The sequence below is a fragment of the Oryx dammah genome, unplaced genomic scaffold (assembly GCF_014754425.2).
Source record: "Oryx dammah isolate SB20612 unplaced genomic scaffold, SCBI_Odam_1.1 HiC_scaffold_11208, whole genome shotgun sequence".
Classification (NCBI taxonomy): domain Eukaryota; kingdom Metazoa; phylum Chordata; class Mammalia; order Artiodactyla; family Bovidae; genus Oryx; species Oryx dammah.
The window spans coordinates 139704-268069 of NW_024080601.1; the positions used below are offsets into that span (position 1 = coordinate 139704).

General features: G+C 46.1%; 4 protein-coding genes and 1 non-coding gene across 18 annotated transcripts in view; 3 read left to right on the plus strand and 2 right to left on the minus strand.

Moving 5' to 3' along the window:
* The first annotated feature begins 3737 nt into the window (after nucleotides 1-3737).
* LOC120860855 (protein mono-ADP-ribosyltransferase PARP6) lies at nucleotides 3738-30192 on the plus strand. 9 transcript variants are annotated; one of them, XM_040236564.1, is made up of 24 exons: nucleotides 3738-3781; nucleotides 4973-5232; nucleotides 7096-7302; nucleotides 7948-8025; nucleotides 9015-9109; nucleotides 9538-9598; nucleotides 9836-9926; nucleotides 10382-10448; nucleotides 12875-13024; nucleotides 13954-14164; nucleotides 14701-14754; nucleotides 16244-16339; nucleotides 16643-16735; nucleotides 17645-17770; nucleotides 19050-19115; nucleotides 20071-20138; nucleotides 21405-21453; nucleotides 21702-21814; nucleotides 22527-22599; nucleotides 23302-23371; nucleotides 28693-28772; nucleotides 29158-29221; nucleotides 29393-29477; nucleotides 29812-30192. In XM_040236564.1, the coding sequence occupies exons 3-24, from the start codon at nucleotides 7300-7302 to the stop codon at nucleotides 29912-29914; spliced, it is 1896 nt and encodes a 631-aa protein (XP_040092498.1). In that variant the 5' UTR covers nucleotides 3738-3781; nucleotides 4973-5232; nucleotides 7096-7299; the 3' UTR covers nucleotides 29915-30192. The 9 variants fall into 9 exon arrangements, 6 of the variants coding, with proteins under 6 accessions (XP_040092498.1, XP_040092497.1, XP_040092496.1 ...); XM_040236563.1 differs by lacking the exon at nucleotides 3738-3781 and adding an exon at nucleotides 3856-4149; XM_040236562.1 differs by lacking the exon at nucleotides 3738-3781 and having other exon boundaries at nucleotides 4358-5232.
* Nucleotides 30193-36465: 6273 nt separating this feature from the next.
* Nucleotides 36466-62998, plus strand: LOC120860842 (pyruvate kinase PKM). Of its 2 annotated transcripts, none has more exons than XM_040236544.1 (11): nucleotides 36466-36685; nucleotides 48165-48346; nucleotides 48933-49024; nucleotides 51825-51956; nucleotides 52359-52545; nucleotides 53186-53456; nucleotides 55170-55320; nucleotides 55548-55700; nucleotides 58664-58830; nucleotides 61138-61319; nucleotides 62265-62998. In XM_040236544.1, exons 2-11 carry the CDS (start codon nucleotides 48193-48195, stop codon nucleotides 62369-62371), a joined length of 1596 nt encoding a protein of 531 aa, XP_040092478.1. In that variant the 5' UTR covers nucleotides 36466-36685; nucleotides 48165-48192; the 3' UTR covers nucleotides 62372-62998. The 2 variants fall into 2 exon arrangements, with proteins under 2 accessions (XP_040092478.1, XP_040092479.1); XM_040236545.1 differs by lacking the exon at nucleotides 58664-58830 and adding an exon at nucleotides 59215-59381 and having other exon boundaries at nucleotides 62265-62994.
* Nucleotides 62999-64090: 1092 nt separating this feature from the next.
* LOC120860845 (GRAM domain-containing protein 2A-like) lies at nucleotides 64091-96611 on the plus strand. 3 transcript variants are annotated; one of them, XM_040236552.1, is made up of 12 exons: nucleotides 64091-64164; nucleotides 87750-87833; nucleotides 88673-88730; nucleotides 89084-89159; nucleotides 90216-90319; nucleotides 90910-91008; nucleotides 91116-91187; nucleotides 91712-91774; nucleotides 92747-92891; nucleotides 93127-93226; nucleotides 94114-94218; nucleotides 94473-96611. In XM_040236552.1, the coding sequence occupies exons 1-12, from the start codon at nucleotides 64124-64126 to the stop codon at nucleotides 94474-94476; spliced, it is 951 nt and encodes a 316-aa protein (XP_040092486.1). In that variant the 5' UTR covers nucleotides 64091-64123; the 3' UTR covers nucleotides 94477-96611. The 3 variants fall into 3 exon arrangements, 2 of the variants coding, with proteins under 2 accessions (XP_040092486.1, XP_040092487.1); XM_040236553.1 differs by lacking the exon at nucleotides 64091-64164 and adding an exon at nucleotides 70996-71398; XR_005720444.1 differs by having other exon boundaries at nucleotides 92747-93226.
* TRNAV-UAC lies at nucleotides 80586-80658 on the minus strand. Its single transcript has one exon. It is a non-coding gene; the product is annotated as a tRNA-Val (tRNA).
* Nucleotides 96612-112470: 15859 nt separating the features above from the next.
* The window catches only part of LOC120860846 (sentrin-specific protease 8), a 19551-nt gene continuing 3655 nt past the window's right edge, over nucleotides 112471-128366 (minus strand). For all 3 annotated transcript variants that reach the window (XM_040236556.1, XM_040236554.1, XM_040236555.1), the window contains exon 2: nucleotides 112471-113913. In XM_040236556.1, coding sequence (XP_040092490.1) covers nucleotides 113239-113877 — 639 coding nt within the window. In that variant the 5' untranslated portion in view covers nucleotides 113878-113913 and the 3' untranslated portion in view covers nucleotides 112471-113238. The remainder of the gene's footprint in view (nucleotides 113914-128366) is intronic.

The window sequence follows — 128366 nt, forward strand, 5'->3', positions numbered from 1 at the left end:
AAGGAAGGAAGGAAGGAAGGAAGGAAGGAAGGAAGGAAGGAAGGAAGAAAAGGGGCTTGGGACATTTTCAGGAACCAAAGAGCTGTCTCATGATTTCTGGTCTCGGCCTCTCCAGTCTTCATTATCTCTCTGAGATAGCCTTTCTCCTTTCCTCATAACATTGGATTGGCAAAAAAATTTCTTCAGGTTTTTCTGTAAGATGATATGGAAAAACCCACACGAACATTTTGGCCAACCCAATAGTTGGGATGGTGGATGACTCATGAGTTCATATCTCTTCTGCTCAAGAAACCAGTTCAGTTGGAATCATAGTCTCTCAGCCTTAATCCAAATTTCCTAGGAGAGAACATTGGCTTAGCTCAGTTTGGATTAGGAATCCACTCACAGTTTGATAAACTGCAGCTTGGATGCCAGAGGTCACAGAAGACAAGTCTGGTCCTAGGGACTGTAGATCTGAAGAGTCAGTATGGAAATTTTAATTCCCAAAGAATAGGGCTCATGGGCTGGATTAACACAAAACAGTGTCCACTCACAAGCTCAGTGCTGGAGGACTGGGTGATTTCCTTTATCCAGTTTCATGACAGGAGAATAGAGAAGGCAGATGGCTGCTTGTGATTTTAAAGGGCAAGCATGTTAGCAAAAATGTGGTTAAAGTAACTGACCACAGGATCTAGACTGGTTGGATAAAGAAGTGAAGACAGGAAAAGACTAATCAAGTATGAGCCAGCTGAGATTCACGTGATTCTCAATGAGTAGAACATCTAGTGGTGTGAGATGGGAGGAAGTAAAGAGGTGGAAATCCTGGAAGGTTATGGAATACTAGATTTTGACATTTCACTCATGGGGACAGACCTCCCATGCTTACCCAAAATGCTTCTATTCAAACACTCCCACGAATACTTGGCTCTCCAAAGCTGTTCCAGGGCCTTTGCTGGTGAGTTGTGTGAAGGAGCAGAAGCAACTCCTTCCCCAGCAACTCTGAACTTCTACACTCTGTGACTAAGGCTCCAAGTCCTGTTATTTTACATCCCTCAGTTTTTTCAGTTATTATACACAATGGGTGTAACTAACTAATATGAAGACAGTGTTGGAGCACAAGCTGAGAGGCCAGGTGAGAAGAGGAGGGGCGTCAAAAGGGAGAGGGAATGAGAAGGGAGATGCCAGGGATATTCAAATGTAAAAAAGTCACTGGGAACATTATGACTGAAGTCAGCTCAGGAGGGGTAGATATGTCATGTGTCCACATCACTCAGGGCCAACGCCTTCCTTGTGTGTGCTTGCTGTTGTTCAATCGATAAGTCCTGTCCAACTCTCTGTGACCCCATGGACTGCAGCACGCCAGGCTCTCCTGTCCTCCACTGTCTCCCGGAGTTTGCTCAAACTTATGTCCATTGAGTCATGATGCTATCTAACCATCTCATTCTCTGTCGCCCCCTTCTCCTTTTGCCTTCAATCTTTCCCAGCATCAGGGTCTTTTCCAATGAGTTGGCTCTTCACATCAGGTGGCCAAAGTACCGGAGTTTCAGCTTCAGCATCAGTCCTTCCAATGAGTATTCAGGGTTGATTTCCTTTAGGATGGACTGATTTGATCTCCTTGCAATCCAAGGGACTCTCAAGAGCCGTCTCCAGCACCACAGTTTGAAAGCATCAGTTCTTCGGTACTCAGCCTTCTTTATGGTCCAACTCTCACATCTGTCCATGACTACAGGAGAACCATAGCTTTGACTATACAGACCTTTGTTGGCAAAGTGATGTCTCTGCTTTTTAATACGCTGTCTGGGTTTGTCATAGCTTTGTCAAGGTTTGTCACACTTTGTCATAGTTTTGTCAAGGACCAAAATGTCTTTTAATTTCATGGCTGCTAAAAAAGGGAATGAGGAAGGTAAGTAGATAAAAGATAAACCTTTCCCTATTAGTGCTGATGGAAAAGAGGGGCATGTAGGGAGCCCCAAGACACCCAATTCTGATTAAAGATGAAGGGAGGTCAGGCCATGTCTGAGGTCAACAATCATAATAACCACAGCTAACAGCTTCCATTTATGAAGTACATCCTAGTTACAGGTATTCTGCTGGTTACTCTATATGTGTTCAGTTCAGTTCAGTTGTTCAGTCCTGTCGACTGTAGACTCTCTGCAAACCCATGGACTGCAGCACGCCAGGCCTCCCTGTCCATCACCAACTCCCAGAGTTTACTCAAACTCATGTCCATTGAGTCGGTGATGCCATCCAAACACCTCATCCTCTGTCATGCCCCTCTCTTCCTGCCTTCAATCTTTCCCAGTATCAGGATTTTTTTCTAGTGAGTCAGTTCTTCACATCAGGTGACCAAAATATTGGAGCTTCAGCTTCAGCATCAGTCCTTCCAATGAATATTCAGGACTAATTTCCTTTAGAATGGACTGGTTGGATCTCCTTGCTGTCCAAGGAGATGTAAATGTAAAAAAAGCATCAATTCTTCTGTACTCAGCTTTCTTTATAGTCCAACTCTCACATCCATACGTGACTACTGGAAAAACCACAGCTTTGACTATATGGACCTTTGTTGGCAAAGTAATGTCTCTGCTTTTTAATATGCTGTCAAGGTTGGTCATAACTTTTCTTCCAAGGAGCAAGTGTCTTTTAATTTCATGGCTGCAACCACCATCCACAGTGATTCTGGAGCCCAAGAAAATAAAGTCTGTCACTATTTCCCCATCTATTTGCTATGAAGTGAAGGGACCAGATGCCATGATCTCAGTTTTCTGAATGTTGAATTTTAAGCTAACTTTTCCACTCTCCACTTTCACTTTCATCAAGAGGCTCTTTAGTTCTTCTCTTTCTGCCATAAGGGTGGTGTCCTCTGCATATCTGAGGTTATTGATATTTCTCCCAGCAATCTTGATTCCAGCTTGTACTTCATCCTGTCCAGCATTTCTCATAATGTACTCTGCATTTAAGTTATATGTGTTAGGCTGAACCATATGAAGTTTCTGTTTTGTAAAATATAATGGGTCAAATACTTTGCACATTCATATGGTTCGACACACCATCACATTTCATCCTCATCACAACCGCCCCATTAAAAAGATACCATTGTCCCCACTTTACAGATGAGAAAACTAAGATTCAGAAAGTAAAAGTCTTGGTACAAGCCTGAGCAATCAGTACGTGCTGAAACCAAGCTTTGAATCCTCTATTGTCTAAATAGAGGGCCAGAGTGCTTTCTAGCCTATCATAGCTACCGGGGGGAGCAAAAGAGTTAAGCTTAAGAATGGTGTTACAAACTAGAGATTCTTGGAGTTAGCTGAGTCTCAGGGGAACCTTCTCAATCTGTATCCGCGGCGCTGGCTCCAAGGAAGAGCCGGGATTGCGTTCACTCCTCCGCCCTCCCAACCACAGGAGGCGCCAAACACCCAAAGTCTTTTCTAGAGGACCCTCCGCGGACCCGTGGGGCGCCTCTTGTTTCTGCTCGACCCACGGCGCAGGCGCCATCCACCCGCGCCGCACCCCCTCCCAACCAGCGGCCATTGAGCAGGCTTCCCAAGCTTGGAGTCGGGGGCGGGGGCGCGCCCAGGGGTAGGCCGCTTGGCAGTTGGTTCCGAGCGGGCCACGTGGCCGCAGTGCCGCCGCGCGAGCGTGCGCAAAGTGGCTCAGCGCCGCCGTGACGGAACGACGAGGCGTTGGGGCGCGCGACCTCGCCCGCCCGGCCCGGCCCCCGCCCCTTGGCCTGCAGCTCCGCCCCCGCGGGGCGTCCCGGGCCGCTCGTCCCCTCGGCGGCGGCCGCGCGCGGCCCGGGGTCGCCGTGAGTACTCGCGAGGCCGGCCTGTGGGGCGGCTGCCACCGGGACCGGGCGGGGCGGCCGGGCCGCGGAAAGGGTGCGGGGCCCGCCTCTCCTCGGCCGGGGCGGATGAAGTGAGGGGCTTGGACCGGGTGGCTCTGAGGTGCCCTCCTGGGCTTGACAGGCTTCGCTCAAGGCCGGGTGGCTAGCGACACAGATCGGGCACAAAGCTGCTTTCCCGGGAGGCAGGTGTCGGGGGTCTCCAGAGGAATACGGAGAAGAGGTCTAACAGCTCCCCCCAAGGGAGGCCTCACGGCCTGTTCTGGAAGCGCGGGTGGCAGCCAGGGCTCACCCCGGCCCGTCCCTCCGCCGCGAACCCGGGATAGCGTTAGGTCCGTGAGTTCGCCGCCGCGCTCTTTGTTCCGTGGCCTAGGCTTCCCGGTGGAGGACTTGCTGTAGAGCGGAGTAACCTCCTTGCCCAGGACCACAAAGGTGGGAGTCTAATCCAGAGTTTAAACGTTGAGATCGGAGGCTTCTTTGATTGGGTGTAAAGTTGTCACACCGAGAAGAGTCCATGGACGTCGGCCACTTCTGTGATCCGGACTTAAGGCTTAATTACATATGGCCAGTTCCCGTGCAAATTCCGTGTTTTCTGCTGTCGTCCCAAGTACTGACTGACAGACACCCTTCTCTGGGCACTCTTCACACAGTCTATATTTGGCCTGGGTTTTCTTGAAAGGTTCCCTTCTTTACCTCATTTAGATAAGTTAGATAGGTCGTTCTTGCTTAATTCATTAGCAACTCCCTTTATTGCTTGTGACCATATCACAGGAAGAGTGGATGTGCGTAGAACCTATCAAATGTGCTTAAGTCCCAGTTCCACTTGCCTGAACCTAAGCAAGTTGCTTGACCTCTCTACCCCTGATTTTTTTTTTAAATATGTAACGTGAAAGCTTTGAAAAAGACTATCTTTCCTGCTTATTCCTGTTTTAATGTAATTCTGTGAATTAGATAACTTCCCACTATTCCCCATTTGCCACTCTTCATCATTTAAACCTTTTCTCCATCTCCCAGAGGAATGAGCTTTGAGAGTTGAAAGTGGGAGTCCCTTTCACTGAAGCAGCCTGGGTTGAAAAAGATGGTAGTCTCTGTATTGTCTTTTCCCTGGACAGGAAAAATACCCTCTGAATTATCTTTTTCTCCTTATGATAACAGCAGAAACCAAGCAGCAACAACCCTTGGAGAGAGACTAAGTTTTCTTGACTTCTGCAGTGACAGAGAGCTTGTGGAAGTTGGTACTTCTGGCCCACGCTGCCATCATCCTACCACCCAGCCCAAGACGCCCCAGGCTGGACTTTAGTGCCTCCCTCTTTATTTCTCTGTGATCATCCAGATCAGCACCTGACTGTTTATTTTCAAATCTCACAAACCCAGCCCTCAGATCTTCATGTTCTGGTTCTCAGCTACTGTTGAAGGTGAATGGAGTCTTGCTCTTTAAAATAATTTTTGTGTGACTTTTGTCTGTGTAGTTGTGTTTAAGTTCTTGTATGTATCTCCTCTTTGGCTTAGGTCTCCAGCAGACAGTTCATTCATTCAGTAAATATGTGTTGAGGGACTGACAGTATAGACAATGAAAAGAGAGCCTCTGCCACCATAGAGCTTACATTCTGGTGCGAGATAAATACAACAAACAAACATTTTGTACATCACAGTGTGGTAAGCGCTGTGAAAAAAAGCAAGGAAGGGGGATGGAGAGAGCTACTATATTGTATGTTGGGGTTTTGCTGTTTTATATGGGATAGTCAAGGCGACCTTCAAGCAGAGGTCTGAAAGAGTAAAGGAGTGAGTCATGTGGGTATCTGGGTGAGTAGCATCCCAAGAAGGGTGACCAGCAGGGGCAAAGGCTCCGAGGTGGGAATATGCTTGATGTTTGAAGAACAGCAAAGAGGCATTTATGAAGTCTTAGTGATAATCTTCCTGTTCTTATTTAGAGTTAACTTTTTAGGGAGAGCCCTTCCAAGGGTAGTCTCTGATTTTTTTTTTTTTTTAATGAAAATCTCCAACTATACACAAAAGTAGAGAGTATAAGCAATGCTTATGTACTCATCACTTAGCTTCATCAGTAATCATCACTTTGCCATGTTTTTTTCACCTATTCCCCACCTTGATGCCCCTTCTGCCTTTTGTGCTTGAGTTGTATTTTAAAGCAAGTCTCAGATATCAGGCCATTTCTTCTCTAAGAACTTTAGTTGCAGTTGCCTTTTGCATATTGTTTTTGATGGGTCAGATAGCCCTGCCTGCTGAAGGACTGCTATGCTCTTTTCCCTGGCATTGTGCTTTATGTCACCATACTGGGTTAGTTACAGCTTTACATTGCTATCTGAGGAACAGACCACAGGCCCTTGGAACACACAAGGATTTAGAATGGTGGTTCTCAGCATAACTTGGAGGGGTTGTTGAAACAGATTGCTAGATCTTTGGAGTTTCTAATTCAGTAGGTCTCAATAGGGTATCTTAGAATTTACATTTTAAACAAGTTCCCAGGTTATATTGATGCTGCCAGTTCACAGACCTTACTTGAGAGCCACTGATCTAGATATTAAGATGCAAGAGAACCATGTTAAAGATCAAGAACACCTCTGTTTAAAGTTGGAGTGGATGAAACTGATAAATAAAAAGCCAAGAAGCAGTGGTTTTAAATTTTGCACAAGGGCTAGAAGTTAGTGTTTTTCTGAGCATTTCAGATCGTTATTACATTTTGGGGGGAGTAGGTTCCAAGAGGAGTCCAGGGCATTATTTTGGCTGTGACAACTCAGACTGTCTACCAGAAAATGGTCAGAGTTGTTGAGACTTTTAAACTTAGCTATGATTGTTATAGAAAGGCTCCTAAGGATACTGGTTTTAAATAAGAGATAAACACTCAATTTGGAGAAATAACTGGGGATAAAGATTTTTTAGAAAATGTTTGCTTCTGATGGTGGTTGACTCTATGAAGAATATTCTAAAATGAACTGACTAGACTGAGTTCATAGCATCTGGTCCTGGCATCATCATTTTGGCTTCAGGAGTTGATACAATGTTATGCTAGAGCAGGGACTTGCTTCAGTCACAGCTCTCCAGCTGGAGGGCAGTAGTGTCTCATGTTCATGTAGTACTTTCATAGTCCAATCTCTTTAAAGAACTGTGTGTGCAAGTGTGTCTACATGCATGCAAGTATGTTTCTATGTACCAGTGTCTATACATTTGTATAATAAAAGTGTACCCATAAATGTGTGCTTTTGTACATGCCACCCAGCTGTTAAGTGCTGATGAGATCAATTGCTATCTAATTTCTGCAGGACAGTGACTTGTTACCACCACAACAGCAGATCCTGCCTTCCTCAGCTGATCTCCAGTCAGCCCCTGATATCGCCACCCCCCTCCCAACCCTTGTCTCCTCTTTTGGCCTCCTAAATGCCCATCTCGTTGGCCTGGGTTCAACTGGTGGTATGGAGGGGTGCTGCCTAGCACTGACCTAGGAGTGTGTGTTACCCACTGACCCAATGGTGAGAATTCACTGCCCACCTTTCTAACTGATTGTCCAGGGGGTAGATGAAACAAATTGCAGACCTCACCTTCCCCCTCTGCTCCCTTTTGGAAGATAGGGTGGCTACTTGAAGTTAAAGGAAGGAGATGGGGCATGGAAACAGTATTACTTGGTGTGTGTATAGGGAGTTTTCTTGGGAAGGAAGGCGGAGAGTTAAATACTTGAAGGGATAGAAAGGGAGTTAGGAGACAAAAGAGCGAGGTGTCTCACTAGCAGCTTGAGAGCTGCCTTGGGTAATGATCCAGAAGAGGCCAGCTTGTACTAGAACTTAGATATGCCTGAGAATCAACCTTGACATTGAAGTCTTCTGCATACCTCCCCCACTGGCTACTAGAGCTTTAGTCATCATACCCAATACCTAAGAAGGCTAAAATTCCCTATTGTTTTCCTCTGTGCCAGCAAGTCAGTGCTAGACCATGGATATGACTGGATTCGGGAAAAGACTGAGATGTCCCCAAAGGGTCAGGGGAAGGCAGCAAAGGGACTGGGGCCTCAGTTATTCTATCCCAAGGGACCTCTCATTTGTGAAAATCTGTTTCCTATCTTAACCCCACTCTGTTCCATGAGATACCAGGCACCCTTATTTCTTGTTTCTCATCATCAGGACATCAAAGGCCAGTTCTGGAATGATGATGATTCGGAGGGAGACAATGAATCAGAGGAATTTCTCTATGGAGTACAGGTGAGATTACAGCCCCAAAACCCATGTTGGATGGTCTAAATGTATACTTTCTTCTGGATACGTCAGGAGTGAAAGAGCTTATTTTGGAGCAGAGGTGAAGATATAGTGTCAGTGTGATCTGAGGATTATCTGGTCAGAGCTAATCTCATATTTTTGCTCTTGCCTGGAACTCTTATCTTTTCCAGTATAAACTACACCCTCTGTGCATGGAGTTTAGCCATAGGTTCTTGCTACTGCTAAGTCACTTCGGTCGTGTCCGACTCTGTGACCCCATAGACGGCAGCCCACCAGGCTCCCCTGTCCCTGGGATTCTCCAGGCAAGAACACTGGAGTGGGTTGCCATTTCCTTCTCCAATGCATGAAAGTGAAAAGTGAAAGGGAAGTCGCTCAGTCATGTCCGACCCTCAGCGACCCCATGGACTGCAGCCCACCAGGCTCCTCCATCCATGGGATTTTCCAGGCAGGATTACTGGAGTGGGGTGCCATTCTTAGTTGGAAACAAGTATTTTCTGACTGTTCCCTCACTAGCCAGCAGGGGTCATTTCATTCATTAGGGTCAAATTTTTTAAGACTCTTCTACCAGTGTTTGTTCAGTGCTGTCACTGCCCAGGGCATGATCCTGAGCAGAAATGTTGGATGCTGCAAACAGAACCAGTCTGAGTTAAATTCTGAACTCTTCAGCCTGTTGTGAGTTCTCGTAGGAGAGACACCTAAAGAGTCCTGGTCAAGGTTGAGAGAAGCTGAGACTTAAGGATGTGAACTCCTTAAGCAGAACCTGCAGTTAGTCTACTGAAACCTCCTAGAGTGCTGATGGGGGGTGACTTGTCTGTCAGTGAAATCCCCAGCTAGGGCCACCACCAAGAACTCTTTCATAAAGCAGCTTTTGCTTGCATGTGTTGCTGTAGTTTGATTTCCCCATTCCTAATGTTTCTTCATATTCTGTTTTCCTCTTTGTCTTCCGCCCTCCACCATTTTTGCTGCTGACTCAGGGAAGCTGTGCAGCTGACCTATATCGGCACCCACAGCTGGATGCAGACATTGAAGCTGTGAAGGAAATCTACAGTGAGAACTCTGTATCCATCAGGTGGGGCTCTACTTCGGGGATGGCAGGAGGCTCAGCCACTTCTTTGTGAGTTGCTAAAAGGGTAGGGTTTTTTCTTTACGGTGTGATGCTGGGGTCTATGGACTTTCATGAGTTTCGAGCCTAATGATGGTGAGAGTTGCTCAGAATATTTAAGGTAGGCTGACAGGAGCAATGAGGAAAGTATAACCACTTTTCTTAGAAGTTCCCTCTTATCCTAGATCCTCTAGGTTGAAGTTTCACCTTGGGGGTAAGAAGGGCTTGTGGCCTAGCAAAGGCTTTGATTGTAAAAGTGGCTGTAGCTAAGTACAGAGCCTCCTTCCACCCTTCCCTCTCCCTTATCCCCAGGCTCACTTCTCTTTCGACTTCAATTTCTGTTCCCTTCTTTCTCCCTTAATGAGTCTCACATGTGATCACCTGTATCTCTATAGAGAGTATGGAACTATCGATGACGTGGACATTGACCTCCACATCAACATCAGCTTCCTGGATGTAAGTGATGCTAGTACCTGCCAACAGCAGGTCTAGTTGAGCTTGTGGGTTTTGCCACATAGGCCTGGAGTCTTGTTCCCAAGTGCTATATTTGAAATATGTATACTTTGTGCCTATCTCTAGACCATCAGCAGATAGTACTGCGTGCATGGTGTGTGTCATGTCGCGAAAACTTTAAAGTCCATTTCTCTCTGACGCTGAACTCGAAACCCCTTACTTTTCCCCTTACTCTTGTAGGAGGAAGTTTCTACAGCCTGGAAGGTCCTCCGGACAGAACCTATTGTGTTGAGGCTGCGGTTTTCTCTCTCCCAGTACCTTGATGGACCGGGTAAAGGCAGTGACTTTGTGCATCTGCGTGCTCTGACTAGTCTAATACAATGTTCTAAGTTAACTGAGATAGAGAAAAACTAGGAACAAAGCCTTTTGGTGTAATCTGAAGGCCATTGGTAGGACATTTTCAGTCTTCTCTCATTGTTAACTTCATTCCCTATCACCTAATAGTCATGCCTTAAAGACTTTCTTGGTTAATGAATTTGTTTTCTCTAGTTCCTCAATATTACTTATTCTTCCCCATCTCCTCAGCTTCCTTATAGAAGTTGAGGATGTTTGAAATTGGTCAGACAGTTCCCAGAATCTACCTTCTGCCTCAAAGGTTTTCATTTTCCACCATTATTGTTTAGAGTACTCTTGAAATCTGAGGAAGCTAATCCACTGAACTAGGGCTTTGGACTCCCAGGAGGATAGACATGTATATGTAGTAGGAACTTTTTCTTCTCTTTGCAGAACCGTCAATTGAGGTTTTCCAGCCATCAAATAAGGAAGGATTTGGGCTCGGTCTTCAGTTGAAAAAGTAAGAACTTTGATCTTTCTGGTTATGAACGTTTGAGGGAAAGAGAGATAGGACAGGCAGACTCTTGAATGTTTCTTTCCAAAAGTGTCTTTCTGACATGTGCCCAAGAAAGACTAAAATAAATTTGGGGAGTCCAGTTTATGGTTAGGTGGGGGAGCTTGTGTTTCTGGGGTATGTGCCCTTGAGGCTTCCTGGAGGTGAGAGCATTACTAGCATTTACTTAGCATTTAAAGGAAAACACAACCCTGGAATTAGTTATGCTCATCACACTTCCTCAGAGTAGAGCCCTAGGATTTTGGACAGTTTTAGTTTACTAAATGTACTGAGCATTTTGCTAAATAAGTATTTGATATATAAAGAGAAGTGAACTCAGTCAAGTTCTAAATATAGTCCAGTGTATACTTGTTCTAATACAAGTGAAAATGTAAAGTTTAGAAAGAACACAGAGGAAGGTGTAAGTCAGTCTGGTGGCAGTTAGATGAATGAAATATGAAAGGGAGATGATTAATGGTTTTTAGGGATGGATAAGAATTGTCCATGTAGACAGACTCTGAAAATAAATAACATTTGCAAGGGCAGTCACATGAGGCAACATGTGTAGGAATTGTAAAATCAGGAAGGATCTTCTGCTTTTATTTTGTAGGCAGTGGGAGCTTTGAAAGGTTTTAGGCAAAGAAAGGATATGGTCAGATTTAATTATTAAAAAACCATTCTGGTAGCATTGTGCAGCATAGATAGAAGGAGTGTGACAAGAGACCAGAACTGTTTTAGTAAGAGGCATTCGTAGAAGTTCATACGTGAGATGATGAGCCAAAGTATGGCTGTAGATATGAGTACAGACAAGAGATAGACTAAAAAGATTTGCAATGTTTAAAGTCAGACTCGAAGACTGATTTGGTTATGTTGTATATGATAAGAGGCAAGGAACAGAGAAATATTACTCTTAGGTTTCCAACCTAGATGTCTGGATAAATTGTAATTCCCCTCATTTAAATAAGAATTTAAGAAGAAGAACAAGTTTGTGGGATGAAGATAGATAGTTCCATTTTAAATATGTTATTTAAAGGTAACTTTGGGATATTCAGTGGAGCTGCTCAATAGAGAGATATGTAGATTTGATACTTACAAGAGAGGTACAGGTTGAAGATAGATTGCAGTGTACAGGTGAGAATTGCATCCAGTGTAGAATATGAGAATATCAAAGGAGAGCTAGATAGAATGAGAAGAAAAAGAAATCAAGGGCAGAACACCCTTTAACCCAGAAAAAAATGCCAAGTATAGGTGGAGAAAGAAGAAACACTGAAGGTAGGTTAGAGAGCTTGGAGGAGGATGGGAAGAGAACAGTGTCAGAGAAGGCAAGGAGGAACATTTCTACAAGGAGGGCCAGATGCCAGAGAGGATGAGTAAGAGGAGAACTAGGAGTTTCGGCTGGATTTACCATCAAGGTGAGAGCAGTTGCAGTGAAATGGTGAAGGTAGAAACCAGAGTATAGCCAGTGTTCTGGGGAAGTGAATGATTGGCCATAAAGTAAGAACACTGAAATACGGATTAAGAAATTTGGATGAGGATTAGGAGGTAGCTAGGTTGAAATAACGAAACTTGGAACTTTTTGTAGATGTGGGGAAAGGAACTGACAGGAAAAGGGAATAATTGCCAGATCAAAGTCCCTGCAGAGGGGCTGAGATCCAGAGTACAGCTAGAGCAATTGATCCTTAAGAGGAGGGTCAGCTTGTCTCCAGAGGATGGAGGGATCAAAGTGAGGGTGGAAATGGAAATAGATTTTGTAGTAAGTTTGTCAAATCATGGAAGATGATATCTGATGGCTTCAGTTTTCTCTGTTGAGAAGAAAGATTCTCAGTTGTAGGTATAGTTAGCTTAAAGAAGGTGATAAGGATTTAGAATAATAGAGTAATACTAGAGAGAACTGATCAAGGACAAGTAAAAGAACTTTGGAAACCATAAATTTGAAGTTGTAATGTTTTGCCTAACAGTATCAGTACCCTTTGGGTTCCTTGTCCTTTTCTTCACTATTCACAAGGCCAAGGGTAGTACTCACCTCTATTCCACCACTTCTGTTTCACTTTCGGTATAGCTCTTCTTGGCAGTAAATTGCCAGGTTTACAGCCTTTGAAGGCTCATGTTTGAGATCTTCCTGTAAAGGCAAAGCATCTAAGAATTTTTCTGGTCCATTAGACTAGGTAAGGGAGTTGGAATTTACCCGCTAATGTCAAGAGGTAGTTTAGAACAGTACATATCCATGTGCTAAGATTATATCAGAGGGATCTTGAGACAAACACAGTTCCCTAAATCAACTAGCTTTGCAGTCCCTAAGCCTGAATTTTAGATTAGTTGCCTTTCATAGTCTTATTTCTTGACCTGGGATTCCCCTGCTTGAGCTTTCTGTCTCTTTCTCTGTGATTCTTTAGAATCCTGGGTATGTTTACATCCCAACAATGGAAACATCTCAGCAACGATTTCTTAAAGACCCAGCAGGAGAAGAGGCACAGCTGGTTCAAGACAAGCGGTACCATCAAGAAGTTCCGAGCTGGCCTCAGCATCTTCTCACCCATCCCCAAGTCAGTGTTTCTCCATGAGCTGGTTGTTTCTAATCACATTGATCTATTCTAAGCCCCACCCCACCTTCTTGATTATGTAAACTTTTCTGTCCTCTCCCTAGGTCCTCTGAATTCTGTACCTTTAACTACTACTACTACCCACATGATCCTGTTCCCTATGTGTCTTTACCCCTCTACTCCTGACCCAGTAGTCATACCTTGTCCTTTATGTAAAATATAGTACCTAGTGCATGGGGTCTGTTTGGAGAAATATATACTAATTTCTCCATCTTTCTTTTCTTTGACCCTCACCCTTATTCCCTATCCTAAGGAGACAGAAGCAGAGCTAATAGGCCCCACCCCCTTGCTCTTATGAAAGGGGACACTGATTTATTACCTGGGTTCTGGAAACAAGTATTGCTCCATTCTTTGATCCCAGACTTTTATTCCCCCGCTTCCCTGCTCTCTGTGCCTTCTGATCTTCCCAAAGGCAAATACAGACCCAGATTTGTAGTTTTCCAGGTACCAGTATTGATAGACAGTGAGACATTAGGCTCTTTGCGGTCCAACTGTTTCTTACCTAGTAGTTTAATCACATATATATTAATACAGACAACACACACACACATTGAGCAAGTGAAACAGGTATCCTTTCCAAGGTATCATTCCTTAGATGCTGTAGAGAATGACCCAGGCTTTAATGACGTAAAACCTGACATGTAGTGATCTATTTGTTTTGCCAGTTTGATCCAATGAAACTTTCCTTGGATAGTTTTTTTTTTTTACCTTACTGTGTGGTATGGCATATGGGATCTTAATTCCCTGACTAGGGATTGAATGCAGGGCCCTCTGCAGAGTCTTAGCTGCTGGACCACCAGGGAAGACCCTCCAGGCTTCTAGGGCTCATATTGAATCCTCAGTTTCATCACTTTTCTTTGCTCTCTGTTCAGGTCTCCCAGTTTCCCTATCATACAGGACTCCATGCTGAAAGGCAAACTGGGTGTACCAGACCTTCGAGTTGGACGCCTCATGAACCGTTCCATCTCCTGCACCATGAAGAACCCCAAAGTGGAGGTGTTTGGCTACCCTCCCAGCCCCCAGGCAGGTCTCCTGTGTCCCCAGCACGTGGGCCTCCCTCCTCCAACATGGACCTCTCCTTTGGTACATGGCTGAGGAGGGTTTGACTTGGTGTCAGAGGGCGGGAGGGGAAGTGAGGGAATACAGCTTCTCAAAATGGAGTGGGAGTCTGGTTGTCCAGGGATCATAAACCAAATCTGGGCATGAACCATGAATCAGTAGAATGGAACACACATTTTAATAGTTGTGAATTTATACCGACATAGTCTAGCAAGCTTCTCTGATAGTATGTCAAGGAGCAGAGTCTGGGGTTGGGCATCCCAGGGAAATGTTATGTTTAATTTTGTTAGGTTGTGGTTAGGACTTGATAGTCAGCTACTTTACAAATGTTTTACATCTACCTTGAAAAGGGTTAAGGACAGGTGAGCCTGTTTTAAGAGCCTTTGCCAAAAATGTCTAAAGGTCTTCTCTGCAGCTTGGGGATTACTTAGACTGATCAGAGTTAGGGCTTAGCTACTTCAGGATAATTTTAGATAATGGGCATGAGTGAGGTATTTCTAGGAGGTCACCAGCTTCCTAGGAGGTTCATGAAGCCTTATTATTTTTTTTACTCTCATCAGGTCAGTGGTCACTGCAAGAACATCCCCACTCTGGAATATGGATTTCTTGTCCAGGTAATCAAGTCCAAAGCTTCATTCCAAAGCCTTTCCACTGTTTTCTGACCCATCTGATCCCTTAACATCTCCCAACTCTTCAGTCAGTTAGCAAACATTTCATGTCCTTAATTGCTCTGCTTCCATAACTATACTGAGTGTTCTGTGAATAGGAGAAAAGGCCTGGTTCCCACCCTTAAGAAGCCTATAGCATTATTGGGAAGACAATGCTTATATACCACTTGCGATCAAGTGCCAAATGATGCACCGCAAATTTTAAGTGCACTGGTGCCAAGAGAAGAGAAGAATTGACACTGATTTTCTTGTAATCCTCCACATCCTTGCTCAAGTGGGCTTCACTTTTCCTCACAAACTTGCAGTGCTTAGCTGCTACTGGTCATTTGCTTCTTTTTAAAACCTCTTTATTTTCCTGACATGGTTTCACTTTTGCATCTCCAATATCTTTGTTCATGTCATTCCCTCTACTGGCATTCCTCACTATATCTGCCTATTGTAATCAAGTGTCAGATGCCAACTTTTTCATAAAATCTTCTCTATTACTTGAAATGTATTAGATGGAAGTGTGTTTCCTACTGAATTCTTTTGATACTTTTTGTTTTATATAGCACTAATGTGTCAGGTACTATACATTGCCTTGAATTGTAATTAATTTGTATACATACTACATCTCCCCTGTTGGACTATAGCCTCTGAGAGGATAATGTTTTATGTTATTGAATAATAAAGGATACTTTTCAGTGAGCTAGGGACGTAGTAGGCATTCGACAAATCTGTGTTAAATGAATGAACAAAAGCCCTTGCGTGTCCATTTATGATCTCGAAAGTTTGTGAAATGGGAACAATTTAATTTATACAGACAGTATATGTGATTGTGAAAGCCTTTTAAGACAGATTGTGTAAAAAATACTTTAGGATATTGCTGCATGTGCTCTGAATTTGTGCTTTCTTCCCATCAGAGTTTTATTTGTGGTCTTGATCATTTTACAGGCTGATTGTCTTAGGTAGTTAAACATGGCTTCTCAGCCGCGATCTGATCATGGACTGAATACTCAACTCACTTGTCACATGGGGGCAATCTAATTACTGAAAATAATATTAATAGTTTGATTAGTATTTCTTACTGTTTATAAAATATTCTTACAGAAATCATCTCTTTAATTTCAGTACTTCTGTAAAGTGAGTAATGTCCATTTTGTAAATGAAAAAACCAAGGCTCAAGTTAACTTGCCCTAAGTTATATATGGTATTAAGTAGTAGAAGGGGGAATCTTAACACAGTTCTTCTACCATGGCTGGTCTTATTTTCATTATAATATATAGTCTTCCAGAGTTAGGCTATCGATTTAATTAAGTGCAGGATCCAAGAATAGAGTCTACCTTAGGCACAGGGCTGGGAGGTAGGAGAGTAATAGAAAGGAAGTTCAGATTGTTTCCTATATCTGGGTCTTGACTTCCAAAAAAAGACTTAATAGAATCTCCTCTCTCCCCAGATCATGAAATATGCAGAGCAAAGAATCCCAACGTTGAATGAGTACTGTGTTGTATGTGATGAGCAGCATGTCTTCCAGAATGGGTCCATGCTCAAGGTATACACCTCTATTTTGTGACCCTCTTTCTTACACCCTTAGCTAAGGCCCATTAGTCCCTCATCTCTCCATTTTTCCTTTTTTCTTGGATCTGTGGTAAAGGTAGAATTCTGTCCATACTCCCTGAGACTCTGGAAATAATAGTTTTTCTCTGAAAACAAGTCTCAGAGTCCTGTTAGCAAAGATGAGGATATGTGAATATCAGTCTAGAGTTGTCCGAGGTCAGAAATGTCCCTCTTGCCCTATGACACCTTCTTATTGCATACCTCCTGCCACCACCATCTCTTTAATATGTCCATTCAGCCAGCCGTCTGTACTCGTGAACTGTGTGTTTTCTCCTTCTACACGTTGGGAGTCATGTCCGGAGCTGCAGAGGACGTGGCCACTGGAGCAGAGGTATGGGGGGATGGAAGAGCTGCTGGGGAATTGGGATCATTTATGCCTGGGAATCCCAGCAGTTTCACTGCTTGGAATTTAATCTCCAGAAATGCTTTCCTATGTAAGGATGTTCACTGTAGTGGTTTTCTTCTTTAATATTTTATTTAAGTTTTGGCTGCACCACATGGCTTGTGGGATTTTAGTTCCCGACCAGGGATCAAATTCATGCCCTAGGCAGTGAAATCTCAGAGTCCTCTAATTGCTGGACTGCCAGGGAATTCCCTAGTATTGTTTATAATAGTTGAAACGAGAAAAAATAGATACAAGCCCATCTGTACAAGGCCCAGTTAAAGAAATGATGGTTTGTTCTTACAGTAGAAATACTATATAGCTATTATTTATGGATAGAGAATTATAACATATATAAATAAAATATAACAATATGTATAATTCTTTAAAATTTGCCCATATTTTAAAATAACAATTTCTTTAGTAAAAATATCTGGAAAATATACATCAAACTTTGCAGTAGTTAATGTGAAAAATAAGATTTGGGGGCAAGGGGATGTTTTTTATCTTCTTTTAATCATTCTTTTAAACATTGTTCTTGAATTTTTATGATAAGCTTGTATTTTCTAATAAAATCAAAACATTTGTGGTTTTTAAAATTTATTGAAATATAGTTGACTTTATAATGTGTTCATTTCTGCTACACAGCAAAGTGATTTTTGTAAGACCTTGTTATTTATTCATTTTATACATAATAGCTCACATCTGCTAATCCAAAACTCCCAGTCTGTCCCTCATATTTGCTTTTAAAGAGAAATACCGAGCGCCTCCAGAAGGTAGACCTATGCTGGATACTGTGCAACTCCCAGCCCTGTGAAATCGTTTAGCTTTTGTCCCCTTTCTTTCCTTTCTCCTAAGGTGGTGGATCTGCTGGTGGCCATGTGTAGGGCAGCTTTGGAGTCCCCTAGAAAGAGCATCATCTTTGAGCCTTATCCCTCTGTGGTGGACCCCACTGATCCCAAGACTCTGGCCTTTAACCCTAAGGTATAGTTGCTTGGGAAGAAAGTCAGGACTACAACGGAAATGGTGAAAGATAGTGGGAGACTATAGGCGTCATTCTAGTGCACACAACAGCTTGGAATAAGGGGACAGAAGAAATGGCACACTTGTTTCTTGGGAACTCCTGAACCCTCAGAGTTCACTGTTTAGTGAATAAGTAACTAAACATAACTAATAATATAAGGTGAACTTCTGAGTTTCTCAGAAGACAGGGAGACAAATTAATGTTAGTTACATTGGAATAATACAGACTTTGAAGCCAGATAGACCTTGATTCCATTTGAGGTTCTGCTGCTCCCTAGCTGAATGGTGTTAGGCAGATCACTTAACCTTTCTGAACCTCAATTTCTTTATCTGTAAAAACTGGATAATATCTATTATTATAAAAATGAGACATAATGTATATAAAATATTATAATACTTAGTGTTCTCCAGAGAAATAGAACAATAGGAGATATATAGAGAAAGAAATTTACTGTAAGGAGTTGGCTCCTGTAATTATGAGGGCTGAGAAGTACCAGGCTGAGTAGTGGGCAAGCTGGAAATTCAGGAGAGCTGATGTTGTAAGTTCCAGTCCAAAAGCCAGCTGACTCAAGATTGAAGAGCTGATTTTTTCAATTCTAGTCTGAATGCAGGAAAAGACCAATATCCCAGCAGGCAGGCCAGAGGAGTTCCCACTTACTCAACTATTTTGTTCTATTCAGGCCTTCAACTGATTAGATGAGGCACCTGAATAGGGATGGCAGTCTCTTTTACTCAGTCTGCCATTCAAAGGTTAATTTCATCTAGAAATACCTTCACATACATACCTAGAATAATGTTCAATTAAATGTCTGGCACTTCATTTCCCAAAGGACACAGTTGACAGTTGTTGAAATAACCATTACATGTACCCAGCACAGTGCTTCACAGTTGCTCATTTCTGTGTGTCAGGCACTGTATCAGATTCTTTACCTGTTATTTAATCTTCAGTTTAAATAACTAACCCTATGAGGGTAGTGAGGATTTTTCATCTTTACTTATATACATGGATACTGAGGTTCTGAGAGGTTAAGGAACTTACTCCTACTACTCTCAGCTGGTAAAAGAACTGGCACCTGATTCTAGAACTTCTTGGCATTAAGTCTGTGTTCTTTGCATGACGTACTATGCTGTTTCCCTGGGGCCTAGATTTCTTTTGTACATGTGGCCCTCTTTTTCATCACATCTTCTTCTCTCCCACTTTTCTTCACCTGGTTCTTCTTTCCCTGTTGATTCCCCACAGAAGAAGAATTATGAGCGACTGCAGAAAGCTCTGGATAGTGTTATGTCCATCCGGGAGATGACCCAGGTATTCTGTCCTCTGCCTGTCCCCTGCCTGCCCACTCAAGTGCCCTATTCTGTTTGAAATTCATTGGAGTGGAGTGAAGATTTAGAGATGTTACTCAAATTCCTCACAGTATTCTCTTTAGTTTTCCCTCTTTAGCTTTCCTAGTCTTTGTTCTCTGGTTTGTTAGCTCTATTACTCCTATTTCTCACTCCTTATGTCTCTCTCAACCTTTACCTTTGCTGCTAATTCCTTCACAAGTTGTTCCTATTTAATGTTTTTTTTTTTTTTTTTTTCATAATTCTTAGGGCACTAGAGAAGTTAGGGAAGGACTTCTGTCCAGGGTTGGGAGGGTGAGGAGGGGGGCTTGGAGGTAAGGAACTAGACCCAGGGGCCTGCATCTTCTATCCTTCTAGGGGTGGGGCAGCCACATGGAGCAGTGACCATCCTTTGACTCAAGGCTGTCCCTCACCAGACTTCCCCACCCCTCGTCTGCAATCTCTGCATGAGTAGACATTCATTTGTACTCACATTTACAGGTGGGCCTCTTCTCAGCAAATCCTATATATCACAGTTCAGATGAACACATAACATACACCTAGGAGGGATGATTTACTTGTCAGAAGAACTCTTATGTTTTACGTAGTTTTACCACAGGATTCCTTAGCCTGGTCTTTCTGGGACATTGATTTTATTTACTTATTTATTTTTTTTGATTTATAATCAACTTTTTAGGGCTGTAGGAATTGCATAAAATGAGGGAGACCCACCTGCATGTTGTTTTGTAAGCATCTTCAGTCATTTTCATATTTATTTATGAGTCTTCCCAGCCTGACGGGTCCTTGAGGGTGGGAACCCCATCTCCTCTTGGTTTGGTGTGGTCTTCAGTGCCTACCTTGCCCCGGGCCCTGATAATCTGTGGCAAGTGGGAGGGCTCCCACCTCTTCTGGGAGATAACCTCACGGCCTTTGTCTTACAGGGCTCGTATCTGGAAATCAAGAAGCAGATGGACAAGCTGGATCCCCTGGCCCATCCTCTCCTGCAGTGGTATGAGTAGAATGGTTCATCCTTCAGCAGTTGGGGGAATGGGGCATAGTATCAGACCTGGAGCCTGTACCTTCTCTTAGAGGTGGTTTCAGCATTGTTCCTAAGATTATAGATATTATGGCAGCTTTTTCTTGGGGTTTTATTGATACACCTGGCTTGGCTAGGAACTGGGATCCAACAAAGAACCCACAAGTTCTAAGACTATGTTTCAAGTTCTCTTTAGTGCTTCTTATTTCCCAGTAGGTTTCTGAGTGCTGCTTGCCTATAGGAATTAACACTTCATTTCAATTAGATTTTCTATGCGTGCAGAGATGTCCCTCCCCTTCTACTCCCTTTCTCTATCTCAAGCCCTTCTCTGTTGATGTTAACTGTCCAGAGGCTTGGAGCACTATTACTACTCCCTTCTCTGAGCAAAGGTTCTGACCTTGAATTTCCTTTCCCTTCACCCCTGACCTTGATTTCTGTTCTCTCTTCCTGGAATAGCTTTCCCTTTCTAGCGTGTTTTGCTCTGTCAGGTCAGCGTTTGATATTAGTACTTTTTCAGTGCACCATGCTCCCTCTTAGCATGAGGAATGACCAGGCATAGACCATTCAGAATGGCATTACAGGTACATGAGTGAAGCACACAAACAACCAGATAACCACTATAAGAGATAATGCCTCCTTGCTGAGTCCTCAGTGGCTTATGCCTTTGTTCTCTCCTGTCCTCTTGAGTTCAGCCTACATACAAGCCAGTATGTCCCTGAATTCTCAGGAAGTTCGTTCTAGTTTCTTCTGTTTTTTTTCTGCAGCTCAGACAATAACTGTCTATTCCCCCCATGTCTGAGAGCCTTCAGCCTTCCTCTGGGCTCAGATAGGATGGCTCCTGAGCCCCTGTGCTAAGTTTCTAAATCCCAAATGTAAGTTGTCACCATCCTAACACAGACCCACCTCTCTGATTTTCTTTGGTAGCTGACCTCTTATGCTCTTCTTTTTGTTCTTTACTTTTCTCTGCCTGGATGTAGCAGCCCACCTCCCACCCCTCTCTTTCTTTCATCTGTTATTTAACAAGTAACTAGCTGGTCTCTGGTCAGTAACTTCTTTTACATTTTTATACACAAACATTGCCACCCATAGGAATATCCGATAGTGTCCTGAGTTCACAGTTCAAACAACCCTGGAATCCTTGCTTATTCTCCAAGGGGCAGAGCAAGGCTGCTGCTTTGTTTAGGATGGCCTAACCACGTTTATTCTGTCCTTTTTGTTTTTTTGTCTGTTTTATCCTAGGATCATCTCTAGCAACAGGTCGCACATTGTCAAACTACCTCTCAGCAGGGTAAGTGACCATTCTCCGTCTAAACTCTGAATTTCTAGTGAGGGGGAAGGAGGGGCTCCAAACCAGCTAATCACATTGGTTCTAGACCTGCCTGGTTAGACTTGTCCATTAACAGTAGTCTTTGGGCCAATGCATATTTCTTTTATTTGGGGTCAGTATAAGCCTAATTTGCTCCCTATCCCCAACCTTTCCCTCCCTGATCTCCCATTTCTGCTCTGTTTTCCTGACCCCACCCCCACCCTGGGCAGCAGCTGAAGTTCATGCACACCTCACACCAGTTCCTCCTGCTGAGCAGCCCTCCTGCCAAGGAGGCTCGGTTCCGGACCGCCAAGAAGCTCTATGGCAGCACCTTTGCCTTCCAGTGAGGAGTGGGGCAGGGCTGGGGCTGGGTGCTGGATAAGGCAAAAAAAATGGGGGGATGGTGGCAAGTTCACTTGAGGAATAGGAGTTTGTATGACTTATGTCCATCATATTAAATGCTATTGTGGTAGGTGCTGTAGAGGATAAAGAAACTTAAGATATGGTCTTTAGTCTTAAGCTATTTAGGATGTAGTTGAGGAGAAATGACATTTACATATAAAAAGATGTGGTTGAAGGTAGATTGGCAGGGATAGATTTGAAAACTGCTTTGAAGAAAATCAGCAATTTATGCCTGATTTTGAGAGAAGAGAGAAAAAAAATAGATTTAAGAGTAACTTAAAAGAGATGTGAAGTCATGATTGGAAGCCATACTTGGGATCAGTGATAAACTCATTGAGTTTGAGATGAATTTGTTTAATTTGAAATATCAGGATGATAGGCAAATGAAAATATTGAACCAGCAGCTGAGGATTAGGATGGGACTGTTTGAAGCGTGGAAGAGAAGATAGGCCTGGATATTAAGATGTAAGGGTTAGCCATACACATACACATCTTACATGCCTGTAACTATATCCGTGTGCATGTCCATCGCTAGCTTTATCTGTGTCCATCTTCATGTCCTGTGTGTGTGAGAATGGGTGGGAGTGGCAGTCTTGGAATTTTCTTGGGAACTTCATTCCATGAGGAGACATGTATTCTACACTGCCTTACAGTGGGTCCCACATTGAAAACTGGCATTCAATCCTGCGCAACGGGCTGGTCAATGCATCCTACACCAAACTGCAGGTGAGGCTGTGCTCCTCTTTTTCTCTCCATCTTCTCCCTGCCCCACTCATTTTGGGGAAGTCTGCTGTAAAGTACTCAACTGTGTTTGCCTCAGCATCCTCAAACCTAGCCTCCTGTGAGGCTTTCCTAGGGAGGAAGTTGAAAACTGTATGTATAGAATGAATATGGTGGTTGTATTTTGACCTGAGGCTGTGTTTTTAGGAGTGGGAATATAGCTGTAGGCAGAAATAGAAATTGCTGATTGCAATCACTGTGATCAATGAACCTGTTAGAGCTTTTCAATATATGTGACTGTTCAGTCAGAGAGCTAATATAGGAGACTTACTTCTTTGTCCTGCAAGACTCCAAGGAATGATTATTATTCCTCCTCCTGGCTGCCTGTTCTGTATTCATTTTTAGAGGGCAGGGATCTGCATATGTACCAAGGCCTACGGCCGGAGCATGGATTCTGAGTGACTGACTCAGTGGCTATGCCACTCATCACTCTCCAAGGCATCAGTATCTAGTATTTCATAGGCAAAGGGGTTAACCTGCATCCACTTTTCAGCTAATCAGCTTTTCAAGAGTAGGTGCCTAAAGTTGTCTGAATGAGTGAGAAGATTAAATGGAGGGACAGAGGGCTGGATAAGCCATGTGGCTGCCTAATACACAGCCATGGGAGGGCCCAGGCTCATATTGCTCATCCTGGTGTTTCCCTGCAAGCTGCATGGAGCAGCCTATGGCAAAGGCATCTACCTGAGCCCCATCTCCAGTATTTCCTTTGGATACTCAGGTAAGAAATAGTCTTTGGCCACATTGACTCTATTTACATTGCATCCGTTTTGTGAATACATAAACCTATGCTGTCTCCTCTTCCATCATGGACACTTGGTCTGTGTCAGCTCTCTCCCCAGTCATGGATACGTAATCTTTCTCTTTTTTCTTTCGTTAGGAATTTAGATTATTTGTATGTGAGGCCAATTATCTCCCTTCCTCGTAGGTATCCTCTAGTCCATGAATAAAACCATTCATTGTGGGACCTTAGCGCTAGGAATGGGTTAAGGAATTACTGGGGGATGACTCTAGGCTCTCTGGAGAACACATTTTTGGTGCTGACAATAGCCTGTCAGACTGTATATGTGCACACGTGGATGCGAGTTGATATATGAATGCACTTGAAGTCTTAAGTCCCTTCCACTGGCTTACATTTCTGGAGACATGGTTCTCCTGCCTGTCAACCACCTTTTAAAATTTAAACTGTCTGTAATTATACACTATTACATTAGTCACATTGAATGCAAGAGGAAGCATTTTATTCCAAAGGTAAGGTATGAGCAACATTCAGATTCTAGTTAGGAGATGAGTCCCACTTTGTCCAGCTCAGAAAAGAAATCTGACTTAGCTTTCTCATTGTTTCAAGTTTATATTTGAGTTCTTCTTAGTCTTTTTTAGTTCGGGTTCTGTATAGTCTTTGCATAAGAGAAAGCCACCATATCGTCACATGTCTACCATATGAAGGGGCTAGTGCTAGATTCTTTATAGATTTAGTATTCTCCATTAATGTAACTGTTACAAAAATAAGAACACTTAGCTCCAGAATAACAGAACTATAATAGAAAGGTCTCTAATGACATAATAAACCAAACAAGAAGAAAGGAGATAATATAAATAAGAATCAAAATTAATGAAATAAGAACAGGTACAATAGACAGGCCCCCAAAAAACCAAAAGATGGTTCTTTTAAAGAACAAAACAGATAAACCTGGGTAGACTGATTAAGAAGAAAAAGAGCAGCATTAAATAATGTGAATAAAAAAGGGAACATAACTATAGATATAGCAAAGTTTTATTTATTTTTACTTTTTATTACTATTATTATTTTTTTGGCTGCACCGCACAGCATGTGGAATCTTAGTTCCCTGACCAGGGATCAAACCTGCATTTCCAGCATTAGAAGCCCAGAGTCTTAACCACTGAACTGACAGTCCCATAATTTTAAAAGCTAATAGAATTCTGTCAACTTTATGCAAATGATTTGAAAACTTTGTCAAGATGGATAAATCCCTAGAAAAATATAACTTAACAAAACTGATTCAAGAAGATATAGAAAACCTGAATAGCTCTAACATAAAAGACATTGAAATAGTAGCTTAAAATTTTTCACAACAAAACAAAAACCTTGCCAAATCCAGGTAATTTTACAAGTGGATCTTAAGTCAAACTTTCAAATAACACATTATCCCAATCTTAAACAGAATCATCCAAAGAATACAAAAAGATGGAATTACAGATCATAAAAGATTGGTAAATTTGATTTTATTAAAATTATAAACTTCTGTTCATCAGAAGACACCTTAAAATAAAAAGGCAGCTTACAAACTAGGGGACGACATTTGCAACACATATAACTACAAAAGATTAGTAATAAAAGTACATTATAAATTCTTGCAAATAAGAAAAAGATAATCCAATAAAAAGGCAAATAACACAGGCAAGTCACTGAAGAAATGACCAAAAATATGAGCAGCTACTCAGCCTCTATTAATCAAGAAAGTAAAGGCAAGACCAAAATGACATACCATTTAGCACCTACGTGGTATTACCTAAAAATCTGGTAATACCTCTGATTATACCGGAGGTTGTAGATCAGCAGGATCTCTTTTACTGCTTGTGGAATATAAATTGGTACAACCACTTTGGAAAACAGTTTGATGTTACATTTCATAAAGCTTGATAAATATTATCCCTGCAACCAAGCATTTTCATTTCTGAATATGTGCACCCAAAGGTGTATAGTATTGTTTGCAACAACAAATCTTAGAAAAAAACTCATACTCATCATCAGGAGAAGGGATAAGTACATCTTAATCTATTCTGACAATAGATTATTATTCAGCAATGACAGTGAACCAACAGTGGCATTCAGCAACATGGAAAAAATGTTATATAAATAATGGTTGAATTGAAAAAAAAAAAGGCAAGACAAAGGACTGCCTTTTTTATATTGCTCAAAAGTAAACAAAATTAAAATTATTTAGCTATGTGTGTGTGTGATAAAACTAAAGGAAAAAGAAAAATAACCTAAATTTCAGAATAGTGGATATCTCCCAAGTGGAGGCTGATATTGGGATAGGGTTAGGAGCACTTAGATGTAAGTCACTGATAATATTTTAGTTCTTGGATTTAGTTCTTACATCTGATCTTGTTCATTGTCCTGTTAAACAAATGATAGTATGTCTATGAGCAATCCACAAAGGATAGGTGCCCAGTGAATATTTATTGAATGTGTGAATGAATCTTACTCTGTGTGCCTGGAGTCCAAAGTGGAGGTGGGATTGGGTAGTCTTTGGCTTTGTCTAGAGACCACAGTTTTTATCTTTGTGCCAGCCTAAGCTTCTCTCAGATTAATTCCTTATTCTAAATAGTGAGTCTCCTGGCTTCTGGTGGCCACAAAATTCTTATTTGTTGTCTGTTTTCTCCCTATTCTCCTCTCCCATTGGCCTTTGTTTACTACTGAGTGCCTGAATACCTTTAGTTATCAGATGGAGCTAGGAATCTCTATTGACTTCTTAACTTTATTTACTGATGATGTGAAAACGTCATATGGCACCATCCTTCTCCCTCCAAAGGTTGATTTGATTATAGATAAAAATACCATGTTTTTCTATTGTAGCTATAGGTCATTTTGTTCAATCTCTTACTACTTTTCAGATAAAGTATATACACATAAAAGTCAAATGACTTTCTTGGGTCAAACAGATCTAACTAGCAGAGTTAGGACTGGAATCCAGTTCTCCTGACTTTTGGGCCAGTGTTCTTATCATTATTTTGGACTGACAGGGCAGGCTTTGCTTGAATAACTGATTTTCTGAGGGCCCCATGGATATGTGAGAGTGTTCTTATCATTATTTTGGACTGACAGGGCAGGCTTTGCTTGAATAACTGATTTTCTGAGGGCCCCATGGATATGTGAGAGTGTTCTTATTATTATATTGGACTGACAGGGCAGGCTTTGCTTGAATAACTGATTTTCTGAGGGCCCCATGGATATGTGAGAGTCTCTAACTCTGGATGGGATGTGGGTAAATGTCTGACTTATTTTAGTTCCTCTAGCATATAACTAACTCTCTCTTCTTTGTATGTTTCCTTCTACCCTTTTCTGCTCTAGTTTTCTGTATTTTCCCTCAGGGTATCCAAGTGCCTTCTGAGGGGTCATTGTAAATAGAGAGCATCCATTTGACTAGCGGAGCCTCTAAAGACTTGGCCATAGTGTGCAGGTTAAAACGAGGGAGAGTAGGAAAGGAGATGGTAAGCTCCATCTGTTTGTTTAGTCATGTTTAGAAACTTGTCCAAGTATATACTCTGCACACCAAGCAACCAGGGAGTATTCTGGCCTCTAGGTTCTCAGTGTGTCTGGTCTCAGGAAACTGAGAGAAGATGATTGGGGTTATTACAGTCAGGTCAGTGCACAGCAGGATTGGGATGGAACAAGATTTGAATTCTATCATAAGGGCCATCTCTAAGACCAGCCATAGAAATCAGATTGTTCTCTCAACCTCTGAGGTAGAACCTAAATGGGAATTTTACTCAGAACCATGCACTGAAATACCCAGGCTGAGAAGGTTATCAGGTTTGGATGCAGAGCTAAACCTAGTTAAGGCTAATGAAGAAGTTGGAAACGGAATGGTGGGGATTCCTATAGGAGAAAGAAATAGGCAGTTCAAATCTTGAGGTTCTCGTTGCCTTAACTTTTATTCAAGCCATAAATCTGCCATGGGGCTTCAGTGTGAGTGCATGATGAATTGACAGCCTGAGTAGTGAAGAATGTCAGTCCAGTAGTTACCATCCCTGCTTCTATACCATGGCTGCCACAAAACCAAGACTTGCAGCAGGGTGGAGTTAGTCGTAATAGAAAGTGCCGAGGTGGACTGATGAGATGAGGGCCCCTGCTTCTGGTCTGCAGTGATAGCATCATTTCCCATCTTCATCTCCCTCTCTGGTCTCATGGTCTCATACACACATACACAGACTCACTCCTTACTGGGATAAGGCTGGGCCTGTGATAAAGCCGAATACAGAGACTGGAGTCCTAATCATGGGACAGAAAGAGTTGGGAATAGAGGCCCACAAGCACTGTTTCATATCTAAGTAGGAAGAGTCCAGAGTGAGTCTCTAAATGTTATAAACAGGGCTATTCAGTGAGGGTTAAGGATGGTGGAGGATTTATGGATTTAGATAAGATGAAAGCAAGTAAATTGGCTCCTCTTCCTCAAGTCTGGGAAGACTTTCTGAAGGAAGCAGGGCTCTTCAGGGTAGTTGCCATTTTGGTTACCTGTGGAAAATTATTCATCAGTTACCTGTTCTGCTTTCTCCCTTTAGTCTGAATGACTCTGGTCAGAGGTTTTTATGTAGCTTTGAAACTGGAGCAGATCTGACTTGCTCTGCTTGCTTTCTTTCCACTCATTTAACTCAGCCTGGCATCGGACCTGAAATGTTGATGTCACCACTCTCCTAGGCCCCTCATTCCTTGCTCATTTCACCTCTTTGCTCCCTATCTTAGCATCCGACAGTGATTTCCTCATGTTCTCAGGATAAACTCCGGTTGCCTTAACATGGCCTACAAGGCCTGCTTGATCTTATCCTAGCTTACCTCTTCCCCATCATCTCTCATCACTTCTCTGCCATTGACTATGCTCCATACAAACTAAGGTACACTACTGTGTCTTTCTTCCAGGCCTGTTGTATCCTGTTATCTCAGCCTAGGACACTTCCTTCCTCTTCATTTAGCTAACTCTTCCTAATTCTATAGTTCTTAGCCTAGCTGTCACCAGGAAGCCCTCTTCAAACCTGTGGGCTAGGCTAGTTCTCCTCCTCTGGCTCACTCAGTACTCTGTATTTTCCCCATCACAACCCCTACCATGCTGTGTCACGATTATTTGTTCCTTTCCTGTAATCTCCATCAGGTTAAATTCTGTGAGGGCAGATATACTGTTTGCTTTATTCACTGCTGTGTCACCAGTTGTCTCTCTTTCCAGTGCCTGGCACATAGTAGGCACTTCAGTAAATATTTGATGAAGGAATGGGTGAATGAACTGGTTTGTTTTTCTGTGACAGGAATGGGAAAAGGACAGCATAGGATGCCCTCCAAAGATGAGCTCGTCCAGAGATACAACAGAATGAATACCATCCCCCAGGTATTATTAATTGCCTTTGTTCGACTGAGGCAGGACACTTCCTCTTGGATAAGTTTAGGCTACAGAGATGGATGGGGAAACATTGGTAGTGATGGGGGTGGGTGGCTTATAGATCATTTCAAGCAATCAGATACATTCTAAGAGGAACCCATTTCCAGAGTCATTTGTAGCTTGTCATGAGTATGAGAATAGAAACTGAGTTTATTAAATCCAATAACATGAAAATGTAAAGATGGACTCATTCAGACTGATTATGAAAATCAGAAATTTTGGGAGGTGGCTGGAAGCCCAGGATATCCCAATCCCTACCCCCTAACTGCTACCAGTTAACTCACCTCTCTAGGGAAAGCTGTAACCATCTACCTGGCTCTCTCTCCTCTTCTAGACCCGATCCATTCAGTCAAGGTTCCTGCAGAGTCGGAATCTAAACTGTATAGCACTTTGTGAAGGTAGGTGGCTCACCCAGTCCGTGTTTTTGTGGGTGCCCAACCTTCATTTCAGGTGCTACTTTAGCACATGATCCAGCCAAGGGTGATGTTGAAGCATCTTTCCTTCCCCTCCGTGCCTGGACTCTCTGACCCAAGCATTATACCTATAACTTCTGGCCCTTCTCTTCCCAGTGATTACATCTAAGGACCTCCAGAAGCATGGGAACATCTGGGTGTGCCCTGTGTCCGACCATGTCTGCACACGGTTCTTCTTTGTGTAAGTCTAGGAGGGCACCTTGGGAATTACTTGGAGAAGTGAGGGTGAGAGCACAATGATACGGACTGCTGGGAAAGTCTGTTTCTGTTATTGGAGACTTGTCCCTGGCTACCTGAGTAGAGCCAGAACTGGGACTTCCCCTTGGAGGATGAGGATGGGTATAAATCAAGGGCTGTTTAGAGGAAACCAGGTAAACTCTTCCACCGTAAAGAGTAGCAAGAAAGGGTTTTGATTCTGGGATGGGATGGCCACACCCCTAAATGCAGGTCCATGGGTTGACATTATTCTGGGATTGGTCTCCCTCTTATGCTCACGTTTGCATTATCTTTGGCAGATATGAGGATGGTCAGGTGGGCGATGCCAACATTAATACTCAGGACCCCAAGATACAGAAGGAAATCATGCGTGTGATCGGAACTCAGGTTTACACAAACTGAGGGGGCCCCAGCCCTCGTACCACCCCTGTTCCCCCAGGATCCATCTGCCCTCATGAAAGGGCTCAGGAGCAGCAGACAAGTCTGCCCTGAGGAATCAAGGGGCCATTACCGAGAGGCAGGAAAAAGATAGATGAGGCAGCCTTCATGGTGGAGATTGACCCAGGAACCACTCCACATTTGGATGGCCCAGACTGACTCCTTACCCCAATTTTCCCAGTTGACTTCACCCTGTTTGTAAATAAAACAATAAAATGGAAGGTGCTGTGGACTGGATATGATCACTGTGGTCTGACTAGCCTTGGCCCAGCACCTGCTGCCCCAAACCCCCAAATGGGGGTGGGGGTGGGGACAGTGGAACATCACGGGGGCTGGGACTGTTTATGTCGGATGGAGTCAAAGCTCAGTCCATCTGGTCTAGTACCCTGTAGACCTGTCAACATTCTGTTCAGCGGATTAGATCAAGGCAGCTCACGCACATGACACAGAGTGAGAATGAGGCAGAACGCCACTGGCGGCTCTCCAGGACGTAAAGGGCCACTGAGGCCACAGCTCAGACGCCTGTCTGTAGGACCTCTGCTGTCCGCACACAACCTGTCCTCACCTTTGCTCTGTATCTTGGTGGCTGGGCCCTACTCTCTACCTCCTCCTCCTCCCAGCTGTTTCTTTGGGATAAGGGAGGTGGAGGGAGAGCTGACAGCTCTCTAACTTGAAATCTGTAAAGAGATCATAAGGAAATAGTTTCCTTTAATGAAACAAAATCCAGATTCTTCAGAGTTAGCAATGTGAGAGAAGACAGCTGTTTCTCTGAATATCTAATTGTTTCAGTGAAACCCATCTTGTTGAAATTCTCACTGCCAACCTTCTGGCCTTCAGGCTATGCTCCATGTACCTAAAACCCTGAAGTTCTAAGAGACAAGTTGGATATTGCCAATTTTACAAACTGTTAATGAAGAAAAACAGGAATATAAGCACAGAGACTACAAGCCTGACTTTCAAGTATAGGCTTTTTAAAAATTGTTATAGCTTCTTGATTTATACAGCCTGTACTAGACTACCTGTTGTCTTTCATTATGTGTGTGTATGCTTAGTCATTGGTTGTGTCCGACTCCTTCTGACTCCATGGAGTCAGAAGCCCTTCAGGCTTCTCTGTCCATGGTATTTTTCAGGCAAGAATACTGGAGTAGGTTGCCGTTTCCTACTCCAGGGGATCTTCCTGACCCAGAAATCAAACCCATATCTCGTGCGTTAGTACCCCTGAGCACCTGGAAATCCCCCATTAGGCAGTCCATCCTAACTGAAATTCCAGCCTCCTTGAAGGACCCTTGCAGCTCATCTGTATTTTTCAGTTCTTATTAGGTAGCTGCTGGGCATTATGCTAAGCACTTTAATACTTTGTTAATACCTTGGCTTACTGTGTTCTTGGTATTGTTGTAAGCGTTGTACACATGCAAACTAAAACAATTCTGTAGACAAACCTATGAAGTAGATGCCATTATTCCCATTTTGTAGATGAGGAAGCAGACACAAAGGATAAGCAATATGTCCATATTCCACAGCTAGTGACAGGCAGCCTGACTCCAGAACTGCTGTTCCGTTTCTATGCTATGTAGCCTTTCAAACTTTACATTATTTTTTTCTTTAAACTTGACAACAAAGATGGAAGATAGGTTTTTTTTTTTTTAGGGATCTTAAATAACATGGTAACGTCTCCCAACTGGTTAATGGCCATGCTGGGTTTTTAACCAGAATTGCTCAACTCCAGGACCTGAGCTCTTAACTCTTTTTTACTTCTGCAGGGATTCTCAAACTGCTCCCACTAGTGTTCCAGCAATTGAATCTAGGTGCTTGGCTAGACAACATTTTTGCTCAATTTTCAGAAATTGTTGATAGATTTTTTTTCTCATTTGTAACCATTTTTTAGAGTTGTTATCAGTGGCATCTGATAAGTACTAGCAAATGATGGAATGATAAGTAATAGACAGACTGTGTATTACCAGAAAAACTCAAAAAACCTGAGCTGGCCTCATGGGAATCACTTTCTTAATAGTATATGCATAATAGTCTCTTAATGCCAGTAAAACTAATTAAATATATCATAGTGTTCTACATAATAGCAACAGGACTTTTTGAATCTGAGAAGTTTGAAAGCCATATAACCTTATCTGAAAAAATTCAAAACATGTACACTGTAAAACAAGCCTAATAAAAACCCGCAGCATTCCTTTAACAAGAATGCTTTTATTGCAGGGAAAACTGCATGGGGCCCTGAGTTTCTAGAGGGGAATCCTCCTACAGCCTGGAGTGGGAGTTGCAGGATTGCCCCTTTCTCCCACCCAGGCCTGGCCGCCTTGGAGTTGGGGTGGTGGAGCCTGTGAAAGCCAGGTCTGAGCAGGAGATCCTCTTTCACCAAAGCCAGTACAGACACTATACACAGAGGTTGATGGTTGCCTCCTACCTTCCACATAGTCCTGGACTCAAGCGGCCTTATTCCGTTAGACCTGGACATGCTGTGTTAGGGCTAGGGCTGTGTAAACAACTATTTTCCTCAGTTAGTTCCAGGTGGAGAGTAGATGGCTGTGATTTCTGGATTGGAAACTTAGAATGCCTAGAGTTTAAGCTCCCTCTTTGCTAGCAGTAATTTTCCATTTTCTAGGCAGGGTGTGGCCATGACTCAGTTTGTGGTGAGAATGTGGCCATCCAGAGGGGAGGAGCCTTCTGGATCCTGCCTTTCATTCTGGCCAGTGCGGAGAGGAAGGGAAGAGTCTGGTGCTGAGTCATGACTGGGTTACTTACCAGCATCTCACAGAAAGGATTCTGAGATGGAGGTTCGGGTGGTGATATCTCAGCTTCTGGGATCAGTTTGGGAGTGGCGGGGAGGAAGCTTCAGGGGTCATGTAATTCCTTCAGAGCCCTTCTCCAGAAGAGGGGTGGGGGAAAATAAAGCAATTCATTTGAAGGGGCAGCAGTCTCGGAATATATAATTTTCCACAGCTATTTCAGAGTCACCCTTTAAGTTAAAGCACTGCCTACAAAAATTATTTTATCTAGTGGACAGACCAAAGTCATCTTTGTCCTAGCTATCCTTCCAAGGATAAGTGGGTCTGGTTAGCTGGTAGCCAGCGAGCATGGAGGTGGAGACTAAAATACCATGCGAAGGAAAATGTGGATTATGATGGCACTGCAGCAGGAGGACTTCCTGGGGAGGGGGCCTGTGATCTATTGTTTGCTGATGCCTTTCCTTTTTTTTGGCAAAACTTCTCTATTCTGTTATTTTTTGGCCACAACAAGGAGCATGCGGGATCTTTAGTTCCCCAATCAGGAGTTGAGAACCCATGCTGCCTGCAGTGGAAGGGCAGACTCTTAACCACTGGACCTTCATAGAATTCCCACTGATGCCTTTCTTGGTCTTCTAAGTCTTGATTACTTTGGGGGACTGGGGTCTGCTTTCCACTCCACGTGCATCATAAGGAGCCTGAGCTCTGGCTATGCTTGTAGGGAGAAAAGAGAGAGCCCAGGCCTCCATGGCTTGGTGGATAGGACTAACCCACCTTAAGGAAGCTTTGTCCTGTGATTAGTAACAGTTCTGGGCTAGAGAAAAACTGCTGGAGGTCCTGTTGGCTGAGGCAGTGGAGTGACCTGGAATGAACAAGGATTCCTCAGGAATCTCCCTTTTCTTAGTGCTGATGAGGCATTTCCTCAGGAGGGGGAAACTTAGATACACAGTTGCATTCAGAAAACATTTGTTTACTGTTCCTTTCCCCTGGAATGGTCTTCCCAGTGCCCATCTCTATGGTAACCAGCCTTCCAAGTCTCCTCCTCCATGAATCTTTTCCTTTCCCCAACAGACAACCTGTTCTCTCTTTATCCCTTAACTCCAAAAGGTCAACCTTGTCTTCCTTCCAGGATTTGTCTGGGGGAAACTCAGAAATTAAGGTTTTCTGCCACCCTGGTGGGTATGAAGAGATCTTGGGAATTGGAAGGAACGCATTGAAGAAATTAAAAAGTCTACTTAACCTGGCTCTGGAAAGGGTATATGAAGTCCAAAGTGGTAAGCACTTCTAAGTGTGACATCCAGGCCAGTGGGCTGCCCTGGAAACCTGTGTTGGCCTGAGAGAAGTAACATTGCTGTTTTAGGAAGAAGCCAAGAGGTCTTTAATGGTAAAACCTGTAACCTTACCCTCTTCACCAGGGCCAAAGCTTGTCTTTAGGCTCCAGAGTTTTGTCTGGGGATTGTTTGCTGACACACCTACCTTGCAAGGGAGTCCAAATGACCATTAGGAGTTAAATTCCAGATTCTGTGATTCTGTGGCCGAAAATCCAAACAGGTAACACACACAGCAGTCAACACCCTCACTCACACCTCAGTCCAGTGAACCTAGCAGCCCCTCCTCCTGTCCTGCTAGCCCGTGGGCACAGTGGAATGGCTGGAAGCAGAGCCTAACTTAAGTGGGGGTCTGTATCCCCCCTCAGCCTCCCCAGTTTCTTGTAGCTCTGGGGTCACTTGTTGCTGGATCAGAGGAATAAAGGTTCATTTCAGGAGGATGGCTCGGAGAAGGGCAAACGCAGTTAATTGAATTGAGACAGATGTTCTGGCACTAGTCACAAGGAAAAACCTCCAGAACTAGTGAGTTCTCAGAGGATGCCTGTTGAACCCTGTGCTATACTCATTCACATACATCAACTATCAAACCCCACCAGATGGAGCTAGAATAGTCTGCAGTTTACTTTTAAGAAATGGACTCACACTAAATTACAGGATATGATTATAGGGCTAGTGAATGGAATTGGAACTAAATGTGATGGAACCCATGCCTGATTCTATACTAAGCTGCTTCTCAGCACAGTAATGATGATCACCTTAAACTCTGACAGATTTTCACTATGCATCTAATATGAGCAAAAATATAACCTATTGGTGTCTGTGAAAGTTTCATTAATATATATATATATTTTAACTATTAGAGTTTTAATTTTGTATTGGGGTAGAGCCAGTTAATGCTGTGATAGTTTGAGGTGAACAGCAAAGGGGACTCAGCCATACATATACATCTATTCATTCCCTCCCAAACTCCCCTCCCATCCAGGCTGCCACATAATATTGGGCAGAGTTCCCTGTGCTGTACAGTAGGTCCTTGTTGGTTATTAATGGACAGCATTTTTATAACTGTTGGAAGACCAAAATCTGTAACTGAAGTGCAATAGTTTGCCATCAGCTCTCCATTTAATACATGTGCTTTTCAATCACAGGAGTATATAGATCTTTAAAATGCAACATAGTCCAGCACTGGCCAGAACGTTGCCCCTCTAGTGTTGTTCAACCCTGTACTTTGTTCATCCTTAGCTGATGGGCCAATATGGCCACTTAAGCCACCCTCTTTCTCTGGAAAGAGAAGAATCTGATTCCCTCTGGTAAAGCATGATTTTTTTTCCTTCTCAGCAACTTCATGAGCTCTTACCACCTCAGTAACGAAGCATTCACTCCCTCTCTGCAACTGAGGGAACCAGAAACAGCTTATAGAAGAGATTAAAATATTTTATCTTAAATTAATGTTGTTACTTTTTGTCAGCTTATCTGAGCTAACAGGAAAGCATAATGAAGGCCTGTGATTCAGCTGCAGGCAGGGTGTCTGCCTGAGCGGGTCACACCCATTGGTCTCTTTTTTCCAGGAAAAGGAAAGAACCTAATAGTATTCACGATTTTTAACATTGTATCTGCTCTCAAAATTTGGCGGAAAGAAGGCAAGAGTTAACAGTTGCTTCGTAGATAACTGCTGTGATAACTAGGAAATCAGAAAATGCCTTAAGGAAAAATACAAGAAAAGCTCCAACAATATTGATTAAAATACACAAGGTTGAAAACAGAAATTCTTCGGCAGAGATTATGAGATCTAACGTTACGACATTTCCTGATATGGTCGGTTCTGCACTAATATTAATGCCTTCTATTCACTTTCTACTCTCAGGCATTCGCTCCGCAGGACTCCAGTCCCTACTATAGTCTCCACATGGCCTCCACCTGTCCTTTGTTCTAAACCCTAAGAACAAAAGGGCCTCGCGCTCCCGCTCCTAGCACACACACTCCGCCCTCCCGCGTTCTCCTCCCGTTCCAGTGTCGGAGCCCCTCCTAAGGCGGCCGGGACCTCCAACCATCCCATGAGTCTACATCCCCCACCCCACCCCTGACTGTTCGGTTCAGTCTTCGGGGCGTGCGCTGGGGCGGCCACCCGGGCCAGGGGATTGCTGCCGGGGACCCGTAAATCTGGGCACTATCTGGGTAGGCCAGGGCCACTCAGCTGGGGTGGCCTGGGCCAAGGGTCAAGAGAAGACCTGGTCCAGCATTCCAAGTTGGCCGCAACAGGTGGCCTGGGCGCCGGGGGGTCTGGGAGGGAGGTCTCCAGAGTCCCGAGGGCGGGTCCTCCCGTCTCGCCGCTTCCCCATTGGGCTCTGCAGAACATCAATGCTGCGACTTTTATTTTTCGTGTCCTTCCGCCACGGAATGTAGTCCTCCCTCAAAGGGCAACCTGATTCCCCCGTTCCGCCTCCGCCGCACTTCCTACTGAAGGTGACTGCCCGGCGAGGACGCGGAGGGGCGGGGCCCCGAGAGCCGGGAGCCAGGATTGGATGGGAGGCGGGGCGGCGGAGGGATTGCGGCGGCCCACAGTCGGGATAACCTTGAGGCTAAGGCAGCGGATCTCCGCATTGGAGCGACGCGTCGCGAGCCTCCGGACCTGTGTGCAGTAGCAGCGCATCCCGAGCCGGACCACGTCGGAGGTGAGCGTGGGGAGAGACTGGGCCATCCGTCCCCACCGCGGCTCCGTCTCCCGGGGCAGTGCGGAATGCTGGCCCGCCTGCGCACTCAGGACGGCGCAGGATCTGGGGCATCTTGGGCTCACCCGGTTGGGATCAGAAAAGAGGAGAAAGGCTGCTTGTGCCTAGGGTCTCCTTCAAAGCCCCCAGCTCCCGCTTCTTCCGAAGGCAGATGGGTCAGCCAGCCCCTTTCCTGCCCCAGTCCCTGACCTCCCATCCCCATTCTGGTCCCAGTCTCACCTCCCTATTCCTCCCTCTTCTGTCTGGTCTCGCTCTCGTCTTCCTTTATTCTCCTAATTTGATAGTTTTCTTTCATGCGTCAGTCTCCCCCGTTTCCACTCTGCTCCTATGCCGGTCCCTTTCCCATCATCCTTAATACTCGCTTCTTGTTTTCAACATGTCCGTGTCCCCCTCATTCTGATGCTTTCTTTGTAACTTCTCCTTGAAACTCCCCAAGCTCCGCTCCCCTGTTCCTCCTCCGTTCAGCTGCTGTCCCCTTGTACCTACCCTCATTCACGCCCTGGCTCCCGCCCCTCCCCCGCCTCTCTGGTCACGTCCGCTCCAGCGCATCCCTCTCCTGCGCACCTTCCTTCGCGCCACCAGCCTCCTCGCCCCTCCCCCTCTGTTCTGGTCACGTCCGCCTGCTCTCCGTCCCCGCCCCTCGGCCTCCCATCTCCTGCCCCCTCTTCTCCATCATAGTTCCCCAGCCCCGGGCTGGAGTTCCGGGGTCAGCTCCCGAAGTGCATTGGTCTGCGGATGGGCAGGCTGGCTCCCAGGCGGCCCGGAGATGGATGCAGTGGCGGCCGGAGGCGCAGTTAGACGGTTACATAACCCTTGGTCTAACCCGCTGCAGAGGAAGAAAGGGTGGCTGCCCAGTGGCGCGTTCCTGTTTTGTGCCGCCCAGAATACGATAGTGCGGCCGCAGCGCTCCGCTTGCTCCGGGGGGCGTTGGAGGGGGGGCGGTGTCCCGGGCTCCATCCCGCCGAGGCGGGGCTGCACGTAGCGGCGCCGGACCTGCCCTGCCGCGCCCGCTCCTCGGCATCAAGAAACACTGACTCGGGCCCGTTACCGACCAAGCATCATCTCCGGCCCGACAAGCTTCTGGATGCTGCTCAGAGGCCTCCTCGAGTTCGAGGCACTCACCTGGCTCCCTCCCTCTGCTTCACGTTACTTAACAGCGTTGCTTAACAGATGCGCCCGATTGTAGAGCGCGGAGGCCGCGGGTTGAGGAGAGTAGAAATATATCAAGAGCTTGGTGCCACGTACATGAGCTCATTCATTAAAAACTCGTATAAAGAGTTGTTTGGGGGAGGGCTGTGGAGACCAGACCAGACTGACTAAAATCGTCCTAGCCCACGGAACTCACTCCGATTAGGAAATCGGATGTAAAAGTTACCGCTGATAAATGCCTTGAAGAACGTACACACGTGCTTCCGCACGTGGAAGGTACGCACTTCCTGTCAGGGTTTAGGAGGCCTCAGCAGGTGGCATCACAGGGGTTTGATGAAGCGGAAAAGCACCTTCCAGTCTGAAGATTATTCGAAGACTCAGTAATGGGTTGGCATCTCTTGGCTTCTTATCTGTGTTTTTCAAACCCAGGACACTGACCCTCCCCCATACAAATGAGCCTGATAACTGAAGTCCAGACATGACAGAGGCAGTGGGAAGTTGAAAACAGGCTTTCAGAATCAGGTTTAACTCATTACATACTGATATGAATAATAGGGGGAATTCAGCCTCAGGACCTCAATTTCCCATGTGAAAATTGTAACTTTTTTCATCTTGGTTGTTGAAAGGGTGGGTCGCTATATACACACTTACATAGATACATATTGAGTACTGGGTGCAGTGTCTAATCTCTGGTGCGGATGCCTCCAGATGTATTCTTTTGGTCGGTCACTGAGCCCAATGACTTCATCTATAATTGAACTCGAGCGCTCCTCTTCTTGCTGCCATCCCGAAACAGCGTCATAGTTCATCTTTGGGAGTCAGGCTCTGTAAATACCAGAGATCTCCTAGAAACCAGTCGCTTAGGGATCCTGCTACAGTGTTGGCAAAGTTACTAACAATGTTACTTTGCTACTCTCCACTTGCAAGAAGGAAGATGGCTTTCAGCCTTTGGTATTATAGCTCTTGGCTATAAGATTAGAAACAAACTTGCAAACCTAAGACTAAAATCTTCAGGTTCTATTGGCACCTACTCCAGGTAGCATTCTGGGATTTGCTCAGCCAGCTGGTGTGAGATTAAGATAAGAGGCAAAGGACAGTAGCTCCTTGTTTGCTGTATGCAGGGTGTGGCCACTCCCTGGGGTATAGAGGAGGCCCTAGGTCGCGACTGGACAGCATTGTTAGCAAATAATTCACCCTCAGGTTGCCTGAGGATGCTGTTGGGAATGCAGGGGGAGCTGTTCTGAGGGGAGGAGTATGTAACATCACCAGATCTGTGTTGGGGGTGGGGTGGGGGAGGATGTAGGGAAGATGACTCAACCTTTGAATTTTTCCGCTTTTAAGAGAACTGTCTTCGTTGGGTGAGTGGGGAAACTGCACTGTGGTCTTTGCAGGCTTAAAAATCCCCTCTCCCCTTTCAGTGAGTCAAATAATGTATGCATTCCTCCCAGTTAAGAGTGCCTCAGCTAGGTGACAGATAATGGAGGCCCCCAGGCTCTCTGGACAGTGCTTAATTGCCAGGTGGCAGAGCCTCAGGCCCCAGCGATAGTCTGCACACCTGTCCTGAGCCTTGTGCGATGGACGTGGCATCCCTTTTGGGAATAAGCATTGTAGGGAAGATGAATAACGATGACTTAAATATTATGTCCTTGAACTCATTTCTGCATTACTAGACTGGAGCCAAAATGTAGGGACATTAGTCTTATATATAGGAGAGCTGCTCTCATTTTAAGCACTGCATTAGAAGTAAATAATTTCAGTGTTGAATTCACAGTTTAACCAAAAGCATTATTGGGTCTTTAGGAATTGCAGCACCAGTGATTTGGCAAGTTTGGTAGCTGTTACTCCAAACAGCTAACACCTAAGGGGAGGTGCCTGTGTGCCCTGAGTGTTGTGACATTAATGTGGGGTCACAGGAAATGCCATTTCTTAAAACTGCTTATTTCTTAATGTTGAGGCAGTGAAAGAAATGGGGAAATGTTTGAGAGCAGGAAGGTGGAAAAACATGCAATTCTTACATTGCTGCTGCTAAGTTACTTCAGTTGTGTCTGACTGTGTGACTCCATAGACGGCAGCCCACCAGGCTCCCCTGTCCCTGGGATTCTCCAGGCAAGAACACTGGAGTGGGTTGCCATTTCCTTCTCCAATGCATGAAAGTGAAAAGTGAAAGTGAAGTCTCTCAGTCGTGTCCGACTCTTTGCGACCCCATGGAATGCAGCCTACCAGGCTTCTCTGTCCATGGGATTTACCAGGCAGGAGTACTGGAGTGGGGTGCCATTGCCTTCTCCGAATTCTTAAATTACAAACTTGTAATGCAAGTCTACAGGAATTTTTGTCTTCAGGTTTTAATAAAGGCAAGTAAGGGTGTGTTATTTTGGCTAAGAGCTAAGACTGAAGGTGGGGCGAAATGACTCATTTGACATTAACTTTATTTCTGAATCATTCGGAACATCCACAGTCAAATCCCAGTTAACTGGTGCACCACAGGAATGAGGCATCCATGGGAGCAGAGTTGTCTTGCAACACTGTTGAGTGAGGGTCTTGTGAGACATGTAAGTGATTTATTTCGTGACCAGTCCTATGGGACCTTGAGTCATCACTTTAAGCTTCAGTTCTGGTACAGATAGAAATAGAACTAAATGAAGACCACTCTTTGGGGCGGGGGGGGCCCCCGTTGCTTTGTGTCACAGATTGTGGGACCTTAGTTTCCCCACCAGGGGTTGAACGTGGGCCCTTGGCATTGAAAATGCAGTGTCTTAACCATTGCACCACCGGGGAATTCCCAATGAAGACCATTCTTAATTCTACCATACTTTCTGAAAACTTCTTTTTTCCTCTCTCTCTCTTTAACCACAAACTAGCCAAGGACTAGATAAATGAATAGGCTGATTATCTGGGGCTTTGTTAAAGAAGCTGTTCTGGGGGAGGTGAGCCAGGATGGGTGGTGAGTGGCAGTGTGTGCAGACAACGCTGAACCTTTGGACCTCCTCCTACGACTGCTCAGCTTAGGAGGGGAGGTGGGCAGGGCCACCAAGTGGCGCAACCCCACCCGAGCAGCCGTTTTTCCTATATTGGTTTGTGCCGGTTTGCACGTAGGAGGAAGAGCCAGGCTGCAGTACTTCTGGTGGCCTCTGACTCCCCTCCCCCATTTCTCCCTATAGGCAAAACTCCTGGGGACCGGTAAGCCTCTCTTTCCTGACGCCAGCAAGCTGTGTTTGGAAGTCAGACAAGGGCTTTAGTCGGGGAGATGCCAAGACTAGCAATGACAGGGTTGCTGCTCCTGGCATTTCAGAGTATGGACCAGCTCGGCTGATGGCAGTTAGAAAAAAAATATTTTTTTTTTTCTTATAAAAATTATCTGAAAGGAGCCCCAGCCCTTCCAAACATTTAATCAGCCAACAGATAATATTTAACTGTAGATGACTGGTATCACATCACCCCTTTCTCAGGTGATGAGTGCAATCATGGCATATGAGACCAAGCCATACAACATTTTGGAGGAGCACTGAACTTTTAGTCTAGATAAGAGGCAGGAAAGTAAAGACTCAAAAGAAAACTATCCTTTGTTAGAGAGCAGATTAACACATCACCCATCAGATGGGCAAACGCTGTAAGAGTCTGACAATGTCAAGTGTTGGCAAAGGTAAGGGAAGGCAAGAACTCACTTTACTGGTTGGTTGTAAATTAATATAACCACTTTGGAGAGCAATTAAGCACCATTTTGTAAAACAGAAAGCAAGCATACCATGTGGCCCAGGAATACATCTCTGGATATAGAAACCACACCTGCACAAAGAGACATGTACTAGGAGAAATATTATAGTATTGATTAATGAGGAAAAATCGGGTTTAGTGAGAAAATGATCAACCAATAAGGGAATACATAAATAAATGGTCTAGTCACACACTGGGGTAGTATAGCAGTTCGTATGAATTAACTAGAGCTGTGTGCCAACTGGATAGATCTTAAATATGCTGTGAAAGCAAGTTGTTTGATAATGCCTTTCAGTGTATTACTTAGCATATTATAGAAGCAGCAGTATCATAGTGTTGAGTAGAGATAAGACACCCTTAGATGAACTATAAGGATAGAAAATTCATGACCTTGGTTGGGTATTAGAATGCAATGTGAAAGGGTTGGAGGAACCACCTGGGGATGGAGGACAAATGAGTTGGATACAATGTTTTTTTTTTTTTTTTTTTAAGTCTAAAAATCTGGATTAAGAACAATTTTTTTTTGCCATGTCTCACAGCATCTTAGTTCCCCAACCAGGTTTGAACCCAGCCCTTGGCAGTGAAAGTATGGAGTCCTAACCACTGGACTGCCAGGGAATTCCTTGCATAATATTACTGGTCAGTTCTGGGTGGCAGAAATATAGATGTTAATGTTTCTTCAGTTCAAAACAGAAGCAAACCTATGGTGGTCACTGTAGGGAGACCAGGCATACTAAGTAGGTCAGTGCTCTGGGAGATCTGGCATACCCTTCTTCCTCCCATCCCCTCCTCTTCTGCCTGCAGCTATGCTTGATGGAGGGCAGCTCCTCCTTTAAGTACTGAGCCAAGGTCTCCCTTTTCTGAGGCTATCCCTCCCCCTGGTGTTGTACCTGACTTGGAAGGATCCTGAATCAGGGTCCCAGGTCCCTTGGAGCTTCCAAAGTGTCAGTCTCATGCCCTGAAGCACTGCCTCATAATTTTAAGTCTAGTAAGGAGCGCAACTCAGCAAAACCTTCGTCTCCACTTCCTCCTCCAGACTGAAATCAGGTCTCTTCTCTGGGCATCTGTGATTGAACCAGGAAATCCTCAGCATTTGAAATGGTAGCAGTTTCTCTGACTCAGGACTTCCTGGAGTTGAGTGGTCCTTATAGGGGTGGGCTCATTTAGCTTCAGCTTTTGTGCCCTATTGCACACTCAGATTTGAAATAGGATCTTGGGCTCCTATGTATAATACTGAAGTCACTTAGTTCTAACCCTGAATAAAAGAGCGAGGGAATTTTACTTAAACCTACAGTGGGCTCCTTTTTTTGTGTAACATGGTAACACCAGACTATGCTTTCTGTTATGGGACCTGTTGAGGAGAGAATGGACTTAATATTCCCATCTCTTAGCTAAGAACTGCTTGTCCTGGCCCCACTCCACATGCAAATGTACTGTTATCATTACTCTAACTGTGTAGGAGGATGAAGGGCTTCTCAGGTGGCTCAGTGTAAGGGACCCATCAATCCCTACTCCCTGGAGCAGGAAGTTGCAACCGACTCTAGTATTCTTGCCTGGAGAATTGAATGGGCAGAGGAGCCTGGTGGGCTGCAGTCCATGGGATCACAAAAGAGTAAGATGCGGCTGACCGACAACAACAAATAGGATGAACAGCTGAGTATTCACTCCAGACCTTGTTAGGTTTTGTGCCTGGCCTGGCACCCATTTTGATCTTGTCACTGCCTTTGTCAGATAAGGGCCAGTCTTGGGGAATTATATTTTTTTGCTCCATCATCTACTAACAGAGCTCCTAGAGAGCAGACTGACCTGAATGCCTTGTCCAGCATTTTTTAAATATTTATTTTATTTCACTGGGTCAGGTCTTAGTTGCAGCACGTGGGATCTAGTTCCCTGACCAAGGATCAAACCTGGGCCCTCTGCATTGGGAGCTCAGAGTCTTAGCCACTGGGCCAGCAGGAAAGTCCCTATCCAGCATACTGTGATGAAAACTTTCTGATGGTTGTTGGTGTCCCAAAGATTTGGGAATCAGACCTCCGTGCTGGCTTGGAGACTTGGAGATGTAGATAGCAAATTGATGTCACAGTCGTGGGCAGCAGGTGCCATCATCGAGTCAGCCTATTTAGTAAGATTGGCATCAGAGCACACTGGTTAAAGGTTGGCTTATGCAGATGTGGGCTCATAGGCCAGGCTGGCTTTAACTAGGGCAGAATGATGTGGGCTTTTGTGAAAGTTCGAATCGGTGGAGTGAAGTGTGAATCCTTCCAGCACACCCTGCCAGCAGTACTGGCTCTCAGTGACGTGTTGGGTATTTTTTTCTTTTATGGTTTCTACCCCCTGGGTTCTAAAGAGGGATCCAAGACTTGTGTCTGGCCTGAACAGAACTGTGGCTTCAGAAGACCAGGAGCCACTTGCAAAAGGAGAGGTAGGGTTCGGGGCCCGTGGAGCTGAGCCGTCACTTGTGCCTGCTCCGTCCTCTCAACTGCTCTCAGGCTTCTGATGGTGTCTTGTTTCTCACAGAGGAGAAATGTCTCTGAGGAGGATGCTACAGCAGGGGCTTGGGCTCAAGACTCAGGTTCCCGTACCCGGGCACAGCATTCGCTGCCATCAGTGGAGACGCCCAGCTTCCACTGCTGGCTGGAGGTTGGCTCTGCATGTCTGTGCCTCCTGAGGAGGAGGATGTAGGAATGAGTCAGACTGGCATGAACTGGGCAATGTATGCTGGCAGGCACTGTCCAGACGGCCAGCCTGAGGGCGGGGGAGCTCTTCCCAGAAGCTGGCCCTGAGAAACCAGGGCTGAGGCTGCTGTCCAGAGGCTGGGGGAGAGTCTAGGGGTTGTTTTAGGTGGGGATGGGCAGCTTGTGCTCCGGAGAAGAGGCTCATGAGAGGCTCCGGGGCAACGCTTGAGGGAATGAAAACCCAGCTGGGGACCTGGGCAGGTGACAAGGTCTCTGGTTTGGTAGTGGACTTTAAGGACATGGTGAGATCTCAGGAATCTGGACAGACTTGCTGACAAGCCAGCTTTTTTGGATTGCTGGTGGATACACACACTCAAATGGCAAGTAAAATTTCACTTGTTATTTTTGTACTTAGTAGCCTGGGTGAGCAAAAGATCAGAGCTTGTAGACCTCAGGTTTAATCTGAGATGATGAAATAGGGTTAGTGGTTGAGCCCAGTATATTAATTGTATCTGCTGATAGCATCTCCTGTTCTTGGGGCAGCCCTTCTGTACTAGAATATCCTTGTCACAAAGATTTTGCTCTGATGCTTGAGGGCAGGCTAAACAGGAAGAGAAGTTTGTTGGATTTGGGCATGTAACTCAGATTTGGGGCACAGAGTTGTCCTATGGACCATATTAGCTTTCCTTCCCCCGACTTGGAGGTTCTGGATGAATCAAGGTTTTATCTGCCCATTGCTTCTGCACCATCGGTACAAATACCAGCACATTAAAGAAGGCAAATAATGTCTTTGAAAGTTCTGCTCTCACGGACCATCCTTTGGTAACTACTGTATTAGAGTGACTCAGGTTTCTTTTTTCCTCACTGTGCCATGTGACTTGCAGGATCTTAGTTCGCCAACCAGGGATTAAACCTGGGCCCAGGGAGTGAAAGCGCTGAGTCCTAACCACTGAACCACCAGAGAATTCCTAAGGCTGATCTTCTGAGTTTGTGATCTAGGGCCCAAGATGTATTATTCCACCTCTACCATGTTTAGAATATTCCTGAAGTACATAGAGTGGCAGTTGAATAATGGCATGAGGACCTTCACTTTTGTTTTAATTCCAACATTTTTACCAGGATGCTTGTAAATGTGTCATTTTTGAAAGAGGTACATTTAGAATTTTTCTTATGAAAGTAGTATCAGTAAACTTTTTAGTAAAGAGAAGAAAGAAATTTGCTGTAATCCTACCACCCAGATAATATGCTGATAATGTTTTGGTGGGTATCCTTCTGGTCCAGTTATGTATGTTTAATTTAGTGCTTCCCCTCCCAAAGAAAAGTGGGGGGCAATAGTGAAATGTTAGTAAACCAAGGTTTAAAGAGACGTTATAGGGGAGGGGATAAAGCATTGCAAAGGAGCCACTGACAGCTCTTTTACCTGAGAATTTTCTTGGGTGACTTTTGCGTATTAATTTATAACATAGCCGAATCTCTAGGAACTACCACTGCTTGGATGCCTGGTTATTAAGGGATCTCTCCATTACCCCAAAGAGCTTTAGTTGCACTCAGCTTTTACCTTAATCCTTGTACAGCTCTGCAGGGCAAACCTTTCTCAGCTCCGAGCAGTCTTTGCAAGTGGGGCCAAGGAGCCACCCTGAGTCAAAAAAAGAGCATTATGTCACCGGAAGCCCAAGCCCAGAGAACACAAGGTATGACACAATAATCCGTGGCCCCAGTCGGGGGTCTTTGCAAGGAGACCCTGATGTCTCAGGTCTAGAGCTGATCCAACTAATGCCTTTTTTGGGGGCCACACTATGTAGCAGTGGGGTCTTATTTTCCTAGCTGAGGATCAGACTCATGGTCCTTGCAATGGAAGTGTGGAGTCTTAACCACTGGACTGCCAGTTGGGGAAACTGATGATTTTTAAGAAGAGTTACTTTAACCCACTCGTTGAGGTCACACTGGGTGACTCCGTTTGCCTGGAGGCCACAGTGAGACCTGTGTGTTCCAGTGGCCTTGGTGTGCCACCAAGGGAACCATCTCTTCAGTGCTGTCCCTTTACAGCCAGACGCACCTACACACCACAGTAATCATGGGTCTACTGTGTAAGCCCAGCTTCCGTCCTGAGTGCATGGAAAGGGACCTTGGCTTCCCAGGCCATCCTGTCAGTGATTCAGAAGTTCTCAGATTTGGTGGGGGAGGGGGCATAGCTATAACTTCGATTTGACACAGAGGCATTAATAGGTGCTTGAAACATCATTCAGCAAACACGGACTACCTCCAAGGTCTTGGTGCTAAGAGATACAAAACCACTGGGTCATGGAGGACAGAGTGTTGTTTTCATCTTGGTACCTGGTTATGTTGTGGGGAGTTAGGAGATATACATCGAAAGGAACAGTGTATATACCATGTGGAGTAGTTGGCTGGTGTCTTAGTTTCTTGTTTTTAAAGGTGTAGTTGGGGATCTATAGCTGTCGGTTTTTAACAACTTGTAGTCACAGAGCTCCTTGAAGTTTACCAGACTATTTGAAGGCGTCAGATGGGTTTAGATGCATGCTGTGCTCCAGCCACCCAGAGAGGCCACACAGTCAAGGATGGAGGAGGAGAAAGAGTAAGGGTTACATGTATGGGGTGCCTTGGTTTGGAGCCCTGAGATTTTGGAGGTGGGACAGGGCAAAAGAAAGGCTTGTTCTTGTGCCTTGGCTGCAGCACTTAGGCACAAGGATTTGAGAAGGAGCAACCCTTAGTCTGAAAACCTGCGAAAAGGAATGGCATTCTGATGAGGACTGCAAGCTTCTGGCTCACGTGCTTACCTGATGAGTCTTCAGACACTGCCTGGAAGCTTCTCAAGTCTTGTCTATAATCAGCTAACTAACTGAGTGAGTTTAGTTGTAAAGTCAGCAATGAAGAAAAAACAAAGGTCTGAGCCATTGTGCCCTGGGTCAGACTTGTGACCTGGGCTGATTAATTACCTGGAACAGATGGTCTTTGTTACTGTGAGTGGTGTGCTTTCCAGACTTAGGAGGGGAGTGGGTGGTGGGTCAGAAGATCAGCTTGGAAAGGATTTGACAAGCAGTGTTAATTTCTTCATAGTGCAATAATTTTAGAGCCAGGCTAGGACCATTGTGGTTATCCTTGGTTTGACGCAAATTGCTTTGAGTGTGCTTAAGTCCTTCTGACTGAAAGTACCAGATGTAGTTTTTAAGTACAGATTCCTGGGGGAAAAAATATTTTGCATTCTTGGTTCTGGTTGGACTTACCTGTCCAGGGATTGGTTTTTTTTTTTTTTTGCCTCTCAGTGGGCGGGGGCATACTGTCCAGCCTAGGGTGAATCAAGGAATAGACTGAATGTGTCCCTGTGGCTTAGTGAAACCTAGGACTCCAGGACTAGGAGGCTACCTGAATAGTGGTTGTCTCCACGACCAGAAAGGTCACTTTGGGTTTGGGTGGGGACTGTTAAGAGAGAGTATGGGTGCCACACCCCATAGCAGATGTGAACAGTACTAAGCTAGGGGTGAGTTGTCTGTATCCCTGGAAGACTGGCTCTTTTTGAGGAAACTTCCTTTTGAGGAAACATGCAGTACATATAAATGGTGCCATTTACACAATTAGTAGGGAAGTTGTCAAGATAGACATTATCCCAGCGTGAGGGAGGTGTGTGCTTAACATGTGCCTGGGAGGTACATTCATTGGGAATGTGGTTTTGACTTATTCTTTGGGGTCTTTCCTACTTGCTCATGATAATGTGAGCCCATCGCCCGACTTGAGCACCCACGTAGCCAGAGCGTGGCGGGGCTGCCTGTGGCTTGTGCACAGAGCATGCTTGTTGAGTTAATGTGTGAGCAGGAAGCAGCTTCTGTGCCAAGATATATATTAGCCACTCAGGCAGATCACACCCTCTCCAGTGCCTCTGGACCCAAGCCATCAGAAGCCATGTCGAAGCACCACAGCGACGCCGGGACGGCCTTCATTCAGACTCAGCAGCTGCACGCAGCCATGGCCGACACATTCCTGGAGCACATGTGCCGCCTGGACATCGACTCACCGCCCATCACGGCCCGAAACACCGGCATCATCTGTACCATTGGTGAGTGCGGGTGCCCACTCCCTCTGAAACAAGGGCTTCCTGGGACAGTGAGCTTTTCTCCCCGCAAAAGACTAAATGTAGCAAACCTGGGTTCTGAGCAAGATGCTACAGAGAGATTCTCAGGGGAAATGAAGTCATGGACTTGGTCACTCAGACCTGACCAACTCTTTGTGACCCATGGACTGTAGCCCACCAGGCTCCTCTGTCCATGGGATTTGTCAGACAAGAATACTGGAGTGGGTTGCCATTTCCTTCTTCAAACTGAGTTCATAGGAATTTGCAGGAAGGAATTCATACGCTTTATGTGTTCTTCTAAAGGTAAAATTTAGAGGGTGTTTTCCATGGCAGTTCTTACTGGTTCTGAGCATCTGAGACCTAGGAAAGATCTTGTGGACTTGGCTCTGTTCAACCAAAATGCTGTAGTTGGACATCTGCCTAGGCTTCAGGGAAAACATAGTCGGCTGGCTACATTTTACCTTGGTTATTAAAAGTTCTCTAGGCTGAAGCACACTCCAAGTGTTAATCGTCTTTTGGATAATGAACACTTAATGACTTTCAAACTTTTTTGTTTTTTTTTCTGAACTAGGCCCGGCTTCACGAGCAGTGGAGACATTGAAGGAGATGATTAAGTCTGGAATGAATGTGGCTCGTTTGAACTTCTCTCATGGAACCCACGAGGTGAGCCTTGATGGTGTGGCCCCCGGGGCAGCTTGTAGGAAATAGGGTCTGCGTGCCATGTTTATTTAGCCACAGTGGACCAGGCAAGAAAAAGCGGGGAATCAATGGCAAGGTTGTCTTCACCAGCCCATCCCTACTCTTCTTCCCCTCCAACCCCTGACATCTCAAGTGGCCAAGTCTCCTTAAGCAAAGACGACCTGCTTTGTCATCGGCCATGGTTCTCCCCAGCACCTGTGCTCCGTTAGCCTTTGATAAGGAAAGCATGGAAGGGTTTTCCTGGAATCCCCTCTAAGCCATGGGGCTTGACACTTCTGCACCAGGGTTTCTATAACAGTTCATAATTGCAATGATGAACCAGTAAGTCACCCTGCAGGTTATTCTAGCCTATTTTTATTTTAGACCCATGATAAATGGGACAGGTCCCAGAAAAGGGTTTCCACAATTGCAAGTGAAGGACTAGGTCCTGGCGTGTAGTGCCCCACTCCATCAACATTGTGTTCCCAGCCTGTCCCTTCCCAGGAGTTCTGGGACATTATATAAAATAAAGTCGGCACACTTGTCCAGTGATCTGGGAGGAGTATGTTAGTACTGGGGCTGTTTATGAGCTGACTTGACCCCTAGGACCAGGTGACAGCTATTGGGAAGTGCTCCATTGTGCTTCTGTTCCCAAGATCAGAACAAGCTCATTTTGAGGAGTGTGTGGGCTGCCTGAGGAACAGTGCCATGGGATTTCATACTGGCATTGATAGAAGACTAATTGGGGAGGCAAACTCTTGCTCCTCTTGGACTCTGTATTTCCTGTTCAGAATAAAGAAAATGCTGCCCTATAAGGTCAAGGGGTAAGGGGTTGCCCTCTGGCATTTGGAAGTTGGTGATAAGTTTAAACTAAAAATAAAGCCTCAGGAAATGCAATCCAAAAACTGTACGCCTCCTTTCTGGAAACATGAGAGTGTTCCTCGTAGGTTCCCTAACCCATGTTCCATAAACAGCCTGTAGCCTCCAAATGTCACAGGGACCTGACCAAGTTCAGGGCAAGTATGCTCAGCAGGCACCCTGGGGCAGGTTAAGAAGCCCACAGATGGCATTCTTAATTCTCCAAAGGTGAAGAGTCCTCTGCAGCGGTCACTAGGCATTCCTGCAAACCTGCACTTAGCCCAGAGAGAGAGCTAGAGACACCAGTGAAGGTCCATTCACAATTGATCCCTCCTGCTGACTTGTGCCAGGGTCTGCTGTGTGCAGGGGAAGGAGCAGAAATAGCTTTTAGGAAGTTGACCTTTAACTAGGCTTTATGGCCTCTTCCATCCAGTAAAGTAATACACAGCTCTGAAATGGCAGGGGGAGAGGATGGTATCTGTACCTGTTGGAGGGGGCTGGCTCAGGGGGGTTAGTTTCTTAAACTACAAGAGGCATTTGGTGATTATCTGTGCTTTGACTCTTATTCCCAGAGTTGGAATTTGTTTTCTTTTTCCACACTGCATGGCAGGATCTTAGTTCCCCAACCAGGGATCAAACAAACCCAGGGCCCCTGCCTTGGAGGCACAGAGTCTTAACCACTGGACCACCTGGGAAGTCCCTTGTGAGTTTAATTTGAGGTTTTTGACCAGGATGAAATTATGTTGCCCCTGGAATCAGAGTTTTGGAAACTGATCTGAAATATTAGTTATATAGTGGAAACAGTTACAGTTTGACAAACTGCTGAGACATGCTTTTCCAACTTTTGACCATTTTTAATACTCTGCTAAGCAGAACATTGGATTTGCTTTCTGTCCTTCACTCAGAGGAACATCTACCATCTGATCTCTTTTTTTTGGTTTTGTTGTTATTGCATCTGGTATTCTGACAGCTTTGCCACAGTGTCTCTAGCCCCCACTTTTGGCAGCTCTTGTGAGCAAGATGTGTCGTCTTCTCAGGTGCCACTTGCCCGGATGGTGGTGGTGGTGGTCGAAGGATGAGACCCACAGAGTGTTGAGTTGGGAGCCTGTGTTATCAGCAATGTCACACTGATAGCACTAGGAACTTTTGCCATCTTCACTCTGAGTCCCTTTTTTCATCAAACAGTAATGGCTAATGGAAAAGAGAAAGGGCTTCCGAGGTGAGACTGAAGCCAGGATTTGTTGCAAGTGAGAAACAGCAAAGGTCAGTTAGGTCAGAGAAAGGCGTATTCCCACCTCTCCATGTTCCATTTCCTTTTCTAATCAGACTGGAGGAAGTGATTGTCAGAAGCAGGCCTGCATGACTTGAGCAACGTATTTAACTTGGGCTGCGTCAGCTTAAGTAAATAACTGAGTTTGAATTGCAGTTGTAATCGATAGAGAAGAGCTCAGAATTATCAGATCTATCACTCTAACTCTGGTGGCCAGAGCAGTATTATCCAGATACAAGGTCTTTTACCCCAGTTGTCTGCTTTATTTGCTGAGGATATTTGTTGAGTCCTAGGGGCTGGAGGGGGAGGAAACAAGCCTCTTTTATGTTGACATGTGTTGCCACCAAAAACCGTTAAAGGTATGGGTGTAAATATTCTAAAGTTCCTAAGATTTGCCCTTAGAGTGGGTGATAGCGTTGGTAGAAGTGGGTGGGTGGAGAGCTGGCAGGAATCTGCTATATAGCACAGGGAGCTCAACTTGGTGTTCAGGGATGACAAGAAGTGAGTAGAGGCGAGGAGGTTGATGTAAGCAGGTAGAGGATGCTCGGTGATGGAGGCAGTGGTCTAGAATCCCGGTGATAGCTTCAGCGCTAATCCTAGATCCCGTTGTATGGGATGACAGATGTGGAGCTTATCATCTCCCCTCTTTTCCCCCAGTACCACGCAGAGACCATCAAGAATGTACGTGAAGCCACGGAAAGTTTTGCTTCAGACCCCATTCTCTATCGGCCAGTGGCGGTGGCCCTGGACACTAAAGGACCTGAGATCCGAACCGGGCTCATCAAGGGCGTGAGTATCTTGGGGAGAAGCAGGAGAGAAGGCGTAGGGGACCCAGAGAGCCCAGGAGCCGCGTTTCTCAAGAGTTTAGGTCTATAAATGACAAGTTTTATCCATCAATGTAGAAAGTCTTCCTTTGACCTGCTTTGCTAAGAAACAGTACCAGAAAGAAACCTCTTTTACACTCAAAACCTACTTCGAAGTCTTAGGGAGCAGCTTATCTCTTCCTCTTTAGTATAACTGAAACACTGTAGGTTATTCTTGGGTTATTTCCTTGAAATATATACTAAGTTAGAAAAGGCTTTATTGTTACTTCCAACTGAAATTTAATCCTGGTTCCCTAGAGGAAAAAGCTTTTCTCCTGCCAGGAAGGCCCAGCTTTGGACTTGTGGCTTACTTTCTTGTCTGCTGCAGAGCGGCACCGCTGAGGTGGAGCTGAAGAAGGGAGCCACACTGAAGATCACCCTGGACAATGCCTACATGGAAAAGTGTGACGAGAACATCCTGTGGCTGGACTACAAGAACATTTGCAAGGTGGTGGACGTGGGCAGCAAGATCTACGTGGATGACGGGCTTATTTCTCTGCTGGTGAAGCAGAAAGGTAGGGACAGAAGTCAGGGTCTGATTGTTTAAAACCAGCTCCCATCTCTAAATTTCTTTGCCAGAAGATAGGAAGGTCGTTTGGTTGGCAGAGAGACTGAATCTATATAGTCTCAGGACTGCCTTTTTTTTAAACACTGGACCACCAGGGAAGTCCCAGGAGTTCCTTTTATAATAAACTCTATCCTCAAAAACAGATTTCACTCCAGTTCAGTTGTACTCTTGGAGAGCAGATGAGAAGCGTTTTTACCCATCCTCACTATTTAAAGATTTGCTTCCCTCCTTTATCCACTTAACATGGTGTCTATAGGACTCCAGTGTTCCTGGGAATGATAGCTAACCTTTAAGTGATCTGCACTGCTCTAAGCTCTTTCTTTACATGTAGATATTGTTTAAATTTTGAAACAGCCTAATGAGTAGATACTATTATCCCTGTGGAGGTGAGACACAGAGAGGCTGATGGACTTGCCCACAGTCGTTGGAGTGTGAACCCTAGCAGTGTTCACACCTGGCTCCACCACCCGCCATGTGCTCCTTCCCAGAGCACATGGGAAGCACAGAGAAGGAGCACAGAGCCTGCCTCCTGGTGGGGACACCTGCGCCCAGGGCTCGGCCTCCCCAACCTATTCCATTCCATACAGGTCCTGACTTCCTGGTGACGGAGGTGGAGAATGGTGGCTCCTTGGGCAGCAAGAAGGGTGTGAACCTCCCTGGGGCTGCTGTGGACCTGCCTGCTGTGTCAGAAAAGGACATCCAGGATCTAAAGTTTGGGGTGGAGCAGGACGTGGATATGGTGTTTGCCTCTTTCATCCGCAAGGCTTCTGATGTCCATGAAGTCAGGAAGATCCTGGGAGAGAAAGGAAAGAACATCAAGATAATCAGCAAAATCGAGAATCATGAGGGAGTTCGGAGGTAAGTCCCCTGCCTCCTTCAGCCCCAACCGACCTCTGCAGAGCAGGATGTAGCCTGCCACCTGCCCATTCGAATTAACCTCAAACTTACTTCAGACCCACTGACTCAGAATATCCTGTGATATTGGTGGGCTTGCCAGGTGGCCCTAGTGGTAAAGAACCTGCCAGTGTAGGAGTCGTGAGTTCGATCCTTGGTTCTAGAAGATCCCCTGGTGAAGGGAATGGCAACCCCCTCCAGTATTCTTGTCTGGAGTATCCCATGGACAGAGGAGCCTGGTGGGCTACCAGCCATAGGGTCGCAAAATCAGACACAACTGAAGTGACTTAGTGCACACGGCTGACATTGGTATTGGTATTTCAAGGGGGAGGAAAAAAGCTGCACAGATGATTGGGGTGCCAGCATCTTGACGCTGTTCCAGGGAGCAGCACTGGAGAGGGACAGGGTCCCCACCGCCCCAGGCTCAATAGCCGTGCGCAGTGCCCCTACACTAGCTAAGTCTGCTGGAGTTGGGGGCCACCGGGGGGAAGACAGCAGGCTCTCAGGAGGGGGCTCCTTCACTTGGCAAGCAGTGGGCTTGGTGGGTGGGTCAGCTCTGGCACGGTATCCACCTCCCTGGGAACACATGCCGTCTTCCTCTGGTTCCACATGGTCCTGGCCCTGCTCCACTGCCTCCCCAGTGCTCCCCAGGTAGAGCCACACGAGTAAGGCCAGCTGGGTGACATCTACTCCTGCTTGGCTCCCTACTCAAACCCAGCACTACTGACAACCCAGGTTTACTTGAGTGGTCAGGTGTGTGCACGGGAAGAGTGGGAGGAGCTGCGCTGCCCACGGCTTTGCCATCCTTAGCTTTGTGCCAGTGTCCTTGTACTGGGAGATTTGGGGCCCCCTCCCTCTGCCATCCTGATAAGCCATGGGCACCTGCTGACTTTGGCTTCAGGCCAGGCAAGGCCATATTCTCATGCCTTCAACACATTGGGGAGGGACCTCTGAAGGAGTAGCCTTCCAGTGTCCTTGACTGGAAGAGGCCATGGACCTTTGTGTCAAGAGCAGTCAGCCGCCTTGGGTTCCGTTTCTGCCCCAGCAGTGATGACTGAAATGCAGATGGTAGAGAGACACCTTGAGAGGGACCTCATCAGATACAGGTGAACACGGAGATTGAACTTTCGGTTACCAGAGGGGAACGATGGGAGGAAGGAATAGTCGGAGTTTGGGGTGGACCTGTACCCACTTCTATATTTAAAATGGATGACCCACAGGACTACTGTCTAGCAGAGGGAACTGCTCAATGTTGTATGGCAGCCTGGCTGGGAGGAGGGTCTAGGGGAGAATGGATGCACATATGTGTATGGCTGAGTCGCTCTGTGTACATTTGAAACTATCAAGACATGGTTAATCAGCTATACCTCAATGTAAAATAAAAAGTTAAGGGAAAAAAGAGATGGAGAGGAAGTGAAGCCATGGGATTTTGGAGGAGACCCGCCCCCTCCCCTGCCCCTCAGTGAAGTGTCCATCCTGGTGCTGAAGAGTCCAGCGGGCAGAACTGTTGGCCCCCCTTTGGGGGACTGAGACAGCTGGAACACCCCTGTGGTGATGTGTCATGGGTACTTGTCCTGGTGCAAGAATGGCCAAGTCAGAGAATCCCGGGAAACTTGGTGTCACCGTACGCAAGGCCCTGGTTCTGTCTAAGCTCTGTCTCTGCAACTTGCCTGTCAGGTTTGACGAGATCCTGGAAGCCAGTGATGGGATCATGGTGGCGCGTGGTGACCTGGGCATTGAGATCCCCGCAGAGAAGGTCTTCCTTGCCCAGAAGATGATGATTGGTCGGTGCAACCGAGCTGGGAAGCCCGTCATCTGTGCCACACAGGTGTGTGCCTCTCCCTGAGCGTGCATCCTTGTTCAGGGAGGCTCTGGAGGCTACCCGGTCTCTTCCCATGGATCCTGCCCCACATCATGCACACACCTGTTCCCCCGCCCTCCTGCCCCCACGCACCTGCACAAAGCCGGACTCTCTACATACGTGCTCTCCACGGGGTCACCTTGTGTCCGGAGCCCTCCCAGGCCACGTCTCACAAATGCTCTGTCCCCTCCCAGATGCTGGAGAGCATGATCAAGAAGCCTCGCCCTACCCGGGCGGAGGGCAGTGACGTGGCCAATGCCGTCTTGGATGGAGCCGACTGCATCATGCTGTCTGGAGAGACGGCCAAAGGGGACTACCCCCTGGAAGCTGTCCGCATGCAGCACCTGGTAAGTTCTCCCGCTGGGGGTGGAGGCGAACTCCAGCACATGGGGACACCTTGTAGTGTCACTTCTGTGCCCTCGATCTTTTATTGTCCTCCAAGTCACAAGCAGAGTGAGGAAGTGTGTGCTGGGGTCGTGGAGGTGTCTTTTTTTTTTTTTTTTTTTTTTTTTGCTCTTCTGCCTTCCTGCCCAGTCTCCTAGTCCCTTCTGTTCTGGAGGCGGCCGCCTTCATTGCACGTAGCACAGTTCACTCCCATCTTCGGGGTGTGAATCCTTCCCTTGCTTGAGTCCTGGGACATCTGTACTGCTTCCCCCTGGACAGTCTAGAGGACCTGAGCCCCTCTGCCCTGTTCTGGAAAAGTCCAAGAGCTCCTGCTCCCAGCTGGCCTGTGTTTGGCTTCCGTTTTGATTCCCCACCTGTTCCAGCCAGTGCCTCCCCGACGGAGTCCTCTGGGCCTGCACTGGAGGCTGTCACCTGCACTGATTTGGCTGTGAGCTGGCCTTGCATGGTACCTGCAGCAGCGCCTGCTTTGCTGAGCTGTTGCACTAACCCTAGAAGTGGGGTTTAAGGGAAGGGTGACAGGCCCACGAATAGAAACAGGTGGAAGGCTGGCTGATCCCAGCTGGCCCCCTGGGGTGAGAGGGTCTGGAGGAGGCCTAGGGGCCGCTCCTCATTCTCCTGTGGGAGCTAGCTTTTCCAAGGTCTTCTGCTAGACCATGTCCCATAGCCTGGCTGCCTCTGCTCTAAAGCATCCTGAAGATGAACACAGGCCTGGGGAAACGAGCGCTACAGATGACCTTTCACAAGGGTCCTAGGTGGCTGTTGATAATGTATAGCTCAGCAAACTGTTTCTTTAACCTTCCTGTTCATTTTCCAGCCAGCAAAGGACCCCAAGCCCTTTGTGTGACATCCCTCCAATGCATCCCCCCAAAAAAAACTCTGGACTAGATACCATCCTTTCCTTCTTCACTTTCTAAGTGATTAGGCTCGAGTGGCTTCCAAAGAAGACATGACCGTTACAGTGGCTACTTCTTCAGGGGTGAAACAAGACATCTTGACTGCAGGTGTCTTCTGGTCTGTCCTTGGTGTCGTGGGTGGATTTGCCCATAATGAAATCAGTAGAGACCAGTGCCTGCCCTTGGGACAGCTGTGTTTTTCTGGCGGATGGCCAACCCATGTATGACATGATTGCTGTCCTGATGCTCATGCATGGCAGGCTCACGGTTCTTCTCACCTGTCCCAGTGAGCACTTCCTCTCTCCTGGGAGATAGTGACCTTGAACCGGCCCCTTCTAGAGTGGTTGATGTTAATGTTTATGGGTTTCCATATAGAATTATATATATATGTAACGATAACTGCCTTGCTTAGTCATGTGGCCCCACAGCCTCTGAGACCTTGACATGATAGACTGTAGGGACTTTGTGTCTTTGGGCACATCATTTGACCTCTCAAGGCATTATCTAAGAAGTGAACTAGATGGGATATGTTTAATTACACCCTTTGCGTTAAATTGCACTGCTGTTATAAAATGTCTGCTAAGAACCTTATGCAGGTTCTTAACCTCAGTGAGGTGGATGTCACCCCACTTTTAATGGATGCAGGCACATGATGATAGAGCTTGAGTTTGGACCCAGGTCAGCTGACTCTGAAGCCAGCATTCTCCTAGAGCACATCTAGCAGATCAGGACAGATGTTCCTGTGGGGCGTGTCCTGGGGTCAGAGACTAAGAACCAGACTCCGGGCTCTGCAAGCATGTCTGTTTTTCCAAACTCAGTCTTTTCTTTGAACAAACACTTTAGAACTGTGAGATTGGGATTGCATGGCCCTATTCAGGAGGTAAGTTCTCCTGGCCATGCCACCAGTTAACACTGGCCAGTAGCTTCCCCTCTTAACTGTCTACTGCTTTCTCCTGTAACTGATGCAATTGATGTTCTTAACTATGGTTTAGGTAGTACCAGCTATGGTTCTCTTTTCTGTCCATTGCCCTGTCCTTTTGGGCTGCATGCATTCCATTCTTGCAGGAAGAAACCCTTTAACCTAGCAAATTCAGCCACTCATTGGCTCATCCTGTCAGATTAATGAGATGGCGTTACTGATTCTTCCCTCACCCATCATTGTCTAAGACGCTCGTAACTGCATTATAACCCTTTCTAAAGCTTAAGTTTTCTAAGTCTTGGTGTTATCTGAGCAGGTGGTCTATGAATAACCCAGTGGCTTTCTCATGGGTGTTGTAATCATTCAGTTTTAATCAAATGCCTTGGTAAGCTCACCTGTGTGCTTCCACAGGCACCTGTCTCTTCACATGGCTGTTCAGTGCCCCTCACAAGCTTGCCAGTTTCCACCTGCCCGCTTAGAATGTGGTCAAGCTGCGTGTCCTTGGCTTTGACCCCAGCTTTCTAGCGCTGCTCAATGTGCTTCTACTGCAGGCCACTGGAAAGGCAGGTAGCATTTCTGTGTCTGAAGCCAAGCAAGCACTCCATGTGTGCATGGAGGAGGCCAGGCACGAAGCCCTGTGGTAAGGCAGCCATGTGAGGAGGGGGGCCTGTTCCTTCCTGCGAGCTGTGTCATGAGGCAGCGTGGTTGAGTCCTGCCGGGGAGCCGGGGAGGGCCCCCAGCCTCCGAATGTTTCCACGCTGAGGCGTTAGAGCCTGGCGTCACATCATCTCCCTCCATCCCCACCGCCAATCAGAGAGACCTACCAGAATCGAAAGATCCTTCCAGAATGGAAGAACCAGTTTCCCCTCTGATGGGGGAGGGACAGTAGCCATTGACGCTTGGACCTCCCCGAGCAGGCTTTCATCACCCTGCCTCTTTGCATCTGCCTGAAGGAGAGACTTAGCCAATTAACCTGCGGTACCTTCCTCTCATTAATTCCCCATTCTGTCTTTCCATGTTGTTGTCTCTCGTTTGTTTTTTCCCCCCCTCCTTCTTCCCTCTTCCTTGCCTCCCCTCCCCCTAAACCTTACAGATAGCTCGTGAGGCTGAGGCAGCCATGTTCCACCGCAAGCTGTTTGAAGAACTTGCGCGAGCCTCAAGTCACTCCACAGACCTCATGGAAGCCATGGCCATGGGCAGCGTGGAGGCTTCATATAAGTGTTTAGCGGCAGCTTTGATAGTTCTCACGGAGTCTGGCAGGTAGGGCCCCGAGGGCAGGTAACTCTGTAGGATAAACAACCTCTTGCTCCAGCCACTCTAGACGACAGCCAGGGCCTAGCCCTGAGCCTGGGACACTCCTCTCGTCTTCAGGAAGCCAGCCAGGGAGGTCAGGGCAGGACAGGGCCACAGGATCCTCCAGCGCAGAAGGCACAGCCATGTCACAGGCATCTGGTGAGGGGCTGGTTCCTGCAAGTCTCGATCTCACTCAGCTCAGAACCTCCAGTGATCGGGCTGTTCTTGGCCCCTGCACCCAGGGACTTGCTCCTCCCCAGCTGTCTGTGCGAGTCTTCCCCTCCCCGTCCCGTGTGACACGGCTCTGACAGCTCTGTCCCCCTCGTCCCTCTGGACGGATGTTGCCCCTAGATTGCCCGTGAGGCAGAGGCTGCCATCTACCATTTGCAATTGTTCGAGGAGCTCCGTCGCCTGTCACCCATTACCAGCGACCCCACCGAAGCCGCCGCCGTGGGGGCCGTGGAGGCGTCCTTCAAGTGCTGCAGTGGGGCCATAATCGTCCTCACCAAGTCTGGCAGGTAGGAGGTGGCAGCAGCTCCCTGGGAATGCCCTGCTCGGTGGCCCTTTTTCTTGGGGCCCCTGGGAGCAGTGCACTGCACGGGGCTCAGATGGCATCGAGCCAAGGTAAGACCCTCTGCCTGCACCCTGCAGGGAAGGAGCCCCTTCCCCCTCCCCCACCCAGCCCCCCCGCAGCACTTACGGGCATTTTGAACCATTTGGGTCCAAAGCAAGTTTATTAAACCCTCACAACGAGCTAGACTTAATTAGATAACTACAGGAAGCCTGACAACAAGTGGTTCTTTGATACTGAAAAGCTGTTCTTAAAAAGTAAAGGACCACCAGTTTTGCTTCTTCTAGCTAAGTGCTCTTTAAAAAGTCCAGTTTGCAAAAGGAATGCCGTTTGCTGACAATGCTGTTTGGTTGGTGTACCTATCCCATCTGTCCCAAAGATAAGTGGGTGCTGCCTAGGAAAGGTCACTGTGCTATCTTGCTGGCACTCAGGCCAGGCAGCCAGGCTGAGACCTCTACTTGGCCTCTGGCTTGAGTCCCTTCCAAATCCAGGACCTCAAGTTAATATCCCTTGCTCCCTGGGTCTGTGCTGCTCCTCCCCGGGGCAGCTAGGGTTTCTGGAGGAGGCGGGTGGAGAGGAGTAGATGGGTGCCCCCTGTGCACCAAGGAGCAGCAGGTGGGCCTGCCTTTCGGACCAGGACACGAGTTGGGTGCCGAGTCCCACAGTAGAGGGCTTAGGATAAAAAGCTCCAGCTGTTAGGGTTGACCTTTGTGAAAAGGTCCAACCTTTGCTACTTGGCTATTTTTAGTTCCAGTCTTCTGGGGTTTCACTCTGAGCGAGTCCTGACTTCAGCACTTGCTTCCCTCTGAAAGCCTTGTATGGAGGCCAGGCCTTAAGCAGGGCATCCTCTGCTGTGACATGGCTTAAGTTTCCCTGACAGCTGTTGCGTGTCCTCACAGCTTACCTTCTGAGCTCCAGGTCCCCCTGCCGGCAGGCCCCTCCAACTCCTGAGACACCAGCCCCTACCAGTGTAGAGTGTCAGTGTTGAAGGTAGCATCCAGCCTGTGAGCTTTAAAGGTCCAGTCCCCTCCAGGGGAGCCTTCATAGGCAGAGCCTCCCCCGCTGACACGCCCCTCTCCTAGTCTTGCCTTCTGGGTAGCACTTAATTTCTCATCCTCAGCCTTGCTTAGATACTCAGGTTTGACTCGGGGGCTCTACAGCCCAGTTACTGGGACTGTTTCAGGGGCCGGGGGTCCTGTGAGGTCAGGAGAGGGCACAGCAGTAGGAGGCTTGTCTTATAGGTTTCCCGGGTGGCCTGGTGGGCTCTGTTCCTGTTTTGGGTTTTTTTTTGCAGATGTCAAGTGTCAGGTGCTGTTCACATGCTGCTTGGCTTGTGTCTGTTGCTGGCAGCAAGAGAAAAGGGTGTGGTGAGCCTGGACAGGGCTGCCTCCCTGTGCCAGAACGGAAAAGTTCAGGGGGTGGGGGGGTCTGCCAAGTATAGGGCATGTGGGGTAAGTGGGTAAGTAAAGTGACCCATGCTGGGTCAGTATAATCCTGTGGCCCTGGCCTGTAGGAGGGGTTTGGGGTAGCATAGCTGTGAAGAATCTACTATGGCAGATACAGGGTGATGGGACACCTCAGTCTTGGGAGCAGATGTTGAAATGGCCAGAGCCTCAGGCTGGCAGAGCTGGATTCCAGGGTGAGTTGTTGCTGAAGTCCCCGAGGGCACTGTTCAACCATCTTGTCTGCCTGCCCCATCTCAGGTCTGCACATCAGGTGGCCAGGTACCGGCCCCGGGCCCCCATCATTGCCGTGACCCGGAATCACCAGACAGCTCGCCAGGCCCACCTGTACCGCGGCATCTTCCCTGTGGTGTGTAAGGACCCAGTGCAGGAGGCCTGGGCTGAAGACGTGGACCTCCGGGTGAACTTGGCCATGAATGTTGGTGCGTGTCTGGCAGGGAGGGCTCCCGGTGGAGGGCTGGGGAAGGTGCTAGAGCACTGCTTCTCAGACCTTGAAAGAGGAACATGCCGGCCTTTGCGGGCAAGAGCTGGTCTCACTGGGAATGTTCTCTGGTTCCTTCATCCCAATCTCTGGAGTCCTCAGGGTGGGGAGAGGACCTTTGAGGTGTGAGGCTGAGCAGCCCAGGTTCTCACCTCATGTTCTTTGGGAGTGGGATCCAAAGCAAAGGATCCTGGATAATCACCTTTGTCCATTCTTTGGCACTTGCTCATTACTGAGGGTTTTGTTTTTGTTTTTGTTTTTTCCCCATAAAATTAACCAGATCTCCTACACTTGGGGCCAGTTCACATTTAGATTATGTACTCAAATGACCTTTGTCACAGTATAAAAGTAGGATGTCATAGGATGAGAGGAAACAGCTAGCTTTGACCTTGGGCTGGGCTCTCCACCTTTCTGAGTAGAAAATGAATGATGTCCAAAGGTTCCTGCTACCTCTGCCATCTGAGTGATGAAATAATACCAAGGCCTCCCTCATTCCCTTTGCCCGGGCTGTGAGGCTAGCGCCACCTTGTGGTGTAAGAAAGTAAAGGCGTGTCAGACCTTCCTCAGTTGTGGGGCACTCCAATACTTTGGCCACCTCATGCGAAGAGATGACTTATTGGAAAAGACTCTGATGCTGGGAGGGATTGGGGGCAGGAGGAGAAGGGGACGACAGAGGATGAGATGGCTGGATGGCATCACCAACTCGGTGGATGTGAGTTTGAGTGAACTCCGGGAGTTGGTGATGGACAGGGAGGCCTGGTGTGCTGTGATTCATGGGGTCGCAAAGAGTCAGACACCAGTGAGCGAATGGACTGAACTGAACTCCCAAGTGTATACCTTCTTGGCTTAATTTTTCTCATTTACCAGCTCTCTTCTCTTCCTCCAGGAAAGGCCCGAGGCTTCTTCAAGAAGGGAGACGTGGTCATTGTGCTGACCGGGTGGCGCCCTGGTTCTGGCTTCACCAACACCATGCGTGTGGTTCCTGTGCCGTGATGGACTCCGAAGCCCCTCCTCCAGCCCCTGTCCCACCCCTCTTCCCCAAACCACTCATTAGGCCAGCATTGCTTGTAGTGCTCACTTGGGGCTGTAGTGTGGCACTGGTGGGCTGGGATGCCAGGGAATAAGATGAATACCTCTGTGAAACCTGGCTGGTTTTAAGACTCTGCTTGGATGGGGTAGTTCAGAGCTGGGCTACCCCTCATGTGGCTGCATCCAAGCAAGGGATGAAGGAGGGATGCAGGCAGGACTGGAGGCCCCAGAGCTTCACACAGAGGGCAACAGCTCCTGCTTCCCTTCCTTTGTGTACCCGATTCAGTTCCTGTAGAAAATGGATATCCAGAGAATTCCCAACCCTGGCCTGGGATCAAGAGTAGGGGCCTTAGGGTATGGGGCAGTGGTTCCAGTTTAAGTAGACTCTGGCCCTGGCCCTTACTTGCTTCTCCAACCCCCTCAGCCTCCCTCACCTTGTGCACCGTATACTTCTCTTCCTTCACTCCACCCAGCTGATGCTGCAGACAAACACTCCACCCCCCATCTTCCATTTCCCGCACTACTGCAGCTGCCTCCAGGCGGGTTGCTATAGAGCCTACCTGTATGTCAATAAACAACAGCTGAAGCACCTGTTTCCTCTCTTTTTTGTTGGGGATGGGGGGGGTGGTGATTGAACTCTGCCCTCTGAGTGGGGTGAAATGGCAAGAGCCCCATGGTTCCCGGCAAGTTCTCCTGTTAAGACTCAGGCCAACTGCCATCCTGTCCCCCAGGGTGCCAAGGTTCTAGGAGAGCAGCCGCTGACTACCTTGAAGATAGGCTCCCCTTTTCAGTGCCCTGGGGTCTAAAAGATCCCGCAGCTGGGGAAATTTTAACAGCTTATTTAGACCAAAGATTGGAAAAGGCAGCCACAAGGGCCCCTCCCTCCTGCTCTGGGTAAACCAGGAGTGAAGTGACCCTTGTCCTGCTCCTTCCCCCAGGTCATCCTGCAGTAGAGGTCCAGGTTGAGGTTCTGTTTGCAGAATATTTGTGCCCTCTTGTTTTTCCACATCCTCCCTATGTGAAAAGCAGGCTCAGAAAGCAAGGAGACGGTTGGGAATGGAAGGGTTTGCACCTTCCCTGTCTCCTGACCACTCCCAAGGACCAAGCCTTTCCTGGTGGGGATAAGAGGGAAGGGGCCCACGTACCAGGTTGATTGTCACATCCCCAGTGTGAGCTCTAATGCTTGTGCTTTCCCACTCAATCTGGCCATCTGCAGTCCCTTTCCAAACCTCCAGAAGCTTTCTGCTTTGGGAGACACCGCGAAATCCCCAGCTCTGGGGAAAACATAAAATCATTGCAGACCCTTGTTCAAAATCCCCTCTGGTGTTCCCTACTCATGTCCTCACTTCTCTGGTGTGGAGAGAAACTGAAACTGCCCTGGAGCTTGGGGTTGGGAGGTGGAGGAGGGCGGGAATGGGCTGCTACAGAGAGACTAAAATGGCTAAAGAGGAAGAATTTGAAGCAAGTACCCAAGGCCTTCGCTGGGAAGGGCAAAGGATGCAGACCCAGGCCCAAGACTCCGGGACTTTCCAGTCCCGTAGACTGAGCGGTAGGATCTAAGCAGAGCGTGGGGCCCCACCTGGATCTGGAGAGAGGGAGGAACAACCAATGGGCTGGGCCCGTCCCGCGCGAGCAGCCAATGAACGGTTGGGGGCGTGTCTTCCGAGGCAGGCAGGAGTGGGCACCCGGTTCCCCGCGCTGTCTGGAGGCTCCGCGATGACAGCTTTGAGTCCGGTAGCGGCCGCCGGAGCGAGCAGGTAAGTGGGTGCAACCCGCGGACCGGGCTGTGGAACCCGGAGTCCGCCTCGAAGGGACGCTACCCGGAGGGACCCGGCGCCCGCCGCGCCTTGGTGGATTCTGCCCGCGGGGCAGGCACTTTCCACCCTGCCGGAATGCGGCTCCGCTCCAGAGCTGCGCCGTGCGGGCCCCGGCGCCTCCCAGGCTGCGAGGTGTTGCGCGGGGGCGGGATGCCAGGCTGCCGGCGCTTCCTGCGAGGGGTTTGAACATCGGGGATGATGGACGTCCGGGCGGCACCAGGGAGGTGGAGGGCACCCTCCTCGGGATACCTCCCGTGGTTCACCACCATCCTCCTCTGCCGCCGTCGCTGGTCATTCATTCGCTCATTCATTCATTCCCTAGCCATATGGACCTCCCGTCCCAACTACCCCCAACCCAAGGGCTGGTCTTTCCCTTCTGGCCCCTGGAAGGCTCAGCCTCTCTTCTAACCCGGTCTGCAATTGTAGCGGCGCTCTGCTGCCTAGGAGGCAGCCTGGAGCTGTCCCAGCACGACTCGGCCGCACCCCTGCGTCGTGCCCGTCCACGTCGGGCGGGCTGGGGCCAGTCTCTCAACCTCGAGATCTGTTCCACAGTCACTCTTGGAAGAAGGAAAGTTCTTGCAGCTGGTCAAGGGGTAGGGAGGCAGCGCAAGTGAGAGATGGCGTTTCAGGTGGGATCAATAATTGTGGCCTCTGCCCCCTGATATCTTGGGCCCTTGTGGGTAGGATTATTTGGGGAAGAAGGAGTCAGTGGTTGAAGCCCTCAGTTGCTGCCCTTGTCCAGGTCCCAAACCCTACAGTCAGAGCTCTGAAGGGCAGCCTGGCACCCCTGGCCATCCAGCCCTGGGGCAGATAGTGTGGATGTAGTGTGACCCAGTGCCCAAGCCACACAAGTACGTGGAGCTGGCAGAAGGCTTAAGGGCTCCCTCTGTCCTGTCCTCAGAGAAGCTGGTGAAGTCCTACACAGCTGGCATTTGCCCTTGTTGGCTTTGCCTGCCCCACCCACCCTTACAAGAATCGGCCTCCTAGGGAAAAGAATGTCCTAACAATCCACAATGCCTTTGCTCCAATGTACATCTCTAGCTGGCTCTGAAGTCCAGTTCCTTTCACAGCAAAGACTTATGGGGCTTCAGGGAGAGAGGAGTAGAGGGTGTATATCTCCCATCCCCACCTCCATTCTGCAGTGAGAAGGAGGGTTTTCTCCTTCTGTAGTCTTCTGATAGCACAGACAGACACTTGGGTCTGAGGTTGTGGTTCTATAGGACCAGTTAAGCAGTGAACATCTCTGGGACAAATGGGCAGATATAGAGCACAAAGCTGACAGAAGCTGCTACTGAGCTTCCAGGAGCATTTCTGCAGGGGCCAAACCAAAGTTCTCATTCCTGACTTGCCTTTGGGAGAATTTTCTGAATAGCATAGTGGGGTCAATCCAGGTCCTATCCAGGCCTTGATGTTACTGATTGCTTTGATGTTTCTGAGCTTAGCTGGATCCTTGGAGCTTTAGTGTAGACCAGGAGGATCTGTGTGCCAATCCATCCACCTAAGATTCCTGAGGGTGAGGTCAGCAGTACTCAAGACGGGCTCTGCCAGCCAGACTTCCTGAAGTTCTTCCACATGCCTGTTTGGGTGGCCCCTCCTAGTCCTTAACCTGGTTAAGTTGCGGCTTTGGCCCTTGAATGCCACATACCATACTTATCGGACCAGCATGGAGAGCCTCTCTTGTCAGAAGTTCCTATTTTGCTTTGACCTGGGACAAGTCGGGTCTCCTTTCTGGGCCTGCTTTGCCACTGTAAGGTAAGGAGAACGCATTGTAGGCTCCTTAAAGGGCTTTTCTGTGCAGCCATTCAGTGATTCTGCTAACTAGTCTGTTTCCCCCTTGATTTTTGAAGGTATTTTATCTCTTTACATAATTGCTTCGTTGCCATGACTACCTACGGAAAGCCCATGGTGTTGAGACCCATGAAGCATTCCACTTTGGTATCCAGGGTCTGAGTCCAGACACCAGAAAATAATTTCCTTTTTTCTTTCCTAAGAAGTGAAAATAATTCCGCCCAATTCTGCAGCCCTCTTTTAAGCAAGGGTAAGTTTGGCATGAAGTCAGCCCTGGCCGCTGTGCTGCTGTTCACCTGGGCAGCAGGGCATGAGTCTGTCACCACCTGTTATCACCAACCTGTGAAGCTTTGATTAATCCCCAGCTGTTTACTAATGTAGGAAGGGAAGGAGGATGGGGACATCAAGGAAGGGGATGGAGCTTCCTCTGTAATCAAGAAGTACCTGGGCTTCCCTGGTGGTCCAGTGGTTAAGAATTCACCTGCCAATGCAGGCAGCACAGGTTTAATCCCTAGTCCAGGAAGATTCCATATGCCATGGAGCAGCGGAGCCCATGAGCAGCCGCTGCTGAAGCCCAGATGCCCTGGAGCCCATGCTCCACAATAGCAGAAGCCACCACAACGCGAAGCCTCTGTACCACAACTAGAGAGTAGTCCTTGCTTGCCACAGCTAGAGAAAGTCTGCACACAGCAATGAAGACCTGGCTCAGCCAAAAACAAAAAATAAACTAATTTAAAAAGAAAAATTAAAAAAAGAGAAAGTACCTGCTTCCCCATGGAGTCCTTGCTGGCCAAAGCACAGCAAGAAGGTGCTATTCCCAAGAAGATAAACCACTACAGGGCAGGCTGGTACCTCCCTTCTCCCCACCACAACCACACATTCTCATTAGTTTACAAATGCTTGGTCAGAATTTAGGACTGGAGTGTTTGATAATCTATGGCCGTCGAGCCAGTCTCTAAGTCTTTGTCCTAAATTAGTGTTTCCCTCAAGTGATGTTTAAAATCTACTGGGAAAGCACGTTGTTAATTTTTATTTTGTTTCTTTATTTTTAAATATTGATTTATCTGGCTGTGTCGGGTCTTAGCTGTGGCATGCAGGATCTTTGGATGTGGCATGTGAACTCTTTGTGATGGCGTGTAGGATCTAGTTCCCTGACCAGGAATCCTACCTGGGCCCCCTGCATTGGAGGTGGTGTAGTCTTAGCTACTGGACTGCCAGGGAAGTCCTCCAATATATTTTAGTATGCATGCTGTTCTAGATACATGTAATTTTTTTCAATGTAATATAATGCTATCCATTGTGTTAAGCTTATTTTTAATATTTTAATAGTGAAATATTTTAATCATTACATAGCCTTTTATTGTATGAATAAACCATACTTTGTTCATGCTCTATTTTTTTTCCTTTTTTAACTACACTTCAGTGAATATTTGTATACATTTAAATGTGTGTCCAATTATTTCCTGAGAGTAAATTGTTAGAAGTGGAATTTATGGGTCTGTCGGCTATCTACATGTAAACGTATGTATCTATTCACATACTGCTCTCCTACACAGGAGTGTGAGACTGTCCATTCACCAAAATGTTGACCAACCATAGATGTTATTACACTTTTAAGCCTTTGAAATTTAATAAGTAAAAAAAGATATCACTTCTACTTTCTTATTTTTGAATATCTTTATTATTATTGTTGATTTTAAAGATATTACACCCCTGTTATAGTAATTTCAGACAAAACAGAAACTATTGAGAGTGAATTCTTCCCTGAGACATCATCACTATTGTTTGATACAGAATTTTTTTTGTTGTTTCTTTTGTTTGTTTGTTTATATATAGAATTTTTAATTTTATAAGTGGGTTATATTTTTTAACATTTTAAATTTTATGTTGGAGTATAGCTGATTAAAAATGTAGTGATAGTTTCACGTGAGCAGCAAAGGGACTCAGCCATACATGTATTCATTCTCCCCCAAACTCCCCTCTCATCCAGGCTGCCATATAACATTGAGCAGAGTTCCCTATGCTATACAGTAGGTCCTTGTTGGTTATTCATTTTAAGTGTCTTTTAAAACTTCTAATGATTTATTTATGGCTGCTCTAGGTCTTCACTGCTGCTCACAGGCTTTCTCTAACTGCAGCAAGCGGGAGCCATTCTTCATTGTGGTGTGCAGGCTTCTCATTGTGGTGGTTTTTCTTGGCCTCCTGGGCTAGAGCATGTGGGCTCAGTAGTTGTAGCTCGTGGGCCCAGAGCGCAGGCTTAGTAGTTGTGGTACATGGGCTTAATGGCCCTGTGACCCATGGAATCTTCCTGGACCAGGGATTGAACTTGTGTCCCCTGCATTGGCAGGCAGATTCTTTACCACTGGACCACCTGGGACGTCCTGGTTATCCATCTTAAATATAGCAGTGTGTGCATGTTAATCCCAAACTCCCTAACTTTCCATTCCCCCTATCCCTCCCCGCTGGCAACCATAAATTCATTCTCTGGGAGTCTGTTTTGTAAATAAGTTCATCTATATCATTTCTTATTAGATTCTGCATATAAGGGATGTCATATGATATTTCTCCTTCTCTGTCTGGCTTACTTCACTAAATATGACTATCTCTAGGTCCAGCCCTATTGCTGCAAATGGCACTATTTAACTCTTTTTAATGACTGTGTAATATCCCACTGCATATATGAGCCACATCTTCTTATCCCTTCCTCTGGCAGTGGACATTTAGGTTGCTTCCTTGTCTTTGGCTATTGTAACAGTGCTGCAGTGAACACTGGGGTGCATGCATCCTTTCAGATGATGTTTTTCTCCAGATATAGGCCCAGGAGTGGGATTGCAGGGTGGCTATATTTTTAGTTTTTTAAGGAACCTCCATACAGTTCTCCATAGTCACTGTACCAATTTACATTTCCTTCAACAGTGTAGAAGAATTCCCTTCTTTCCACATAAATGGGTTATATCTTGGTTACTGACTCATATATACTTTTTGCTAAACAATACATTTTTTACCTTTTTTCCATATTAGCACGTGCAGCTATACTCCATTCTTTTAGTCAATTGCACAGGAATCGACCTTATGTTGATAAAATACTGTTTTGGTATTTCTACATTTTTCCTCATAATTATTTAATTTCCTCTTAATTTATAGGAATATAAATTTTTGCCTATTTGTCCCTTTATTTCCTTATAACAATTTGCATGAAATGGAGTTTTAGGGTCAAAGGATTTACATTTCTTAAAGCATTTGATATATGTCAGAAAGGTTAACTTAGTTTTAAGTCTCATGGAAAATGAGAACGCTTCTTTTTCCACATACATCCTTGGTAATATTGAGCACTCTGATTTTTTTAATGTTTATCAGTAAAGTAGGTAAGAGGGAGCTCTCTTCTTTTGTGACTTGCCTGTTCATATTCTTTGCCTGCTTCTCTGTTAGATTGTCTGCCTTTTTCTTACTGATGTAGATGAGTTATTATCATTTAAAAATGCCAGTCCTTTTTCAGTTTAATTTTTTAATATTGTTTCAGTCAGTTCAGTTCAGTCACTTAGTCGTGTCCGACTCTTTGCATCTGTTTACTTCACCTTTTAAATTGTTATTTATTTGTTTTGGCTGCACTGTGCAGTAGGTGGTCTCTTAGTTCCCCGACCAGGGATGGAACCTGTGTCCCCTGCAGTGGAAGAGCGAAGCCTTAACTACTCACCACCAGGGAAGTCCTCTGTCAGTTTAAATTTTGATGTACAGAGGTTTTTAATTTTTATGCAATTAATATTTTCTTTTATGTGTTCTGGGTTTGATATCTTGCTTAGGAAGATGTTTCCTTATATAGTAATATTCTATTCTATTTTATTGATTTAGAAAATATTTGGCCGTTTAATCTACCTGGAATTTATTTAGTGTATTTTTATGAATGGTATGAGGTACCCAGTTGTTCCAATATCATTTATTGGACAATCTCTTTTTCCCTTACTTATCTGAAACAGTTTCTTTCTAAAAAAGATTTCACTTTTGATGTGGACCATTTTAAAGTCTTTATTGAATTTGTTACAATATTGCTTCTGTTTTGTGTTTTGGTTTTTGGCCCTGAGGCATATGAGATCCTAGCTCTCCCATCAGGATGAACCCACACCCCTTGCACTGGAAGGCGAAGACTCAACCACTGGTCAGCCAGGGAAGTCCCGTGATTCTGTCTTATATACTAAATTCTCAGATACCCATAGATCATGCTCTGGCCTCCCTCTTACAGTCTATTGATCTATTAATTTTTCCTAAACTAGTAAATATTTTAATTGTTCCAGCTTTGTAGTTTGTTCTGACATCTGGTAGGGCAAAACCCTTGCATGACAGTTGGGATAAATTCGCTTCTTTAAAACTTTCAATCTTCTCACTCAGGAACAGTTTATCTTTCCACTTATTCAAGCCTTCTTTCATGTTATTTTAAAAATGCCTGTGGTTTTCTTCTAGATTTTTCTACATTTTAAAAGTTTATTCTTAGGTAACTTATACATGTTGTTGCCACATGAATAATCATTTCCCCAAATATATTTTATAACTGTTTATTGCATGTCTACTGAGAAACTATTGATTTTTATGTTGATCTTGTAACCACTAGAATAACAGTTAAGTCTGTGAGAGTGTATTATTATGTGTCTATCTTCATCACAGCTCTGGCTGGCCCAGTGTCCAAATATAAGAATATCTGGGCCACTTTCTTATGATTTTTCCAGTTGAATATATATTCTCTAGGTAGTTCATGTTACCATCTTTCAAAGAATAATCATCTCTTTTTAATATATGAATCTTTTGTTTCTTTTTCATGCCTTTGTGCAATGACTAGAGCTTCCAGAGCAATGCTGAATAACAGTGGCGAGAGCAAGCCTTCTTAGGGGTTTTCCACTAGCTGAACAATCTGGGGCTCTCCCTGGAAGAGAAGGTCCCAGGATCCAGTAAGCTCTTTAAGTGTAGGTTATCGCCCAGGAATCCTTACACAAGCACGGTATGGCTTGGGGGAGCCTAGTTAGGAGAAGCCTGGGTGGGGCAAGGAGCTGGATCCTGTCTGGGACACTCCAAATCCGGACCAACTACCGGGTTTGGGTGCTGGAGGGGGCGCGGGCCCCGTTTCCAGGGGGCAGGACGTGCTCTACTGCAACAGCTTCTGGTCTGCGCAAGCTTTTGCTCTTCCGCCTAGGGACCCACCGGCCCCGTCAAGGGGTGCGCAGGGCAGGCAGGGCGGGCTCTCTGGCGCGGGGCCCTGCGTTGCTGGAATTCTGGGTGTGGCTGCGCTCTTGGCGCCGGGTGCCTGCGGGCTCTTCAGCCCTTCCCAGGGCAGACGCAGAAAATGGACTTGTGGTTCGCGGGCTGCAGCAGAGACACGCCAGGGGCAGAGGAGCGTCAGGTGAGGATGGCTGGGGAAGGCTGGACCAGGCAGGGAGGATCCCTCCACCCCCCGCTCAGTCGGGGTTGGAGAGGTACAGTCCCTTCTCTCTCCCATCCCCCAGAATCTCCGTGGCCTTTCGCAGGATCCGAGGTCGGTGTGGCGCTGAGCCGGCCGGTGACCTAGGCTTCCGGTGTGTTCGGCAGCATCCTCACTTGTGTTCAGGGGCCTGTGCTCACTGCCAGTCCCTGGATGCAGTCACCAGCGTGGGAGGGAGCGGGGGAGGAGCAGACCGTTAGGTGTGGATTCAGACTCCCCACGACCGCATGGATCCTCTCCTGGTTGATAGTTAGACTGCCTTTCAGCCTTCCTGCAGTTTGGCCTCCCAACAAACTTCCTGCTTTTCCACTCCTCCTTTCTGAAGCACTCCTTTGGCTTCCACGACAACCTATACACCTGGTTTTCTTTCTGCCTCTTGGGCCACCTTCTCTTCGTCTCCTTGGGGCATCCCTCTTCCTCCTCCACACAGACTTTTTCTTTTTAAAAAATACTTAGTTTTATTTATTTGGCTGTGCAAGGTCTTAGTTGCCACACTTGGGATCTTGATATTCATTCAACATGCGGGATGTTTAGTTGCAGCTTGGGAACTCTGAGAAGTGGCACGTGGGATAGAATTCCCCATCCAGGGATGAAACCTAGGGCCCCTGCCCTGGGAGTGTGGAGTCTTAGCCACTGGGCCACCAGGTAAACCCCTTCCACCCAGTCTTTAAGTGTTGTAGTTCTTGAGGTCCCCTACTCTCCTCTCCAACCCCCATCCTTCTTATGGAGAAATAACTCATACACCATAAAATTCATCCTTTCAAAACGTGCCATTCAGTGACTTTTACTGTATTCACAAAATAGTGTAACCATGATCACTGTCTAATTCCAGAACAGTTTAATCATCCCCCCCAAATAAACCTTATGTGCCTTAGTCACTTCCCATTTCCCCTTCTCTCCAACCCCTGGCAACTACTGATCTACTGTCTCTGTGGATCTGCCAGTTCTGGACATTCCCTGTACATGGAGTCATACAATGTGTGGCCTTTTGGAACTGGCCTTTCACTTAGCATAAAGTTTTAAGGTCCATCATTTGCAGTATATATCGGTACTTCATTCTTTTGTATGACTGAATTATGTTCCACTGTATGGATATACCACATTTTGCTTATCCGTTCATCAGCTGGGTGTTTGGGTTTCCATTTTTTGGCTATAATAGTAATGGTAATAGTAATAATAGTAATGCTAATAATTATCATAATGCTATGAGCATTCCTTTTTTGAAAACTTTAAAATTGTAGTACAGCTGATTTGTGATGTTAATTTCTGCTGTACAGCAAAGTGATTCAGTTATATACATATATACATTCTTTTAATACTCTTTCCCATTATAGCTTAGATTTTCCCTGGTGGCTCAGATGGTAATGTGTCTGCCTACACTGTGGGAGACCTGGGTTCAATCCCTGAGTGGGGAAGATCCTCTGGAGAAGGAAATGACAACCCACTCCAGTACTCTTGCCTGGAAAATCCCATGGACAGAGGAGCCTGGTAGGCTACAGTCCATGGGGTCGCAAAGAGTCGGACAAGACTGAGCGACTTCACCTCACCTCATTATAGCTTATTATAGGATATTGAATATAGTTCCCTGTGTTATACAGTAGGACTTTTTTGTTTATCCAATATATAATAGCTTGCATCTGCTAATCCTGAACTCCCAGTCCATCCCTCTCCCACCTGCCTTCCTTCTTAGTGACCACAGTTCTGTTTTTTTTCTGTGAGTCTGTTTTGTAGATAAGTTCATTTGTGTCTTATTTGAGATTCCACATATAAGTGATATCGTATGGTATTTGTCTTTCTGTTTCTGACTTACTTCATTTAGTGTGATAATCCCTGGGTCCATCCGTGTTGCTGCAGATGGCATTCTTTCATTCTTTTTATGGCTGAGTAGTATTCCATTGTGTATAGACCACAGCTTCTTCATTCATGCACCTGTTGATGGACATTTAGGTTGTTTTCATGCTGTGGCTATTACAAATAGCAGCCAAGTGCTGCTATGAACATAGGCTTGCATGTGTCTTTTTGAATTGTTGTTTTGTCTGGATATATGCCCAGGAGTGGGATTGCTGGATTATACGGGAATTCTGTTTTTTGTTTTGAGGACTCTCTGCACTGTTTTCCATAGTGGCTGCACCAATTTACATTCCTTCCAACAGGGTAGGAAGGTTCCCTTTGCTATGAGCATTCTTGTACAAGATTTTGTGTGCATATATATTTTCAGTTTTGGGGGGTATGTACCCAGAAGTAGAATTGCTGGGTCATATAGTAAATGTTTAACCATTTGAAGAATCACCAAACTGTTTTCCAAAGCAGTTGCCCCATTTTACAATCCCAGAAGCAATGTATGAGGGTTCCAATTTCTCCTCCTCCTCCTCAACACCTGTTATAAATTACAGCCTCTTGGGGATGTAAAGTGGTATCTCATTGTGGTTTTGATTTGTATTTCCTTGATGACTAATGATGTTGAGCATCTTTTTATGTACTTAATGGTCATTTGATATCTTCTTTGGAAAAGTGTTTATGTAAACATTTGCCCATTTCTAGTTGGATTATTTGTCTTTTTATTGTTCAGTTTTAAGAATTCTTTTTAAAAATTTTAATTGTGAATTAAAAAACACGTAACATAAAATTTACCATCTTAAGCATTTCTAAGTTCATTTGTACAGTTCAATAGTGTTAAATATACATATTCATATTGTTGTACAACCAGTTTCCAGAACTTTTTCACCTTGCAAAACTGAAACTCTACATCCATTAAATAACTCTCCACCCACCCCAACTCCCAACCCCAGCCTCTGCCACCCACCATTCTGCTTTCGGTTTTCATGAATCTGACTACTCTAGGTCCTTCATATAAGTGGAGTCATAAAGCATTTGTAGTTTTGTGATTGGCTCTTTTTCACTTAGTATAATACCTACAAGGTTGTAAGAGTTTTTAAAATATATTCTAGATACTAGTCCCTTATCAGATCTCTGATTTACAACTATTTTCTCTATTAGTCACCTTTTCACTTTTTCAGTGATATCATTAGCAGTACAAAAGTTTCTAATTTTGATGTAGTTCAACGTATCTATTCTTCTGCTGTTTCTCGTGCTTTGGGTGTCATATCTTAAGAGATTGAGAGTCAGGAGCAAAGAGAACGTCTGTGCTGTGCTCACTCATGTCCAGCTCTTTGTGAAGTTATGGACGGTTACCTGCGGCCCATGGTTTTCCAGGCAAGGATACTGGAGTGGGTTGCCATTTCCTACTCCAGGGGATCTTCCTGACCCAGGGACTAAACCCACGTCTCTTGTGTCTCTTGAACAGCAGGCAAGAATCTTACAAGACTGTTGCCTAATCAGAGATTTACACACATGATTTCTTCTAAGAGTTTTAGCACTGACATTAAAAAAAATGTATTTATTTATTTGGCTGCATCGAGTCTTGGTTGTGGCACGCAGGACCTTTCTTGGTGGTGCACAGACTGTCTATTTGTGGCACATGGGCTCTGGAGCATAAGAGTTCAGTAGTCGGGACGTGCTGGCTTACCTGCTCCACAGCATGTGGGATCTTAGTTCCCTAACCAGGGATTGAATCTGAGTCTCTCGCAGAATCAAGGCAGAATCTTTTTTTTTTTTTAATTTAATAACTGTATTTGTTTATTTAGTTTTGGCTGTGCTGGGTCTTGGTTGCTGTGTGGGCTTTCCTTTAGTTGCAGGGTGCAGGCTTCTCATGGTGGTGGCTTTCCTTGTTGCAGAGCACAAGCTCCAGGGCCCTCGGGTTTCAGTAGTTGCACCTCATGGGCTCAATACTTGTGGCTCCTGGGCTCTACAGCACAGACTCAACAGGTGAGTTGGTTGCTCAGTAGTTTATAGGAGTTAAACTCAATGAGTTTATAGGAGGGAGGCAGAGTGGCCGGGCTTAGTTGCTGCATGGCATGTAGGATCTTCCTGGATCCTGCATTGGCATGTGGATTCTTTACCACTGAGCCACCAGGGAAGCCCCTGCCAGGCGGATTCTCAACCACTGGACCACTAGGAAAGTCCCAGCTCTGACATTTTTGAGTTAGTTTTTGTACATGCTGTGAGATAGGGATCCAACTTAATTCCCTGGCCTGTGGATGGATGTCCAGTTGTTCCTGCATCATTTGTTGAAAAGTCTGCTCTCTGCCCCACTGTTCTGGTCTTGGCACCCTTGTCCATAGCTTGTCTTCTTTAGGGGAGAAGAAGATTCCCTGAGGGATCTTCCTAGCTCCTGTACCCATGCATGGGCCAATAACTCAGGAATTTCTCCCTTCAGCCTGGAGCTTTCTTCTGAGCTCCTCACTCATATATAACTTGATATCTCTACTTAAATGCTTCTCACATATCTTTAAGACTGAACTCATGACTATCCCCCTGCTTTGTCTCAGCAAAATAAAGCAGTATCCTACTTGCTTAAGCCAGAAATCTAAAATCATATTTGACACATTTTCCCTTACACCCCACATCCACTTGATCACCAAGTCCAGATTGATTCTACTTAGAGATATATGTATCGTGAATCCGTCCCCCAACTTCCATCACCACGACTGCCACCAAGTCTGAGACATCATCTCTCTGCCGGAGTATAATCTCCTAACTGGTCTGTCTGCATGGAAAATTCTAAACATGTACAAAAGAGGGGACTGGGACTTCCCTGGTGGTGCAGTGGATAGGAATCTGCCTGCCAGTGCAGGGTTCGATCCCTGGTCCAGGAAGATCTCACACGCTGCAGGGCAACTCAGCTCCTGCACCACCACTACTGAGCCCATGCTCTGGAGACTGGGAGCCACAACTACGGAAGCCACGTGCCTACAGCCCGTGCCACGCAACGAGGGAAGCCACCACAAGGTGAAGTCCGTGCTCTGCAAGGAAGAGTAGCCCCTGCTCTCTGCAACTAGAGAAAGCCCTTGCTAAGCCACAGAGACCCAGTGCAGCCAAAAGTTAAAAAAAAAAAAAAAAGAATCACAGCTACTCTCTGGGTATCAAAAAAAAAAAAAAAAGAAAAAGAGGAGGAGAGTTGTAGGATGGACGCCCCCCCACCCCCTCCATCCTAGGCTCCTGGCAACTTCTCCTGGGATCAGAGTTCTTCTGATCACAGAGTCAGTGACCATGTATCCATCACTACCAACTACCAACACAAGGTTGTCCCCATTTCATCAAAACTCATCCTCTACGCCCCCTGTCCCACACCGTTTTGTATTTGAAACAAATCTATGTCTTAGGGTGATCTGTGATCATGTCCACGTATGCCAGCTCAAACAGATGCTGCTCTGTACTCTTTAAACATACAAAATTGATAGTGTCTTTTCCCTTTTAAATCCCTTCCTTGGTTTCCCCTAGCTTTTAAGAGAATGACAAAAACCCTTACTGGGGCCCACTGGGCCCTGTATGATCTACCCTGCCTACCTCTCCAGCCCCGTTGCTCATTACTTCACTGCTCACCTCCACCTTCCAGACCCAAAGGCTCTGTTTATGTTTCTCCTGCATGCTATATACATCTGGCCTCAGGGCTTTTGCACATCAGAAACCCTCTAAACAGTGATCCCCAACCTTTTTGGCACCAGGGACCAGCTTCATGGAAGACAATTTTTCCACAGATGGGTAGGGGGAATGGGTGGTTTCAAGATGATTCAAGCACATTATAGCTATTGTGCACTCTATTTCTGTTATTATTACATCAGCTCTGCCTCAGATCATCATCAGATCCCAGAGGTAGGGAACCCCTGCTCTACAATGATCCCTCCCCAATACCCTCCAACCCTCCTCTCCCCTGCCAGCCCGTTGGTCTGACTAGCACTGCCATCAGGGCAAATGCTGCTGCTGTGTCTTCAGGGAAGTCTTCCCCTCTCTCTGCAGCTGATTCAGGGCTCCTTGATTGAGGCTCTCTCAGACACTGTGCTTTGCCTTCACAGTACACATTACACAGTTATAATTATGTATTGATCTCTATAAATATTTGTTTCATGTCTGCCTCTCCCACCAAGCATTTTGGGGATAGTAGTTTGCCTCATGCCTCTTCGTACACCCAGCACTTACACAGAGTTAAGTGAGTCCAGGCATTCAGCTGGAGTTTAGAGGAGGGAGGCAGCCTTTGAGGGCTATGCTGTTGCCAGCCTCTGCTGGGGTCTGCGTTCTTCTGACCAGAGAGAGCCAGTGGCCAGCTTCTGCTCACCCAGTCCTGGGCTCGGCTTTGTTGTTCCCTCAGACAACATTTGCTTTCTCTCCTGGCTGGAGACTTTCTTGCCCCTTTGCTGAGGAGTAACTGAGGCCCAGAAGGAGAGAGTGGCTTCCCCAAGGCTGTGAGAGGTTCTTTCAGGCCTGCCTCCCTGTCCCCACGCCCAGGGTCTTTCGGGACCCTGAGACCTCTCAAGACCCAGTGCTCTGAGAAGAGCTGAGTGGGTTTCCAAAGCTAGCGCGATTCTGAGATGGGTGTCCCAGAGTGCGCCGCGTGGGATCCGTGGATGGACAGAGTTGACTTGTCCTGGGAGCAGCCACCCCTCCTGGCAGCCTGGAGCATCTGAGGGTGTCTGTGGGCCCTCCGCTCAGCAGGCCCGGCGGAGGGTGGCCCCCAGGAGCACAGGAGTGCTCTGTTTCTTAATGAATGCAAGTCTGTGTTTAGACCTGAATGACCAGCTTCTAGTCTGGAAACAGCCAGGCCCCAAGTGGCCTGCCAAGAAAAAGTGGTCTGTGACCAGGTCCAGGGGTGCCAGCTCACCCTGATTCTGCTCCAGCAGTGGGCACAATGGGACAGGGCCAGCGACAGGCGGGTCACTCTGCAGGACCAGCTCCCTGCTCCATCGTAGCCTGGGCTTTGTAGGAAATCCTGGATGTCTCCCGGAGCGAAGATTCCACATTTCGGCCGTTTGTCCAGCAGTCTCCCTGGTGACTGTTCTCAGTCTGCAAGTCTTTGCGCTCTGGCCAGGAAGGGGGCCAATTGTTGGTCTCAGACCTCTGGTAGGGGGAGAAGAGAGGACGGGATCCTGAGTATGGCTGGGTCTGAGCTCAAGGGGGTGGGAGACTGTTTGTGGGTGCCGCCCCAGGTGTGAAGAGGGCCCTTCCACAGCCGCTGTCACCAGGAATAAGATTCAGTCACATAGGACACGTATGGAGCTTTGAGTAGAGTGGGTAGAGTGAGGGGCCTGGTGGTGCCTCCATCTCTGCTTCCCATGGGGCGCTCACCTCTAGGCATCCTTCAGGGATGAGGGAGGTGGGGCAGGGTGCAGGCAGGGGTGGGAGGCTCAGTTGGCAAGGCTGGGAGAACCCGCCCCTTGACCAAGACTGGGCCGTGACCTCTCTCAGATCCTCACAGGAACCCTTACCATCTGCAGGGAGAGGGGATTCTCCCCTCTTCACAGAGGAGGAAGCAGACTCAGAGGAGGGGCCTGGGGGTCAGCGGGGAGGGAGCCAGAGGCAAACTTGAGCGGCTGCCCTCACTCCAGGTTCTTAGGTTTGCATCCCGAGCCCCCACTGATGCTAAAGAAACTACACAGAGGAGTTCCCTATAGGAAGCATTTGTCTACTCAGCCAACAGTTATTGAGCACTTACTGTATGCCTGGAGTTGTGCCAGGCCCTGGGGTAAGACAGGAAGTTGGGAGACAAGCCACAACAACAGGCAAGGAGGCAAGGAGCTCTCTGGGCAGACGAAGGGAGGGCACAAGGAGGGAGTGCTCTGCCTTCCTGGAGGCACAGGCTGGCCAGGCTTCGGGGGGAGAGGTGCTGAGGGATGGCGGCGAGGAGGTTTCCACCTGGGGCAGGAGCAGCTTAGCTGAGTGAGGGCCCTGCCAGGGCTGGGAGCGGGGGCTCATTAGCACCGCTCCCGGAGGCAGGGGAGGAGTCAGCCTGAGCACTTTGCCCCCGAATTCTGTCCCCATGAGGAGCAGGGCCATCCTGGTGTGCTGAGAGAGCCCAGTCCTGGGCGGGAGGTCAGGGGGCAGGGAAAAGGTGCGGGGCCCCTTAACCAGGGCTGGTCCAGTCCACCAAACAGCTTGACTACTGAAAGACGATGGGACCAGCTTAGCTCTCGGCCCACCCAGCTCCCACTCAAAGGGAGGACCCAGGGTTTCTGAGATCCCGGGAGGTAGGAGTTCTTATTAGCACCAGAGCTCAAAGGGGTCCTTGTTCAGGCTGAATCCAGCTGCCCCAAGAGGGTGGGGCCAGCCCACATCTCCTGAGCAACTAGCTCTCCCAGTTTGTTTGGTTCTTAGAGTCGGGAAAATAAAATCTGGTGGTGGAGTCTTATCTAAGGAACCCTACTTCCCAGTGGGGCTCCTGCATGGTCATCTCAGCTCAATAGAGTCACTCTCTGCCTCCCCGAGTCCCCCTCTACTGGCCCTATGGGGAGAGTGGGGGCCTGGCCCTGCAGCGGGAAAAACTCGAGGAAAGGACAGAATTTGGGGCCCCCAAGCCCCTCCAAGCAGTGTGTGGACTTTTCAGCCAGACTGAAGTTTGAATTCCAGCTCCACTACTCTCCAGTTATGTGGTCAAGAGCAAGGAACTTTACCTCTCTGGGTCTCAGTTTTCTTATCTGTGTAATGGGGATGATGCATCTCTGTTGTGTGACTAGAGTTGGACTGAGATTAGGGGAAATCATGAGCCAGATTCCTTCACCTCCTCCCTGAGGGCTCCCTCATTAACAGGGCCAGACTTGATCTGAACCTCTTCAGAGTTCTCTTCCCTCTCCTGGCCCTGAAGGCTCACTGCGAGTATGGTACCCCCAGCTGTGGGTATCAGACCTCTATGGAGTCCTGGCCCTGCTCTGCCAGTGAGCCCAGCTGAGCTTCCCTCCTTCACCCGTGGGTGAAGTGTAAGTTGTACCACCTGCCCCCATTGTGTCTTTTGTGTCTTAAAGGACATCAGATATCTGTCCTCATGTGTGGTCTTTGAGCAGACCAGGTGTAGGAGATTTAGGTCTTGGCTGCAAGAGCCTGGGCTCTGGAAGCAGAATTGAAAGTTAAGGAGCAGGCGAGGGGAGCAGACCCTCTCTGCTGTCTCCCAGATGCAGCGCTTGGCCCACAGCCCGCCTGCTTCTTTCTCTCTTTTAAAAAAATATTTACTTGGCTGCACTAGGTCTTAGCATTGAACTCTTAGTTGTGGCACGTGGGATCTTAGTTCCCTGACCAGGGATCGAACCTGGGTCCCCTGCATTGTAAGGGCAGAGTCTTAGCCACTGGACCACCAGGGAAGGGATCACCTGCTTCTCTGTCTACTCTCTTCCTCACTCTAGATCCAGGCTCCAGGTCCACCCAGTGACTCCGGCCAAGCACACGTGCAGCTCTCTCTTGCCGGCTCACTGCCTCTGTCCGCCCACCTCCACCTCCCATATCTCCCAGTTAGGATTCATCAGAAAGAGAACCTGACGGGCCAGCTCAGTTTTTCATTCTAGAGAGGCTGCTGGTCGGCTTGCAGGTGGCTTTGCTCAGGTCTGGAGCACACCTGTGGCCAGGGTCCTCTGTACGAACGGGGCAGTCTTGGGAAGCCGGGTCTCTGATCCTCCATGTCTCCCATTATTTCGAAACAGGTGAAGGCTGTAAAGGGAAACTAAGCATATTCCTGGCCCAGGGGTTCTCAGAAAGCTCCTGGGAAGCAGGATTTGTGACTAGGCTTTATGCCTGCCACACCCTGAGTCCTTTGCCAGGGTTGCTGAGCAGGACAGATGGATTGGCACCCAGCATGTGGCCCCCAGCTCAGAGCCCCATCCCTTACATTCAGTGTGGAGTTCAGTTATGGGATTCTCTCCCCCTGCCTTAAAAAAAAACAAACAACTTTTATTTACTTAGCTGCCTTGGGTCTTAGTTGCGGCACGAGGAATCTAGTTCCCTGACCAGGGATCAAACCCACGCCCCCCTGCGTTGGGAGCGTGGAGTCTTAGCTACCTGACCACCAGGGAAGTCTTACCTTTTCTTGTGGGTGGAAAGGGTGAAGCTGTTGTTGTCTTGCATATGGACATAAGAAAATTATTAGCAAATAAGTGCGGTGCAGCTTCTGTGTAAGAAATCATAGAGTGATTTTTTGCAAAGGGAGATTGCTTTTCGTCTTCCGGTTTCAGTGTTTTGATTGAACCTGACTCTGAGCTCAGTTGATGAGCCTGACTCTGTCCACATGATTCCAGTTTCCCTTGGAGAGACGTCTTGTTAACCAGTTTTGGGGCAGTATGTGGGGAAAGTGGCCCCGAGAGAAAGCTAGGGAGGCTCTTGGGAAGGACACAGTGTAGTTCAGGCTGGCCCTGCCACACGAGAAGGTAGGTCTTACTTCCTTGGCACAACTCAGTAAATGAACTCTGTGACTTTCACAGATGAAAGAAATCTCTATTAACAGGGTGATTCCTTGTCTTGCCAAGGATGTTCCTGGAACTCTGGAGGGCCAGGTGGAGGCACAGGAGGGTCAGGGCCCCAGGTCCAGAGCCCAGGAGGGAGGATTAGCCATGGAGACCAGGAAGTCCGCGTCTCCCTCTGAACCACAAAGAAAGGAGGGGTTTAAAATCACCTGAGAGCTTTTAAAAGTCTGAAGTTGAAACTCATGATCCAGCATTTCAAATCCTAAGTGTTTATCTGTAGGAACGAATACTTGTGTCTGTTAGACAGGTGCTGGAATGTTTGTAGCAAGGGTTTTGTAATAGGCAAAAACTGAAAACTCAACAGCAACATGCCCTTCAACGGTAAAATTAATCAATCAATTGCAATCTGTCCATATACTGGAATTCTAAAGACTGGTGAAAATGCACAGTTTGCAACCACACGCAGCACTGTGGATGAGTCTCACATGTGTGTTGCTGAGTAGAAGAACATGTATCATATGATTCCAGCCATAGAAAGTCCCTGAAGAGGCAGAGACAATCCATGCTGCTGGAATTAGCACTGACCCAAGCTTCCCTGGTAGCTCATAGGTTAAAGTGTCTGCCTCCAATGCAGAAGGCCCAGGTTCCATCCCTGGGTCGGCAGGACCCCCTGGAGAAGGAAATGGCAACCCACTCCAGTATTCTTGCCTGGAGAATCCCATGGATGGAGGAGCCTGGTGGGCTACAGTCCACAGGGTCGCAAAGAGTCGGACACGACTAAGCGACTTCACTTAACTTAAAGGTGGGGGGTAGGGGCAGTAGGAAGAAGCAGGAGGGGCTTTGGGAGGCAGGTTTTCAGGTTTGGTCCATTGGCAAAATACATTGCACTGTACACTTATTTTCTGTGCACTCTTTAATATGTAAATGAAATGTCAGTAACAAGTTAAAAATGTGTAGTTACCTAAATGCTTTCCCCAGAGATCCTGATTTAATTGGTCTGAGAACAGGGCTCAGGCATCATTTTTGTTTGGATGGTTTTTTAAAAAGCTCTAGAGGTAATTCTAGTGTGCCCCCAGCAGAGTTAACAGAATGGTCTCTTTTCTTGGTGAAGTAAGTGGTGAGCTGTGTGTTGAGAGGTAGAGCTGGGGGAGTTTGGAGGTGCCCTAAGGTCCAGGCCATGGAGCCCCAGTGGCTGATGTTCCTTCCAGGATGTGTCTGTCCCTCAGTGGCTGTATCCATGGTCTGTGGCGCTGCTTTCTCAGGGGCTGCTGCTGTGTTTTCTGTTTGGAAGAGGTCTCTCCTTGGACCAACCAGGGCCCAGCATCCTGGCTGCTTGCAGGAGAGAGTGGAGCTGTCCTTGGCCTTGAGAAGAGCTGACAGGACCCACAGGATGCTCTAGCAGCTCAGATGCCCACTAGGAGACAACTTGGGAGAGTGTGTGGACACTCACCCTGGGGGAGGAGATGCCCAAGGGGACCCTCCTGTGACCACGCAGTCCTAGCTGGTTCACACTGTCAGGCCTGGCCAAGTTTTCCACTTCAGCATCAGCCACGGGCACTGCTGTTGCCTGAGGCTTGAGGAGCCTTGGCGGGAGGTTTGCGCAGTGGTTAGGGGAGGTTGTGGGTGGGGGGCTGGGTAAGCCAAGGGAGTGCCAGTGAGCACTACTGTGAGGGCAGGAGTGGCCCAGCCTGTGCTTTCCCCCACATACCCCATCCCATGCTGTCTGAGCCACTTTATCCTCTTCCGTATGCCTTCTGCCTCCCACCTGAGCTCCTCTTTGATTATTCGGCCAGCACGGATTGAATGCCTGGTGCTGCTGGGCTGGGCTGTCTGCCTGCTCCACAGGCTGGGGCTCCTGGAAGGGCCCATCTGTGGGTGACCCCCATCAGCTCCTGTCCACCACCCCTCCTCTTACTGCTGGGCACCTATCATTCTCTGGACCTCCTTCACTCTTTTTATAAAAAATCATTTATTTATTTGGCTGCACTGGGTCTTAGTTGAGGCATGCAGGATCTAGTTCCCTGACCAGGGATCAAACTTAGGCCCCCTGCATTGTGAGCTCAGAGTCTTAGCCACTGGATCACAGGGGAAGTCCCTCCTTCACACTTACTGTCTGGCTTTTTTTTCTCCCCTTCTCCATCTTCAAGTGTCAACATGCCTCTTTTTCGGTCTCTCCTTCATACTCATTCCTTTAGCAAACATTGGGTGCCTACTGTGTGCTGGGGGTACAGAGATGTAGAGGACACACGCCTGGTGGAGCTCAGATGTCTAAACAGACAAGCACTGGGGTGGTAAGTGCAGGAGCAGCAGCATGAAAAAAGGGGCAAGGGACCACAGAGGAGGGATGCCCAGCTCTGCTGGGGGAAAGCTGGGAAGGCTTCACAGAGGAGGTGATAGCTGAGCTGAACCTGGAAGGATGATTGGGGAATTCTCCAGGTAGATAAGCATGGCAAGGAATCCCAGGAAGAGCCAACATGCAGGGTGAAGGGGTGCCACTGAGTTGCATGGGTGAGGCTGGAAAGGAAGCAGGAAGGCCAGCTGAGGAGGCAAGCAGAAACTCCAGGAGGAAAGTCAGGAGGCGGGCTGGGGGGTGGTTGGCAGGCTCAGATCTGGGCTGCCGATGGCTCTGTTGGCAGTGTGGATGTGGGAGAGGGCCAGGTGTGCAGGGCAGGGCGGGGGGCAGGTGTCGTTAGGAAGCTGATGCCAGCATCCAGGAGAAAGATGATGGTGACCTGGGATTGCCTGGTGCAGCAGGAGTGGGGACAGCGTATGGCATCGTGGCTCTCAGGGTTCTGGGGGTTGATGCGGTGTGGGGTGAGTTGAATACCCTGGCTTGGGGAATGTGGAGGATGGGGCCTTTCAAGGGGAAGCAGATCTGGGGACACGATACTGAATTCACTTTGATGGATCCATCTAGATGGCAGGCTCAGCTGCTCAGGAGGGATGAGGTGTCACCGTTAGGGATTTGGATTGGAGAGTGTCTGCCTGGTACAGATATTTTGAGTCTGAGGGAGGAGAGAGAGAGAGAGAGAGAGAGAGAGAGAGTGTGTGTGTGTGTGTGTGTGTGTGTGTGTGTGTGTGTGTGGTGTCCCTTGAGACTTTGTACCTGGGGCCTGTGGGAAGCAGCAAGGCTCTGCATCTCCAGGTCCCTTTGCACTGCCTCTCTCTCCGTCTCGTAACCTCCTTTCTGTGTCTCCCCTTTCCTGAGGGGCCTGGCTCCTCTCCCGACATCTCTGAGCGCTAGCTGCCTGCCCCCTCCCTTTCAGCAGCTCTCTCGGGCTGGGCAGGTTCATACCAGGCTCATGGGGTGATAGGCTCAGGAGGTATTTGTGGACGGGATGGGCAGGTAGCCTGAGTCTTCTCTAACCTGGAGGCCCAGAGGCTTCCTGGGCTGTAGGGTTCAAGCTTGTGAAGGCTTGTTCGACTTGTGCACACTTGCCTCGGGGGCCTCTCCTATCGAAGCACTCAAAGCAAGAAAGGAAAAGAGAGATGAAAGAGAGGGCTGGAATCTGCCACACAAAAATTAAACACAAATATAGCAGCAGTACCACAGACAGAAGTAAAAGGCAAATAGGGGAAATATTTGCAAAAATGATAAACTAAGGATGAATCTTCTCAACAAAGAAGGTAGAGACAAATCAATAAGAAAGACATGAAGATACTTATAGACACTTCACAGATGAAATCCCAGTGGTTAAAATGTATTTGGCAAAAGATATTGAACCTATCAGTAAGCAGAAATAGAGATGAAAACAGTATATGTTCATTTATCAATTTTGCAAGGTGAGAAAAAGATCATAGCCAGTGTAGGGCCTGGATGTAGGGCAGTGGGCACCCTCATATAGTGCTGAAGGCCATGCTCACCATCGGTATAGCATCTGGAAAGCATTTTGGAACTGGGTCTAAAAGATCCTAAGAGATGCTCATTCTCTATTCACTAATTTTACTTCTGAGAATCTATCCAAGGAACAAATAGTGACATGGAGAATGTCTCATGAAATCATGTTAAGCAACAAAACCAGGGCATACAAGTTATGTGATATATAATCCCACTTACACAAATTATATATTTATGAATAAATATTTTCTTTGTGTGACTTGGGGGAGAAGTGTTTTTTGTTTTTGGCCTTGCCCTGTAGTGTGTAGGATCTTAGTTCCCCCTCCAAAGTGAAAGTGCAGATTCTTAGCCACTGGACCACCAGGGAATTCCTGGGAATTTCTTTCTTATGGGTGATTTTTAAGAACTGTTTTTATTTATGTATTTTTGGCTGTGTCGGGTCTCAGTTGTGGCATTTGTGATCTTTCACTGTGGCACGCAGGCTTAGTTTCCCTTCTGCATGTGGGATCTTAGTTCCCTGACCAGGGATCCAACTGGTATCCCTTGCACTGGAAGGCAGATTCTTAACCACTGGACCACCAGGCAAGTCCGTTATGCGTGATTTTTGATCATCATACTTTACATACTTTATATTTTCTATAATAAGCTTTAAAAGCTGAAGGTTTTGGGGGGAGTCTCTGTGAAATGTATAGTCATGGACCCAAATAAATCCGGAAGTTAGCTCTAGGACCACGCATGTACGCCCAGTCGTGTCCGACTCTTTGCGACCCCATGGGCAGTAGCCCACCAGGATCCTCTGTCCATGGGATTTTCCAGACAAGAATACTGGAATGGGTTGCCGTTTCCTCTTCCAGGGGGTCTTCCCAATCCAGGGATGAACCCGTGTCTCCTGCATTGTGCGCAGATTCTTTACTGGTGAGCCACTTAGGAAGCCCTAGCTTTAGGAGTCAAGGGGTCAAATCACTAGCACAACCTGTCACTTTGCAAGATTAGGAAATATATGATATGTGCACCAAAATTCTCCATAAGGTTGAGGACAGAGGTCACCAGCCCACGTGGTTGGGCCCATTTGGTGGGTGAGATCATCTTGTTCCTTGCCGTGTGACCTCGGTACAGCCTGCCCCTCGGAGGGTCTCTCAGTTTCCTGTCTCTACAAGGGTAGGGTGGGAGGGGGCCAGGTTAATAACCTTGAATGGTCTTGGCAGATCTCGGCTGAGGCAATAACTCTGTTCTTGAAGAGAACTTTGACATTATCTGGTTACACAGCTGAGAGGGATGGAGCGCTGGGATCTGCAGGTTCCAGCTCCTTACCTGCTGAGAGACCAGTGCACAAGACCCCGCTACCTATTCACGGCCACCACATTGCCCTGCCTTGGCCACCCTCTCTTCCCATCACCCTGGGCTCACTCAGCTAGTTTGGCTGCTCAGGCTTGATTGATTCCTAGTCTTTCTGCTCTGGAGGAGCAGGAAAGGGTGAACCCTAGGCTTTGGAGATGTTTATTGGAGGCATGAACTGAAAAGCCTTTGGGGAGCCCCACCTGCATGGGGAGAGGTGTCTCCCCCCTGCCGGGCCCTCTTTATGGGACATTTTTGAGATGGTTTGGCTCTCAGGGCTGAGCTACCCTGACGGCGGGAAGGTGTCAAGGCCACTTCCTGGTGTGCGGAAGCCCCACCCCCTCAGCCCGCACTCACCTGTGGGCTGATGTTCACACACACACCTGCGCTGCACCAGCTGCTCAGCCTTGATAAGGCCTCCAGTGCTCAGGGTCCTTTCCCAGAAGCTGGGACGTTTATGGTAATACTCTCTGGGCGTTCTGAAACTTTTGCTTTCAGGCGTGAGCAAGTCTCAGGGGGGCCTCCTTCCCAGCTGCCTTCTTAAGAGTGGGGCTGGAAGCTCCGTTGGGGGCTGATTCTCCTTCCGACCCAGGCATAAACTGGACTTCAGGCTTCCAGGAAGGCCGGTGAGCGAGGCTCCTCTCTCAGCCGCCCCAAACCCCTGCCTGGGGTGCCACCTCCAGACTGTGACATCTCTAGCCTCCCCTGGAACAGCAGGGCCGGTGTTGGGTGCAGGGCAGAGGCAGCCACCCTGGGCTGGTGGAGCTGGCCAGGAAGGGTGTCCCTAGAGACCCTGCCTTCCTGATGAGGGCCCGTTTCTCCTCAGCAACCAACAGATGCATGGGAAGACGGCTGCTCTGAAGAAGAGTATGGAGAAGCTAGGCGGGGTCCAGAGAGCCCAAGACACCAGGTGAGGCCCATTTCCCAGTCAGACATACGTCTGATTGGAGGTGGGCAGCCCTTGGGAGGTGACCTGTAAGAAAGGGGGCCTTAAGTCTGCATCATGGGGTCAGTTTGGGCATAGGCTGCCTGGGGTCTCTTCTCCCGCTCCCAGGCCTAGCCCAGGGCGCTGGGACCTAGCAGGGTCTAGGCTTCTCGGGTTACCATCCTCCTCTCTGCCCACCTGTCCTCAGGCCAACCTGGACAGGGCAAAGGTTTGTGTTTCAGCAAACCACCCTCCACCCCACCTCTGCCAGCTTTGGTAGCCTCCGTCAGGTCAGGCTAGTCTGCCCAGCTTCCCACTGCAGAGCTGCAGGCCCAGGGAGGTGGCTGTGAGGAGGGCAGTCCTGCCTCCTCCATCATGGCCCATGGCCAGGCCCCAGAGCCGTGAATCTGATGCCTCCACCCCACCCGCTCTCCATACTGAGCCCCATCCCTGGCCTCCTGCTCATTCATCCTGGGCCTGCTCCTCAGCTTGTCCCTTGGGCAGAGAAACGGGAGGGGGTTTTTGACCCCAGGGGTGGTCGGCTCTAAGCATCTCTGGGAGGTGAGGCTCAGGTTGCTTGTACCTTCTGGAGCTGGGGGGTAGCTGCGCACAGCTGACCCCGCCCTGTAGCAGGAGTGTCCCTGCCCAGGGCGAGCTCTGTGCTTGCTGCGCTCACCACTTTGCTGTGGCCCCTGGAGACGAGCCCCGGTCTCCAATCTCTGCCCCAAGCTGGTGGCTTGAGGCCAGGGCAGCACTGGCACCAAGGATGCATGGAGGGAGGATTTGAGGTTCCTTGCCCCTGCAATGGCCTGTCTCCTTTGCAGCCTGTACTGGCCAGAAGGCTTGAAGGGTGAAGATGTAAAGAAGTGCAGCCGAGAAGGGGTAAGTGTGTGGAGGCCAGCTTCTTACTACCTGCTGGGGGTGGGGGTCCTGGGCTGCCTGACTTTGGTGGCTGTTGACTCTGTGGCCACAGGAAACCTGGTGGATGTCCCCTCCTGGGTGGGTGTTGTGTCCCCTTCCCGTCATGGGCTGCCTGTTAAGACCCCGGGTCACCAGGAAACAAGCTGTGCTCAGAACTCAGCCCTCCTCAACCACTGGCTGCTCACCTGCTGCTTCACGGCTAAGACCCCATAGTCCCCCCACACCCTGTGGCCTTATTTCCTGGTGGCTGGAGCAGGGCCCTCTGGTGGTATGATCTCTCGGGACTTCTCAGACCCAGCTCCTGTGTTTTGCAGATGCTACTGAGTAAATACAACCAGCAGTACCACAAGCTGTTTAAGGACATTCCCTTGGAGGAGGTGGTTCTCAAAGGTGAGCTGCCTCCCTGGGATGGCGGGACAGGCCATCCTGCAGTGCCCAGGGCCTCTCCCCCCAGAACCTCCAGGCACAAGTTCAGCCATGGGAACTGGCTGCCCTTTGAAGTGGTTGGTCTTTTTTTCTTCAGAAGTCTGAGAAGATTGGGCTGATTTGAGACATGGAGTTGAATTGTGAAAATTTTCTTGAATGTTAGGGCTTCTAAATTTCATTTCTGTTCTGCTCTTATCCGTGACTGTTCTTTCCTGCTCAGACCTCTCAGGGAGTGTGTCGGAGCATTTGCACAATCAAGGCCCTCTCTCCAGGGAAGAGCAGGGCAAGAGGTTCTGCCTATGGGGGTGAACATGCAGGTTAGGGGACAGTGCAGAAACCTGGCAGATCTTTTGGGGCATGGGTAGAGGAAGAGGAAGGATCTAGCAGTCTGGAAGGGCGGGTAGAGTAGTTCAGTTCAGTTGCTCAGTCGTGTCGAACTCTTTGCCACCCATGAACTGCAGCACGCCAGGCCTCCCTGTCCATCACCAACTCCCCCAAACCCATGTCCATTGAGTTGGTGATGCCATCCAACCATCTCATCCTCCGTCGTCCCCTTCTCCTCCTGCCCCCAATCCTTCCCAGCAAGAGGGTCTTTTCAAATCCATCAGCTCTTCGCATCAGGTGGCCAAAGTATTGGAGTTTCAGCATCAACATCAGTCCCTCCAATGAACACCCAGGACTGATCTCCTTTAGGATAGACTGGTTGGATCTCCCTGCAGTCCAAGGGACTCTCAAGAGTCTTCTCCAACACCACAGTTCAAAAGCATCAGTTCTTCGGGGCTCAGCTTTCTTCACAGTCTAACTCTCACATCCATACATGACTACTAGGGGTGGTCAGGATTCTCAGGAAAGGATGCGAGGATGCTGAGGGACTTGGTGGTTGGGGCTTGGGATTGGGGAGGGGACTGATGAGTTCATTCCCCGAGGTTGGAGTCTGGACTCCTCTGGGTGGGAGGACCCAGGCCCTGGGGCTCCTGGCTGGACCTTACTCACGGCAGTCTAATTCGTGTGACTTCCCAGTGTGCTCCTGTGCCCTCCAGAGGGACCTACTTCTCCAGGGCCGGCTCTACATCTCCCCCAACTGGCTCTGCTTCCATGCCAGCCTCTTTGGCAAGGATATCAAGGTATATCAAGATATAAGTGGTAAGGCCTCAGCCCAGGGAAGAGAAGTCCCTGCCCTGTGGGCACACCTCAAGTCAGACCTGTCCCTCTGCACTCTGGCACTTGGTGAGGCCTCTCACTGCGAGGCATTCTACCCAGTGTCAGGGCAGTAGCCCCACCCCATCCAAACAGGGCCCCGATTGAGACTCCACATCTGGCCTGAGCAGCCTGAAGAGTTCACTGCCGAGTTACTTTGCTTATGGGGTACCTCCTAAATGCCTTCACAAACCGAGTGGGATGTCGCAAAAGTGGCCAGGTGGTGGCTCAAGGAACTCTTACTGGAGTATGGGATTCAGCAGGGCAACCATCCTTGCCTCCTAGATGATGGAGTAAGAGCCTAGAGTGGAGTGTGCTGCTTTTGGGGTGGGAGATAACTGGAAGAGAGCCCACATGGAGGCGGTGGGAGGTTCTGATACTCTCCTCCACGGGCCAGACTTGTCCATGGTGTTCATGCTTGGCTCTCGCCAGGTGTGGCCAGGGCCCTAAGCAGGAAGCAGAGGGACTGTGTCCTTGGGGGTGAGTCCTGAGAGAAGCCTGCCTCTTCCCCCATCAGGTGGTCATTCCCGTAGTGTCTGTGCAAATGATCAAAAAGCACAAGATGGCACGGCTCCTCCCCAATGGCCTGGCCATCACCACCACCACCAGCCAGAAGGTCAGTAAGTTTCTGGGCCAGCGCTCCCAGCCCCAGGAGCCCACAGCTTGACCCTGGCACTCTCCCGTCCTTACGCACCTCGCCCCTTTCTGGTTTCTCTATTCCAGTATGTCTTTGTGTCCCTGCTCTCCCGGGACAGTGTATACGACATGCTGAGAAGGGTCTGCACCCACCTACAGGTATGGAGCCTGGGGCAGGGCAGGGACCTGGGAGACTGCTCAGGCCTGGACTGAGGTCTTGGGACCTGGGTGTTGGGGGAGGTCGGCCCATCCCTTGGGTACAGGGAACTGGGGCAGAGAGAGGGGAGTAACAGGCTCACGCTCAGTGACTCAGAGGCAGTCCGTGGACTGGGTGTCTGTGCTAGTGCGCTTGTCTCTCTGAGGCCATTGGGCCCCTGCGTGTCCCATGTGCAGCCCTCATTTGTGCTTCCTGGGTGCAGACAGATGGGCGCATGTGGCCGCTTCAGCTCCCTCTGGCCTATGCTGAGGAAGGGGGACGGCAGCAGTGTGGGAAAGTACATCCCTTTGGATTTGCCCTCTGCTTCAGGATTAACTAGGGATCCTCCCTGCAAACACTTTAGACTCCATCTGACCCAAAGGGCTCATTTGGAGGTGAAGCTCTCTTGGAGAGTGTTAGTACTTCCCCATGTCTGACTTTGGCTGTTCCATGATGGACTGGTAACCCCTGTTCCTTCTGTCCCCAGCCTTCAAGCAAGAAGAGTCTGTGTGTAAGAGAATTTCCAGAGGAACCTGAGTGCGAGTCTCTGGTGAGAACTAAGGCTGGGAGTAGAAGATGCTGGCCTGAGATTGCCTGTGGCTTTGAGACTTCAGGGCCTCCTGGTGGGGGGCCCACAGTGCAAAACTGGGGCACCAGGCTCAAGAGCCGTTGGCATGCTGTGTCAGGGTGTCCCAAGACCCACCATGCTCCATGCCATGCAGAGTCCTGGGCAGATTATGTTGACATTCTGAGCAGAACACATGCCCAGCCCCCAGAACATGGCCCAGGTTGGACCCACACACCTTTGTAGGTACAGGGCCAGCAACCCATCCTCTTCCCTTTAGTGGAGTCAGAAGGCCTTCAAGGGGCTGGAGGTGTCCCTGAGATAGAGCTCTGAAGGCTATCATTCTAGAACACAGGCAGGCTCATTGTCGATTTGCCAAGGTCCTGGCCCTTTCTTTTGCTCCTGGGATCCTGGGTAAGTAAAGTTTCTAGGGTAGGAGTTGGGGTGAGGGGGTAGCAATGACTCCAGGGTGTTTTGAAGTCTCTGTCTGTAACTATTAAGTGTTTAGCCAAGCATGTGATATGCACAATGCCATGCAGGGGATGGAAGGCAATGTTCCCATTTTTATTGATGGGGACCTTAAGTGCCCCTGCCAAGGGCAGTGATGTATTCAGAGCCCAGATTAGCAGGAAGCACGACTTATTCCATCTAAGATAGAGAGTGTGAACTCTCCTGGACTCAGCTGATCTGAGCATGCCCCTGGGTTGCCTCATGTCCTGGTTCTACACTAGCAGTCTTCAAAGAGGCCTGGAAGAGTGGCTGGTTGTAGCAAGGGAGCAGATGAGAAATGTGATTGCTGTGGCTGTGGTTTCCCTGCTTCTGGGTATCTGCTTTCATACTCGCTAAGCATCCATACTGATAATATCCGGACAGGCTTTGATAAACCTAGTGTGGATCCTTAGGGCAAGTGAGATCTCAAAGGCCAAGGTGAGACAGTGTCTCCTGCCTTCTCTGCAGGAAGCCCTCATCCCTGAGATGAAGTGGAGGAAAGTGTGCCCCGCCTCCAGGTCCATGTCTCTCCCAGATAGCATCCCTTGTATCTCTCGGGCATCCATGGAATCCACGGACAGCTTCTTCCCCTCCAGGGAGCCTCTGGGGTCTGGTGAGTTCAGCGTGCTTGTCCACAGCACCTGCTTGCAAAAACAAGGTTTTCTGTCCTCCCACTTCTGTGCAAAGAGGTCATCACAGCTAAGAGGGTTTCTGAGGGCAGTTTCTTTCTTCCTGCAAATCCATAATGGAAAGCCAAGAGCTCAAGTGGCTTCAGAGAACAGGGATTGGGAGTGGGCTGGGGGCTTGTCTTCTGCCCCAGGGAGATGCCGAACGCTGTCCTATTGCAGAGATCTCCGACTGTGAGGAGGAGAAGCTGGAGGAGGGGCTCACGAGCAGCGGGGAGCTCAAGCTCTGGGATTACCCGCTCCTGAAGGTCTTCTTTGTGCTGTAGGTGACTGGAGAGTTGGGGGGTGGGGGGACAGACCTCACCCGATCTGCCTGGGTGTGTGGGTGCTTAAAGCCGGGGCCTTGGTGTGTGGGGAAGTCATTGTCCAGAGTGAGGGAGAAGGCTCTGAGTCAGCTGTAAGCTCCTGGGTGGCGGGGGTGGCCATGCAGCAGCCCCTTCTGGAGCAAGATAGAGTATCTCCGGTTTTCATTCCTTCAAACTTGTAATTTAGGGTTAAGGCTGTGGGGAAGGGGCAACATATGAAACTGTTGAAGAAAGAAAAAGTTGCAGAGGATTGGGGAGGGAGGGGTCTGGCAAAGTCTGAGAGGCCCGTCAGCTAGACCAGGGGAGGGCCATGGCCTTCCCACCGCCCACCATTGGGGTGTTTTCTGGGACACCAGGCTTGTCTGTCATTCGGCCTAAGAGCTATGAGAGCAGTGAGCTTGGTGGATGTTTTATGAACAGCCAGCCAGCCAGCCTGATTCCCTCGCCTTACCTCAGCACCTTCCTCTGGGTCTGGTGGCAGGGTTTTGACTGTCAACCTCAGCATTTGCCTGGGGGAAGGGCTACCACCTGAGGGGGTAATCTTAGTGGCCTCATAGAGGGGGTGTGGGACCAAGGTGGCTGGTTAGAGGGAAGGTGGGCTCTGCTGAAGGACCCAGAACTCCTGCGGGGCTTCAGGGACACTTTCATGGGGACCAGTCTCAGGACCCCCTTGTGGCCTCTGGGAAGAAACAGGCCCAGGTCTGAATGAAGCTGTAGGCAAAGGGTTCTTCAACTCCTCCAGTTGCAGGAACTAGCTTAGTCCCACTCCTGTGTTTGGTGATCCTGTAGAAATGCCCCCTTTCTAGAAGAGAGACTCACCTCCTCCCTACCCCTCTTTATCCAGGATCTGCTTCTTGGTCATGTCTTCATCCTACCTGGCGTTCCGCATCTCCCAGCTAGAACAGCAGTTATGTTCCCTGAATTGGGGCGGCTCGGTCCCTAGGCACAGGTGATGCCCCTTCTCTTTCTCATGCTTCTGGGATTGAGGGTGAAGGACAGGAGCCAACACCCATGGCCAGGCTCCTTGCTAGTCTGGCTGGTCTTGGCCTTGCCCTTGAGCTTGTTTGTTGGCCCTCAGCGAGGTTGGGCAGGGTATGCAGGGTACACAGACCCCACCTTGACCCGCCCTCATGGGCGGACCCACTGACTTGTCTGTCTTCTAGGCCCTTTGTCTGACCTGTGTGCCATCTCTTCTGTGTGCAGGTAACAGCCACTGGCCTTTGACCCCAGTCCTCCAAGAGGAATGCTCTGGGTGCTAAGGTGCCACCACCGACGCCCTTGGTTTGTGCTGCTGCTGTGTTGAGACCGAGTCAGAAAGAAAATATTGCAGAATCCTTCTCCTCCCCTTTTGCAGCTCTTCTCCCTCCTTAAATGAGTGGTCTGAAGTACCTGTTTACAAAACTCCTACAATTTTGGGACTGAGACAGAAAGCCAAGTTTCTGGAAATAGACAAGGAGTTCTGTACACTGAGCTTTAGCAGCCACTTATGTGAAAAAAATTTTTTTTAACTTGCTCCTTGGAAACAGTTCTGACACACAGGTAGAACATATGGGGTCACTGCAAGGGACAAAGGCCATGCTTTGATACCAAGCACATGGCCCACTCCAGTGGTGGGACAGCAGCCAGAGCCCAACTTGGCAGTGTGGGCTCCACTCTCTCCCAGCATATTGTGCTCTCACTTGGACCCCGGAGAGTTCCTGTTCTGGGGCCCAAAGGGTTTCTCTGCAGGTGGCCAGGGGCCCATGCAGGGCAAACTGGAGGCGGTGAGGTGATTCTAGGATCTAGCCAGGGGCGTGTTCATGGTCTGTGCAGAGGCTCCATTCTGGCCCCTCTTGAGGAGGCGGGCTCAATCTGGGAGCGCACAACTTGCAGCACGGGAGAATGGCAGTGGCTGTGGAGGAGAACAGAGGGCTGGCATTCTGTGTCCTCCGTTGCTGTTCCCGGTGAGACGGGGAGCAGAGCTTTTTTGATCACTGTGGTCACAGACCAGGTACTCGATCTTCCCCTGGTATGCTCAAACATTTCGAAGGTGCCCCATGTGGGAAGTGGGGAATGGGAAGGGTCGTGGCTTTGATTGGAGGTCTCCCTTTGTACTCCCTGCTTCACTGCCTGGATTTTGAGCGTGGCCAATGGCATTCTGATGGGCTTGATGGTGTTGGGCCACCAAGGGCAGAGCTCACTATGTCACCTGCAGGCCATGCAGGAGGGTCCTCCACGCCTTGGGCTCTGTTTTCCATGAGTAAAATGGAGGTGTCCAAGGTGGGCCTGTGACTGCAGGGCCCAGGCCAAGGGGGTCTGTCTGATACCTTTGGAAGCAAGAGAGGTAGAAGACAGGAAGAAGGGACATGGTTGCTTTGCCTTAGAGACTCCTCCTCCTCTGACAATGTCTCCTCAATACTACAAAACTTCTGTGCCTTAAAACTCTCCTGGGACTCTGATCTGCTAAGACAGTGTCTTTGGAGGTGCTGGAAAAGCCTTAGTGAGGAGGGAAGGTCACTGGTGATGTGTGGGGTCAGAAATAGCCACTTTTTCCCTCATCAGACAGCTGAGAAGTTAACTGGTGGGGGTGGGGTGCGGGTATCCTGGTGGAAATTATTTATTGTGGAGTGTGACTGTCCTGTTTATGACAAACCCAAATGATGACTGGAGGGACCGACAGGAGGTGATAACTTCCGAAACTCAGGCTGGAGGTCTCTCCATCCCAGGCTCTAGGATCGGGCTCAGAGCCTGGCCTTGGGGGATCCTTTCACTCAAGATGTATGTCTCAGGTAAAACTCATGGCTCCATTCTCCCTGCAGTGCCACGCTGGATGGATGCCCGTCCTATTTTAGGAACCAGCTCCCTGTTTCCAGGGAAATAATCCTACTTGCCCCAATGCCTCCACTCCCTGGTCCTTGCTGAAGGGCAGGGAGAACAGGTCCATTCTCTGAACCTTGCTGGGTTGAGCCAGAGGTCATGAGAGGTGCCAAGTCATGGGTGGCTATGCCAACATGATGGTGAACCTAGCCTCCAGTCTCCATGTCCTGGGCTCAGAGAGGGCAAAAGGCGTGCAGTAGGGTGGGTGGCTTTGGAAGCCCTCTTTGGGCCCAGAGCTCTGGGTGACTACAGTGTGCCTGTCCCTCTGGAGGGCCCTCTGTTTCTTCCTTCTGTTCCCCAGCCCGTTCCTTTGGCCAGGGTACCTTCTGTTGTGCTCATTTATAAACCATGTGTATTTATGCAGACCTGCTTGCATTGGCAGATGCTTCTCTAATTCCTTGAGAATTTGGTTCAACTATCCTTCAGTTGTTCCACTATGGCATTAAACTTTGAAAACATTTTAAAATAAAAATCTGATTTTTCTAATCCTGTGGTATGGAAAGTTCATTTTTAGGTTTTGATTACTCACTAAAGGTACTCTTACTGACATACTTGGCACTAAGGAGCCTGACGGAGCCCAAGTCATTCCCAGAATCCCAAGTACTCTGCAGATCTCATGGGACTTTAGCTAAGCTGACTCATACGTCAGGCATAAGGGATGGTTTGGATGGCCACAGCACGTAGCATAGCGTCCTGCCTTGGCTGGGTGGACACCGGGAATGCTTCCCCATTTCTGCTGGGCAACTCCAAAGCAAGGTCCATGCTTCAAACAGTACCGCGCTCCTGACTCAGGAATTAAAAGTCAAACTCAGAGTGAGAAAACTCCTATCTTTTTCTGATATCAAGTCCAGATTTTGGAGGTTCAAGTCCAATTTGGGCGACTTTCCTGGTCTCCACTGGTTAAGAATCTGCTTACCAATGCGGAAGACACCAGTTTGATCTGTGGTCTAGGAAGATCCTACATGCCGCAGAGCTACTAAGCCTATGCACCAGAACTTCTGAAGCCCAAGTGCACTTAGGGCCTGTGCTTTGCAGCAAGAGATGCCACTGCAATGAGAAGCCTGCACACTGCAAGGAAGAGCAGCCCCCACTTGCAGCAACTAGAGAAAGCCCGTGTGTAGCAGAGACCCAGCATGGCCAGAAAATAAATATTAAATACAAAAACCCCAAATTTGGGCCACATCCCCTTTCTTTCTCCTTGGGAGGCGCCCCTCCAGTAGTGGTCTGCTCCTTCAGTACATGCTGAGCCCAGATTCTGGGTGAGTGCTAGACTAGGTGCCAATGGCAGAGCAGTGACCCGTGGGGCAGTATCGCTGCGTCCCAGGGGGCACTTGCATTCCATGTGAACGTGAGTTCCAAGTAAACCGTGAACAAACAAGGCAATTGCAGAGTCTGATTGTGCTCCATGAAGGAAAGAGACTGATAGGAGAGACAGTAAAAAGGGAGATTTTTAGATGAGTGGTCAAGAAATGTTCTCTGAGGTGAGATTTAAGTTGCTGTTTAAGGGATGCGGAGCCAGTCATGAAAAGAGCTGGGGAAAGAATGTTCCTGGCAAAGGGTTGGTAACTGTGAAAGGTAGGAAAGAAGGCATGTGTCTCTGAGGAACAGAGACCATCTGCATGAATCTGGAATACAAGTCAATGGGAGACTGACATGAAAAGAGATTGGAGAGGTCAACTCAGTGACAACAAAACAACCTATTTAAAAATTGATAAGGACCTGAATAGACATTTCAACATCACTGTCACTAAGCTAAGTCACTTCAGTCATGTACGACTCTGTGCGACACCATAGATGGCAACCCATCAGGCTCCCCGTCCCTGGGATTCTCCAGGCAAGAACACTGGAGTGGGTCGCCATTTCCTTCTCCAATGCATGAAAGTGAAAAGTGAAAGTGAAGTCACTCAGTCGTGTCCGACTCTTAGCGACCCCATGGACTGTAGCCCACCAGGCTCCTCCATCCGTGGGATTTTCCAGGCAAGAGTACTGGAGTCACTAGGGAAAAGCAAATAAAACCCACAATTAGATACCACTTCATATCCATTAGGATGGCTACTAGCAAAGAAACAAAAGAATCCCTGAAAGCATTAGTGAGGATGTGGAGAAACTGGAACCCTTATGCACTAGTGATAGGAGGGCGAAATGGTGCAGCCGCTGTGGGAAACAGCATAGCAGCTCTTCAAAAAATTAAAAGCAGAATTACCCTCTGATCCAGAAATTCCATCTCTGTGTATATACCCACGAGAACTGAAAATACGAGCTTGAAGAGCTATCTGTACACCCATGTTCATAGCAGTGTTATTCACAATAAGCCAAAAGGTGGAAGCAGCCCAAGGGTCTATTGACAGGTGAATGGATGAACAAAATGTGGTACAGACATGCAATGCAGTATCAGTCAGCCTTCCAAAGGAAGAAAGTCTTGACACACACTACAACACGGATGAACCCTGAGGACACTGTGCTTAGTGAAGTCAGTCAGTCACAGAAAGACAAGTACTGTATGATTCTACTTGCATGTGGTACGTGTGGCAGTCCAGTTCACAGAAACAGGAAGCAGAATGGTGGTTGCCAGGAGCTATGGGGAAGGGAAATGGGAGTTATTGTTTAATGTGTACAGAGTTTCAGTTATGCAAGATAAACAGAATTCTCGAGATGGTGATGACTGTTACACAACAATGTGAATGTGAAACTTAAAAATGATTAAGATGATAAATTTTACCACACACACACAAAAATAGGAGGTTGGAGAGGTAGGCAGAAGGGAATTGTGATTTTATACATTCATGGGTATGGCAGCTCAGGTCTGAAAATTTGGAGCTGGTAGAGTCAGTGGTTACTGAAGCCAAGGGCTTTCTTTTGCTAGAGGAAGTAAACCTGTGGATGCAATATGCAGAAAAATATGGCTGAATCTCTGTATGTGATCATACACCTCCTTTTCACTATTTCCGGGGAGTAGTCCATAGCATCATCACAGTTGCGGGCATATCATCTTTTATTTTTTAAGTTGGGCTAGCTTTATAAGGGAGAAACAACTGCCTTGCACTTGGACAAATGGAGGGAGATATATGTATATACATTAATATTTATATTATTTTATGTGGGAACCTCAGTTTGCATCATGGGCTTTAGTCAGATCAGGGAGAATTGTGGAAGTAGGCAGGAGTTCTTGTGAACAAGGCATTCAGGAGTGAGGAGGGCTCTGGGACAACTGCATCCCACCAGAGATACCCGGGACTAAGAAAGTGCCCTCACTCCCACTCCCAAGTGTCCATCCAGCCAGCCCTGGCCCTCGCATCTGGTGGCCGTGACGTCAGGACTCCTATCGAGCTAGGTGAGGTCGTGATCCTGTGCTGCTCCTCTCCCTTAGGAGCTGGACCGCAGACCCAGGGCATCCTAGAGTACCGAAGCTCACCTGTCAGCCACAGGCTGGGCGAAGTCAGTTCCCTAGGTGGATCTCGCCCTGAGGGTGCCGAGAGGCCACTGGGGGCCACTAGGTGGCAGCAAAGTCCAGCAGGAACTGGAACCAAGGCGCAAGGGACAGACTTCGCTCTTCTCTCTCAAAGGCCCCCGCGGTCCCCAGGCCCTGACAGTGGCAGGAGGGAAGCTGGGCAGGCTCGTGGCCATGTTTCCCTGGCCCCCTCTGGTCCTTTCTTTCCTCTCCCCTCTTCTTTCATACCTGGGGCAAAGGCCTGAGGTGACTGAGAGGAAAGCATTCCCGAGGGCTCTGCAGATCTGAAGTCAGGTCAGTGAGAAGGCACAAGTGGCCGGGGTGAAGAACAAGTGTAAGGTGTGTGTGTGTGTGTGGTGGGGGGACCCAGGGGGCAAGTGGGGAACTTAGTGTCCCACAAGGGCCCAGAAACCCCCGGCTTTCCTCCTCTTCCCTTATTGTCAGTAGTGTCTTCTCTTACTCAGGGTGCAGAATTATAGAAACCTTGTGCGATTTCCCTCTTTCTCCTCCTGCCTTCATTTAGAGATAAGGGGCTGGACCCCAGAGCAGCGAGGATTCGAATTTAATGGTTACGTGGCTCCATAGGCTTTGCTCTCTGAAAGTGAGGGGGAGGGAGGCATTTAAGCCTCTGAAATAATAATCTAGAGAAACCCGAGTTCATCCTCCGTGAGCGTGACCTCCACAGAGCTGAGGAGCACCTGGCGCCCAGCAGGCCCTGCTGGCTGGCCCGCCTTCACTTGGCAGGGCTCCTTGCCTTCCCGGAATGTGTTCCTTCTTGTTTGCCACTCCGTGCCTGGCCTCGAGCCAAACCTGGGCTGCTCAGAATACTGTGCCCCACTCACTTCTCTCGCAGGATCTGAGACAAGGCCCTTTTCCGCTTGGGGAAAGGCCAGGCCCTGGCTGCAGCCTCATCCTCCTGGTGCTGCCCTGTCTTGGGACATCAGCCTCTCCAGTGGTCAAGGGCACAAGGCAGCTGGCACCCCGGCAGAGCAGAGAGTGGCATATTGACATCTTAGCCTTTTGGCAGCCTTTTAAATTGGGCCAGAGTGGGCAAAGTGTTACTCACAAGCTGTTCATTAACTTGTTAAATGCAGAAAGGTTGGCTTAGGCTCTGCTTTGGGAGAATGTGACACCCACTGCTCCTGGATTCACTCTGGCGTGAAGGCGTGTTAATTGGTATAGGATTTCTGATGGAAGTTTTTCTTTGCTGTTAGTTATAAAAGCCAGGCTTGTCTGAATGCATGCTCTTTCCAGGCTGTGGTTAGGTTTAAAAGATGTGTTAAGCACATTCTATGGACCCCTGGATGTATGCTTCTATAGATACTATGATTCTGTAATTTTCTGAGCAACAAAATGGGTACCAGGCCCCACATCGGGTGCTTTTTTATGCTCATCTGACTCTCACAAGAAACTCTCAATGCAACAATATAGTTTCCACAACTTACACTGTAGAAACAGAGCTCAATGGGACAGAAATACGTATGGACCCCTTCGAAGAGTTTAGTGAGGATAGCTATGGGACAGTGTGAGACATGTGAGCCCTGATAAGTACAAAAGGGAGTGGTACAGACTGACTCAGTGGCAAGGGGTGTGCTGCCTGTGTGGGATTCAGAGGATGAGCAAGATTTGATCAGGGAGCTGTGGGGAGAATCCTCACAGGCCATGCGTTTGGGGGCGGGGGGTGGTTGGTAACAGCAGTACAAGGATGGTGGTGCGGAGGGTGGTGCTGATGACAGCTTCGGAGGAGAGTTCTGCTGGGGAGTGGATACTAAGTGTGCAAAACCTGTCAGGATCTAAATGCCAGGATGAGAAGGAAGGACCTGATTTTTTAAGCAATGAAGAGCTTACTGGGGCTGCAGAAGTTTAGGAGTGATGGATAAATACAGTGGTTTGGGAATGCTGGTTGGGAAATGGAGCACAAGGTCAGAATAGTGAAAAGTCTGTCAGAATAGACCATGGTTTCTTAACCTCAGCACTGCTGCCTTTTCGGGCGGCACAGTCCTTTGATGGTGGTGGTGGTGGGGGTAATCCTGTGCCCATTGTAGGGTGTTTGGCCACATCCTTGGCCCACCTGATGCCAGCAGCACTTCCCACTTCCCGCCTCTAGCTGTGACAACCAAAAACATCACTAGACATTGCCAAATGTCCCTTGGGGGGCAAAGTGGCCCCCGATTGAGAGTCATTGGTCTAGAAGGCACGAGGTGAAGGCCTGAACCTCAGAATGTTGGCAGGTGTTTTCATAACCAACTGCATCAATCTATTGACATTTAGAATAGCTGACAGAAGTAAAATGATTTCCTTGCCACAGGAAATTCATCATCAGTGCCAAAGAACTTAATGGCCTAAGGAAGCTTCAGAAGTAGATCATTCTGCATCTTAGAAACCTCTAGAGGATACACCAAAACTACACACAATGTGCTCTAGACTCATTAGCAAGAAAGTGGCTGATCTCAGGATTTCTCTCTCTACCCCTCACCCTCAAGTCACATCTCACTCAACTCCACTTTGAATAAGGAATGCCCACTCTGCAGGAGAAGCAAGAGATGTGGGTTTGATCCCCGGGTTGGCAAGATTCCCTGGAGTAAGAAATGGCAACCCACTCCAGTATTCTTGCCCGGAAAATTCCACGAACCGAGGAGCATGACGGGCTACAGTCCATGGGGTCACAAAGAGTCGGACACGACTGACTGCACAATCTGTCCACAGGCAGAGAAGCTACTGATCTGTATTTTGCTAGGCTTGCATTCACCTTTTTAACATTTTTTACTTTGCCAATTGGTAGAGTGGATGGATAGAGCCTGGCCTGCAACGAAGAGCTATGATTTACTAAGATGTATCTCTGTCTAAAGAAGGAATCGGCGAAGATCAACCAAGACCACTGTAAGAACTTTGGCTTTTACTCTGAATGAAATAAGAGGCAAAGGAGTGATAATAAGCTCTTACTATAGGGGCCTTAAAACGATCACCACTGGCTGTGAGGGGGGAAAGGTGAGAGCAGGGAGGTCAGTTAGGAGACTGTGGGCCATCGCGTTAAGAGGACAGTGGCGCTGACTCGGGTGGTAGAAGTAGAGAAGGTGGGAACAGGCGGAGTCTAGATATATTCTGATGGTAAGAACAATAGTTTTTACCGACAAATTAGAGATGGCGAATAACAGAAACAGTCATAAAGGACACTCATGTTTTATGGTTTGAGAGGATGGACAGAATTGCCATCAACTGAGATGGAGGCCATTAGTGGTGCAGTTTTTGGAAGATTAGAAACGTACTATTTAACATGTGAAGTTTGAGATAAGTTTTAGACAGCGGAGTAGGGAGGTCAGGTGGGTAACAGATATATGGGTCTGGAGTTCAGGAGAGAGGTCTGGGAGATATAAGTCTGGGAACTGTCACCATATGGATGGTATTTAACTGCAGGAGACTGGACGAGATCATCAGGGGACTGTGTCTGTGTATAGAGGAAAGTAGGGATGGCTGAGCCCTGGGGCATGCTGTCATCTAGAGATCAGGAAGAAGAGGAGGAACTAGTAAGGGAAACTGATGAGTGCTGGATAAAACAGGAGGAAACCCAGAAGAGTTTGTTGTTCTGGAAGCTAATTACCATATGGCAAGCAGGGGACTGACAAATGCTGTTAATAAACCAAAATTTTCTTTTCCCGTGGCTCAGTGAAAGTTCTTTTTCATTGGAATGTAGCCCAGAGATTTCCAACCTGGACAATTCCAAGCAATTTAATGCTTAGGGGTTATTCTTTCAGTACAAAAATGGCCTAAGCCCCATTTTCAACCATTGTGGTCAGTCCTGAGACTCAATTTCTGCAAGAGTTTCCATGATGCAGTCTGGTTGACTGATGTCTCCTGTTCCTTTAGCTTTTGCCCTTTTGCCCATGATGTGACTCTCATCCTTCACTCCTCCAAATGATCTACCACAAAGAAAATCCAATGTACCCAACCTGCACGAAAGATTGAGAGTTAACGGAGGGCTATGGCACAAGACCAAAAACAACGTCAAACTCAGTGCACACGTGATTGCTTATAAAACGTGACAGCCACGCTGTCTCAGGAAACTCCTCACCGGCCACGTCCTCCAGGAGCCCCTGCCTCCTGCCATGTTTCTGGCATGTATCCCATCTCAGTTCTTTTCATCAACCTCCCTCCACTTCTTTCCTAGGCCTCATTCTTTTTCTAGGGCATCCAGTGAAAATTCAGATTTGTTTCCTCTTATTATTTGCAGTAACTGATCTCTCTTTGTATCCTCCTGGCCCACTTAGGCTAAACCCAGGGAGCTGACCTTTCTCAATCAAAGAGGCCCATCTAGGCATTTACCTCAAACGAAACAACAAACACTCTCTAGCAATAAATTAGGTGACACTCCTGAAGTCAGAGAGGCTGTATTCAGTTTTTGTTTTTAATAGCAATTTTCCCTTTTGGGTAAATAAAACAGGAAAAAAAACAACAACAAAAAAAAAACCCACTACCACTAACAAACCACACAGCAGTGTGCCACGATGGTTAAGGGCAGAGGTTCTGGAGTTAGCACATCCACATTTAAACCTCATTAAGTTCACCTAGGCAACTGTTAGGCTTTAGTCTTTTCATCTCTAAAAGGAGGATAACAGCAGTTTCTACCTTAGAGCTGTATGTGTGAGTTGCTCAGTTGTATCTGACTCTGCGACCCCATGGATTTAGCCCCCAGGCTCCTCTGCCCATGGAATTCTCCAGGCAAGAATACTGGAGTGGGTTGCCATTTCCTCCTTCAGGGGATTTTCCCAACCCAGGGATCGAACCCGGGTCTGCTGCATTGCAGGCAGATTCTTTCCTGTCTGAGCCACCAGGGAAGCCCTTTACAGCTTTATGGTTATTACTGATGTAAATATTCCATTTTAATAATGACCAAGCTTCATGGTTATCATTAAAATGGAATATTTACATCAAATCCTTGTCTTTGACACATACAAAGAGTTTAATGAATTTCAGTTATCTATTAAACTTCAAGAAGTAAACTTAAATAAGTATAAAACCCAATGTCGGTAGAGCTATACAGAATTAGATATAGGTTTTTCTGATACATTTTTAATGGTACCGCACATAGATTCTTTGAGAATGCTTTGGATATCACCATGAAGGGATTATAAATTGCTCATATGCTCTGATGTCTCAGGTCCACTTTTGTATTCCTCAAAGAGGTAGTTTGCAATGAAAAAGTTACTTGTTAAGAGTGCAGCCCTGTTATTCATAACATTGGAACTAACCAAAACACTTAACAGTGAGGAAATGGTTAAGAAAATTAAGATCTAACTTGATGTTAACTCCAGGTTACCATTAAACATGAGTAGACACTGATTAAGGGAGGAAATTTGTAAAAAGCAGAATTAAAATACTGCTTATGCATGAATTACAACTATGTAAAATGTGAAAATCTCTAAAAAAAAAAAAAAATCAGCAGATGCATCAGAGAATTACTTTTACATGCTGAGTTCCTTCTTTTCTGTCAAGTTGCTTAAGTTTGTCAAACTGTCCCCCCTACAATATCTTGGTCTTATGCAAGCATGAAAAGCTATTTTGATTAACAAGGTATTTTTTTCGGCTGCAATACCTCGGAAGGATGATGTGTTTTCTGATAAATTGCCTCTATTCAATATATTTGTACTTAGTCAACAAATAACAACCACTGTCCATGTGCCAGGAACTACACCAAGCAGCAGATATTCAATGGCGAGTAGACATGGTCCCTGGTCTCCAGGACTTCCAGTTTAGTGGCAAGAGATGTACTGCCAAAAATTATATGGGATTTGAGCACACTAAAGGGTTCATGATTCCAGGGTATTGTTAAACAAGGGAAGCAAACTAGTCTGGCACACCCGGGAAGATCTCCCTGATGATTACATAGGCGTTTTCCTGCTGAAGAGTATGGGAGAGTTGAGGGGGGAGAGAACAGAAGTAGAAAGGCTTTAAGGGGCGAAAAGAATGTCATGCTGGAGGAACAAAAAGGTCGGCAGGGTTGGGGCACAGTACATGGGCGGGCTACAGTCCACAGTGTTGCACAGTCTGCCAGGACTGAGCGACTCACACACACACACGAGGAAGAGGGGTCTAGGAAGGGGTCAGACTGGGTGGAGCTTTATTAAAGATATTGCCAGCATATGAAATGGACTAGGGAATGAACACGGGGATGTGTGAATACCAGAAGACTACTTAACTATTGTGGCAGTCCAGATGAGACAGATGATGGCTGTATGGATGAGAGCAGTGGCATTGTGAAATACATGGATTTAAAGCATATTTGAGATGCAGAATAGACACGACAAGGAGACTAGTAGGTATGAAGTGTGTGAGGGATGGACAAGTCAAGGGTGACACCTAGATTTCTGGCTAGAATTGGGTGGTGCACTGGTACCATTTCCTGAAGTAGGAAATACTGATAGAGCAGATTTGATGGAGAAAGAGGACTTGAGCTTTGGGATTTGGTGGGTTTGAGTTGCTTGTGAAATATTCAAGGGAGAATGTCTAGTTGGCTGTAAGTGGATATTCAGGTAGATGTTTGGGAGAGTTCAGGAGAGAAGGGTAGAGTAGAGATGTGCCCAAATCTATCACTGGCCTGGGAAAAAGATGGGAGAGCCTAGGAAGTAGGTACAAAATGAGAAAAGGGATTTGGGAATCAAAACCTGAGTATCTACAGCAAGTAGAAAAGAAACTGGCAATTAGGAAAGAGTGGTCAAAGAAGTACTAGAAAAACTAGATATCACATCAAGTAAAGGAAGAGTTGTTTGAAAAGCAGGGTTTAATGTTGCTAGGAGGACTAGTAAAATGAGAACCATTAGTAGTCCTACTGAGAATTTTTGTAGAGTGATGGGAACAGTCTAGAAAATGGGTTGAGAGGCGGGCAGGAGGTGAGAAACTTTTGACACTTTTAGATCTGGCTTTAAAGATGAAGAAAGTAAAAGGTCAGTATTTACAGCGGGACACGATGTCATGCTTTATTTTAAAGACAGATTTAATACATCTATACATCTAAATGCTGATGCAAAGGAGCCATTCGAGAGACTCCTGCTGGTACTGCTGTGTGTGAAGGAGCTGTCTGTGCACAGTCCCTGAGCACAGGTTGAAGGCATTAGCCACAGCTTGGGGGTCACTGCAACAAGAATGAGGAAGGCTCAAAGGTGGGGCTAGAAAGACTTGCAGATTCAGTGTCAGGAAAGCTGAAGTTCATGACCGTGCCTATTCTCTCTCTGAAGCTGGAGAGTGTGGGAGGAGGTGAGGGCTTTGCAGGTTTGAGAAATGAAGACTGAGGTAGCAGCTGTGGAGAGCTAGCTCGAGTGTGAGCTGGTGAGGAAAGCATGGCCTAGTGCAGAGAAACATGTCCTAGCCTGCACTGTGTGGGAAAGGTTTTCTTCTAAATACAGGCTGCTCTGTTTTGGTACATGGAGGAAAAAGAAGCAGGCAGTAATTCTTCTTTTTGTCTTTTAGCCCAAACTGAGGGAAGATCCAAGGTTAATTTGTACCTGAATAATGGTAACTCTTGCCTATTACTGACACTTTAGTTGGCTACCACTTCCTTTGACACTGACATGTTAGTTTTTCTTACACAAGAAAACTTCGATTGTCTAGGCTGCCGCTCTTGTTCTACTTCCCATCTTTCAGATTCATGACACCTGAAAGTACAACGCAGGGCTTTTAAATGTTTTAGATCAGTACTTCGATGTCAGCAGCTGATCCAAATATGACCTAATATATAAAACAAAGCCGGTTATTATATAGGTTCTGTCACGTAGCAGTTAATTGAGAAAGCCAGTTTCTCATTATTGGTTTCTATAATATACCTGCTGAATTTAGGAAATTCATAAAGTGACACAAAATTATATTTAAAATGTTCAAGCAAGGAGATGTGTTATCATTTTCTGGGAGAGGGAGAAAGGTACAGGCGGATACATTGTGAGGAGATGGAGACCCCGCAGTAGAAATCGTGGCCCTGTCACCTGCAACCACGTGACTGAGCTCCTGTAAGTTTCTTTTCTATGAAATCAGAATAGTAAGGAGAGCAGCCAAGGTGGCCGAGTAGAAAGCTGCTGAGCTCACCTCCTCTCACAAGCACACCCAAATCACAACTATCTGCACAACCATGGCTGAAAAAAATAATGGAAACTACCAGCAAAGGTCTTCTACAACTAAAGACATAAGGAAGGAACCATAACGAGTTGGGTAGTAGGGGTGGACTCATGACATAGTTAAACCCCATATGCCCTGGGTAGGTGACCCACAAACTGGAGAATACTACTGCAGAGGTTCTTCTACAGGAGAGTTCTGAGCCCCACGTCAGGCTCCCCAGCCTGGGAGTCTGGCACTGGAAAACAAGCCCCCTAGCATTTGGCTTTGAGGGCCAGTGGGGCTTAATTATGGAAGCCCTACAGGACTGGGGGAAAGAGACTTTAATCTTAAAGGAAGCACACAAAATCTCATGCTTACTGGGACCCAAGGCAAAAGCAAAAATCTGATAGAAGCCTAAGCCAGACCTACCTGCTGATCTTGGAGAATCTCCTGGAGAGGTGTGAGGGTGGCTGTGGCTCACCCAAGGGGTACAGAGAGTGGTGGCAGTAATACTGGGGAACATTCAACCACAAGAACACTCCTGGCAGCTGCCATATTGGCTCATTAGTGCCAAGACCTGGCCCCACCCATCAGCCTGTAGGCCCTAGTGCTGGGATGACTCAGGCCGAACAACTGGGTGGGGACACGGTCCACCCACCAGCAGACAGGCAGCTTAGAGACTGAGGAGCTCACAGCCACTGAGACATGGCCCTAGACATGGCTCAGCCCACCAGAGGGCCAAGAGCCGGCTCCACAAACTGGCCGACAGGCACCAGGAAAGCTGCACAAGCCCTAGACTGGCTCCATCCACCAGGGGTGGGGCAAGAGAATTACGAGACTGCAACACAGGCCAGACTCTACCCTGGGGCCAGGCGGGCTCTGCCCCTGCCCATGAGCAAGGCAACACAACCTTCAGGACACTCCAGACTCCACACCCAACTGTGTCAGGAACTGGCGCTTTCCTACCAATGATCTGAAAGCAGCTCTGGGAACTTTGGGCCCTGAAGCCAGACTTCAGGAACCAGTTCCGCTTGCCAGGAGTCTGGCACCAACCCCAGGATCTGGCTTCACCTGCCAGCAGGTGGGCAACAGTCCCAGAGTCTTCAGGACCCCGACTCTGCCCCAGGTCACCTTAGGATTCCATAACTGGCCACCTCAGGACCAGGCCTGTGAAACAACAGGCAGCAGAATCTGCACAAGGCAGGGCGTGGCAACCAGACAGACTAGGGGCTTGCCAAATTGAGCAGACAACCCGTATAGTCAGCCTGCCATGACAGACGGGCCCAGGCGGACCTCTCAGGAGGACACTCTAGAGCATATAGTTTGGGTTATGAGAGGGGAATGCACTACCAGGACACACAGGATGCCTCCTACAGAGGGCTACTTCTGCAAGGTCAGGAAAAGTAAGTAACCTACCACATACACAGAAACATATGATGGCTGAGTTCCTTCACTGTTCACCTGAAACTATCACGCCATCGTTCATCGGCTATACCCCAATACAAAATAAAGTTTAAACACAACACACAAATACAAACAGTAGCTTGGTCAGACAAAAAGAGGCAGCAGAAGAAAACGGTCCAGGTGAAGGAACAAGATACAAATACAGAATTAATAAGTGAAGTGGGGACAGGCACAGAAAGAGTTCAGAGTAATAATTGTAAAGATGATCAAAGAACTATGGAGGAGAAGAGACGCACAGAAAAGTTAGAAGTTTTTAACAAAGAGTCAGAAAATGTAAAAGGACAACCAAAGATGAACAATACAATAATTGAGATGAAAAATACACTACTATTGAAGGAATCAATAGTAGACGAAATGATTCAGAAGAACAGACTGCTGAGCTGGAAGACAGAGTAGTGGAAATCACTGTTGTTAAACAGAAAAATGAAAAAAAGAATGAAAAGAAGTGAGGACAGTTTGAGAGACATCAGGCACACTAATACTTGCATTATAAGGGTCCCAGGAGGAGGAGAGAGAAGCTGCCTGAGAAAATATTTGAAGAGATAATAGCAGAAAACCTCCCTAACCTAGGAAAGGAAAGAGACATCCAAGGCCAGGAAGCAGAGTCCCATAAAGGATTAATCCAAAGAGGAACATACCAAGATGCACTGTAATAAAAATGACAAAAATGAAAGATAAACAGAATACTAAAAGCATCAAGGGAAAAGCAACAAACAACATACCAGGGAACTCCCATAAGGCTAGAAGCTAATTTTTAGCAGCAATTCTGCAGGCAAGAAAGCAGTGGCATGATATATTTAAGTGCTGAGAGGGAAAACCTACAACCTTATTCAGATTTGCTGGAGAAATTAAAAGCATTACAGATAAGCAAAAGCTAAAAGAATTTAGCACCAACAAACCAGCTTTACAACACATGTTAAAAGAGTTTCTCTAGGCAAAAAAGCCTACATCTAGAAAAAGCTCACTGGTAAAGGCAAACACAGGAAAGGTAAGAAATAATCCACACACAAAAGCTAGTAGGGAGGTTGAAAGATAAAAGAAATAAAATCGTCTATATCCACAATAAGCATTTAAAGGATAAACAAAACAATTAGATGTAAAGTATGATATCAAAAACAATAATCATAAGAGGAGAAGAGTACAAATGCAGGGTATTTTAAACGTATTTGAAATTAAGAGACCAGCAACTTAAAACAATCACATATGTAACAGACTGCTACACAAAAACCTGATGGCAAGAGCAAACCAAAAATCTATACTAGATATACACACAAAGAAAAAGGAATCCAAATATAACACCAACGATCGTCACCAAGTCACAAGAGACAACAACAAAAGAAGGGGGAGGGGAAAGACCTACAAAAACAAATCCAAAACAATGAACAAGACGCCAATAAGAATATACAGACCTATAATTGTCTTAAATGTAAGCAGACAAATGCTCCAACCGAAAAACACAGACTGACCAAATGGATACAAAAACAAGACCTGTATATATGCTGCCTACAAAAGACCCACAGATCTAGAAACACATGCGGACTGACACTGAGGGGATGGAAAAGGGTATTTCACACAAATAGAAATCAAAGGAAAGCCAGAGTAGCAATACTTCTATCAGACAAAATAGACTTTAAAGTAAAAGACTGTTATGAGAGACAAAGGATACTACATATGATCAAGGGATCAATCCAAGGAGATACAACACTTGCAAATATATATGCACCCAACAAAGGAGCACCTCAATATATATGGCAAATATTAACAGAAATAAATAGTGAAATCAACAGTAATCCTGTACTTACATCAATGGACAGATCGAGACAGAAAAAGAAACATAAACCTTAACACATTAGACCAGAGGGACTTAATTACAGAGAAGATCAATGAAAACGAAAAGCTGGTTCTTTGAAAAGATAAGCAAAATTGATGAATCTTTAGCCAGACTTATCAAGAAAAAAAAGGGAGAGGACCCAAATTGGTAAAATCAAATACAATTTCATTTTGCAGATGAGGCTACTGAATCTCAAACCCGCCCGAGACTATAACTGATACTGCTTGGACTGGTCAGAACATTCATGTTCTTTCCCACACAATGGGATGTAAATTTCTTTAAACATTTTCTTTTCTGAGTGCTGGCAGAAAAAATTCAGTATCAGTAAACAGTCACGACTGAGAAATTCTACTTTGCCACTTCAACGGAATACTTATTAAACCATACAGTCAATATGGATGTAGCAAAAACTAAAGATAAAAATAACAGGATATCTGAAAACAGCATAGTTCAGTGTGGTAATTGCTCAATCCTATTTTGAAAAACCTGCTTAACTACTGAATATTCTGAAGCTGAACTTTGCACACTGGATCTTTCTGACTCTAAAACAAGGGAACACAATACCAACAAAAGATCTTTTTCCTATTATGTACCATGTAACATCGATGGTATATGGTCATGCAGGTGTATGACTTAAACAGGCTGCTATCAAGTAAAATATTACAAGTTAAGACTCTTAAGCTCTGTCATTTACAATGTTAACACAAATGACATATTCAAACTTTTACAGTAGACTAACTTGTGGTACAATTCAATCATGCTATGTATCTGGAAAAGGAGATCTTTGGTTTTAATTTATAAGACTGTACTAGTTTCGGTCTAAAAATTTCTTTCTGGGATGAATCTTAGGGAGACAGGAAAGATTGCTCCCACAGGTACTGTTCTAAGATGGAGACAATCTGACATCTAGATATACTTTACACTATCATTATCAGAAAGACAACAACTTTTCCCAGAGAAGACTCCAAGCTTTTTAGTCTCGACTATATGCCTAAGCCAACAGTTATTGAAACAATATTGCCTTATCATTATCTACACTCCTGGCTGCAGCAATTGTGTCCTTTTGCGATTCCTCCCTCCCTATTCCACCTCTATGCCTGATTGCCTGTTGCTAATTTTTTTTTTCCTGCTCCCAGCTTCCATTAGGTATCCCTATCTATTTCAAATATACTGACTTGAAATGAAAAATTTTTTGGTAGCTTTCTCTTTGACTTTTAGTTTCAACTTATGCCTGCTATGTGACCTGTACTTATTTACACTTACTGGGTTTTCCCTTCCTGACTAAAAGGAACTGGGTTATTGCCTCTGTGGTCACTGAGTGGTGAGGTTATTTTGAGCCATGAGGGCTGGGGGCAGGGTTAGGCTAGGAAAGTAGCTGAAATTATAAGTTTCGCAGCTGAAGCTAATCTTTGGCTTTCAAGTCTCATATACATTGCAATCTAATTCTCATTAAGAATAGAATACGTGTATATGACATATCATTTAAATTGTTATTTGAAATAACTGTAAAAACACATCCATAATTTAGAAGGAATAGCATTTTACTCGTTTCCACATTTCCAAAATTACACTGTCTGCATTTTGAATTAAGTGAAAGAGAAAGGTCACTTTTTCTCCTTTGTATCTCAAAAATAAATGAACTTTGACTAAGTTTCAGATGCAAAACAAGAGGTCTACCACAGACATTAATTTTAAGAAAGTTATTTAAGAGTCCCCCTTTCTTAAAGGGCTCCAGGAATTAAGATGGGTGACTATGGGCTAACACCATCTTTATCAAGTATTGGTAAAGGTTATAGATGGGAAAGCCTTTGCTTGTTGAACGAAGAGGAGGTATCAAAGAACTGAGTAACTGATAAAACTTCAATCTTGAATTAGGTTAGGTCTTGATCTGCTTCCAGCTAGTTGATCTCTTGAAATATGTGGGCTGTGCAGTAAGTCTTTGGTTGCTGTATGATTTTCTTCTTGCTTCTAAATTTCACATATTCTCAATTTGTTTTACAGATCAATCTTTTTTCTTTGGACTAAACCAATGTGGATAAGGGAGCCCAAAAGGGAATTAATCAGTTTTGGTGCATATTTTGAAGACACTTTCACAGAACATATTGCTCTGAAGTTAGGGTTAAAGTGACACTTTCCATTAGGATAATGTGGAGGACAACATTGTCTCAGGAGAAAGTAAGCATTCTAAGCTTTCCTCTCCTAGGCATCTTCCCTCAGGCACTGAGACTGCAGCCATCCAATTCATGGGGACAGGCAGAAAGAGACTTCAAAAGTCAAACATATTTCAACAGCTAATTTTTAGCAAGTCTGGCAATGAGATCTTTCCATTCTTCTCTCTTCTTTGTGATGTATGTAGGAGTGAGTAGCTGCAGTAGTGATTCTGGCTGTTGTCTAAAGAAGTTCTGACACAAGGCCTCAGTGTTACATATCACGTACATCCCACAGTCATAGCTGTTTTGTTGAGCAGGGGCTTTCTCTTCCACAAAGGCCAGTTTGTTTCCTTTTCTGCCTAAGAAAGCCTCTAGTTTCTCTGCTACCTGTTTTGCATGGAATGAGTTACTACCCCCATAAGAATCATAATGAAAAAAGCCATTTTTATCTTGCAGATAAACCAACAAGCTCCAGTGGGTTCCCCCAGCTGCGTGGTTGGAATTATCATTGATGGCTAAAAATATAACTCTCTTATTGCGGAGGTCCAAGGGTTCAAGGAACATGGCGATTTCTGCTGGGTTGCCAGTGCACTTGATGAACTGAGTAACTTCGGGGCTGATGAAACAGACGTGGTCAGAGCAGTCATGAAATTGACTGTTGGCAAAGTACTCAAAGGCAAACCCAATAACATTGTCATTGAGCCAGCTTGGAGGATCCAGTAGTGAGACGTCTGATTGCCGCAGAAGACTGTCCATGTAACTCAAGACTACTGGGTCCATCTTGTACTGACCAGGGCTGCTCAGAAATTCCAGAAGCTGAAGGAGAGGCAGAAGACAATATTTACTGTTGAATACGATACTTGACTGTAAAATGGGGATCATAAATAGCAGTTGCTCTTACAAGGTTTGGGGTAAAGATTAAATATAATTGTAAAGTGTTTAGCAACCATGGATGGTTAAGGATAAACATTAAAAAAAAAAAAAAACCTCTAGTTTAACAACCAGAATGAAAAATTTGTAAATTCTCCATATGAAATAGTAAGCACAGACTTAAAAATCTCTTTAAATGATGAGATTAGTTAAAATTATAACTGTTCTACCAAACTCTACATCATTAACCATATATTCGCCCCTTTAATGAATATGCATTATAAGAATGGCAAATTATATTAAAGATGAATTTTCAGAGACCAATTTAAATGTTACTAATTACTAAGAGAAATAGTTTCCATTTCAACATTAATTTTCAAGAGATAAGATAAAATATTGCTTCCTCATTGCGTGATGGAAAGTGACAGTGATTAGAGTTGTAGTTAAAAGGAACTGTAATTTCAAGAACAGAAAACAATGGGAGAAATACAAATGAAATTCATTCCTGGTTCTTCCCAGTTAGTAACATGAATGACAGTCTTTCCTGTCTTTAACCTCAAGGGGTAAGATGAAGACTATACAGTGTTTATAATGCAACTTAGGAATTCTTTTGGCAGTGACGTGTGGCAAAGGAATCAGGCAATCTGGGTCTAGCCCTAGTTCTACCACTGATTTGCTGGTTATCATCCGATTTTTGTCCTTGTTTCTATTTATCTGTAAAAAGGCCTCAGAGAGTTGTAGAAAAGGCCAGATAATTTTACTTGAAGGTATTAAAAAGAGTATAAAATAAAATGTTGTTCAAATAGTATTTATGTTATTAACTGGATAACAGTAAGATGATAAGGCTATGTTTTTTCCAGTGGTCATGTATGAATGTGAGAGTTGGACTGTGAAGAAGGCTGAGCAGTGAAGAATTGATGCTTTTGAACTGTGGTGTTGGAGAAGACTCTTGAGAGTCCCTTGGACTGCAAGGAGATCCAACCAGTCCATTCTGAAGGAGATCAGCCCTGGGATTTCTTTGGAAGGAATGATGCTAAAGCTGAAACTCCAGTACTCTTTCATGGGGTTGCAAAGAGTCGGACACGACTGAGCAACTGAATTGAACTGAAGATGATAAGACAATCTGGATAGAGGCCCAAACCAATCAAAGCAAATAAGGTTTGGAAACAAATGTCCATTTATACATCTTGTTCAAATGAAGGCATGACTAAATTAAGAGTGGGAGCAAGACAAGTCATATAGTAAGATTTATATGCTCATGATCCTCTTAAGCAAGGTGTTGACAGAGACAAGAAGTCTGATAAGTGTGGTAATACTGATATGACATTTAAACTCAGAGTTCACTGCTTATGCACTCACTTGGCAACATAACAATATTTCTAGAAATCACAAAGCAATAAACTGCCCCATGCAGATTGAGAATACAAAGCAAAGTGTATTGTAAGAAAATAATACTGCTATGAAAGACTAGGATAGAAGAGTGACATCAATTTAATCAATTCTGGCCATTAGATCAGTTATTTTACCACTTGGTTAGAGTATTAAAACAATAAATTTTTTTGACATAATCATTTTCATATAATCAAAACCCTGAAAAAACCTACAGAGTGAAATAAATGTACTCCTGAAGAAAAGAAAGCTAAAGTAATGATGTAGTTAGGAAGCACCAAAGATGGTTTTTCTGTGCATACAGAATATCATATGAACTATTTCAAAATGAATACAAGGCTGTTGATGAGTGGATATATCTATATAAAATAAGACAGCATGAATTAAGATTTTTCTTAAGAAGAAAGAATAACTTGAGCAGAGGCCTAAACTGGAGCTAGGAACAAAATTAACGAGGCACAGAGCACGTTTGTTATGGGTGGGCCACAAATTTGGCTCTTAGCTTTTGGCAGCTAACTACAGAGTGTTAAGTTAAACATTCACAATGTCCATAAGGGAAAAACAAAGCAACTGCTCAGGAGAAGTAAAAGCATTCTTTGTATTAAGGTCAGACAGATTTCTCTCAAGAAATTTTCATAAAAAACATGGAGTATCATAATGAACGCCCATAACATCTTTATATTATGGGACATTAATATACATAACATATATGGGGTATATAATATTGTTGTAAAAGATGAAATAATTTCACAGTACTATTTCTAACAATGATCTTTAATATTCAGTCTGATGGGAAAAGAGCAAACAGCTATCTAGTAAAAGCAGTTGTGGAGAGGCTAGGTGCTCAGTTGGTTGCTGATGGGACTGTATTTAAGGAGTATATGAGTATGAAAAAGGAATGACTGCATGTGCATTGAGCAAGGCTTCTTGATTCTCTCCCTCATGTCTTCAGTGACTACCAGGAGTGGTAAGGGCCAGATGGCAATGCTTGCTAAATACTTGGAGACCTGCTCTCTAAGCTGCCAGCTGAAATCAGTCCTATACATTAAGAGCAAATCCAACCAGGGATAGAAGCTCACAACAAGAAGGGTGTCTGAACAGATATGCATCTCACCATGGAGAATGTGTCCACAAGCAGGGTCAAGATTTTCTTTAGAAAATAGTTTTCCTGGTGTGTCTGATTTTGAAAACATCCAACATATAGATAATGTGTCAATCAAGGACTTAATTCTATTCCATACAGTTCAGTTGCTCAGTTGTGTCCGACTCTTTGCGACCCCATGAACTGCAGCACGCCAGGCCTTCCTGTCCATCACCAACTCCCGGAGTTCACTCAGACTCACGTCCATCGAGTCAGTGATGCCATCCAGCCATCTCATCCTCTGTCGTCCCCTTCTCCTCCTGCCCCCAATCTCTCCCAGCATCAGAGTCTTTTCCATGAGTCAACTCTTTGCATGAGGTGGCCAAAGTACTGGAGTTTCAGCTTTAGCATCATTCTTTCCAAAGAACACCTAGGACTGATCTCCTTTCGAATGGACTGGTTGGATCTCCTTGCAGTCCAAGGGACTCTCAAGAATCTTCTCCAACACCACAGTTCAAAAGCATCGATTTTTTGGCGCTCAGCTTTCTTCACAGTCCAACTCTCACATCCACACATGACTACTGGAAAAACCATAACCTTGACTAGACGGACCTTTGTTGGCCAAGTAATGAGTCTCTGCTTTTTAATATGCTATCTAGGTTGGTCATAACTTTCCTTCCATACAGCATGATTGCAATAGGTTAGCCATAACAATTCTAAAGCAAATGAAACCAAACTGGTCAAACCACCTTGGCCAAGAAAATGGACGCTAAAGTTCACATCTTAAGACTTGAATTTTAGACTCCATTCTGTTACTCAGTGGCTATGTCATCATAAAAAACTACTTCATTTCTTTAAGCCAGTTTCCTTTTCCGTCAAGTGAAAATATTAATACATGACCTTTACCACAGGGTATGTGTCAATATTAAATGAAGAAACACAGGTAACTAACATTTAAAAAAATATAACATACGGTAGCATTTCTGGATATCTACTGCGCCATCAGGAAATTTACATCCCAGCATCTGGTAACTGTAGTATATCACACTGAACAAATGTTTATTGAATGTTTCCTATGTGCTAGAGGCTAGAAAATCAAAATGGGAATAAAAGTCATAGTTTTTACCCTCACTGAGCTTAACCCTATTATGTTATAATGAACCCATAATGAATATATACATCTCTTTTACTCAATAAATACCTATCAAGTAGCTAATGCAGATGGAGGAGGAAATGGCAACCCACTCCAGTATTCTTGCCTGGAGAATTTCTTGGACAGAGGAGCCTGGTGGGCTGCCATCCATGGGTTAACAACCAGTTGGACATGACTGAGTGACTCACACACACATCTAATGCAGGTGTCATGGAAAATATAAAGATGTGTAAGGTGGGTTAGACTCAAAAGAAAAAAATTGGCAAACCACAAATAAAGTGAATTCAAAAGGGAAATGGATGGAGAGCTCAAATTAGGAAAGTCTTCAAGGAGAAAGTGGCATAAAAGTGGGCTCTTGAAAAGCAGAGAGGCGGATGCATGGAGGAGGGCATTAAGAAGGCAGAGGCAAGGAAAGTGCCTTTAAGTTTAGTCCACTCTGGCTGGAATGAAGCGGGAACAGTGATGCAGATGAAGGTTGGAGGAAGATTATTAGAAGTTAGGTGCTGATAAACTGATTTCTAGGTGTAAAGTCTAGAACTTATACTGGAGGAAATGGGGAGCCATTAATGGCTATGTCAATGCTTTGGAAAGACTGATGATTCAGGCACGGTATATAGGATTAATTGGTAGGGAGAGACACTGGAGATACAGATCAATTCGATTTTTAATGTAAGTAAACGTAGGAGGAGGATATGACGTAAACCAGGGGAAATGGTAGTAGGGGAAAGGCGAGGAGGAAAAGATATTATAGACAGAACCAGTAAGGGATCAGAGGAGGGTAGATAAGAGAAGAATTAAGAAACAGTTTGGAGAATTTTGTTGGCGTGACCAGAAGAGCAATGATCCCATCATTAATGGGGTAAGGGGAAAAAAAGAGATGGAAGTAGGCCTAGCACAAGAACTAGGAGCCATTTAGAACCATCCTAGGGATATTTCCTTTCTATACAGCAAGTACTGTACTTAGCGTATCTTGAGGTACAATTAATGTTTGTCAGATGAATGAAATACTTTTAAAGGGAGTCAGGAAATACAAATTAAGGGAAATAAGACATATAATATTTTTATATTGTAATATCCCTGTTTTTGCTTTAGTTTTATGTTTTGTCTGTTTTCTTCTGTTGATTAGTAGTAAATTCCTTTACAATTAAAAGATCTATGTTTTTGGTCTTGGTGGAAGGTACAGGAATACTGGGGAGACAATGACTTCCTTATAGTTGTGTGTGTAAAACTAAAATATAGTATACTTCTATGTTCTGGAGCCAGGAGGCTTTGAGTTTGGGCTCTGACTTCCACTTGTTAACTGTGCGACTGGCTGGGCAAGCTATTCATCCTCTTTCCGGGCCTCATTTTCCTCATGAGTAAAATGAGGTGGTAATAAAACCTGTCTCTCAGAGCTGCTTTATGAATTAGAAACATGACTGAAAAGACTTAGCACGTTCTCTGGTAGACGGCAAGCTCTCAAGGAAAACTTGTTTCCTTCCCCATTCCCTATATATTTTGGGTGGTAATAATGGACCTTAAAGATTTCTTGAAAATAAAGCGTCTGTTTGTCTCTTTATATACAGGTACAAAGATAGATCCGGCCAGGGCAGGACTGTGCATTTGAACTTTACCTTTGACGTGAGCAGAGGTGAATGCTAACACCACAGAAAAGTAGTCTCTCAACCTGTGTGAAGCAATGTCGTTAGTGTGTCGTCAGCATACTCAAACCTGGTGGTGGTGGTGGTCAGTGGCTTCAGTCATGTCTGACTCTTTGTAACCCCAGGCACCTCTGTCCATGGGTTTCTCCAGGCAAGAATACTGGAGTGGGTTGCCATTTCCTTCTCCAGGGAATCTTCCTGACCCAGGGATTAAACCCACATCTCTAGAGTCTCCTGTGTTGCAGGCAGACTCTTGTAATTATGGGGTTTACTTTATTATATCTTCCAACTTCTGTAGCTAAGTGAATACTGAATTCAAAGTATAGAACACTTCCCAAAATATTTAATTTTAACAAGAGACTATTTTTTAATATTCATCTTAAAATCCTTAAAGTGTATACAACTTAAATACTTCTGTTATAAAAACCAGGCAATAAAAATTAAAGGGAAAAATTATAATTCAAGAACCAGTCTGATTTCCTGCTGATATAAGTAAGGCAAGAAGCTGCAGGTTCATAGAAAAACACTAGGTTGGGAGTCAGCAGATTTGGGATTCAATTCAGATCTGCAATCAACCAGTTGTTTGACCCCGGAGAAGACATTTAAAACCCTTGGGTCTCAGTTTTCTCATCTGTAAAGTGAGGTTTGGACCAGATAAATAGTGGTTCTACCCAGGGAGGCACGTCAGAATCATCTATGGAGATTTTAAACACGTGATCTCTCTCTGGGGGGAGGGTCTGGGCACTTGTATCTTTAAGATGTTTCCAAGTGACTATGATTTCTCCAAGATTCCTCTAGCTATGGGCTTCCCCAGTGGCTCAGTGGTAAAGAATCTGCCTGCAACACAGGAGACTCTAGAGATGTGGGTTTAATCCCTGGGTCAGAAGATTCCCTGGAGAAGGAAATGGCAACCCACTCCAGTATTCTTGCCTGGAGAAACCCATGGACAGAGGTGCCTGGGGTTACAAAGAGTCAGACATGACTGAAGCCACTGACCACCACCACCACCACCACTAGCTATAGGGTTCTACAATTCTAAGCTCTCATCTTTAAAATCTTCCCTTCCTCTCTAAAGTTTAACTGGAACAAAATCATGCTCATTAGTTCACATATTCTTTATGGCTACTTTAAAAAATGTTTATTTATTTGGCTGTGACAGGTCTTACAGGTGCTGGCAAACTGTTCCTTGAAGCAGGTAGGATCTAGCTCACCGACCAGGGACCAAACCTGGGCCCTCTGCAATGGGAGCGAGGAGTCTTACCACTGAACCACCATCAGACAAAAACTTTGCCAGTCTCTGTTCTAGACCACTATAATGTAATCTGTTGTAAATGCCTAGGTTGAATTAATTTTAAGAGCTTTTAGGGGTCTAATAAAGCATTGAGGCTATTTGTTAAAATATCTTTAAGATAGAGATTAACCTTTAACTAGAGGTATTACTGCTGATTCAATTGGAATTTTTGATGAGGAAATGCTTAATTAGTAGATATAAGAACTGTCTATAGATGCGTGAGTAAATATTCATTTTATAAGATTAAAAATATACATCAAGATTTTAATTAATAAACATTTTAAAGTATGCAGCAATTCTCATAACTTTGGGATAATATGCCTGTTGTGGTTAAAATAACAGTAGTGACCCAGATAAGCTTTACTGTAAAGCCCCAAAGAAAACCTACTATCCCAGAACTGTGACCTTTATTCATTCCCCCCCCAAATTATTCAGTAAGAGTTCCTTAAAAAAAAAGGAACAGCTTCATTCAGTTATGTTTTTAAACACTGTAAAGTGCAAAGTGCAGCTGTTTATCATTTTAAGTGAAGATTCTAACAGTCAGTAGTTTCTAAATGCAATTTTCTTTCCCCCTCCTCACTCCCTTCATTTTTGTTTTAAATTGTATCAAACTGCAACTGCTCACAAATGTGGTCAGCGCTCCTATACATACATGGCTAGCTGCTAGCAAGATTCAATACACACACAAACACACACCAAAAATCAAGCACAGGCTAACTCCAATGCATCTTCCTAGAGCTTCAATTTCACCAGCATTGGGGGAAAAGAGCTAAGCAATTTAAGTATTTTTTAATATATTAAATACTAAAAATATTTTAATCAGTGACTTACAATACCTTAATTATTAACATAAACATGGATATAACAGCATAAAATGCAACATCAGCACAGATTTTTAAAATGAGAGATTAGCAGAGCACTTTTGCACCAGAGGAAAGCAATTATCTCTGCTTCATTCATCCTACTCTGCTGGCTTGGACACTTCAGTGCAACAGTTTAGTCTCCATACTTGATAGCTAGAGGTGGTGGTCAGTGGTTCAGTCATGTCTGACTCTTTGTAACCCCAGGCACCTCTGTCCATGGGATTCTCCAGGCAAGAATACTGGAGTGGGTTGCCATTTCCTTCTCCAGGGAATGTTCCTGACCCAGGGATTGAACCCACGTCTCCAGAGTCTCCTGCATTGCAGACAGATTCTTTACCAACTGCCTGCAATGCAGGAGACCTGGGTTGTCCTGAAGTATAGCCCAGGGGGTCACAAAGAATTAGACATGATTGAGTGATTAACACTTTCATACTTGATAGGCCTGTAACATAAATCACTAATTCTTAGGAACCAGATTCCCTAATAAACCAATTGATAAGTCTTGCTGATTCTATAGCCGTAATGTTCTGGACCTGTCCCAACACTTTCCATTTTCACTACCACCACCTCAGTCAAGTCCATCATTATTTCTTATCTTGATAGAGCCTAACATGTCTCCTTATTTCCACTATTGACCCCTCCAGTAAATTCACCATACAGCTGTCAAGAGTAATTGTTTAAACATTTAAGTGAGCTCACATCTGTCCTGTCCTCTGGCAGTACACTGTCACACTCAGGAAAAAATGTGAACTTCCCACCCTAGCTGCTTACAATCCCTCCTCCCACCCCACCCTCCAATGATTACATGGCCCTAGGGACCTCTCCAACCTCATTTCCATTACTCTTCCCCCTTGCCCACTAAGCTCCAGCCACACCAACTTTCCTCAAACATGCCATGTTTTCTTCCTCCTGAGGGCTGGGCTACTAGCTGTGCCTGAACGTTCTAGTGGTTGGCACCATGTGCTGGGTAATTTCAATTTAAATGCCACTTATTCACAGAGCTCTCCCATGTTCATCCAAAACAAGAGGCCACCACTCTCTTGTCCCCTAATTTCAATTCCTTGTGGAACTGAAACAGTCAGCACTTGTGGTTATCTGACAGTTTCTTTTTCACTATTTCTTCATTAATATTTTCCCCCTCTCCCCGAGGCCAAAAACATAAGCTCCATGATCATAAGAGAATAAAGAATCTTCTCTGCCTAAACCTGCTTACCATTCTGGTCCCCTGGACCTTCAATAAAACTTGTTGGGCATATGCTCAGTAAATAATAATTGTAGAATAAATGGATACTCACCTGATATAAATCATGTTCTGCAAAGAAATTTTTACTGTTGAGTCTTAGAAGTGTAAATGTAAGTCGCTCAGTTGTGTCTGACTCTTTGCGACCCCATGGAATAGCCCATGGAATTCTCCAGGCCAGAATACTGGAGTAGGTAACCGCTTCCTTTTCAAGGGAGTCTTCCCAACCCAGGGATCAGACCCAGGTCTCCTGCACTGCAGGCGGATTCTTTACCAGCTGAGCCACCAGGGAAGCCCCTTAGATGTATAAAGGACTTTCATTCCTTTTAGTCTAACTTCCTACCCCAGGAAGGAATTTTTCATTTCTATTCTCAGGGAAAAACATGCAGGAGTTTGACTTACAACTAGCTGTGTAATATTAGAGCAGAAATAGCTAAGTCAATACAACTGTAAAAAAACCAAATCCATGCAGTTGGAAATTTTAAATATGATGATGAAGACGTTACAAATCAGTGGGAGAAATATAGGGATTATTCCACGTTTTCACTGATGACTATGTCTTATAGCAGTGCGATCCAGCAGGACTTTCAGTAACAATGGAAATGCTCTTCATCTGCAATGTCCAATATAGTAGCCACTAGCCACACTAGCTATTGAGCACTGGCAAAGGGCTAGTGAGACTGAAGGACTGATTTTAATTTTAACTCAAATTTAAATAGCTACATGTGGGCAGTGGCTACTATTTTGTTTTTTTTTTTTTTCAGCTGCACCTGGTGGCATATGGGATCTTAGTTCTCCAACCAGAGATTGAGCCCCCTGGAAGCACGGAATCTTAACGACTTGACTACCTGGGAAGTCCCATGGCTACTATCTTGGACAGCACAGTTTCATAGAATTTTACAGGCATTTCAGGAAATAAAAAGATTACATGGTTAAGTAAGTTAGGGAAATGCTACATCCCCAAACGCCTTATTGTTGACTCACGATGCACACAAGCATATTAGAGGCTAAGAGAGGTTCTGCAATACAGACACTTAACTTTTCTCAGTCTGATTCTTTCCCAGCTCCTTTGACCAATGGAACACTTTTTGTTTTCTGTTTTGGTATAATATCTATTAACACCTCACCAACTGTGCAGTGATGTTTGGGATATGCTAACTGGGAAATTTAATAAATGACACTGGGACAATTTGTTAATCATTTGATTAGAAAAAAACTGAAGCTAGATCCCTACTTCAGACGTCATATTGAATTCTATTTCAGATCGAGTGAAATTTAAATGCTAAAAAGTGAAACAAAAATATTAAAAGAAAATAGAGCTTAAAAACACTTTATACAGCTGGCCAATACACACATGAAAAGATACCCAACGTCTTATTCATAATCAAAGAAATGTATGTTGAATTAAGATTTCATTGTTCACCTGCTAAATTAGCAAAGATAAGAAAACTGATAATAACCGGCATTGCTGAGTAACTACAGGAAAATGCAGTCTCACTGTAAACAGGAGTGTAAACTAATGTGAGTTTTTTGAAGGATAATTTGCCATTATATTTTAATATTTTGGAAATATGTAGGTATTACACTTTCAGAAATTCATCTTAAGCGAAACTTTAGGATACATGCAAAAATTTAACAAGGATGTTTACCACAGTAATATTTGTAAAAGAAAAACTGGAAATAATCCCAAAGTTTAAAAGAGGACTGGTAAAATAACAGGGTTTCCATTTAATGGAATACTTTTCAGCCATTAAAAAATAATTGACATAGATGCTCATAATATGCTATGAAAAAAAGGTTATATAAAAATTTGTACAAAATTAGTCAAGGATGATAGCTGTCTATAAAGTTTTAAGAATAGGACTTTAATACTTTTAAACTTTTTTCTAACTTTTGATATTGCTTTATTCCCCCCCCCCTTTCTAATGAGTATATAACCAAGAAATACAGCTACTTTCATTCATTCAAGAAAGAAATGTAGCACCTCTCACTTTTACAGTCACCTAAAATCTATCTGGGGCTTCCTTGGTGGCTCAGACGGTAAAGAACCTGCCTGCAATGTGGGAGACATGGGTTTGATCCCTGGGTCTCATCCCTGGGTCAGGAAGATCACCTGGGGAAGCAAATGGCAACTCACTCCAGTATTCCTGTCTGGAGAGTTTCATGGACAGAGGAGCCTGACAGGCTATAGTCCACACGACTAAGTGACTAACACACACACATGCAAAATATATGTTTCTTTGACTCGCTGGTCTCACTTATGTCCTCTAGGAAAAAAACAATAAGTCTAATCTCTCTTGCACAAAGTTTCAAACACAAATATTTAAATATAATCTGATGTTCATTAAAATTAGATTACACCCAACTTTTCATGTATAATTCCATTTGAATTTCACAAAATGAATCACATTCAAGACCAAATGTGCTTTTCACTTCAGACTAAGCAGAAAAATTTTCAGGAAGGAAGTTGAAGCCTTATTTTTTGGTTTCAATTTCCCTTAATTAAACATTTCCTTTTAATGCTAGCCTAACCCATCCAGAGATTTGTATCAAGTGGCATGTAAAAATTACCATTAAGATTTTATATCTTTCTTGAAGACAGAGATTAGTTTTCACTCATGCCTGCTATCTTCAGTGCCTGAAAACAAACAAGATTGTTAAAAACATAAGATTTCTCAATTTTATAAGTTATTTATGCGTGTGTGCTAAGTTGCTTCAGTTGGGGTCTGACTCTGCGACCCCATGGACCATAGCCCGCCAGGCTCCTCTGTACATGGGATTCTCCAGGCAAGAATACTGGAGCTGGTTGCCATGCCTTCCTCCAGGGCATCTTCCCAACCCAGGAATTGAATCCCCAGGTATCTTACATCTCTTGCTCTGGAGGTAGGTTCTTTACCTCTAGTGGTATATGGGAAGCCCCAAATTATTTATAAATTTGAACAATATACCTCTCACGTGAATCTTTTACCAACAGAGGAATTCAGCTCTCAAAGCAGAAAAACCATTTGGTATGATGATGATGCCTGGTAACTCATCAGCCATAAATTCCATTTGGCCCTCCCTTGGGCCAGGGAAATAGACTAAGTAACCTTTTAGGATTTCTTCTAGCACTGAGGCTCTCTATTTATGGTTCTGTTACTTATTAGGCATGGTTAAGGGGTCACGGACCAGAAAAAAAACTTTATTCTTAGTCTACCATTACACTTCAAAGGTTCCATCTGTAGTTGTCACAATTTTTCCCCCCTTTCTTATATACTTTGTGTAAATACCAGCCTTTTCTAGAAATGATTTTGTTTAAATTTTCTGAGAAATGACTTAATTGCAAAATTTGAAATGACTGGGACTGTAAATATAGTGGATGGGGAGGACACTTTTAATGAGAGGTTTGAATAAGATATATTTTACGAAGGAGTAGACAGAATTTTATTTAGTATATAGCTACTATTATACCTTAGGTGATAAGATGTGGTCAAGCTAAAGTTATAATCTGCCTGGTTTCATAAATAATCACTGTACACACAGTAGCTATATGCAAACATCTGGTTTAAAAGAGAATGAAAAAGGCATCATTTTTAAATTATTTGTCTTGTAGATTTCAAAGCCTGGTAAATTATTTTTTTCCATAGTTAAAAGGTAAACTGTTAGTACAAACTCCTCTTTAATGAGTCTCAAAAATGTGCTTGGTGAATAGCAGGTGCTCAATAAATATTTTATCAACAAATAAAATAATGAATTTGTTTTATTGTGCTGATAGGAAAACAGGGTCTGATGGGACCCAATTGTGACATACAGAATTTATCTTTAAATGTTAATTAACACAAATACTTGCTGAGTTATCTGATGAGGTCTGAATTACATATTAAATAGGACTAAACATTTCCAGCATCTACATATTTTAGCTGTTAATGTAAAGTGCAAAGTTGCTACAATAAACAGTAATGGGAAAATTATAGCCAGAAATCCACAAGTTACTGTTTTGAAGGAATTTAACCTATCACACTACTCTGCGACAGCATTTACTTATTTTTTTGGCCATGAGGGAAGGCAGGCCTAAGATATTTTAAATCTACAATATAGATGCTCAAAAATAATAACTGTAACCAGGACAACTGTATTCTAGTGCTTTTATAATGGATGAATGCTCAAAGGTGTAGTCATCTAATTGGAAGCCAGAGAAAGGAACTTTCAGAGATTTTCTGTAAGTAATGAAAATTCCTCAGAAATTTCAAGAATTCTCTCTGCTTTAAAATAGACCTGTTCCCCGACTCCCTAAGAAAAGGAAACTTGAACCATAACAATAGGTAGATAGACAAGTGAATATAAACTAGTCATGCTGAAGAAAATAGAATCTGGTTCAGAAAACTAACTTTACATTACTTACTTGGTTTAGTAATACCTGGGCCTCAAATTTAATGTTTTTAATAATATGGTTAAAAAGGCACATCATTTGGGGAGTAACTGGGATTTGAACAGTAAGTTTTCTATAGTCTGGCAATGGTCAATTTCCAAAAAGATGGGTTCCCTAGGCCTTGAGGACTTCCTTTTTGTTTACTAATGCATTTACCCAGCAAAGAAGGTTTAAGGAATTGGCAAGGAGACGAGTCTTGACCTTAAAAAGTCACAACTGTAGAACTCACAGGTGTAGATGGAAATATAACCAAGAAAGGCCTTGGCAACATCTAGGAACTTAGATACATGGTAAAGTGAAGTCGCTCAGTCGTGTCCCACTCTTTGTGACCCCATGGACTGTAGCCTACCAGGCTCCTCAGTCCATGGAATCTTTCAGGCAAGAGTACTGGAGTGGGTTGCCATTTCCTTCTCCCGGGGATCTTCCCAACCCAGGGATCGAACCGAAGTCTCCTGCACTGCAGCTTTACCATCTGAGCCACCAGGGAAGCCTAGATACATGGTAAAGTCACTGCTTATTAGACGTTCTAACATTATCATTACACTACAAAAGAAAGGGCTAGCCTCTTGACCTGGAAAAATGCTAACAGATCTCTACACAGGTGTGCACCTCTTTGTTGAAAGGCATGTAATTTAGTCCAATCTTTTCCTTTAGGTTGGTCACACTGGGGAAATAAAGGAACTTAGTAGACTCTTTAGAGATTGCTTTATGATAAAATTTAGTTTTTTAAAAAATTTAATTAATTGCTGGTCTAGCCTCTTCATTCCTATCTTCTGATAGAATGTAACCTGTACATTACTGCTAATTATTTTTCAAATAGAACTCTAGTTTCATTATCCTGCTCCAAGTTTTTAAACATTTCTCCATTGTCTACCAAAATTAAGTACAAACTACAGCATGGCATTAAATAATCTGAACAAAAATAGCCCTAACCTATCTTTCCCAATTTACTTCCTTGTACTTATCCTATATAGCCACAAGCTCAGTTCTCAAATTATTAGGCAACAGTAGATTAGTAGCAGTTACTGCAACTAAATTATAGGAAAAGAGAAATTGCCAGTTCTCTATGCTGATTCCAACAGAAAGGTTGAGAAGTGAACACTGCTCAAGTACTTTTCCAGAACACTTACTTGATCTGTTGTGATCTTGTTTAAAACCATTACAGTGAGCTATTTATAAATCTAGGATCCTTGGACCAGAAGGTGGCTAGAATTAACGGTTCCATGAACTTAGATTAGGGGGAAAAATTGCATCTTTTCAATAACCTCTAGCTGAAATTTAACATCTTCAATAAGTGTAGGCAATAATCCTCATATTACTGGTGTCTTTGTCAC

Coding starts and splice junctions, on each gene's coding strand:
- LOC120860855 (XM_040236564.1), top strand. Junction 8,026..9,014: donor AATTTCTCTATGGAGTACAG/GTGAGATTACAG, acceptor CTGCTGACTCAG/GGAAGCTGTGCAGCTGACCT. Junction 20,139..21,404: donor GCCCATCCTCTCCTGCAGTG/GTATGAGTAGAA, acceptor GTTTTATCCTAG/GATCATCTCTAGCAACAGGT.
- LOC120860842 (XM_040236544.1), top strand. CDS start 48,193: ATGTCGAAGCACCACAGCGACGCCGGGACGGCCTTCATTCAGACTCAG. Junction 53,457..55,169: donor AATCATGAGGGAGTTCGGAG/GTAAGTCCCCTG, acceptor CTTGCCTGTCAG/GTTTGACGAGATCCTGGAAG. Junction 55,321..55,547: donor CCGTCATCTGTGCCACACAG/GTGTGTGCCTCT, acceptor GTCCCCTCCCAG/ATGCTGGAGAGCATGATCAA.
- LOC120860845 (XM_040236552.1), top strand. CDS start 64,124: ATGACAGCTTTGAGTCCGGTAGCGGCCGCCGGAGCGAGCAG. Junction 87,834..88,672: donor CAGAGAGCCCAAGACACCAG/GTGAGGCCCATT, acceptor TCTCCTTTGCAG/CCTGTACTGGCCAGAAGGCT. Junction 91,188..91,711: donor GGGTCTGCACCCACCTACAG/GTATGGAGCCTG, acceptor TTCTGTCCCCAG/CCTTCAAGCAAGAAGAGTCT.